The 131206-nt window shown below is 34.1% G+C and overlaps 1 protein-coding gene across 1 annotated transcript; it reads right to left on the bottom strand.

Moving 5' to 3' along the window:
- Positions 1 to 17503: 17503 nt before the first annotated feature.
- Positions 17504 to 111995, bottom strand: AP4E1 (adaptor related protein complex 4 subunit epsilon 1). The gene is made up of 21 exons (XM_031955195.1): positions 111736 to 111995; positions 101490 to 101561; positions 96977 to 97100; positions 88090 to 88163; positions 85934 to 86055; positions 81645 to 81804; positions 80211 to 80377; positions 75243 to 75316; positions 71935 to 72057; positions 71725 to 71834; positions 68851 to 68990; positions 67963 to 68075; positions 67738 to 67856; positions 63558 to 63860; positions 62003 to 62117; positions 36495 to 36630; positions 31914 to 32172; positions 25977 to 26546; positions 24589 to 24779; positions 23030 to 23187; positions 17504 to 21263 (listed from the first exon to the last, which is right to left on the bottom strand). Exons 1-21 carry the CDS (start codon positions 111883 to 111885, stop codon positions 21103 to 21105), a joined length of 3441 nt encoding a protein of 1146 aa, XP_031811055.1. The 5' UTR covers positions 111886 to 111995; the 3' UTR covers positions 17504 to 21102.
- Positions 111996 to 131206: the final 19211 nt, after the last annotated feature.

Genomic DNA, 131206 nt, shown 5'->3' with positions numbered 1-131206 from the left:
GGATAGCCAAACAGAAATCCTATGCAAAAGCCAGACTTCTTTCTTCTGACTGCAGAATGCCTGTCCTTCTGCTTCTTATTTTAAAGCTATCTTCTGACTCCCAGATCTGGAAGCTGTTCCCTCTACCTTCTTCCTCAGTCCTGGTTGCCATGTCCTGATGCATGGCAGACTGGGCCACAAGGACGATTGTTACAGCTCTTCAACTAAGGGAGGAGGCCCTGGACTGAGGGAGATAGGGAGGGTAACTTGTGAGTGAATGAACCAAAACTGGAAAAGCAACAAAGAGATAGACTAAGTGAGGGGAATAAAGGATGCAAAAATGAATTTAAAAAGCCAGAAGAGAGAGTCTAGGAGGTGGAAACCGAGGGAAAAAAAGAACCCTGAAGAAAAGTTAAGAGCTTTATTCTGCCAGTACCCAGAGAAGCATCCAAAGTGAAAGGCCAAAGCTAAAATAAACAAATCAGCCCGGGAAGGGAGGGGGCAGTTGTTTTGGTTTGGTTTTCATTTTGTTTTATAATTAAATCCCCCTTTAAAAGCACTATTTCTTTAGGCATTTAGACTCTATAAGAGAGAGATAGAAACATCCCTGAAAATAATTTATGGGGTGAATAAAATGATAAAATATTCATTTGCTTTTGTTAAAATAAAACATGTGAAGGTCTGTGTTAAAGCTAGACAAAAGGGTGATGCAGTGCAGGAAAGAAGTACATTTGAATCTAGCTTCTGTCACTATCTTTGTGACTCAAGGTAAGACACAACCTTTCAGGATGTCAGTTCCTCCATTTTAGGAGAGAAGAAGAAGGTGGACTGGGTAATCTCTACAACCCCCTTCTAGATCTAAACTACTGATCCAATGAACAGCTAATCCAATTTTCTCATTTTACAGATAAGGAAACTGAAGTCAGCATTGGTGACTTCCCATGTGCCTAGAAAGTGGCGGAGGTGAACCGTGTAGATCTCCTCAGTTAGTTAACAAGCATTCATATAAAGTATTTGCTTTATGCCAGGTCTTATTTCTGGGGATACAAAAAAAAATGGCAGCTAATATTTATGTAGTTTTTACTATGTGCTAGGCACTAGGCACTGTGCTAAGTGCTCTGCCATTTATCTCATTTAATCCAAACATCAATTGTGGGAGATCAGGTATAGGTGCGATTGTTATCCCTATTTTACAGATAACAAAACTGAGGTGGACAGAAATGAAGTGATTAGCCCAGGGTAGCCAAAAAAAAAACAAGCAAAATAAAACCTGCACAGTCTTTGTTCTCAATGAGCTTATGTTCTTTTTTTTTTATTATTATTTTTTATTTTACTTAATAGCCTTTTATTTACAGGTTATATGTATGGGTAACTTTACAGCATTAACAACTGCCAAACCTCTTGTTCCAATTTTTCACCTCTTACCTCCCACCCCCTCCCCCAGATGGCAGGATGACCATTAGATGTTAAATATATTTAAATATAAATTAGATACACAATAAGTATACATGACCAAAACGTTATTTTGCTGTACAAAAAGAATCAGACTCTGAAATATTGTATAATTAGCCTGTGAAGGAAATCAAAAATGCAGGTGGGCATAAATATGGGGATTGGGAATTCAATGTAATGGTTTTTAGTCATCTCCCAGAGTTCTTTCTCTGGGTGTAGCTGGTTCAGTTCATTACTGCTCCATTGGAAATGATTTGGTTGATCAATGAGCTTATATTCTGATGAGAAGTAAACTTCTAGCTACATACAATATATATACCCAGAGAACATGATAGTAATTGGAAAGAGAAAGGTATTAGCAATTGCGGGGGTAGGAGACCAGGAAAGACCTCCTGCAAAAGGCAAGGTTTGAGCTGGCTCTTTAAGAAAGCCCAAGGAAGTCAGAGGCCGAGATGAGAAGGCAGAGTGTTCCAGACATGGGAGATGGCCAGCGCAACAGCCCAAGGTGATAGACTGAGTCCCAAGTTCAAAGAACTGCAAGTCTCCTGATTCCCAGCCCTTTCTGCTTCATCCCTGTGCTTCAAGCTATCATCATGGAATAAGGATTATACCTTCTTATATCACAGCATCCTAAACAATATATTCATGCAACATTTTTGCAGTTTTACAAATAAATTAGGGAGCCAGTCCTAAAGTAAGGGGGGGCCTCATACGGACTGAGTATGAAGCCACTTATATGGCAGGATTTGAAGGACAAGAAACACAAAATATTTCTCTCCCCCTTCCCCATCCTCCCAGATGGCCGATCTCTCAAACTCTCCTTTTAAAAGTCCTTATTTTGGGTTAAAGCAGCAGGATTCTTGTTAAATTCTTGATAAACCAGGTTAAAATACCTTGGAGAGGGAGCCACATATTAATTCATGGACAGACATCAACACCTCAAACAGACTGGTTGATCAGGGTAAGGGGCTGTCACCTTAAGTGACAGATAGCAGACTGTGAAAGAAGTGACCATCAGATATGTTCCTTTTGATAGTGAGGCCAGAAGAGAAAACTGTGCATATGACATAAATTATCACCCACTGAAAGGAGGTTCAGCTTTACCCAGATGGACCACTATAATGAAGAAACTCATCCTGAGTAGGGGAGGAAATTCTGGATGCTGGAGAACAGAGAAAAGAAAGTGGAGATAGGAAGGGGTAAAGAAAATTTTCACCCACTCCATGATTTTTCCCAGAGCTGGACTTGATTTTGGAGTTCCACTATAGATTATTTAGGATGATCATTAGCAAATTAATTCTCAATCTTGATCTCCTCAAAAACACAAAGATAGTGCATTTCCCAACAAAAGACAAACAGAAAAAAAAAGGGGGGGAAGTGTTAGTTATATAATCCAATATCTGAAATTTGTCATAGCTGAAATAATTCACTTTGATACTGTTCAGCCATTTCAATCATGTCCAATGCTTCATGACCCCAATTTGGGGTTTTTTTGGTGGATACTGGAGTAGTTTGCTATTTCTTTTTCTACTTTGTTTTATATATGAGGAAACCAAGGCAAAGAAATTAAGTGATTTGACCACAGTCCAAAGCTAGTAAGTGTCTGAGGCCATATTTGCACTCAGATCTTTCTGAGTCCAGGGCCAACTGTGCCATTTAACTGTCCCAAAATATTTGGTTGTAGTTTTTTTACATCATAATTTATACTCATGGTTTATTATTTAAAATGCCTTTGTTGGGATAGAAGGAGATCTGAACTTTTGATTTCATCAGGATACAAAACTGCCTATGTGGAAACTTCCCTCTTCCAAAGCACAGCAATAATTTCTTTGTAATTTGTAGTATTAGAAAACTGTATGTAGCATTGAGAGGTTAAAAAGTTTTGTTCATGGTAACACAGTCATTAGGTGTCAGAGAAGGATCCATAGCCAGGTCAGCAAATAGGTCTTTATCTACTATGTCATGCTGCCTCTAAAAATAAATGTTTATCTTAAAAATATTTATTTTATTAAAAATAATTGAACATGCTTTATTGCTTAAAATATCCAGAATGCATAAGCTGGTTGTTTTAATTAAACCAAACAATTTAAATGTTTGTTTATGCTGATGATTATCCCCCTCCGAATACAGCATGGCAAAAAATACCCATAAATAGCCAACTACCCACAATTAAGTTGTTGAATTGAAGATGATTCATCATGCAGAATGTGTTCCAATTAGTGTGGTAAATACAATAACTAAATCATTATTCAATTTCATCCTTTAGATGCAAAATTAATTTTTTAATGTAAATATAAAACAATTCTTAGGTTGCCAGTTGCCTAGTGCTCTGCCTCCCCACCCACAACCTACAAACATTATGGAAAACAGAAACCTGGAGGTGAGCACACAATTAACCCACAATTTATCTAAGGTATATAATCCTAATCATTGTTGGATCCATAAAGGTAAACACTGTGTTGGGAATACTAACAACTACATCACAAATTTCATACATACTTCCCATGTACCATGTAATTACAGGAATGCATTACCATGTCATACATATATTACCATGAATTTTCAGGTTTTACATTTGCCCACATGCATCTTTTTGTTATTTTTCAACATTTACTTTTATATGATCTTGATTTTTTTCTCCCTTCTTCCTCACCGCCAAGACAACAATCAATCTGACATAGATTATACATATATATGTATACACACAATCATATTAAATATATTTCTACACTAGTCATGTTGTGAATAAAGAATCAGAACAAAAGGGAAAAACCATGAGAAAGAAAAAAGCAACCCAAAAAAGTGACATATTTAATTTGCCTTCATGCACAGTTCATTTTCTAGATATAGATAGTATTTTCCATCGTGAGTTTTTTGGAATTATCTTAGATCATTATATTGGAGAAAAGAGCATTACTGAGTATTTACAAGAATATTACTGAGAGGTTTATCAAAGCTGATCATCTGCACAATATTGCTGTTACCGTGTACAATGTTCTTCTAGTTCTGCTCACTGCACTCTGCTTTAGTTCATGTAAGTCTTTCCAGGTTTTTCTGTAATCAATCTGCTCATCATTTCTTCTATAATAGTAATATTTTGTTTTGTTTTATAGCAGTATTCCATTCCATTCATATACCACAATTTGTTCTGTCATTCCCCAAATGATGAGCATTCCCTCAACTTCCAATTTTTTGCTACTACAAAGAGTACAAAGTATTTTTGTACATTTGGGTCCTTTTCCAATTTTTTTTGATCCCTTGGGAAACACATCTAGTGATATTGCTTGATCAAATAGTATGCAGTTTTATAGACCTTTGGCATAGCTCCAAATTGTTCTCCAGAATGGTTCATCACTTTAGAACTGCACAAACAATGCATTAGTATTCCAACTTCCCCACATCTTCTCCAACATTTATCATTTTCTTTTTTTGTCATATTAGCCAATCTGATTGATGTGAAGTAATATCTCAGAGTTGCTTTAATTTGCATTTCTCCAATCATTAGTGATTTAGAACTTTTTTTCACATGACTAAAGATGGTTTTATTTTCTTCATCTGAAAATTGCCTATTCATATCCTTTGATTAGTCATCAGATGGGTAATGACTAATATTCTTGCAAATTTAATTCAGTTCTCTATGTATTTTAGAAATGAGGCCTTTATCAGAAATGCTGGCTATAAAAAATTATTTCCCAGCTTTCTTCTTCCCTTACAACCTTGGTTGCATTGGCTTTGTTTGTGCAAAAACTTTTTATTGTAACCAAAAATATTTATCTTACATTTCATAATATTTTCCTGCTTGGTTATAAATTCCTCCCCTCTCCCTAGACCTGACAGAGAAATGATTTCTTGCTTTCCTAATTTGTTTACAGTATTATCCTTTATGTCCTAATTATGTATCCATTTTGATCTTATCTTGGTATACTCTGTGATATATTAGTCAAAACCTAGTTTCTCCAGTTTTCCCAGCATTATTTTTGTCAAATAGTGAGTTCTTATCTCAGAAACTGAAATCTTTGCGTTTTTCAAACTGTAAATTACAATAGGCATTGACTATTGTGTTTTTGGTACGCAACTTATTTCCGTGATCCACCACTCTATTTCTTAACCAATAGCAAATAGTTTTGATGACTGTCACTTTACTATACAGTTTTAGATTTGGTATGGCTAGACCCCCTTCCTTAGCATTTTTTCACACCCTTGATGTTCTTGACTTTTTGTTCTTTCAGATGAATTTTATTATGATTTTTTAACTCTATAAAATGATTTTTGACTGTTTAGTATGGCACAGAATAAGTAAATTAATTTAAGTAGAATTATCATTTTTACTATATAGCTCAGTCTACCCATGAGCAATTGATATTTTTCCAGTTATTTACATCTGACTTTATATGCCACATGTATCTTCTGAGACCAAAATGCATACACGGAATGTAATAATGTAGGCTCCAACCTCTGAATTTACTGTGACTGATCACAATCACTGTTCCTCCTTCCATGCTCTAGCATTCACTACAACTAGGCCAGCTCTCAAAGGCCCCTTGCCTAATCCTCTGCTTATGTTCTGACTTGCCATTATCCTTGGCAGAACTGCAATCATTCCATGTCCCAGACCCCTGAACTGGAAGAGATTTGGAAAGTATTCTTTTAATTGTGGCAATCTCATCATTTGTCTAATCCTTTTCAGACTCCCAATGTCCTAATCTCCTGACAGCAACATATCAATTATTGCGAAACGAGACTTCTGGCATCATAAAGAATGTGAAACAGTGTGCCATACAGAAGGAACATTGAAGAAAGAAAGGAAGGTGGGAAAGTGGGAAGAAAGGAAATAGAGGAAGAAAGGGGTCAAGAAACAGAAAGAAAAAGAAGAGGTAAAAAGAAGAAAGGGAAGAATGCAGAAAAGAGAGCGGGAAGTGGGGAAGAAGTAAGAGGATTATGGAGGAAGGCAGGGAAATAAATGCCTAGTGAACCTGATTTTTGGAACCCAGTTATAAGACTTTAATCTTTCCCATTGAGTTCATCATACTAGATTCTGCCACATAAATAATTTTGCTTAGAGCAAATGGCAATAAATATACCTACTGGAACATATTTAACATGTATTGGTCTACCTGCCATCTAGGGGAGGGCATGGGGGGAAGAGGGGAAAAGTTGGAACAAAAGGTTTTGCAAGGGCAATGCTGAAAAATTACCCATGCATATATCTTGTAAATAAAAAACTATAATAAAAAATATTATAAAAAGAAAAATAAATAAATAAATATAGCTACTGGAGAAAGACCATGGAAATTCCATAAGGAAATGCTGGGAACAAGTAGAGTGGGATTAAATGCTTACATGGTATAAATTTCTATATTCCCTCCATATTTTGGTTCCCTGGGGCAAAGTCCCTGTCACTCTATCCTATTTACAACTCAACTGGAATTATCTTCTTGTTCTAGGTTACTGAGACCTTTTTCACTGTAAGCTAATATATTATTATGAGTTAGTTAAATAATTTAGATCTGGAATAAGAGGGTTACTGGGTGTGATAGCCCTGATATTATGATTTTAGACAAATCATTTCTTTGGGTCTTAGTTTCTTCATTTGAAAAATGAGAGGTTTCGCCTCCATTACCTCTGAGTTCTTTTCTATCCATACATTTATGATCCCTAAATAGCATCTACCATATAGAGCTGTTGTGTCAAATGAGATAATCTACATAGAGTGCTTTTTAAACCTCAAAGTCCCATATAAGTGTTATCAATCTCCTCACTTACCTGGAGACAAACTACATATTAACTATTTTTGCTCTCTCCTGCTCAATCTAAAAATCATTCTTTTTACCTCATTTAAACACAATTAAAAACAACAACCCAGAAACAAAGCAAGTCTTCGGTGGTTCTACTTTCTCCTCATCACTCACTGGCCTTGTCCCAGCACCATAGAGCAATGGTCTCATTCTTTCTTTGATCTTCCTTTTGTTTCCAACTTAGATTTTAAAGACAGACTTAATTCATGATGTTTCTCTTCCTCTTTGTTTTGTTCTTATTCATTTGAACATTTAGAACAATACTTTTCTCCCTAAGTAACAGGTTGGCAGCTTCCCATATACTTTGATGAGTAGTATCTCTGTTCTGGTCATTTTCAAAGTATTTTCGTTACTGTTTGGATTTCCTTCTTGACCCAGACAATATTTAAGATGGTAAAACATTTTAAGTGTGTTTTTTTTCCCCTAAAAATGTAGAACACGGAATTTCTGCTTTTCTATATTTACTAAGTATATCAGTTTTGTTTTTGTTAGCAAATGATAAAATCAACTCTTTAATTCACTTAAGAACTGTAAGACATCTTCACGTTACCTTTTATTTCATACAGTTTTGTTTATATTGAGGTAAGTCAACAGGGGGAAAGTCAGTAGTATTTCAAGTCCTAGATTACTTGACATAGACTTTGCATTTAGAATACTAACAATTAAACCATTATAGTTTTAAACTCCAAACCTGAAAAGGACAAAGAAACCATAGGTTAACAAAAAAAACCATAGGCTAATTTCACTCATAAAATATAAAGGTAAATTAAATCTTAGCAAACAGAATGCAATAACACAGTGGATAGTTGTCTATTAGAATTTATCCCAGGAAGGCAAGAAAGAAGATCAATATAATACACAGTATTAAGAGAAAAATAATTTTAAATTCATTATCTCAAAAGACTGTTCAAAAGGCATCATAGCTGAAAGGAGAGGAAAAGAGCTGGTCTTGGAGTTATAAAGACCTGAGGCACATCAAAGCTAATCTAGGGAATAGCTTACTTGGTACATATTTTTATACCTTCTCCATTTTGTTCCCCTGGGGAAAGTCCTGGTCATCCTGCCCTCCTTACAGTTCAGCTGTGTTCATCTTTTTGTTCTAGGTTGTCGAGATCTTTTTTATCTTGTCATCTAAGACATTAGTTATATATCAAATAAGACAGATTTGAAATAAGAAGACTACCCAAGTTTGTTTCCAGCTCTACTACTTACTACTTTGGGCAAGTCATTTATCCTTTTCTTTCCCTTGGCAACTCTATGAGATAATTATGTTTCAGGGAAGTTGCTTGCTTGCATTGGTAGAGGGAGGTTCCTCATCATTTTGCCAATATTAATTAAATCACAGCCCATAATCACCTCTATAGAAGCTGACAAGACAAGATATCTGATCATCTAAACTCTAGGAGACTTGAAATTAGGCACTGGTAGCCTCTGTAGGGTACCACAGCAGCCTCATAATGATTAGCCATTAGCACATAGACTCAAATTTGAAGTCTTTCTATTAACCCCTTTGACTAACCTTTTCCACTTGGAAGTTAGGCTTTTTTGGAAATTCAAAAAGATCTAAGACAATAGGAAAAGGTAATGATAAATGTTGGAAGAGATGTGGGAAAATTGAAACACTAATGCATTATTGGTGGAGTTGTAAAACGATCCAACCATTCTGGAAAGCAATTTGGAGCTATGTCCAAAGGGCTATTAAACTGTGCATATCCTTTCTAGTAGTGGTACTACTGGGTCTGTATCCCAAATAGATCATAAAAGAAAGAAAAGGACCTCATTGTGCAAAAATGCTTGTAACAACTTTTTTTTTTTGGTAGTGACTAGGAACAGGAAATTGAGTGGATGCCCATCAATTGGGAAATGGCCGAATAAGTTGTGGTATACAGATGAAATAGAATATTATTCTATTAAAAAGGATGAGCAGGCTGACTTCAAAAAATGCTGGAAAGACTTACATGAACTGATGCTGAATGAAGGGAGCAGAACCAAGAGAACATTGTACATAGTAACAACAAAAAAGATTATGTGATGATTAATGGGATAGATTTGGCTCTTTTCAACAATATGGTGATTCAAAACAATTCCATTAAATATGAGATGAAAATGCCATCCACATCCAAGAGAGAGAATTGTGGATTCTGACTATGGATCAAAGCATAGTATTTTCACCTTTTTATTTATTTGTTTTTTCTTTCTCATGGGTTTTTCCCCCCTTTTGATCTGATTTTTTTTTTTTTTGCATAACATGACAAATATGGAAATGTTTAAAAGAAAAGCACATATTTAACTTATATAAGATTTCTTAGGGAGGGGAGGTAAGAGAAGAAGGGAATAAATTTAGAACACAAAGTCTTACAAAAATGACTGTTGAAAACTATCTTTACATGTATTTGGAAAAATAAAATACTATTGAAACTTTCTTTAAAAAATATCGCTTAGTTCCCTTTTTCTACTGTCTGTTTAGCAAATTATTACCTATTATTTGATATTTCAAGTAGCCTTTGTTAATGGGAAGAGAATGAGTGAGTAGCCAACTTAAGCTTCTAATTAAGTTAGCAGTTTTATTACTATCCATAATCTAATAAATTGTAATTCTAGTTTATTAATTAATCTCTTATGAGTTTGGTTACCAAGAATTATTTCCCAGATCCTGATCACCATTGTGTAGGCTGATAAAATTAAGTTTTTGAGTCCGAAATGCTTAAGACTAGATTTTGATCCTGAGGAAACCTCTCCTTGAACTTCTGGTATAAACCAGCTAGTGGGTCTCCATCTTTTTATTAGTTTTTAAATTTTATTTTGTATTCCAACTTTAAACATCAAAAAAGATAATTTCCATGCACAAAGCAGAACACAAAAAGATTTTATATGAAGCTGTGAATGTTTATTTCACACAAATCAGATTTTGGGGGAAAAAAAAAAGAATATCGTGAATTCCACACCTTTCTTTCAAAACTGCCTATTTTGTATTTCTTTTCTCTTCGTTGCATTAAAGAAAGTTTCAATGGCATCACAATTACTAAAACCCCAACCCCACAATTAATCTATAGATGAGGGATTTTTTTTTTGTAACAAGCATAAATGAATCTAAACAATAGTCATGTCCAAAAGAGTCCATAAACATTTATTAGGTCCTTACTATGTGCCAAGGACTGTGCTATACACTGGGATATAAATAATGAAAAAGACAATTCCCTCCCCTCAAGAAGGTTTACATCTAACAGAAGAAGACAATACAAAAGCTGAAAAGGAGACAAGAGAAGGGGAGGAAGGTATTGTTGTGGGTGCATGAGAAAAAGGTCCAAAGAGACATGGTGGGTCACTGCTTTGAAAAGATGTTTTTCTTCACCATGGTATTGTCCTTATGTAAATTATTCTGGCTCTGCTAGTCAAGTGCAAGATTATATGAAATCATCTTATAATTCCTTATGGCTCAATTATGTTCCATCGTCTTTGTAAAATACAATTTGTTCAGCTACTATTTATTGTCTAATAGGCCATCTAAAACACCCCCTTAGAGTATAGTTATTTTCTTTTCTCCCCCTTTCTATTTCTCCCCATCTCCATGAGATTCAGAAAGTTTGTTTTCTGGTGATATCCTTCCTGATATCATCCTCCCTCTTAACTACTCCTGACACCTTCAGAATCTCATTAGTTTCCCAGTTGCTGTTGAATTTCTACACCAAACTGCTTGTATGAGTCTTCATTTCTCTTGTGCCTGTTTCAGATAAGATTGAGGTTCATTTGATTCCTATTTTCCTCATCCCCCTCCTCTTCATTTTTATCATAGAACATCCAAATCATGAGATATATTCCATTATGTTTTGGGTTTTTTTTTTGGTTGGATCATACCTCACTTTGCAGAGTTTATTCTTGGCTGTAATCCTGTATTTTTTGCTGTAGAGGGCCTTGGATAATGGGGAACTCAGGGAAAGGTATACTTGAAGCAAGGATACTTACAGCAGGGTGTTTACTCAGTGTGATTGATGAGATAATGGTTCCCTAGTTCACATATACTTAGGGTGATATAGTGAAGGAATCACTCTAGTTTGATGTAATGATGGAATCACTCTAGTTAGCATATACTTAGTGCAATGTAGTGATGTAATCAGACTGAGGTATTTAAGGCCTGAAAGGGCTGGAGATGAGAGCTCGAGCTCGATCTCAGACTCAGATAAAGACACAGACATAGACACAGGAGACACAGAAGACGAGACAGAAACAGAGCTCCTCCTGCTGGGCTCTCCTGCTTTCATCACTCCTCCACCTAAGACCAAGGCTCCTCCAGAAATCCTCCAGAGAACTTGTCCGGACATTATATTTTGCCTGTTGAAATATTGTATTCCAAGATGTCTCATTTTCAATAGAAGCTGTTATTATCTTGTGTGATCTTGACTGTAGCTCCTTAGTAATTAACTGCTTATTTATGGATAACTTCATTTTTAACATGGGATCTCTAGATTTTGACTAACATTCTTTATATTTTCCTTTTGGGGTTCCTTTAAGATGGTTAATGGTGTTTTTCTACCTTTACTTGTTCATCCTCTGGTTCTAATCAATTTGGCCTATTTTCATTTAAGATACCTTGAAACAGATTGTGTGTAGGCACTGGGAGGGTGTTAGGATTCTTACAAGGTGCTAAGTAAGTGGAATTGAGGAAACTGGTTAAATCTAGTTTAGCATTGATTTAATCCTACAACAAATAATGGTTTCCTAATGATGTAATGATTGATGTATACTCAGTGTGGGGCATATAAGGGAAGAGCTCTTAGGGCCAAAGAGGACAAGCCCACTAAAGAAAAAACCCACTAAAGGATAAGCCCACTAGAAGCTCTCGGAGGAGAAGACAGATTCATTCCATCTTCCACCTTTGTGCTGGCTGGAGGCTGAAGCTGGCAGAGGCAAAGGACTAGCGGCACGAGCTCTCAGAACCAAGGAGAGAGATAGGCCTCTATTAAAGCTAACCAGGCCCTAGGAAAAGAGACAAGACTTTGAAGGAAACAATAATGGAATTGGACTTTAATCCCTGGCTGTACTTGTGATTTCTGAACTGAAACGAGCCCTCCCTCCCCCCGCCAAGAAACCTGCTCTCAGAGAACAATATATTTTAGAGAATATTACAGGAAGGGAGAAGGAAGAGATTCTCCCACACACATACACATTATTTTCAGGTAGTCTAATGACTTAAAATTATCTCTCCTTGACTCATTTTCTAGTTCAGTTGTTTCTGAGATCAGTCAGAGTTCAGTCTTCAGATTTTATCCTAATATTTCTTCAAAAACTGTCTCATATAGCAGAAATATCAGACCCAAAGCTTACTGACCTCAACATTCCTTAGTGTAGCCCAAATCAGATTAATATGTAATAGGGAAATATTTAATGAAAAATTTAAATATATTAAAACATAAATAGCATTACATTTTAAAACTAGTCTAGACACACACACACACACACACAGACTTTCAAGATGCAGCCAATAAGAGATCCTCATGTACAGATTAGTGGATCCTATTAAGCCTTGAGTAGTCTGATTTGTGCCTGGTCTATTCTAATTTTTATAGTTTCCATTTCTTTGGTAAAATTCACCATTTTCTCATCTAAGCTACTCACTCTCCTTCCAAATCTCCCTAAGAGTTTTTATTTCATTTTTTCCCTTTCTTCACTTCTTTAAGTAACTCATGTCTTATCTATAGAAAATCTACTTTTTTTCCCTTTTGAGTCCTACTTACAGGTTTTATGGAATTAAATTTGCAAATATTTGCATATTGTTTGGCATTTCTTCGATTTACTTTTTAAAAGCAATTTAAAAGTTAATCTGCATTGCCCTCCCCACCAACTGTGCAAAAATCAAATCAGAAAACAAAGCCCTCTAAATAGTCTTGAAAAATAAATTCCCACAATAGCCAAATCCAAAAATATATTTCTTTTACATTTTAAGTTCATCATGCTTGTGTCAAAAATGAGTGGTGCACTTCATATTCATTCTTTTGGAATTGTGGTTAATCATTGTGTAGATCAGAATTCTGAAGTCTTTCAAAATTGTTTTTCTGTTATCAATGTATAAATCCTTCTATTTCTGCTCATTTCACTCTGCATCTAATGGTCAGTTTCCTCTAATATACTCTATTCCGTCACTTTTATGGCACATTAATATTCCACTGCATTAATATACCAAAAAAAATTTTTTTTGCTACTCCTCAACTGGACACTCCCTTAGTTTCCAATTTTTGGCTACCACAAAAAGAGTTGCTATAAATATTTTTGTACAAAGGGATACTTTTTCTTTTTCCTTTATTTCTTTGGGGTATAACCCTAGAAGTACTATAATGGAGTAAAGAATTAAGTTTAGCAAGTTTCTGGGCATAATTCCAAATAGTTATTTGATTTATTCATATCACCATCTTTAGTTCTAGGATTGGGGTTTTATGCCAGGGCCAGGCTCTGTTCCCTCTTACACTTCTGAGTGAGATGGTTGGTCTCATGTGGTTTTACCCTGGCTCTCACATTGACTTCTACCTCTTAGAATTAATCCCATTTGATTTTTAAGGTTTAATACTAATTTTCTGGTACTCTCTGGCATCTCAGGACAGAGAGGCTTCAGAGTCTCTGGACCTGAGCTATCAATCTTATTTTCATGGAACCTTATTGATTCTTCTTGGTCATAAATGATTGCCATTCCTGTGTTCTCAGGTAAATGTTGGTTTGATAGGATATATATGGTGGGTAAATTTACCTCGTTGGGAGGCAATTAGTATTTGGAGTGAGTAGAGGGCTGTAATGATTGTGTTGATACCTAATAGGATGAGTGAGAAATTAGATCAGGAGATCTAAGGTCTCCATCCTGGGGCTTTCTTCCACCATTCCATGGTTTATCAAGAAAATCCCTATAGTTATGCTTCTTGACCAAGAGTCTAATACTAACTCTGATCACATTAACATTTGCATTGCTCAAGAGACCTTTTTTCTTACTGACATGCATTTAAGAATGATTATTCAGTTTAGGGGTAAAAGACAGTACTGTAGTTTTTCACTGGATTTCTTGATTGTATTTGATGTAAACTTCAGGACTTTGCAGAATAGGTGTGAATGAGTACTCTGCCTCTCCTTCAGCTAGTGATCCAAATCCAAGTGATGGTTTTAGGGTTGGTTTGTTTTTAAAGAAATGTGTTTTAGGTATCAGGGAGAGTCATAAGCCAAGAATCTGAAAATAAAAAGAGTGGGAATGACAATGGGAGCAATCTTCTGAAGAACTAACTGATATCAAGAACACTTGCAGAGAGTTTGGCCTTAGCAAGAAGAGTTACCCTTAATGAAGATTGGAGGAAGGGAACATGTCTGATGGAGATGAGATAAGGAAGAGAAGTAAAGAGAGAGCTCACAGCAAATAACCTCAATTTTTTTTCATAAAGAGAAGTTCTCTGCTAAGAGGAATGGCTGCCATGGGAGGCTTGAGGAGAGATAAGACTTGAAGCTATCACCACAGAGTGGAAAAGTGAATCATTTACAGAATTAAATGATAGATTTGGTATTGCAAAGGGTCAGGTAACATTTGTAGTGAACTCAGTCAGTTTAGTTGAATGAGTTCTTATGACTCCTTTCAACAAGGAACAAGTGAACAAGAACAAAAGCAGGAGATAATAGGAGCAATCATTTGGATTTCCCATGTGAGAAACAAGTAAGCAACGAAAGATAGAAATTTGACCACTGAACAATATGGAGTTGAACTATTAACTATAGGATTGATCTATTAAAAGGAACAAAATTAAGTTGGAGCAGAAGTGATAGCCTAGAATACTACTAACAGACTGAAGTTCTCTAAAAAGTAAATTTAAGGAATGGCAAAACGAAGGAAGAAAAGACAAGACATCAGGTTATGATTTTGGAGTTATTCATTGTTGGAGTGGAACATTACTGGGTGATGGTAAGATCAAAAGTGTGATCATCTAAGTGCATAGTGAGAATGGAGATTTAGGTGTTCTAATGTCTACTCTTCCAAGGTTAGAATATTTGTGGGACCATCAGTACTGAAAGTCCCTAATATACATAAGAGCAAAAATATGTAAGGAGAGGAAGACAGGCACTACATTTGGGAAATGAGGAAGAATGTTCTAAGGGTCCATAGAATCTTAAATGGAATGAACCTCAGAAGAGAAGAGGCTGCTAAGTGATACCGGTAAAGGAAGAGTCTAGAAGTGATCCTGGGAAGTAAGGAATATTCTAACTTCCTCTAAGAAGCAGAATCAGGAAGTATGAAGGAAAGTATATTCAGTACCTAAAGAAGTAGGCTGAGTAGGTCACAGGAGAGGTAAGGTGGATATGGGGGATAAAGGAATGGGAATGAAGGACAAGGGAGGGGCACGGTTTATTCTTACGCTCAGGGATTAGGAGAGAAAGAGGTGGGATGAGTTCATTAGTCATAAAGGGGCAATCCAGAAAAGGACCACAGTTGGCCCTCTTCACACCCAATGGTCTCTGTGGGTGATTCTAGTGTCTCAGCTCTACCTCTTGGGGTTTTTGTTCCACCTTAAGATTGTAGTTTGCAATGGAAAACAATGATAAAGTCAGTAATTGAATGAAAGGAATCAATTCCTTTGCAGTATCCCACAATGTAGGAGTTGGAGCTGTATGATCCAACTGCCCTTTGTTTGTGTATGGCCAGTCAAATGAAGATACTATACAAATCAGCCTGTTTTGCTAGTAGTCAGTGACAGAAGAATGTAAGTACTGAGAAACAACGTATTTTATACTGTCAATCATTCCAAAGGAGAGTTACTTGACACTTGACTGTGACTTATCTCATCCAAGATTAAATCACATTAACATCATTACGTTTTGCTTCTCAGTCTAATCTCCAAATAATTTACTCCTTATAACAATTCTTCTAGCACCTTCCCCAGCTAGTTAACCGATTGAATATTTTCCCCATTTAATTGAGTAATATGAATTCACATTTATCTGAATGGTGCTTCATGTTCCTTGACCTAAAATTCCCAATCCCATAGTTCCCTCTATCCATTCCAGCTAATTTTATTCATATGATCTGGTGGGTGCACGCGCGCTCGTGCACTCTCTCTCTCTCTCTCTCTATACATATATATATATATATGTATATATATATAATTATTTTTTCATCCATTCACTTTGATGTGTTCCAAATGCTGGATAAGTAAAATTGGAATATTGTGTGTATACTTTCCATAGTCCCAAATTCCAGTTCAAGAAATAGTATAAATAACTAAAATAATAAAATGTTATGTTCTTTTACATTAGTTGTCTAAAGCCCCTCTCAGCATAGCTCCCTTCCCCCCCCATCATGAAAGTTCCTTGAGCTTCTCTATAAAGACTGAGTGTGTAACTGCTATCCCTGAGAGTTTGACTACACACATTTTGATTCCCTTTTTATGTTCAATTGTTCAATTCTTCAGGAGCTCAATTTTGGCAAATGACACTACAAACAGCTCTATCCAGTGTGATGTGAATTCTTGACTCAAAACCATTTCACCTAAAAAGAACTGCAGATGATGGAGTAGCTGCTAGGTATGTTTGAGTCTATCAGTGCAGATGTCTTTTCTGTTCTTATTTTTACTAAATTTTATCTTAAATGGAGACTGCAGTTTCATCTCAGTTTCACATTGTTTCAAAGAGTTTGGTAAAATAAAAGGTTGGGGAGCCATGGAATCCTGAGGCAAATGAGTCTAAAAATTTTCTTGTGCCCTCTCCAAGGTCACAGTTTTCCAACAATTTTCTGAATGAATGAAGAAAATCCAAATTCCACTAGAGTTATCTAGTACTACAGGAAGAAAGCTATAACTCAGGTCAGCCAAAATTTGGTTTATTCAAACTCTAAAAATCAATGATATGAACTGATCAGCAGAACCAGGTGATCATTGTACATGGCACAACAAGATTATATGAAGATCAATGGCTCTTTTCAACAACGAAAGGATTGAGATCAGTTCCAATGATCTTGTGATGAAGAGAGCCATCTACACTCAGAGAGAAGAGTATGGGAAGTGAGTGTGGTCACAATATACTATTTTCACTCTTTTTGTTGTTGTTTGCTTGCATTTTTGTTTCCTTTTTCATTTTTTCCCACTTTGATCTGATTTTTCTTGTGCAGCATGGTAATTATGGAAATATGTATAGAAAATTGCACATGTCTAACATATATTGGATTACTTGCTATGGGGGAGAGGGGGAAGAGGGGAGGGAGAAGGGTAGAAAAATTTGGAACACAAGGTTTTGCAAGAGTTAATATTGAAAAAATATCCATGCATGTTTTGAAAATAAAAAGCTTTAATAAAAAAATAAATAATGAATCTCCAAATCCAGATTAGAGATTTATAGAGGATGCATTAGTCATAACCTGAACCCTAAACAATCTTCATAGAATCACAAATTTAAAGTTGGAAGGAACCTAAGAAATAACCTTGTCCAATTTTCTCATTTTCAAATAAAGGAAGTGAGATACAGAGAAGTTAATTCTTTTGCTTTAGACCACAGATAGTAAATGCCTTTATACTTAAATCCTCTTAATACTGACATCTAAACAAGTACTTTACTACATTTTTAATACAACTTTATTTTTTCTTGCTTCTTTCAACATGATGGCACTAAATGAGTCACTGTGAATTTTTTCTTATCATTTGAAGAGGGAATATGAGAATTTATTATCTAAAATGTCTTTTTCTCTAATGAGAAAACTGTATGTAAGAAGCTTCAATACCTTACTACTGTAATAGTAGCACAAGTTATTCCTATGGATCCTTTTCTCTGTTGATTCTACTCTTTTAGTCAACACCACTAGCTGCACTGGTATTGTTCGATTATTATTTAACTACTTACAAAATAATGAATGCATGAATCGGGAGTAGTGACAATTTTATGCCAGTTTTACATTTAATTCAACTTTTCCAAATTATAGAACCCAACTCCAAGACATGAAAATCACTGCCTATCAAGATACATTTCATTTCCTTTTCCAAAAGTTTAACACAATAAAAAACATACAGACAAATGAGTAAGTTCAATGCATTTCCAATAACTCACTGGCTGTAGACAATTCAAAAATGGCTTTTATCCATGAAAAAAGATAGTTTGATAATTTCAACTTAATATTAAATAAAAGGAGAATGAGAGGAATAAAACACTGTCTTTCCACCATAAAGAAATTTTCTTAGACAACATTAAATATTTGAGACAGAGCTTTGCAACATCTGATATGCTAACCACAGGCTGGCATGCTACTTAAAATCTCAGTCACTATTTGACTAATACCTATAACCTCCATTCCACAGTTCTGATTTCTTCCTTTCCTTCCCTTCCCTTCCTCTAAGGTTCACTCTTATTAGATGCCTCTGCTAGGATATCAAAATTTCTCTTTCTATATATGTCCCTCCACATCTAACTTCTATCTACAATCACTGCCCTTAGATTTTAATTGCCTTTCCTTTTATTCACTCCAGTCTCACCTTTGCTGCCACTTACATTCCAGTGAAGTACAGTGTGAAGAGTATTCATAATGCTGAGCTCTCCTGCCTTCTAGGCAGCCCAACATGTTTAATGTTGTCCCTAAATCTAGTATAAAAAGTTGACTATGTAGCAATAAGATTGGTTCTGCAAGTCCCACCTGAAATCAGTTTCATCCCATTACACAGTCGAAATAAATAAAATGTAAAGAGGATGATCCCTGATTTAGAATTTAAATATTCAATAAAAATAAGCATTATATGTACTGTTATTGAATACTTTAAAATCTAATGAGTTTTGTTCATAAGCTGTATTTGTAACATTTGGTTTTGAAATCATACATATAAAAAATGTAGTCTTAAAGCAGTGCTGTATTGATTAGATTAAGCTGTTAAAAGAGGGAAAGCATGTCTCCTATGGAAGAACTCCAAACAGCAGAACAAAACAATTGTGTGATAAGGCTTCACCTATTCCTGGTATACCTCCCTCTATTTACTGGATTTTGTGCCCCACAGCATCAATCTCTTGGCTTTACCACTGCTGCACTATTGCTAGAACAAGGGAGGGATGTGTTCCCTTATAACCAAGGAGAGAAGAGGCTTGCAGGGTTCCCTCAAAATGAGCCACTTACCTGCTCATAAGCTCATGGCTCTGAGATGGACTCAAGAGCACAAGCTTGCCCTAGCAAGCAGAGGAAGGAACCCAAGTTCCCATATGGCACTATGTGCTTTTTCAGTCTGACAGAGGGATGCTTTTCTCTACCACGACTGTATCAACAGCATCAGAAATAACAGAATGGAACAGAACCATAGGGAAGGCTGCCATGCCATTGCTGCCTTGAAGCCCCAGAATCTCTCTTTCCCCTTGCCTAGGTATGGGAAGGATGGAAGAGGAGGTCCTCCCTCAACACAGCATGGAACATCCATAATGTAGATGATTCTTTTTCTTAACACTATTGTTGTAAGCAGGATCCTACTCTATGTTTAAACGAATAGGCCATAATAATAAAGTGTTTCTTAAAGAAATGAGCAAATTCAAATTAGCTATAAGAAAATTCTGTTTGTTGCTGGGAAGACATATTCTAGAGAATATATGCAACTAATTAGATGTCAGGTCTAAGAAAAGCATTTAATATTTTCATCAGCTGTGATTAGGTGCTTTTGACTAAAGTGAGTGACTATATAAATTAAAAATATAACTATCAACTGCTATCTATGATTTAAGATGGCATTATCTGATAACTTTCAAGTGAACCACTTGAAAAATGAAAAAATTTCATAAATTAATTTTGTACTTTCTTTTTGTACTTTGAAAGATTGTAGATTCATGCTAAAAACAGTATTTTAACAATCTTAAAATTTTGGAAACAACTCAATTTAGCAATAAGTTCCTCTTACTGATAGAAGTTGCAGTTTTGATAGTGATTCTAAGAGGTTGCCAGCTACCTATGTAAACAGGTGAAGGAAAAAAAAGATCTCAAGAATGAGAAAATGGCATGTCTTAATTGCACTTCTTTTACAGGTTATCTGTGCTGTTGCTATTCAGTGTGTTTAAAGAGGATCAAGAAGCATGAATGCCATTCTACTTCTAAAGCTAAATGTTATAAGTAGCAAATGATGCCAAGATATTTATTATAAATGAGGTGTATGTTTTTATTGTAAACTCAATTAGAGATTTTATTTCTATATAATGTTTAATATGGTATTATTAAAAATATATAGTCTGAACAATGATTAATTTTCAGCTTAAAAAAAAGTAACTAGATGAGAAAGAGACAGTTTATGACCAATTCTCAGTTACATGCGTGTATTAAATATAACACAGTTAAAGGTCAAGATTACTTCCCCTTGCCCAACATGCTTTTGGGCCCCCATCGCCAACATCAGTTGGTGTGAACTCAAAAAATGTAAACTAATTTTAATATTAGTCTAATCAAAACATAATTAGGAAAATAAATACTTTATGAAAAGACAATGTATTTCAAAACCAAATATTAATAACACTTGGGATTATCCACTTACTTCTCTCTCCATTAGAGTAGATAACTGAGACTTAATTTTATGTACAAATCCACTAGTTCTAGCATAATTGTGCTAACTAGAAAATTGTTATTACAAAATAAATATTTTCAGTCTCTCTCTACTCTAAGTCATGTTAAATTATTAATAATTTTTAAATGTTAACACAGCTAGGTCACTTTTGAAGAGACACAAATACTATACAATCCTGAGCAAAGTGATAAAGTTACAGTTTCTTGGAGCATTTTCTTATCTAAGAAGTCCTTAGGAAACACTTAAAAGCCAAATTATTTCTCTTTTCATTAGATGTACCGTGAGTTCATTTTACTTTGGTAAATCATTTTATCTATGTAAACCTTTAAAATAGAAAACAAGCAGAGTTTTAATCAGGATTCCTCCATCACCTTTTGACACTGATAAAGTAAATAATCTGGAAGAGTAGAACAAGAGGATCTGAACCACAGAGCTGCCATTCCTTCGTGAGCCCTTAAGTGCAACAAGCAGGGCACTGATGGAAGCAGGTGACAGGCCAATATTCCTTCATTTCCTAAAACAAAACATAAATTATATATTCTCAAACTCATCAGTTCAGAAGCAAAATAATATAAAATATATATCATGAAACAAAGTTCAAGTCTATCATTAAAGGTTCATTCGAGTCCATGTAAGCGTCTTTCTATTCTCCTAAACAATAGTTATTTATTAAGCACTTCCTCTGGACAGGACACTGGGTTAGGTGCATAATACTTTATTCATTAAACATTAAAATTCTAAATTTTATTTTTGAAAAGAAAAATCATGATGGAAAAGTTATTTTCAGTGGGTAATGATCTAAGACATATGTCATTATCTTGAACGGAAAATGATCCAAAATAGTATTTGTATATGTTGTACATATATGTAATGCCAATGTTTTCAGTTATTTTACTCTTATATAAGAAACTATGAATTTACTGGTATTATATTGCTTCCATTAATCAAAAAGCAACTTTTCTAATACTTGGTAGATGATTTATGAGACTGGCTATGGTCAAAAAAAGTACAGCCTTTGGTCAATGTGATAATGATTTTCTTAATATATATTCTTTCACAATAAAAATTTGTCATTATAATGTCCACTTCCTCAACATACATTAATTTATGTCTTTATTTTGTGGATAGAAAAATTAGAATTACATATAAAATCATGACATGCTTAAAACAAATTATGTTAAATGCTAAATTTAATTTTTCCACAAATAAAATTATAATCAAAAAATTTTTAAAGTGCTTACTGTCTAAATAATGCTCCAGTTATTGCTCCACACAAAACTGAAAGTTTGATGTAATTGTTCTTAATATAATGAAATTTTTTTTACAAAGTCAGAAAATTTTGAAAAATACTTGACAAATCTACTTGTAAGTGTTCCATAGATACTCCTGACAAAAACTGCTCCAGTTGCAAATTGAGATACACATTTTTGGACAAGGACAATATGGAAATTAATTTTCCTTCTCTATGAGCTGGTTAAAAATTTTTGTTTTTCTTTTCTCAGTGGAGAAAAAGGAAATGCAGAGAGGAGATCTAGGGCTAAAATTAACTCCCCTCTCCTGCCCCTCAAATAAGTTACTGAAACATTATTTAAATGAACAGAAGAGAATAAAGGAAAATCAGAAGAAATCACAGACAAGCAGGATAGCTTTGAAAGTAACTTCAATTTGTCATATACTTTAAAAGAAAAGCAAGCTATTTAGTATGGAAATTTATAGTTTCATGGTCAATGCTCTCTTTTTGTTCTAGAGAGAGAGAGAGAGAAAGAGAGAGAGAGTGTGTGTGTGTGTATGTCTATAAGTGTTTCAGTTCTTGTTCGTTAAGCTCAGAATTTTAAAAATAGAAAAATAATATCAAATGTAGTAAATGGGGCCATTGGTATATTTGAGTATCAAATTATATTTCTAAGTACATATATATCATATAGCACTACTTTTCATGTATATAATAATTGCTAATAAATCAAAATGCTTTTAAGATACTTCAAAACTGAATAAATTATGTACTTATTTTTTCTAAAATATTAATTAAAAAGTCATAAAAGCATGTTTCTGTTCACAAAAAGTTATACCAATTCTAAGCAATTCTGCAAGTTCCAAAAAAACACAACCCAACAACTTTAGTCAGCTATTAGAAGTCTAAGATGAATGGTGGTAATTTGTAGGCATGATGATAATATTTAAGTGCTTAGTATAGAAGAAACACTTTTTTGCATGTAGCATGAGAGGATAAAAGGTAAAAGAAAAAATATTTTGTGGGTTTTTTAAAAAAATTCTACAAACCTATAATATCAACGATGTGCAATCTTAGTTTCTGCTGCAGGGTCTTCAAGGCAAAAGGCAAATTAGCTTGAGAATCTGATATTTTAATGTTTTGCTTCACATCATTTGCAAAAGAAAGCCAAAGTTTCCCAAAGTCTTCAGTACAAATCTTCATTGGTCTGAAATTATTTTTTGTTAGTATGTATCCAAAAGAATTTGTCACAGACACAAATAAAAATAAACATCTTAACAATCATTATAAAAACGAACAACTTTGCTCCTATCCTATTAAAGTAATGATAAGACAGTTTCAACTTTCAATTCAATGTTAAAAAACACTGACATAAAGAAATGTTTCACTGAACTCCAAATTCACAGTTTACACTTGTTTGTTGTCCTCAGTGAATAATTTTACCAATTAATTTTATCAATGATTATAAATAAACATCATGTCAATATGATTTCATCAGTATAGATATCCCCTTCAACAATGCATGCAATAATCCATCTATTCCTTAGTAGACAGTATTCCTGAACTGCTGTGGCCAAAACAATTCACTAGCTGTTGGTGAACCTGTTGGCCAACTTTCTAATACTTTCCTCTCCAAAATGAACCAAGGTAGTATCTTGGATGCTAAACATATAATCCACTGCCAAGTCCTTTATTTCAGGCACACCAAGCTTAAAAAGACTTGTCACAGTTTACACCCCATCAAACCCAGGTTTGAGTCAAAGTGTGATTTTTATTTTCTTCCAGATGTACTTTCATTTAATACTTAAACACAACAAGAATTAGGCCAAAAACAAGTGAGAATTTTAATAAAGTATGACCCTTAGAAAAATACTATGCTTAATCTGCAAATGTTTACTGTGTTCTCATATATACTCATGAAGACTAGAAGTTCTTTGATAACAGCGACTATATCTTACAATTTTCTTTTCCCACAGGTCCAACTTGTGTAAGTACTTGAGAAATATTATATACATACTTACTATATTTTAAAGACAGAAAGCAAAATGTAAAAATCAAGGATGATTTTTAAAAAAATAGAATCTTTGGTGCTTTCCTTTTCCTTCAGATATCTTTTACAAAGAACACTGATCCAGGGAATATATTTGAAAAATAAAAAGAATTTGCTACAGATTCATGTTTTCTCTTTCCTTGTAGCCTCCCACACTATCTAGAAGAGTACTCTGAACACAATAGATGTTATTTTTTTCTTATTGATGATAAAAAATTAAGTATTCTATAAGAAGAGATTTTGCCATAAGAATTAGCTGAATCGATACAGTTAGGTGGCACAGTAGATAGAGCACCAATGTGGAAGTCAGAAGGACCTGAGTTCAAATCTGATCTCAGACACTTAATACTTCTTAGCAGAGTGACCCTGGGCAAGTCACTTAACCTCATCTGCCTCAGGGGAAAAAAAAAGAATTAGCTGAATTGAATAACACTTAATGAGATCAATGAATTATACATCATGAAAAAAACTGCTTTAAAAGAAAAAAGAAACATGAGAAATTTTAGGTTTCACCAAATCCAGTTAAACTGTTATCACAAAAGGTAAGAAATCAATTACCTAATAAAATCCAATAGTGATAAGGTTATTGAAAATTCTAGCTGAATATATGGATCCTCTTCCACTTTATACTTAACACAACCAGAAAGATCCTCCTCTGTAAAAAGTTTTTCCATCTGTACATGATGCTGGATGCTTTTGGTGCTCTCTGCTTCTATTACAGGAAAACAGAAGCCAGGATGCTCAAGAATCTGTAAAGCAATATCATATTACACTTAAAATCTTGGGGGGAAAGTATCAATAAATTAACATGGGATAGTTTTTTTTTGTTTTGTTTTGTTTTGTTTTGAAAATTTCCCCCTCTACCACAAAAATAATCAATAAAGAATGTTTTAAAATTCTATAATAAAAAATGTCAATGCAACTTTTGCAATGCGATGTAATCTTTATAAAAGATTATCAAGAGAAAGGCATTAATAATAAGTCCATTTATTCCAAGTTATATTCAAAACAAAAAAGTCTAGTTCAATAATTGATAGTTTTTCTATCAAATCCCATTACAGTAAATTCCAAATTATTTTGTTGTAACTGAACAGCTATTATAGATCATAGATCATATTTGTAGTCTGCTAGAACCAAAGACTAACAAAAATAACACCCAGTCATTTAATGCAAGACAATAAATAAGGAAATTAAAAGAAGTGCCCTGAAGACAGAAGAGTTGGTTATCATTCACATATTGATCTCTCAGTGAAGGAAACAAGCATTTACTAAGTGCTTATTATGTGCCAGGAATTTTGTAAAAGGCTTTACCAATGTTATCTCATTTGATCCTCACAACAACCTTGGGAGATAGAAGCTATTGTTATCTTCATATGACAACTGAGGAAACTGAGGCACAGATTATATGATTTGTCCAGGAGTTACACAATTGGCAAATGTCTGAGACTGGATGTCAACTCTCATCTTCCTGATTCCAGGCTCAGTGTACTATGTGTCAACTAGCTAAGTTACCCAATTTTTTCCTCAAATTCTTAGATTTTTAATAAATGTTTTATTCTGTTTCAGTAGGTAGTTAAGTATTTTTCGGGGTTTTTCAAAAACAATAAGATATTAGAAGATAATTATCAAAGAGATTATATCAATTTAAAACTCATTTAAATACTTAACACTTTCCCTATTATTCTCTTAAGTCATTTATTTCTCTAAAAGAATTTTTTTCTAAATAAAATAAACAACTCATTTCTTTAAATGTTCTCATTCTTGCTTTCTTTGGAGTATGGAAATTATGACAGCTCTTTTCCTTTTTTAAAATTTTTTTGTAGAGAGGTAAAAATTGGAAGTTGGAGTAAGTTTGTGAGATAGTACTATTACTAATAAGAAAAATACTAATAAGCAAAAAGTCTCTCTCTTTAAAGCTTGAAAAGATGAACCATCAATTTTCTTACCTTGAAATTTTCTGTAGATGTAATTTCTAAATTCATATTCTTCAGTTCCAAGCTGCTTTTATTGACAATCAACCAGACCAACAATAAGCAGTCATCTTTCCAAATTTTGCAAGAAGATACTTTTAACATTTCATTGTTACATAGTTCCACTAAATCTGAATGTACATGTTCATTTAACTCTTCCAGTAAAGAAGAAGTCAAAGAGATTTCATTGGCAAATGAGGAAAGAGTAGGATGAGGAGGATGAAAAATCTCCATGCTATTATCTTCAAACAAAGAAGGTGGAGACAGGCTGCAAGCTGAGAAATTCTCAACCAAATGCAGTTCAGTCAATGACTCAGATTTTAAACCTGATTCCAAAAATTCTGAACCAAGAGAACATTTCTTTAATCCTATGTCCTCTTTGTCCTGAAAACTGTTCAGATGATCATTATCTTCATAAGGTGCATTCGACAAAGGACTGAAAGAAGAGCAATTAATGTTGTGTGTACTAGTTACTTCTCTATTTTTGGTGTCATTAATTTTTGATTTCCTTCGGAACTTGTGAGAGACAGTATCTGTTTTTCCCAGCTGCAGGAAAAAAAAAAGAAAGAAACCATTCTACCAATCATGAGTTTTGATGTGATATAAGAAAATAATGGCCTAAATCTAAGGAGGTTCAAATGAACAATTCTATTAGCCTAAATGAACACATTAGATGAGGTTCTGCAGTGCAAAGGACAAACTATGAAAATCACAATACAGACAATTAACAAGTCCAGAAATTTATTCTTATGACTGTACAACTTTGAATAATTCAATAAATTTTGTTATTTTCAACTAATCAAAATTAAAGTGAGGTCAAAAAGCCAACCTTAAACTAAACTTGAAGATCTCTTACATTCTGTAGTATTAGACTATAAAATCAGACAACCCAGGTCTCTATTAAATAAACCTTGTGAAGGATAGATACCTTCTTTGTTTTTATATAAGATAAAATACAACACTGTTTACATTTATAATCCCAAGTAAGGACATTAACAGAACCCACACTAATGATATAAATCATTGGGTATAGAACATGAAAAAAAAAAAATTCCATAATCTAAATTATGCCAAAATAAGAGTCCAAAGGAACAATAGAGTTAAATGTGGAGAAATTATTCTAATTGTGATTAAAACATACATTATATCTCTGATTTTTTTTTTTTTTTTTTTTTTTTTTTTTTTTTTTGCTGAGGCAACTGGGATTAAGTGACTTGCCCAGAGTCACACAGCTAGGAAGTGTTAAGAGTCTTAGGCCGGATTTGAACTCAGGCCCTCCTGACTCTAGGGCTGGTGCTCTATCCACTGTGCCATCTAGCTGCCCCTGATTATTTTTTTTTAAATGCAACACAAGATCTAGGATATACTATAACACATTTAACATGTATAAGACTGCTTGCCATTTAGGGGAGGGAGTGGAGGGAGGGAAGGGAAAAGTCAGAACAGAAGTGAGTGCAAGAGATAATGTTGTAAAAAATTACCCATGTATATGTCTGGGTTTTGAAAACCCAAAAATACTATATGTAAATATAACCTATCTACATAAAACATATGACACACCTGGCCCATTCTCAATGAACATCAATGAAGATTTTTTTGACTACATCCAGGACCACCCTTCTCCAATCATTCCTCTTGTCCAATTTTTTAAAATTCAATTTTACTTTATTTTCAATTTTGAATTTTCTCCTTCCTATCTCCCTCTCTACTCAAGAGAAAATGAGAAAAACAAAATTTGCTAGAAATAAGTATGGTTGAGCAAAAATAATTCTCTCCTAAATCATATCCAAAAACAAAAAAATGCTTCAATCTGTACTCTGGGTTCATTCATCACCTCTATCTGGAACTAGATAGCATGTTTTATCATGAATCCTCTGAATGGTGATTATATTATGCAGAGTTCCAAGGTCTTTTAAAGATGTTTATATTTACAATGCTGTTGTTATTGTACAGATTATCCTCTTAATTCACTTTGGGAAAATCTTCCCAGATTTCTCTAAAATCATCTTCATAATTTCTTATAGCATAATGATGTTCTATCTAATTCATTTAACATAATTTGTTAAATTCCCTACATGATGCCTCTCAATACCTAGTTTCCAATTCTTTGCCACATAAAGGGAGCTGCTATATATATATATATTTCTCCATTTCCCATTTCTTTGATCTCTTTGGGACACAGGCCTAATAAGAATATTCACTGGATCAAAGGGCATGTGAAATTTAATAACTTTTTGGGGATAGTTCTAAATTGCTTTCCACAACAAATGGAGCAGTTCACACCTGTATCAACAATGCACTTATGTTCTTTCACAGTTCTCCAGCATGTCATTTTCTTTTTTTGTCATCTTATTCAATCTGAAGGGTATGAGATGCTACCTCAGTTATTTTAATCTGCAACTACACTTAGTGATTTTGAGCACAGCCATTGATAACTTGGATTGTTTTTCTGAAAACTGTCTATTCATATCCCTTGACCATGTGTCAATTGAGGAATAGTTTTTATTCTTATAAATTTGACTCAGCTTTCCTTATATTTTAGAAATAAGTCTTTGTTAGAGAAACTGATGAATTTTTTCCCCTTTTACCTGTTTTCCTCTTAATTTTAGGTGCAATGGTTTTGTTTGGGCAAAAAACTTTTTAATTTTATGTAATCAAAATTGTCTTAACGTTAACTCCCATGAATTTAACCCTTTCCATATCCATAGAGCTAAAAAGCAATCTCTTCTATTCTCTTTTAGTTTTGTTTATGATATCACCCTTCATGACTAAATTATGTACCCATTTGGAGTTTGTCTTCTTATACAAAGACAACTTATATAACTAATATATATTTATATATGAACTTATATATATATATATATATATATATATATATATATATATAAATGTTGATCTAGACATAGTTTCTATTAGATGGTTTTCCTAGCAATTTTTTTGCTGAATAGTGAGTTCTTATCCCAGTAGCTAGGATCTTTCACTTTATTAAACACTAGGTTTGTGTGTTCATTTGCTTCTATATTGTAAACTTAATCTGTTTTGCTGATCAACTAACATATTCTGTTTCTGTAACAGTACCATATATTATTAGGAAATATATATGTACATTTTCCTTTCTATATCCATTAAATATTCTCTAGATCTATCACATCTAATTTTTTAAGAATTCTATTCAGTTCTGATTTTTTCCTCCAAGAATGCTTGGAAATCTTCTATTTCATTAAAGATCAATTTTATTTTCTTTGTAGAAATAGCCTCTGTTTTGTATGTAAGTTACTCTTGGTTGTAAGCCAAGCTCATTAACATCTGGAATATAATGTTCTAAGCTCTTCATTCCTCTAAAATAATGATTGCTAAATTTTGTTTGATCCTTATTGTGGCTCCTCAGGATGTGAATTTTTTTTCTGACCGCTTAAAGTATTTTTTGGTTTACCCAGAAGCTCTAGATATTGATTACAGTATTACTGATATTTTCATTTGGGGGGTTTCTTTCAGGCAGTTTATCATAAATTCTTTCAATTTCTACTTTGTCCTGTGGTTATAACAAATTGGACAGTTTTCTTTTATAATTTCTTGAAATATGATGTCCATTTTTTAGAGTCCTGACATTCAAATAGCAATCTAATGATCCTTAAATGATCTCTCTCAATCTGTTTTCCAGTTCAATTGTTTTGGCGATAACTAACATTTTCTTCTATTTTCCAGCATTTTGTTGTTTGTGATCCCAATAAGGATTTTTCTGGAAAAGATATTGGAGTGGTTAGCAATTTCCTATTCCAGTGCATTAAGGTAAACAAAGATTAAGTGACTTGCCTAGAGTCACTACACAGCTGGGAAGTATCTTAGGCTGCATTTGAATCCTGGTCTTCCTGACTACAGGCCCAGAACATGATCCACATATGAAGCTATTAGCTTGCTTCTATTTTAAATTTCAGAAAATTATTTTGTAATTGTTTGTATATATGTTCTATGTCCCTACTAAACCACAAATACCAAGGTCAGAATTACATTTATCTTTTACTCTCTCTTAGCATCTAATACAATATTCTGTACTTAAATGTTTGGTGAATTCCTCAACTTGTAACTAGGGATGTTGGAGTAACAATATAAATGGATAAAGTAATCATTTTAACTACAATTTATTTAGAAATACTCTTCATGTCCATAATAACTGCATCATTGATTTTGAATCCACCAAGAAAATCTCAGCAGGCTGCTATGCAACAAAGAAGATAGTGAATCAACAAACTGGACTGTGATTCACACATTAGCTTCCTGGGAAATTTGGCCCACATAACTTTTTCTATTAGATTTTGATTACCTTGGGGTGACTACAACTGAGCACTTAGACCAAGAACTGAATGGCCAAAGTCTGAGGCAACATGTTTTACATTTACATGATTAAATGAGATAATATTCATATAACCCTAATCAAAGTTCCTAGCACAAAGCTGGAACTTAACAAATACTTGTTCTCTTCTCCTTCCCCATTACAGCCCACCTTATATCTTGATATGTATGACTTGAGCACTGGGAAAATAATCTCTCTCACCAAGATTAACTCATCACTGACCTAAGTTGGTACTTGAAATGTCCACAATTAGTCACATTTCTTTTGTATTAAAGCACTGAAAATAGTTATGTTGCATTAGTTTTATGAAATAACATTAAGTCATTATCATCTATTCATACTTTAGTTTGAAATAGTTGTAAAATTCCTAGCAGTGAGAAATGTCCTAAGAAAATGGGATTCAAGATGTATTTTTTTTTAAATGAGGTAATTGAAGAAAAAAGCTGGGACTGCAGGTTCCTGTTCTTGTTCAATTGTTTTTCAGTCATGTTGGACTTTTTGATCCTATTTTGAATTTTCTTAGCAAAGATGCTAAAGTGGTTTGCCATTTTCTTCTCCAGCTCATTTTACAAATGAGAAACTGAAGGAAACAGAGTGAAGGGACTTGTGCAGGGTCACATAGCTAAGGTTGGATTTAAACTCAGGAAGCTGAGTCTTCCTGACTCCAACTATGGCACTCTATCAGTGCTACCTAGCTGTCTCCCTGGTCCCTAACAGGACCTGGAGGGTCCTATGGCAAGGTACTATGGATCTCAGGAGGGGGTATCATTAGGACACCACCACCTGAGAGGATGGCTTACAAAAAAGGGAAGTGGTGGGAAAACTAATAAAAATTTTGTTCACTTTAAAATTTTTCTTGAAGCAGTTCTTCCACTTCATTATCCAGTATCTCAGCATCTCTACCTGGGGATTATAAAAGAATTCTCCTAAGTGTACTGAGTAACCTTTGTATCCCACTTCAACTTTTTTAAAAAGTGGTATAGAAGGGCAGCTACGTGGTGCAGTAGATAGAGTACAGGCTCAGGAGGACCCGAGTTCAAATTTGACCAGAAATACTTAACACCTTCTAGCTATGTAACCCTGAGCAAGTCACTTAACTCACCAAAAATAAAGTGGTGTAGAAAAAACAAAGCAACAAAGCACTGGACTACACAGTGAAGTCAACAGGAAACACCGATTTAAGTCAAGTCAACAGGCACCTAGTACATGTCAAGCACTATGTAGAAACTCTCTGTTCAGACTGAATATAAACCTAGAGAATGAAAATTCTCTAGCCTGTTATATGAGAAGAACTGAATTAAAAAGGAATCATAATAACAAAACTGTCAGTTCACATACATGGTACTTTTTAAGCTTAGAAAGAATTCTCTCAAAATAGCAGCTAGTATCCTCTTCTACTGTTAACCACATTTCCTACTGTCCAATCTTATTCAAACCTTACATATCCTTCTTAGTTTCTTCATCATCAACTGCTTCCATTAATATCCCAAATAGCATATCGGTATTTCTGCCCAAAGAATGGATTAACAGAGATACATAGACAAACATAACAGACTACTTACCAGACTAACTGCACTTTCTGATCCCAGACCAACAAATAATGTTGAAGCCAGACGCTGTTTTTCTGCTTCTTCCTCTGAATGATGAAGGGCCTGGGACTGATCCTTCTTCATTATCATCTGATCCACATTCTCTACTAATGTACTGTCCTGAGCAATAGGCTGAAGCTCAGGGCTGCTTCCTGCTTTGTTTTCCTTTTTAGGAAGATAGCCTTCTTTTCCCCATAATTTTTTCACACCTTCCAGCTTCAGGCTATTTGTCCTAAGGAAATTGGTAATGAATCAAGTCAATCTAGGACCAAAGAATTATTTTTCTAAGATATTCTTCAAAAAGCAATACTATTTCTACAGCTTTCTTAAAGTAGCTTAGCACTAACATCATAAAACATAATTGAAATCACATAGCCAGAATAAGATGCAAGAGTCTAAACATCGTCCACTGTGTTTTTTAATGCATTTTTTATATTTTAATGCATAAATGTATTCCTGAAAGTTTGAAAAATGAGATAATTCACTACTGACATTCCAGAGATACTTCATTATTCAATGACTTCAATCTCATTTTCTTCATCATATCACTAATGATATGATCTCTAATCCAAAACTTGAAGAATAATGCACAAGCAACTAAAGGAGATGACACTGGAGTAAAAAAATACATGAATTTGGAGATGTCCCTGACACATGCCTGTTTGATCAGGGGCAAGTCACTCAAATCTAGTGTTCCAGGGAACTAAGGCTCCAAGTTACAGAGAAGTTACTGATTTTCTTTACTAATGAAGAAGGTTTCCACATTAGGAATTCCCTACCAATGAAAGCACAGGGCCAGAGCAAAACCAAAACGACTACATATTACTAAAGGAATCTTTTGGAGAAACAAAGAATCTTTTCTAAACATGCAACTTATTTTTAGTTCAGAGGTTTTTTTTTTTAATGTGAACTAAATAATATATTGTCAACTAATATATGTGCATTTTTAAATGAAGGAAAGCCTGAGGATCTTTTTAAAATGAACAATTTTAAAATAAAAAAATTTAAAAATAAGCTCTTAATTTAAGAGGTACTCAGAAAGGAATAATAGCAAATATGTGTGTGTATTTTTTTTTAAGAAAATCTAAGATACATCTCTTTCCCAAATCAAAATAGTGATAAACAGCAAGAGAATGTTATTAATCTTTTCATCCTTCCTACTCTCAGGCGAGCAAAAGAAACTAAGTTCTAACTCTACACTCAACTTGTCTATAAAAGAGCTAAATTCAGGAATAAGATTCGGCATTGGCCTTATTTAGCAACCCCAGATCAAAAATTATAGAATGAGTGAATATGGACATTGTAGTCTGTGACTGGCATCATAACAATATTTTCCCTGACTAACTTTTGGTTACAATTGCCTTACTGATAGATTGATTACAATGTTTTGAAACCTAGATGCTGACTCTTCCTCACTTGCAGATTTAATAAAATAAGGAAGGCATATAGAATTTGTCTTTGAACTTACACATTCCACATGATACCAAACTATGCACATGGGTTCAAATAGACCATAAGCAGGGAATCTTAAAGGCAGGCATTAGCCCAAAGGCCTAAGATATGACATACAAGACTGATGTGAAATCCAAATTTAATTAGATTTAACTACTTATCCAAAAGACATGACTATGTATATTACCTCTTCTCTTCAAATGGTGAAAGTGAGGATATTCAATTGGCTTTATTCCTATTCTAGCTCAGAATTCCTAAGCTCATTATAGCAGAGATCACTGCATGCATAATCACACTGGCAGGATACATTCCGATTGTAAGTCACTTGGACAGATACCAAATAACTTGATTTCCTATACATACCTACTGTGAATTAGGCTTTATGCTAAGTGAGACACTAATAAAAAGAAATTTCAAATGGCTTTTAAAAGTCTGACTTAGCAACCTATCATTTTATTCAAAAGGAATAAGGTGAAAATTGTTGGGTTTACTTATTGGTATATCACATTTGCACTATTTCTGATAATGAGTGAAAATGGTGGCTCATGGCTACATTCATTTTTAATTACATGCTGGGAATACTGGCTGGTCCCATTTAGAAGGATGTCACCCACAGACCTGCTATTCAGTGGACATCCTGAAAAGTTCAAACAATAAACAAGGCAGTTAATAACTTTTTTTTATAAAAGACTGGCAAATTGGAGGGGCAGATAGGTTGCTTCAAGAAAAAAAAAAAAGACTGGGAAATTGGGCAAATAACTAAAAAAGCAGCTTAATGGCTATTTTAAAAAGGTTTTCCCCATACACATTTCACCTATCCACATACTTTTACTATTTTCTATATCCCTCATTTATCTTGTAGAAATCCTAGGAAAGATGTATATGTTAAATTATTGGGAAGCAAAGTGGTGTAGTAGAGCATCGAACCACTCTGAAGAGTAGGGTTTGAAGTCTAGATCTTCCACGAATTCAATGTATGCCCTTATATAAATCACTTAACTTCTTTTTATCTCGGTTTCCTAATTTGTAAAATGTGTATAAAGTTCTGCGAAAGACTACATGTCTGCTGTTTGAGGGCCTAATTTAAATTTGGAGAGACTTTTTTGAAGACTAAATACTAATAAAAAGAACTCAGGTAAATTCCAATGAAGTATCTTGGCTACTGAGGACAAATAATAAAATATACATCTTTCCTGTCAGTATAGAGATAAGAAATTGCAGGTGCAAAATATTTCAAATACTGTTGCTTTGTTGATAAATTCTGTTCAACTCTTTTTCTTTACAAGGGTGAATTCACAGTTAATTTTGGGAAATGATGATGTAAAAATCAACATAAAAGACATCAGTAAAAAACTTAAAAGGAAAAGGAAACTGAGAATGAAGAAAATAAGAAGCTTCCCTGTAATTACACAATTATCTTGTATGCCCCACCCTCTAAATACAGCATATGAACATTTTAGAACAACTTTTCCCATAAGGAGCAAATATGAACCAGTAGGCTTCATAAAAATATTTCAAAGTATTCAGCCTCACATCCAACCCTGCATCATCTGCAACTGCTCTGCAAAGCTATGTTAATTCCTACTTAATAATGTAGATTGCCATTTCTTTTCTCCCTCTTTCCTGTTTTTTAGCACTTAGGCCCTACTAACTATCATCACTTGTATTCTTGACTCATTCTTCTGGACAAATCCTACCACTCTTTGGCCTAACTGAGCTGACAAGGCATGGTAAAGGAAGTGGTAGTAAGAGCAGAAAAGTGGGAATAGACACCCATAACTAGAATTTATGCTATTGTACTCAGGACATCAGGCTTCCATGTCTTTATTTATAGGTGATTTTTCTAGCATTTTAAAAAATAGCTATCTCATTTAAAGAATAAAAATAAAAGTAACAACTTTTCAATCATAATAATTTTTTAAACAAATATACATGGCTCATATACCCAAAAAAAGCATTGTCTTGCAGCGAAGCAAATTTATAACTTGAGCTCCATGAACTTATTATTATTATTTTTTATACTTTGATGAATTTATTTCAATATTATTGGCTTCCTTTTTAATCCTATATATTTTACATATTCAAAAACATCACTCTGAGAAGAGATGTAGAGGTTGGATTAGGGGTTCACTGAATGACAAAAAGGATCTAAACCACACAAAAAAGTTTAAGAACCTCTGCTGTAGAAAGTTAAAATCTTACTTTAATGATGAAGTCATTGCTTAAACACTTAGAGAATTGCTTGTAGAACAAATTTACTAACCATTTACAAACAAAATAATTTTCTTTTCTTGACAACTACAGTTTGTTTTTAAGCTAAAGTGGTATTTCCCAGTAATCACCCATTTTATTCACCAGGCTGGGGTCTGAATGTCAGGTTATTTCCAAAATTCAAATTTAAATACTTGTCACTATCCAGCCCCATTCATATACATTTGCAACAGAGATACAGAATGATACAGTGGGACCTGAACATCAGAAAACTTGGATTACCTGTGTGACCCTGAGCAAGTCACAATCTTATTTTGCTCATCCTTAATAATCCCCATCCTTGGGGATAATACTATTTGCACTGATTATTTCCCAGGTTACTATAGGGAAAGCATTTTGCAAGTCTTGAAATACTATAAAAAATGTGATCTACCAGCATTATTATTTAAAAAAGAACATGCTAAAGGTTTAAGACAGTCATGAAGAGACTTTGAATAAGTGTTTAGCCATCACTCTTTAAAGAGTCATCACTCTTACTTGATGTAAGTTATTTTTTAAAAAGCCATGCTACTGATTTCATTTTATACATTTAGTGTACTGCAGTTAACAGGATGTTATATATTTTTAAAAATCAACTTTCTAATAGTTTATATCCCAAGGATGATATTAATCCATTAAAATGAAATGTGCTACATCAGATGATGGGTTACCATCCCTTTGGAAATTATCCAAAGATGAGCAAAATTATGAGAATCATAGAATTCATTCTAGCCTTGTTAAAATAAACCAAGAAAATAAACAAATGGAAAATAAATGGCACACTGGAAGATAGATATTTAAACATTTACATGTTCTCACCTAGCATCTAATTTCAACAAGAAAGGAACTTACTCCTTCTGTCCTGTTTCCGCACTATTCCCGGATACATCAGAACTAAGAGAGATGCCAGCTGGAGACTGCCGTCCAGTGCAACCAGATGAAGACATAGTTGAAGAAAAGGATAGTCCATATGGTTCAAAATTGAGAACTGGAATTTTAAAAAGACAAGGATGAAATTTAAAACAAAGCAAAAAAAAAAGGGGGGGGGGGACAAAGTTCTCTTTAATTGGTGAAAGACTTAAATTTTTGGCACAGGATGATTCCTTCTAGAGAAGTATTTCAAAATCAGAAAGGTTATAATAATGATTCTTAACTTTTTTGATCTTAGGACCCATGTACATTCTTAAAAATTATTGAGGATCCCCCAAAGAGTTTTGCTTATGAGAGTTATAACTAGCAATCTAACCATGTTAGAAATTAAAACTAGTATTCTTAATTTTAGCATTATTATGAAAAGAGTTTTGATCTCACATACCCTGGGTCTTGGGGATTTCAAGGGCCTCCAGAGCACAATTTGAGAATCAATGGATGACAGGATACATGACACACATGTATGTATATGTGGTACAAACAGCTCTCCCCCCACCTATAACACACTCAGAATATCACTTGCATCCAGAAGGAATCATAGACAAGAACAATTTTGAAAATTACATGTTTATGAGGTGATTCAAGCTAATTCCAATAAACCTGTGATGGAGAGAACCATCTGCATCCAAAAAGAGCACTGTGGGTACTGACTGTAGATTACAATATAGTATTTTCATCTTTTTTGTTGTTGTCTGCTTGCTTTTTTTTTCTTACTCATTTTTTTCCCTTTTTTGATCTGATTTTTTTTGTGCAGCATGATAATAGTGGAAATATGTTTAGAAGAATTGCACGTTTAATCTATATTGAATGACTTGCTATCTATGGGAGGGAGAAAAATTTGGAACACAAGGTTTTGCAAGAGTGAATGCTGAAAACTGTATTTGAATGTATTTTTGAAAATAAGCTATTATTTAAAAAAAAAAAAAAGGTTACATGTTGAACTTATATACTTTAAAAGAAAAGGCAAGTTCTATATAACAAAGATTTAGCTTCATGTACAATCCTCTCTCATCCTACAATGGAAATGGAAATATTCATATTATTTGATGTTTAAGTTCACAATGAAAAAACTAAATGAAAACTTTTTTCTTTTTAAATTATCACTTATACATGCAAATGGCCAATATTCTTGAAAATTATCGAGGATCCCCCAAAGAGTTTTGCTTATGAGAGTTATAACTAGCAATTTAACCATGTTAGAAATTAAAATTAGTATTCTTAATTTTAGCATTATCATGAAAAGAGTTTTGATCTCACATACCCTGGGTCTTGGGGATTTCAAGGGCCTCCAGAGCACAATTTGAGAATCAATGGATGACAGGATATATGATACACATGTATGTATATGTGATACAAACAGCTCTCCCCACACTCATAACACACTTTCTCCATGTGAATGAGTTAAGTATCCAATACAACATTTAATCATCTTCAAATAATCATCTCCAAACTAATAATAGAGATCTCCTGTGCACCAATACTAAAGCTATTCTTTTTCCCTATTTTGTTATGTAAATTTACTGTTATTTCTTGACTATGAAAATGAGTTATATTCTAAATCAATCTCTCTCTTTTTCTGTCTCTCTGTCTCTGACTCTATTTCTTTCTTTCTTACATTACATTTCCTCAACTGATTAAATTATTTTCAACACAAATTTTATCTTTTTCTAAACGAACCTCCAACTATTTTTTTGCCCAATGGATTCCTTATTTCTTTTTTCACATATGATACAATAGAAAAAAAAAAAAAGTAAGGGCTTCATCAATTTGGAATGGTAAATAAGACAACTTGCTAGTTATGTGACTAGGACAAATCACTTAGCCTTGACTGCCTCCAAAAATAGAAAACAAGAGAATAAGTGGGTACCTAGATGGTGGATAGATCAACAGCCTTGAAGTCAGGAAGATCTGAATTCAAATGCAGCCTAAGTCATTTACTAGTTGTGTGACCCGAGGCAAGTGACTTAATCCTAACTGCCTCCCCCTCACAGAAAAACTTTTTTTAAAAAATCATCATCCTTTATCTTATAATTTAATCACCAAATATGACTTTTAGGCATACTGATAAAGTACAGTCAAGGTTAAACAACTCATTCAGTAAAACTCAACCTGGATAGTATCTGTTTTGGGATCTGAAAAACATTTTAATCCTTTCATGTTTTACTGGTTTATCTTCCAAGGCTAGATTCATTTCCTTTACTTCTGGCCTTCATTATGTAATCATCTGTGTGTGCTTGGAGACCCAGTAATCCTTTATTTAGTGCTTTGTTCAAAGAAAATCATGGTCACAGTTAATTTTCCAAATCATAAATCTCTTGCATCTCTGCTATTGTTTTACTTATACCCTGGCCTCAGTTTATTTTGTAATTTGAGGAAAACCAGAGGAAATTTGGGGCAAAACTCATCTTCTGATGATTTCCTAACCTAGCATTCATTAAAAACAAAAACAAACTTTTATTGGCCATATACTGTGGGATACACAGGTAGTTTTCTTTTTGTTTTAATTTCTCTCCTTCCAACTTTTTCCTATTTCACTCTTGATACAAATATGCATATCAAGCAAAAAAAAAAAGTCCAACATGAGTCATATCCAGAAATGTTTGTTTTGATATTGAGTTCATCACCTCTCTTTCAGGAGATAGTTAACATTATTCATCACTAGGCCTCTGGAATTGTGATTGGTTATTGCATTGATAAGAGATCTTTGTTATTTCAAACTTGCTTGTCTTCACAATCACTTTCTTTGATTCTCCTCATTTCACTCTGCATTTGTTCTTTGATAAAAAAAAAAAAAAGTTTTATATATACATATATATATGTTCTTTTCTTTTTTCTTTGCTTCATTTGGGGAAAGGTCTAAAAAAGACCGAAAAATGACTGAACAACAATTTGTAGTGATCCAGGTAGACCAAAGAAGACCCTAGACTAAGAACATTTTTTTGGACATTCTTCACGTCACGGTTTTTTTTCCCCCCTGAAAATGTAGCATTCAGAACTGACCAGGACAAGTATACACTAGAATATTACTTCTTTTCTCCTAGACACTTTGCCTAGAAGTGTAAGAGCCTTTTTAAGCTCCCATTAACTCAAAATGAGCATGCAGCTTGAAAAGGGAAAAATTAACAAAGTGTGGTCAAGGGAGAAAGGGTTAATTAAGATGAGAGAGAAGCACAAAATGTAGTTACTGGAAAGTGACTGGAGAGATACAAAGACATTCTTGAGAAAATTTCCCATCTGGCACATTAATGTACTTTTAGGGGAGTTATGAATCAATTAATATAGAAAGCAATTTGGAACTATGTCTGGAAAATTACTCAGTTGTACATATCCTTGGGTCTACCTAGATCACTACAAATTGTTGTTCGGTCATTTTTCAGTCTTGTCTACTCTGTTACCTGAGTTCAGGTTTTCTTGATAAAGAAACTGAAATGATCTGTCATTTCCTTCTCTAGTTCCTTTTATAGATAAGGAAACTGAGGTAAACAGGGTTAAGCAACTTACTCAGTCACACAATCAGTAAATATTTGAGGCTATATTTTTAACTCTGAAGCTGAATCTTCCTGACCATAGGCCTGGAGCTTTGTCCATTGCTGAAGTGGCAAAAAAGATAGACCCCTTTTCCATAATATCTTTTTCTCTCAATGATAATTATAGGAAAGAGAGTAGATTGAAAGTAGGACAAGTATTCTAGGAGGCATTCCTGTGTGCAGAGTCCTAGGCTTATCTCCACTGAAGTCTGAAAAGTGGCAGTGGTAGATGTGCTCCCAGTGGACATAAGGCCTCAAGATTATGCTTTATGATAATTAGCTGAAGGAATTAAGGATGTTATAACTGAAGAAGACATGACCTGGAAAGGACAGCCATCTTTAAAGATCTAAAAGATTGTTACTTTAAAGAGGTATTACACAATCAGCTTGGCCCCAAAGGCCAGAACTGGATGCAATCCATTGATATTACAAAGAGGTAAAGTTAGAATTGATGTAAGGAAAAACTTCTGAATGATTAAGACCCTCCAAAAGTGAGATGTACTGTCTCAAGAGATAGTGAGCTACTCTTCCTTCAGTGAAGTTCTTCCAGCAAAGACAAGATTGGTAAATAAGAGAAGGAATTTCTATTCAAATATGGTCTGGACTGACTGGAGCCTGTGAGATTCCATCCAATTCAGTACTTACAAGTTATTTTATAATTTGTTCAGCATCAGTAAAATTTTACTTTTAAAAAGATATACTATTAATAAAGAATTCTTCCTTTTAGAATAAGCTCTCTCTCTAAAGGCATACTAGGTAAAGATATCACTTTGAAACATTTGTAAATTGTCCTTTAAAAAAGTGAAAGGTATGAGATGGGGGTCTCAGAAGTAACCAAATGCTCAGCCTAAATAGCTTAAGGCTTCAGCTCCATAGAGTCCTCTTTATACTTCAATCCCTGTTCTCAGTTTCAAAAACCATACCACAAATGTTATATAAGAAATTTAGGTTAGTGGAAGTGGAAGAACACACACACACACACACACACACACACACACACACACACACACACACACGCATTCTTTCTCTCTCTCTCTCTCTCTCTCTCTCTCTCTCTCTCTCTCATGAAAGTATAATGAACTAAAAGTATCAAATATTTGCAGTGAACCTAAAATACAAGTAAGAATCCTTTGTAGCATCCCCTATTGAAGTTATTAAAAAAAGATACCAGAGAATGAAAAAAATTGGTTCTCTTGTCAACATTATGCATTTACATAACAATGTTCAAGAAGATTTGTGGAGATGAATCTATTTCTGCTAAGAAAATCATTGTGACAAATATTTACCAGAATGAGTTGTATGCCTCCTACCTACAAAAAGGACTTCAACCTAAAAGTCCCGTATTACCCCAGAACAAAATGCAGATGTCATTATCTCTGATTCCTTGTGCTCTGAGACATTCAAACCCAACTGAACTGAATCAAAGACTTTGAAAAGCCACTTTTAACATCCTTTTGGCATATTTAGTTAATGATGAGATTGAAGACAAAGGTTCTTTTCATATCTAGGGTATACACATAAAGTGACCTCTCAATGATCTGAACGAAAGCATAGTCAGCTTAATTTATGTGGTAAAAGGGTGTAATTTTTAGAAAGAATTCTACAAAAAAATCCTACTGTAAAGGGGATATGAACTACTTTCAACTCAAAAAGTTCTTTTGGAAGAGCTCAAAAAGGATATTAAAGAAGAGAAAGAAGAAAAATAGAGAAAAGAAATGAAAGCTATGCAGGAGAATTATGAAAATTTTGGGGAGAAACAGAAACAACTTGGAAAAGAAAGAATAGAAATTGATGAAAAAAAAAAAACTCCTTAAAAAACAGAACTGGCAAAATAGAAAAAAAAATCCACTGAACAAAACAACTTCTTTAAAAGTATAATTGGCCCAATGCAAAAGGAAGTTAAAAAAGCTAAATGAAGAAAACAATTTACTAAAACTTAGAATTGGACAACTGGAAGTGAATAATTCAATGAAATATCAAAAATCAGTCAAATAAAAATTTAAAAAAAAAATTGAAGAAAATGTAAAAATATCTCATTGGAAAAACAACTGAGTTATAAAATGGATCCAGTGCGGGAAATCTGGGACATTGATGCATTGTTGGTGGAGTTGTGAACGAATCCAACCATTTTGGAGAGTAGTTTGGAACTATGCTCAAAAAGTTATCAAACTGTGCATACCCTTTGATCCAGCAGTGTTACTACTGGGATTATATCCCAAAGAGATTATAAAGAAGGGAAAGGGACCTGTATGTGCACGAATGTTTGTGGCAGCCCTCTTTGTACTGGCTAGAAAATGGAAACTGAATGGATGTCCATCAGTTGGAGAATGGCTGAATAAATTGTGGTATATGAATATTATGGAATATTACTGTTCTGTAAGAAATGACCAACAGGATGATTTCAGAAAGGCCTGGAGAGACTTACACTAACTGATGCTGAGTGAAATGAGCAGGACCAGGAGATCATTATATACTTCAACAACAATACTATATGATGACCAGTTCTGATGGACCAGGCCATCCTCAGCAACGAGATCAACCAAATCATTTCCAATGGAGCAGTAATGAACTGAACCAGCTATGCCCAGAAAAAGAACTCTGGGAGATGACTAAAACCATTACATTGAATTCCTAATCCCTATATTTATGCACACCTGCATTTTTATTTCCTTCACAAGCTAATTGTACAATATTTCAGAGTCTGATTCTTTTGTACAGCAAAATAACGCTTTTGGTCATGTATATTTATTGTGTATCTAATTTATATTTTAATATATTTAACATCTACTGGTCATCCTGCCATCTAGGGGAGAAGGTGGGGGGTAAGAGGTGAAAAATTGAACAAGAGGTTTGGCAATTGTTAATGCTGTAAAGTTACCCATGCATATATCCTGTAAATAAAAGGCTATTAAATAAAAAATAAAATAAAATGGATCCAGGAGAGACAACCTAAGAGTTATTGGAGTACCTAAAAGGCATGATGAAAATAAGAGCATGGAGAAGATCTTTCAAGAAGCATCAAGGAGGAAATAAAAAGAAATCATCAAGGAAAACTGCCCTGATATGCTAGAAACAGAGAGTAAAATAGTTATTGAAAGAATCTATTGATCACCTCCTGAAAAAGACCCCAAAGTAAAAACTCCAAGGAATACTGTAGCTAAATTCCAGAATTATCAGATCAAGGAGAAAATATTGCAAGCAGCCAGAAAGAAACAATTCAAATATAGAGGAAACACAATCTGCGTTACCCAAAACTTAGCAGCTTCCACATTAAAGACTCTGGAGGGCCTGTAATATGATATTTCAGAAGGTAAAGAAGCTAGACTACAACCAAAAATCAATTACCCAACAAAATTAAGTAATATCTTTCAGGGGAAAAGATGGACATTCAATGAAATAGGGGATTTTGAATAATTTTTGATGGAAAAACCAGAGCTGAACAGAAAATCTGATCTTCAAATATAAGACTTAAAATAAGTATAAAATAGTAAACAGCAAAGAGGGAAAAAAAACTATGTTTTTAAAAGGTTAAAATGTTTACCTACCTACATGGGAAGATGATACTTGTAACCCCCGAAAATTGTATCTTCGTCAGGTCTGTCAGAAAGGGTACACAGAGGGTGCAGGTATAAGTTGATTTTAATTGATTTATTGTGATGATATAAAAAAAAAAAAAAAAAAAGAAATTGGGGTGGAAAAAGGATTGTACTTGGAGAAGAGAAGAGGGGAGGTAAAATAGGGTAAATTATGTCACATGAAGAATCACAAAAGACCTACGGTAGAGGGAAAGAAGGGAAGGGGATAAGCATTATTTGAACCTCAATCTTATCAGATATGACTCAAAGAGGGAATATCATATATATACTAAATTTGATAAAGAAATTTGGTTCACCCTATGGGGAAGTAATAGGGAAAAATAGAGAGACTAACAGAAGGGAGAGCAGAAGTAGATGAAGAAAAGGGAAAAGAAAAGGAGGGGGCTACAAAAAGGAGGGCTGATTGAGGGAGGGGGTGGTCAGAAGCAAAACACTTGTAAGGAGAGAGAGATGAAAGGAGAGAAAAAAGTATAACATAGGGAAAAATAAGATGGCAGCAAGTAAAGAATTAGTAATCTTAACTGTTAATGTGAATGAAATGAACTCTGACATAAAATCAAAGTGGAGAGTAAACTGGATTAAAAGCCAGTATCCTATAATATGTTGCTTGCCAAAAATACATTTAAAGGAGAGACATATATACACAGAGTAACAGTAAAAAACTGGAGCAGAATATATTATGCTTCAGCTGAAGGAAAAAAAAAAAAAATCAGGAACAGTGCTCCTGATCTCAGGCTAAGTAAAAGCAAAAATAAATCTAATAAAAAGAGATAAGTAAGGAAACTACGTATTGCTAAAGGATACCACAGATAATGAAGCAAAATCAATACTAAACATATATGCACCAAGTGGTATAGCATCAACATTCTTAGAGGGGAAATTAAGTAAGTTGTAAGAAGAAATAGACAGCAAAACTGTATTAGTGGGGTATCTTAACCTCTAACAAAACTAGATAAATCTAACCACAAAATAAGCAAGAAAGAAGTTAAGGAGGTGAACAGAATTTTAGAAAAATTAAATAGGATAGATCTTTGGAGAAAACTGAATGGGGACAGAAAGGATGCCTCTTTCTCAGGCACCTACACAAAGACTGATTGTGTATTAAAGCATAAAAACCTCACAGTCAAAAGCTGAAAGGTAAAAACAGTAAATGCATTTTTTTTCAGATCATCAGATCATAAAAGGGCAAGAAAAAACAGACCAAAAATTAATTGGAAACTAAATCTAATCCTCAAGAATGAGTGGGTTAAAAAAAATTAGTCATAGAAATAATCAATAATTTCATCCAACAGAATGACATTTGTTATGGGCCAGAACCCTGAAACAAGGATTCTTACAAGGTGTTAAGTCAGTGGAATTGATGAGACAATGATTATCTAGTTTAGCATGGTGACTAACAGTTCTCTAGTTCAGTACATGTACTTAGTACTTAATACAGTTTCACAGGATTCACATCTATGATAATGGAGTATATAACAGCCAGCAAGGACTGTACCAGATTTATTTCATTTTCAGTGAGGGTCTTGGTAGCTCTCCTGGGGGATCAACAGGCTTAGAGGCAGAGGCAGAGCCAGAGAAGACAAGCAGACTGGAGGCAGGAGCTCCAGCTCTCAGAGCCAAGAAGAGAAAGAGAGATTCATTGTGGTGGCTGGCCTGTCCTCCTGTATTTACTCCACTGAAATCAAGTCCCCTCTGAAGGCCACAAGAAAGCTAGCTGAGCACCAGGCAAAGGACACAATAAAGACTTTTAGATTTTAACACCTGGCTATTCTCGTGGTGATTACTGAAAAGAAGGCTGCCCCCAAGACCTCCAGAAAACCAAAAAGAACATTACAGACATTAATAAGATAACATACCAAAACTTATGGGATATAGCCAAAGCAGTTCTTACAGGAAATCTTACAGATGCTTACATGAATAAACTCATAAATAAAACTAAGAAACTTTGGCTAATTTGATTAGAAAAAGGAAAGAAGAAAACCAAATTACCTGTATAATTACCTGTATCAAAAATGAAAAGGGTGAACTTACCACCAATGAAGAAGAAATTAAAGCTCCTAAATTATTTAGGAGCTTTTTTACGCAATTGTATACCAATAAATCTAACAACCTAAATGAAATGGATACATTTTTACAAAAATACAGATTTCCCAGTGTGGTGATCTTCTTCTTTAAAATAATAAAATGGTTCTCTCTGAGAGCAGGTTTCTTGGGGAGGTTTTCTGGAGGCAGCCTTAGTTTCAGTTAAAAGTTATAATTACTCCAAACGCAGCCAGATGCTAAAAATTCAGCTCTTTTATTGTCTCCAATATAGCCTGGTTAGTTTTCTTAGAGGCCTCTCTCTCTCCTTGGTTCTAAGAGCTCTTGCAGCTTTGTACCTTGCTTCTGCCTCTGCTTTCTTCAGCCTCTAGCCAGCACCTCCTTCCTGGGGCTGGGCAGCTTTCTGGAGAGCCTTTCAGAGCAGCATTGGTCTCAGTGGGGGAAGTGCAGGAGCCCAGCCACCACAGCTGTGTGAGATGAAGTGAATCTGGTTGCGCCTCCGAGAGAGGGCTTCTCCTGAACTGACTTGACGCTCCCCTCTCAATGTTTACAGCTCAACTCACCGAGAGAGCCTCTATCTGTTTCTTATATATGATCTCTTCTGACAGAGTTTGGATTTCTCCCAAAGTGCTCTCTGGCCCTGAGAGCTTCAAGGGAGGTATAAATTCAGATATCTCATACTAAACCCTGAAATCTCCCAAATGTGTGAACTCCAATGAGTACTTAAATACTTCTTGCTTATATGAGCTCCCTAAAGGTGTGAACACAAACATTGTTTCTATCAGTTGTACTTAGTACCTTGTTTCAGGTTCTGTTAACACTAGGATTCCAACATCCCAGATTAACAAATAAGGAAATATAATACTTAAATAGTACTATATATAATAATAAATATAATACTTAAATAGTCTCATTTTATAAAAAGAAATTGAAAAAGTCATCAAAGAATTCTCTAAGAAAAAAAATTCTCCAGGACCAGATGGATTTATGTGAATTCTACCAAACATTTATAGAACAATTAATTCCAATACTATATAAACTATTTGGAAAAATAAGGGAAAAAACAAGTCCTGCCAAATTCCTTTCATGACAGATAATACTGTCATACATGATACATACATCATACATGATGCTTAAACCAGGAAGGGCCAAAACAGAAAAAGAAAATTACAGACCAATTTCCCCAATGAATATTGGAGCTACAATCTTAAATAAAATATTAGCAAAAAGGTTACAATTTATCACCAGAATAATACACTAAGCAAGTATACCGGGAACGAAGGGCTGGTAAGATATCAGGAAAACTACCAGCACACTTGACCCTATTAATAACAAACCTAAGAGAAATCATATGATTATCTCAATAGATGCAGAAAAAACACTTGATAAAATACAACACCCATTCATAATAAAAACATCATAGAGCATAGGAATAAGTGGAGTTTTTTATTAAAATAAGTAAATCTATCTAAAACCATCAGCAAATATTATATGTAATGAGGATAAGCTAAAAGCCCTAATGAAATCAGGGCTGAAACAAGGTTTCCCATTATCACCACTATTATTCAATATTGTACTGGAAATGTTAGCTTCAGTAATAAGACAAGAAAAAGAAATTGAAGGAGTTAAGAGTAGGTAATGAGGGAACAAAATTATCACTCTTTGCAGATATTATGATAGAATAGTGAGAGAATTCCTAGAGAATAAACTAAAAACTACTAGAAACAATCAACCTTTAGCTTTAGCAAACTTTAGCAAAGTTACAGGATATAAAATAATCCATATAAATAATTAGTATTTCTATGTGTTACAACAAAGCTCAGCAGCAAGAGCTAGAAAGAGAAATCCCATTTAAAATAACTGTAGATAATATAAAACATTTGAGAGTTTACCTTCTAAGACAAAGCCAGGAACTATATGAACAAAATTACAAAACATTTTTCACACAAATAAAGTTAGATCTAAACAACTGGAAAAATGCCAGATCCTTGTGGATAGGCCAAGCTAATATAATAAAAATGACAATTCTACTTAAACTACATATGCAGTGCCATGCCAATCAAATTGCCAAAAATTATTTTATAGAGCTAGAAAAAATAATAACAAAATTCATATGAAGAAGAAAAGGTGAAGAATACCAAGCAAATTAATGGGAAAAAATGCAAAGGAAGGTAGCCTAGCCTTACCAAACCTAAAAGTATATTATAAAGCAGTGGTCATCAAAACCAGTTTGTACTAGCTAAAAAATAGAGTGGTGGATCACTGAAACAAGTTGAGTTCACAACATACAATAATCAATGAATATAGTAAAATAACTGTTTAAAAAAACCTAAAGCTTCTAGTTTCTGGGATAAGAATTCACTATTTGATGAAATTTGCTAGGAAAACTAGAAAATCATATGGTAGAAAGTAGACACTGAGCAATATCTTACACTATATACTAAGATAAGGTCAAAATGGGTGCATGATTTAGACCCAAATGGTGAGACAATAAGCAAACTAGGAGAACAAGGGATAGTCTACTTCTCAGATCTGTGGAGAAGGGAAAATTTATAGCCAAAGAAGAACATTTTATATTATGAAATATAAAATGGATAGTTTTGATTATATCAAATTAAAAAGTTTTTGCACAAACAAAAATTAAGAGAGGAATATACTGAGAGAAAGGAAAAGGGAGAAGTACAGTGGTGTAACTTATCTGTCATAAAAGGGCAAGAAAAAGCTTTTACATCTGTAAGAAACAACCAGCAGAATGATTTCAGAGAGGCCTGGAGAGACCTACAAGAACTGATGCTAAGTGAAATGAGCAGGACCAGGAGATTCTTAACAATATCCAAGACTATTCTGAAGGACATATGAGAAGGAGATGCCCAAAACTCTAAAGAATAGTCTGATTGTCGCAGAAACAGCAGAAAGGCTTTTCTTACCTTATGTAGCATAAAATCACATAAGCTTTTCTGACTGCCATGAAACACTGTTGGACAAAATGACAGGGCTGCCTGTGCACTGAAACCTCCAGGTCTTGTTCATTGAAATTATCTTAATAAATGATGAAGCTGATTTTATTTTAGCCCCAAGTGAAGAGCCTTACATTTATCCCTATTAAAATCCAACTTAGTAGATATGGTACAATCTTTTTGCCAAAAGAAATTTTTTATGATCTCAACTCCCTTATCCAACGCATTAGTTATTCCTCCCAGCTTTGTGACATCTGCAATTCTGATAAGCATGTATCTGTGCTTTCATCAAAATCACTAAGAAAGTACTGAACAGCGTAGGATGTAGGATGTCTAGCTATAACCACAGATACTCTAATTATCAACATCAAGTAAAACATAAATCATGTAGGCATATTTGAAGGCTTACCACCTTCACAGAAATAATCTACAAAGCTTAAGTTGAAGAGAAATTCCTATAAAATAGTGAGGTCCTCTCTATATACCCCTTTTTCAAATGATACCATACTGATTGCAACAAGCCTTAGGATATTTCAAAATAAGATTCATAAGCACTCAAGAGACTAGCCTAACATCCACACAGGTAAAACAAAAACAGATGAATAATTCCTATTAACATACAGTTGGATGGGCAGCTCAATGAGTCAGGCCATCAGCACACATCTTCAACAGTCACTGCAAATGCACAATAAGAATTAAGAAAGAGGAAAGAGAATGAGTTTGTGTGCCTATGGTGAAATATATACCATTTTCAACAATTTCAAGTAGCTTCCTGATACAAAAAACCATCTTTTTTTTTTTTTTTTTTTTTTTAAATAGCATGTTCTTTTGGTGATGCTGTATGAACATGAACTTTGGAAAACCACAATCACCAAAGAATTAAATTATAAATGACTAAAGAAATAACATGGTTGGGCGTTAGCAGGCTATGGCATATGAAGAAAAACAATTTTTGCCTCAAAAGTAAAGTAAAAGATAAAATTCAGGAAATATAAGGTCAGAAAGGAGGTGGGTTGTTTATATACCAAGAGCAAGTGATAATAGATGAATAGTCAAAAGGATATACTAGTTCTCATGGAAAGTTAAAAGATTTATAGAGATGACAACCTCTAATGAACTGGAGAGATGGATCCTATATTAAGGGCTTATGGGAAACATGGGATGCAAAGGATGAATGGATTGTGAGCTATGAAAGGAGTATCCGATATCAATGTAATAATAAAAACAGTGAAATATTAAATGTTTAATATCTCTAAGGCATTGGTTCTAAGGTTTGTGATTACATGATGAAAAACAATACAATCTATGTCTTCAAAGATCCTTTTATCTCAAATGAGGGATAAGTCATGTATATAAATAAGTATAATGCAAAATGGAACATGTAAGAACAACGGAAAGGTCTAGACAAAGTACTATGAGAAACTTGCAGAGCTAAAATCACTTTTAGCTAGGAGGATCAGGGAAGACTTCATGGATGAAGTAGTACCTAAAATGATACACAAAGGAAGAAAAGGATTTCAACAAGAAAACCAGACTGAGTATAATGTCGGTATATGGGGAAAGAGGAAGGGAAAGCTGCAGGAATGCAGAAGAATGAAGGGCAAAAGCAAGAAACAGCTTATAGTCCAGTTCAGCTGGAAACCAAGTATAGGAAGGGGATAAAAATAAGAAGAGGCTACAGAAGTAAGTTGGCACCAGACTATGGAGGGTCTCAAATGACAGATTAAGACGTATGAATTTAATTCCATGGGGAATTAGAGACCATTAAAGGTTTTCAACAGAGAATTATCAATCACACAAGACAGCTAGAGGCCATTAGGTGGCACAGAGAATAAAATACTCCATCTGTAATCAGGAAGACCTGGGTCCAAATACTTCCTATTTTTAGTTGTGTGTTCTTAGGCAAGTCACTTAACCTCTATCTGCCTCAGTTTCTTCAATTGTAAAATGAGGATAATAATAGCACCTACCTCACAGGACTGTTGTTAGGATCTTAAATATAATTATAAAGTTCTTAGCTTGTGCCCAACATACAGTAAGCAATATATAATACTTATTCCCTTCCCTTCCTTCTTTCCTTTCCCTGACCATCTCTTCAGATCTCTGCATTAGTAAGATTATTTGACAATTATATGAAGGAGGAGGGAAAGACTGGGGATAGGGAAACCAGTTGTGAGCCTATTACAATAATGTCAGTCAAGAGTTGATAACAGCTCAAACTAGGTAACAGTAGAAGAAAATAGGAGAACCAATGTTCAAGAAACACTGGGGTAATGAGAACAAAGTTTAAATGATGTTATATGAAGAATGATAAAGAGGAAAAAGTCAAAAAACAAGTCCATGGTTTCAAACCTAAGTGAACATAAGATTTGTGGCCCCATTAACAAAAATAGGAAAAGTAGAAAGAGGAGCAGTTTTGAAAAGGAATTAAGTAGTTCAATGTTGTACATACTGAGTTTGAAGTTCCACCAGGACATTTAAGTGGGACTGTCCCACAAACACTTGGAAATGTTTCACACTGAGGCTGAAGAGAGAAATTGAACCTGGATACAAATCTCTACAAAAGTGACAAAGCAATGGGAATAAATGAGATTTGCAAAAAATGTAAAGAAAATGAGTATATTTAGAGAAGAGAAAGATCCTTATGTATAGAGCACTGGGGAATACTCACACTTTAAAAGAAAGAGAAAGGAAAAGACCTAACAAAGAAGTATGAAAAGATAGTGAGGTGGACAGAAGGAGAATATGGAGAAAGAATTAAAGTCAAGGCGAAACTATCTTTAAAGGACAGGAGGAAAGGGGAAATGTCAACAATGTCAAACAATGCAGAAAAGTCAAGGATGATGTGCACTGAGAAAAGGTCATTGGACATGACAATTAAGATGTCATTAGTAATTTTGGAGAAAACAATGTCAGCAGAGTGGCAGGAATAGAAGCCAGATTACAGGGAGCTGAAGAGAAAATGGGCAGTGAGAAAGAAGCAATCAGTTCAGATTTATCTTTCTAGAAGGTTACCAAGAAAGAGAAAGATTATAGGACAACAGAATGAGAGATAGGCAGAGTCAAGTTTGTTTTTAGGACAAGAGAGATTCAAGTATGTCTGTGGGAAGTAGGAAAAGTTCTAAAAGAAGATGAAATCTTAAAGATGTGTGCAGCTGCAAAGAGGAAGACTATAGAAAAACAGATTAAGGAATAAGCAGGGTCAAGAAAAGGGTTTCTGTTTTGCTTTTTGAAGAAAAGGGGACAACAAGTAAGCAAGAGAAAGGATATATGAAAAGTGCCAAGTATGAAGGTAGTAAGATTCCAGAAGAAAAGGGTATGAATGAGATCAAGAGCTCAGGCAGCTGAATTATACTATCATGTTCATAATTCAAAGAGGTTAAAAATAAAGAACCCAAGTTCAATTGACAGAAATAAAAATTTGTTGGCAGATTATGTAGTTATAGGAATAATGAATGGCTGACCAAAATATTGTATATAATCATAATAGAAAGTTACTATATAATAAGAAAGGATGAATTGCCAAAGAGTAAGGAAAGCAGAACCAAAAGACAATTTACACAATGATTATAATAATGTGAGAGCACTAAAAGGCTACAGAATTCAGAATTCACATCAAATATAAAACTTAATGATAACTCTAGATGACAGATTAAAAAAACCATACTCCCTTTCTGCTAAGAAATGATAAACCCAAAAAACAAAAAACAGTTATGTTTTAGCTCCTTTGCACAAAGTTCAGAACTTCGATAGCAAGGAAGTTATGACAGTAATCAGAGATAAAAAAGATTCATAGTATATGTGAGGAGCAGTTAGATGGTACAATGGAGATAGAGCACTGACCCTAGAGTCAGGAGGACACGAGTACAAATCCAGCCTCAGACATTTAACACTTCCTAAATTTGTGACCCTGGGCAAGTCACTTAACCCCAACTGCCTCACCAAAACAACAACAAAACCATAGTACATGTGAAGACTCAGTTAAACATTTCTCAAAATTTTTCTGCCTAAATTCTCTACCTAAGAATGATCAGAAACACAGAAAAACAATGACTGGTCTTAATAATATTTTGAGGGGAGGATTCTGGGAAGATGGCAAAGTAGGTCAGAAAATTATAGAGGGCTGAAACTCAGAAAAGGTGTACTTGAATCTGAGACAGCAAAGCACTTAAAGCTTTTTCACACCTATTTGATGTGAGATAATGGTTTTATATACATATATTTAGATAAGATGGTGATGTGATGGCTTTCCCCACCTTTGATGCTTGCTGAATGTGTAGTAGTGAGGTAATGGTAGGCAAGGATTAGAGGGCTGAGGGAGAGAGGTCAGAGTCACTCTGCCATAAGATGAGGAGGAAAAAGACTTCAGACTCTGGACTCCAGAGTCCAGGATTCATCTTTGGCAAGACATGTGGCAGCTTGCCTGCTTCCTTCACTTCTCCCCCTAAAGACCAAAGACTTTGATTGATCCTGACTCTGACTAATCCTGAGGCCCTCCAGAGAGCTAGCTCAGACATTATAGAAAATTTTTTTAAAAAATCTCCAGAATCTCCCACAAACAAAACAACTGGGCCTCAGGGTGAACATGGACTAGTGAAAAACAAATAAAAGTTGGGGCAAAACAGTTCTCCAGGAACAACCAGGAGAAGACTTGAAGAAACACCTCAGGACAGAAGTTTGGTTGGTATGAAATAGTTATCTCCAGGCTAGCTCCACTGAAAGAACAAGAAAGCCCTGGGGCTCACTGGGTTAGAGGCAGTCTCAGTGCCAACCACAGGAACTCTTGAGTCTGGGAAGATGGAGGGAACCTTTCCTGACAAGGAACCCCAGACCCAGCAGTACTGCTGAAAATGGCTGTGGGAGAGAAAGAGCCAGCACCCCAGGTCGAGTACAGGAACAGGGATACTGCTGGCTGGGACACTTACAGGAGGGGACAGTTCTTGGCTTCTGAGTTCCACATCAGAGAGAAGAGCTGAAGTGAAGCCAGAGATACCATCCCCACCCCAGGACTAGAAGCGATTATACTAACAAGTTCTTATTTTTTAAAAATGAGAAGGCAGAGGAGAAAAGAACCTAATCATAGAAAATTTACTAAGAGGATAGGGAAGACTGGGATTAATCTTGAGAGAATAAAAAAAAAGCTTCTTCTACTCCAGAGAGTAACATTAAAATGATTACTTGCCCCAAAAGCATTTATAAAAGAACTCAAAAAAAAAAAAAATTTTTTTTAAATCAACTGAAAGAGAATGGAGAAAAAAAACCTTTAAAAATAAATAAATAAGAGCAATCCAAGAAAAACATCAAAATTATGAAAAGTCAACCAACTAGAGGAGGAGATTCAGAGTCTTAAAGAAGAAGATAACTCTTTGAAAATTGGAATTGACAACTCTAAGATACCACTACACACCTGTCAGATTGGCTAAGATGACAGGAAAAAATAATGATGATTGTTGGAGGGGATGCGGGAAAATTGGGACATTGATGCATTGTTGGTGGAATTGTGAACGAATCCAACCATTTTGGAGAGTAGTTTGGAACTATACTCAAAAAGTTATCAAACTGTGCATACCCTTTGATCCAGCAGTGTTACTACTGGGCTTATATCTCAAAGAGATTATAAAGAAGGGAAAGGGACCTGTATGTGCACGAATGTTTGTGGCAGCCCTCTTTGTAGTGGCTAGAAACTGGAAACTGAATGGATGTCCATCAGTTGGAGAATGGCTGAATAAATTGTGGTATATGAATATTATGGAATATTACTGTTCTGTAAGAAATGACCAACAGGATGATTTCAGAAAGGCCTGGAGAGACTTACACGAACTGATGCTGAGTGAAATGAGCAGGACCAGGAGATCATTATATACTTCAACAACAATACTATATGATGACCAGTTCTGATGGACCTGGCCATCCTCAGCAATGAGATCAACCAAATCATTTCCAATGGAGCAGTAATGAACTGAACCAGCTACGCCCAGAGAAAGAACTCTGGGAGATGACTAAAAACCATTACATTGAATTCCCAATCCCTATATTTATGCCCACCTGCATTTTTTATTTCCTTCACAAGCTAATTGTACAATATTGCAGAATCTGATTCTTTTTGTACAGCAAAATAACGTTTTGGTCATGTATACTTACTGTGTATCTAATTTATATTTTAATGTACTTAACACCTACTGGTCATCCTGCCATCTGGGGGAGGGGGTGGGGGGGTAAGAGGTGAAAAATTGGAACAAGAGGTTTGGCAATTGTTAATGCTGTAGAGTTACCCATGCATATATCCTGTAAATAAAAGGCTATTAAATAAAAATAAAAATAAAAAAAAGAAAGAAAGAAAATTGGAATTGGGCAAGAAGAAACCAGGGAAGTTATAAAAGACCAAGAAATAATAAAACAAAATATTTTTTAAAATGAAAAAAAAATAAAATAAAAGAGAATATGAGACAGCCCATAAGCTGATAAACTCATACAGATCTGGAGAATAGATCAAGAAAACATAAGGAAAATTGAAAACTGACCAAAAATAGAACTTTGGCACAATAATACAAAAAATAATTAAAGGAAATTGACTTGAAGTGATAGAACAAGAGGGGAAAGCAGAAATAGAAAAATTCACTTATCATCAAAATGATTCCACAAGGAAAACATACAGGAATCCTTGGATCAAAGAGAAAATTTTACAAGAAACAAAAAAACAAAAAAAAACCTTAATCCAAATATTTTGAAGCTACAATTAAAAATTGCATAGAACCTATAGCAACTAAAGTAAAAGATCGCAGAAATGCTATATATCAATAATCAGGAGAGCCAGGAAAACACTACATTCACCCAAATTAGGTAAATTATTGAATGGAAAAAAAAAAAAAAAGAACATTCAATGAACTGTCAGATTTTCAGGATTTTGTCTCAAACTGAATAGAACTCAATAAAAAATTTAACATGTAAGAGTCAGTATCAAAGACTAATTTCAAGGGAATTGATAAGGACAAACTGCTTATATTTTATACGTGTACTTGAGGTAATATGATTTTGTGGTCCCCTGACCTTGAGGAGCTTTTGTTCTAACAATAAATCAGTAGTCCTAAATCTTCTAGCTTTGGAGTCTGCCTCAGGAAACTCCCAATCTGTCTGATTCTGACCACTCCTTAGTCAGATAGCTTCTGGCCTCAGGAAATTCCTACAGATCAAACTTCTGAGACAATAATGAATAAGACCACTTCTCAATCTAGTCAGTGATAATCTGGTCAACTGAGAACCACTTCCAGAGACCACTCCTTCCTATCCATGAACCATAGAATTTACATATCTATGACTGAAAGCTTGATAAAAGTATCTCCTTGCTTCAGTTTCTCTGCTGGTTTCCCTTAGAATTCAAGTCCACTTTGTAATAGGCACTACTACTGCAATAAAGCTTTTCCCCTTGACTAGGAGATGGGTTCAAACCTGTAAATTCATCTAAGATACCTCACAACACCAGTCTGGGACCCAAACTTTGGGGTTCCCCCTCCCAACCTTAACAGATTGGTATCAGTAATTGGGTAGTCCAAGAGGGCTCAGTATGATGTGATTCTAAAAAGCAAAACCGTGTAAAAAAGATAAAAATAATAATTATGCTATATGAATGAGGTTTCAAACAATAACCAACACAGAGGAATTAGATGGGGGATGATGGCTGGTAGTTCTGAAATGCCACTCACACTGAGAATGGGTTAAAGAGGGAACAGTACAGGCACATCCAAAAGGATACAACACCCTCCAAAATATACAAAAAAGTAAGAGGGGGAAGAAATAGGATTAGACAAGGTATAAAAGGATGTATAGATTAATGGGAAAGGGATAAAGAGAGAAGGAAAAGGAAAAGAAGGGGTGCAGATTAATGGGAGTAGAATAAGGTATATAGATTAATGACAATGAGATAAAGAAGGTAAAGAGTAGGAGAAAAAAATATGGGAAGGCAGGGTGAGGAAGTTAAATAATAGCAAGGCAAGTCAATAGGTAGAAGTAGAAGAGTTAACAAGTATAGGAAAGAAAAATATATACAAATAGCAACAATGATCAGAAGTAGAATGTATTAAGGAAAAAAAGTAGGGTAGTAATTACTGATCTCAGACAAAGTCAAACTTAAAAAAAGGTTTTAAAATGTACTTTATATGTCAACCATATTTATATTATTTTAGATGTACGTGTGTGTGTGTGAGTGTGTGTGTGTGTGTGTATATGTTTGTATGCATAAATATATCCACACTTAACAGTAGCCTATTTGGAAAAAATGCAGGGGGGAAGGGAGTATGAGAAGAAAAAAAGAATAAAGTAAAAAGTAAAGAGCAGAGAACAAAAGAAAATATACAAGCAAGCAAAGAAGTGATAGACAATTATGGCTGTCTTCTATTTAATACTTTCCTGAAATGGAAATTTATTGTTACATGTTTTAAATCCTTTCTTATGCTCTACTGGGCACGACAATTTTTTTTTTCTTTTTCTATCTTTTTCTATTTTGTTCTTTCTTATTCTGCATTTGTTTTAAATAAATACATTTAAGAAAAAAACATAAAAAACTTAACTTTTCTACCAAAAATATGCTGAGTTTCATATTTCATGAAATGTTTTTTAAATGCTTCATGCTGGAAGTTGTGAAGAAAACAATTTATGACGATCTCTTCCCACTGAGCCTGCACTGTTTTGCTATATATATAGCTCTTTATTAAATAAACAGGTAGTACAGTAGGATAGAATGCTGGTCTTTGAGTCAGGAAGACTGACATTTAAATTCAGACAGAGGCACTTAATAGCTTAATTTGCCACAGTTTCCTCATTTGTAAATCAGGACTAATAATAGCACCTATCTTATAGGACTGTTGTAAAAATCAAATGAGATAATATTCGTAAAACACTTCGTAAACTTAAGGCACTATATAAGTGCCAGTTATTAGTATTACATTATTATGTAAAATTAATGAGTTACCAGTCTATAGTGTACAAGTATAGTCAAAACAATCAATAAATGACCAACATGAAAATACTTTCCACATGCTAATACTGTATTTATTTTGTAAAATGAGGCAATCCTTAATTCAAAGTTTTTCTCAGTAAGATCTACCCTATTTATTCATCTCTGATTTTTGAACTTCCTTATTTCTTAATATGCCACCCAGAGCCTCCTTGGGAACACATTCTGAGTACTATCCCTTCCTGAAACAGCAGTGCATGTGTTTGTCATTTGCCATGTTTATGTCATATTGAAGATATGCTTCAATATCTTTCATCAAGTGTTTCTTCTAAGCAGGGAGGGTTGCATAACTTTAATTCCTCAGACAGTCAAACAATTCCCATTTATATTAAAGAATATCATTTTTAGTGAGAGTTAACTAACTAACCAACATATTTTTAATGCTTCTGTTTAGGATCCTCAAATGAATTATGGAATCTTTGAAGTGGAAACTATCAAAGAATGTATCTAATTCATTCTCTTATCCTATAAGATAGAATAGAAGCATACTTTCTCCCTTTGGGGGCTAAGGTGGCTCAGTGGCTACAGCACTGAGCCTAAAGTGAGGAAGCCCAGAGTTTGGATTCAGGATCAGACATTTATTGCCTGTGTGAACCTCAACAAGTCATTTGAAAATTGCCTCAGTTTCCACCAAAAAGAAAGAAAGAAAGAAAGAAATAATAAATAGCCCTTACCTCACAGGATTGTTGTAAGGATCAAATGAAATAATATTTAGAAAAGGTACTCAGCATAGTACCTGAAAAACAGCAGATAATAAAGCACGCTCTCTTCCTCCCTCCTGCCCCACCCCCCTCCTCATTTCTCATTCTTGTAGGTTACTATTTATGCTGGACCATGGGTCCAGCAATGGGGTATGAGACAAAAGAGAAAAAGAGGCTAAAAACCAGATCAAGAGTAGGAAAAAATAGGATAAGAAAGGAAAGATCACATAATCCTATGAGTTGAAAGAACTCATCCTATGGAGATGAAGAATGGTAATAAATGAGGAAGGCTGGAGAATAATAGGAAGAGATAAGGAATGGCATCTGAAGGAAGTCTGGAAGAGGGCCAAGAAAAAGGACCTGCTCAAGCCTGGAGAATTGAATTTAACCAGCACAACAGAGCAGCTCTTCACAAATGATAAAAGAGTAAAATAAAGGGGTGATGAAGAGCTAGCTAATATGTCAGGATGCATGCAGATTGTGGGTAAATGGTTCAATGAAGCACAAGGAACAAACAGGAAAGAAGTATAAATTGATATTAAGCGACATCACCATGTTTAACTTTTTTTTGGAAGTAGTTACAATATTTCTGCATGCCAGCATGAAGTAGAGGGTAACAAATGTGATTATGGATTGATATAGTCAGTAGATGAGCAATAAATAAGTGGAAGGGAGAGACAAAGGATGTGTCTGATATCACGGACATCAAAGAGTTTTAGTGATGAAGATACCTTGGATGTCAATTACTTCAAACCCTTCACTTTATAATTAATTAACTGAATGCCCCTGACCAGGGTAATCAGAGAACGGATGGAAGCAATAGGAAAGGAAAAAAAAAGTAAATAAGACAGAGCCAATAAGATCAATAAGAACCAAAAAGATCAAAGGTTACATAAAGTCCACACAGCAAACAATGTCAGAGGAGACAAAATAGATGGAATGACATATAAGGAAACTACAATCAATCAATATTTCATCAAAAGCTGAAAATACAAATGCAATTTTTAAAAAATAAAACATTTCAAGAGAGTTCTTTAAAATTTTTAAACATTTCTGTGTATTACATAATCTGCAGTGACAGTATCTAAAATATGAATTCCCTTACGATTGGTCAAGAAGTTAATTTGACTTGGACTCCTAGAACTATCCTGTATTTTAATGTTGTCATCCAGAGGCAATCTACATGCTCACAAAACAAAAAAAGTACAAATGCTAGGATTCTTAGCAGCCCCTTAACCCACAGCTTTCCATCTATAGCTACTTATATGAGAACAGTTGGCTACTATCGTACATCAAAACAAATGTATTTTAAGAAAAGGTCAAATACATTCTGAAAATTTCAGTAGTCAAATTTGGGATTTTGACAATCAGTGACTAAGCAAATGAAACATCTCTGAGTAGTTTTGGTAGTAGTTATTTTTATACTTTAATTTATCAAACTCAAATAGCTGCTCACATAAATTGTTATTCACATAAACTGAATCTGAGTAATCATTCATTCTCTAGAAGAAAAATATTGGTCTATAAGTCAGAAGACCTGAGTTTTAATCCTGGCTTTATTAGCTAGCTCTATTTTGACTCAGAAAATCACAGACTTTGGAAAAGTCATAAATTCTTGGCCCTAAATTTCTTCAAGTAAAAGGAAATAAAAGCTGCTTTACTGGGTCAGATTCAGAGTTCATCCAATTTAATGGTCTCTTTGAAAGCAATCACAAGAAATATGGCACTAACCAATGTAAGAAGTAAAACTGTAAGGTTTTGTTTCCACAGTTGAAAAGTTTCAGGGTCTCAGAGTGTCCCTCTGCATTGTCATGGTAGAAAAGAATGTGATATAAATCACATTTATATCCTGGGTCAGTGCATCCTGGCTGAAGAGAATTAAAGAATGTCTTAAGGGAACAGAAGTAGCTGCAGATGTTCTTTGAGTGCAAATGACATGGGTTTATGCCCCGGGCCAGCTAAAATTTAATTGAGCATACTTAATAACCAGTCATGTATATTTACTTCTCTCTTAAGGAGGAGACATCCACCATTTTTTAACATAAGATGATGTGGCAAGAGGAGAGGAAAAACATGGAAGCAAATCAAAGAATGATTACAATGGTAAATACCAGATTTTGGAAGAGTCTCCTCCAACTGAAACTCTGAGGAGGGGATGAGGAGACAGGGTAAAATTGTAGAATATAATTGCTGTTTCTGGCTTCTGTAAACTGTGTTTGTGCCCTCTCAAAGGAATATAGCACCTGCTTCTTGCAAGAAATGTATAAAGCCTTCTTCCATTCAGTCCAAGAATTTGGGTCTGAAGTTTTTACTTTGTTAGCCACCAAGAACAGAATCCTTCTCTCAATAATTCATATGAACAGACCCATCTAAATAAATATCTCAAAGATGTATAATAGACACTGTGGAAGAGTACTTTCATTCTGTTTCATTCAACAGGTTTCATCTAACAAAATTTACTCAGCACTGCTTTCTTTCCTAGATGTTTTAGATATAATGGGGGATATAATGAAGTGTGATGTAATTCTTGTATTATCTTCAAGTCTTCAATTTACCTGCTTGTCTTTCAATGTTATGGTGGTAATTTCTAGTTCTGGGGTTAACAATGTTGCTCTTTGGGTTTTGATTGGATTAACAAGTTACTGTATTTTTCTACACGTGGCCTTCAGGATTCTGTAACCAAATTCCCTCTCAGTTTTTTTTCTTTCCTGACTGAAAAGTCCTTCCACTTTTTACTAAGTCCACATATAGCAGTTCCTTTATCCTTTGACCAATTTAGTTGCTCTTCTCTGGATCTTTCACCAATTCCACTATTCTTTTCCTAAAATGCAGGAGTCAAAAGTACATTTTATGTTTTGCTTCCAAAACCTTTTTGATGACATCTAGAATTTCTTTGATTTTTAGGGTTACAATATTTCAAAGAACAATTTTCACAAAGCAGATATGTACAAGGACCAATCTGCAATGATTTACATATCCGTTTCCTGGATCAAAATGAGGAACTTATTAGAATTTTAAACAGACTATTCCTTGAAAACAGGGACTGTCTATTAGAATTTTAAACAGACTATTCCTTGAAAACAGGGACTGTCTTTTGCCTCCTTTATAAGTGCTTAGCACAGGGCAGAAAGTAGGTGTTTCATGAATGATCACCACAACATTGAAAGACAAACAGGTAAATTGAACTTAATTAAATAGTATGGTAATTCAACTCCCTAATCTGAAGGGTCATCAGGGCCTTCTCTGTATCATTTCTTATGAAATCACAATATACCAAGCCCCTTGATACAGAAGCTATTTGTCAACTATTATATATACTATGATATTTGATTAATATAACATATTACATTTTTCTCCCTTACTTCATGAGATACATGCTATACCAATAATTATCTATACTCTGCTCTATACATGTGGCTCTATGATGCACCCACTTCTGAGACATGTTTTACTTCTGGATATATGATTAGAAAATGCAATACAAAGAGGAAGCTTAAAGTGGGATGAAAATATTAAATTTTTGCAATTGCTTAATAACATGATTAAAGGTACCGTCTAAATGAAAGGTGTATAAACCAAAGGTCTGGTTCTATACAAACCTTTTCCCTGAGAAAGTTTTTCTTCTTGTCGCTGATGGTGAGGTTTATATGGTGCTGCTCCTTGATCCAGTCCTTCAGCAACAAAACCATCCAAAAAAGACAAAGAAGCATCTACCTATATTAAAAGGAGAATAAAATTGGGGAATTCTCTTTAAAAACATAAGCAAGCAAGGAATCCTACCCTTTAACTTAAATAATTAATTTGATACAGCAACAAAAAATAAGGTCTTTTTATACTAATAAAATGATATTCACATAAAATCCATATGAATAACATTCAAATTCTCCTCATTTTAAGTGAAATGAGCAAAAATCTAAATTCCAAGACAACTGTCCAAATTACTGACCTCTTATGAAATCTAGTTAAAGAAAATAGTAATTAATACAATGCCCTGAATTTGACAATCTCAGCAAATTCAATGGGAAAAAAACAGAACTGCTTACAGTGGAACATTTAAGGTGGCATCATTTTAATTATGCTATTTGAATTCAAAAGCTCTCACTTCTAATTCTAGTTGTTTAAAAAAAAAAAAGTAGATTGGAAGGGAAAAGAAAAAGAAAAAAGCTAGAGAAAAGAAAAGGAATTAAAAATAGTGAAAAAAAAAAAAGTGAAAGAGAGAGAAGCAGGACAAGGGAGAAAGAAACATGTAACAGAGGATTATCTAAAAGTAGCCAGTTTGCCTTACCTCAGATCCAAATTAATATATTAGTACAATAGCATCAAATCATCTAAAATTGGATAATCCCCAAATCATTTATATTTGACCTTTTTATACTTAATTTTTTAACTTAAAGTGATGAAATTCAGAAATGGAAGTGACCACAGGGATTAGCTAGTTTTTTCTTTGAAATTATAGATAAGAGAATTAAGGTCCAGAGGAGTTAAATGAACTACCCAAATCAAAGTAGTAGTAGGAGCCTTAGTTCAGATTGGAACTATAGGTTTCTGATTCCAAATCTAGAGTTTTTCCCACTATACCATGGGTCATCTGACATCAACAAGATAAGCTGATGGGGTAGAAGAACTAACTGAGTCTTCTACTTCCTTTGTACCCTGCAAAATACCTCTCAGTATTAGTTATCAATGCTGTATGAGTTCATTGAAACAATGAATGAAAAATGAAGCCAAAATGGATTCTCTAATTTTTTACTTTCTTCTTCCAAATCTTTTAATCAGTTTAATTCATAGAAACCCGACTTCTTTGAAAATTTTTGGATTCAGACTAAAATAAGGAAATATGGCTCACTAAAGGTTCAGAGAATATCTCAACAGAGCAAATACATGGAATGTGTAAGTAGATAATCAAGAAATATAATCTTGAACATTTAATCTTTTCTGATCTCCCTACAACAATTATCTTGATAATGAATTGAGTAGGGTTCTTGTTTGTTTTCCAGTATGTTCTGTACCCCATTAGTTGCAATCTATTAATGTTATATTCCCCAATTTCCCAAATACTTTATTTTAGATGTTAAAGACAACTTGACTAAAACTTGAGAAATACCTTGTCCTGTTTTAAAATAGTGTAGTTTTAAAAGAGTATAGATGTCTTACCACTAAGTCTTCACAACTTTTATCAACTGGAAGTAAGCTCTTCATAAGTTCCACATTCTCTTGCAAGTGTTTTAATTCAAAAGCATGTTGTCTCATACAAGTGTCCAGGGATACACTGAATTCCTGAATTAGTTTTTCAACAGTTTTAGAAGAGTGTGTCTGGGATGTCAATTTAGTCACTGCAGCCATAATCCAGGCTTTTGTTTCTGAAGTGGTGGATTTATTTATAAGCAACCTGTAGAGCTTTGTTATAATGATCTCTGGGGTTCCTTTATCTAAAAGATAGGAATATTCTCCCAATACCTGTGAGTAGTAAACAAAGAAATGATTGCAAACATATATCAAGTCATCCAGCAAATTATTCTGTGAAAACTAAACAATACACCTTTCCTTACAATTGATTTTATCTATATTAGACACTCTCTTATAATGAGGGCACTCTTAAAATTGGTTCCACTGGAACAGTTTAATGTGGAAATGTACCAAAGAATGGAATTGAATATTGAAAACTTTTAGACATCATGTGCTATTTAAATGTGCTAGTAGCACATCATTACAAGATTGTTCTTGCCAAACTAATCAGTTCTGGTTACTGATTTTATCAGCATATTTACATTTTCTTATTATTCTATAATATAAATGTATATATATATCAACAATCAGTGATTGAGGCACAAAAGGACTGCAGAGTGTAACTCCTTAAGAATTACTGTGGCCAAAAAAAAAAAAAAAGCTTCTGGTTATTCTACACATTATTTATATAAATTATTTAGTTCATTCACAACAGGTAGAATTCCTCCTGGAGTAGGAGTCCAAACAATCTTGGACTTGATATTTCATTAGTTTACAGTTTATAAAGCACTTGCATATTTCTAATTTAGCACCATCAGGGCTGAGGAGAAGAGGAGGGCATGGTAAGACAGAAAAAAATAAAAAGGAAAAAAAAAATACCCTTTTTCCCTCCAAGAATTTCTTCCTGCCCATCCAACCCCAGCCCAGTTTGGAAATAACTGAAAAGATCTAGTAGTATCAGATTTTAAACTATATTAGAAAAACTAGAAAGGAGTCTGGCAAAAACTAAGTACAGACCAGCCTCTCACACATTATACCAAAATAAGTTATAAATGGGTCCATGACTTAGACATAAAGGATGACATCATAAACAATTTAAAGGAGCAGGAAGGAAAGACAATAGTTCTTGAATAAATGAGGGGTAAAGAGAATCACAGAAGGTTAAATGGACAATTTTGATTACATAAAATTAAAATGGTTGCACAAACAAAATAAATGTTGCTAAAATTAGAAAAGAAGCAGGTAAATGAGAAAAATCATTGCAACAAGCTTCTCTGATAAAAATCTCACATATAAAGACACACAGGAAATTGGGTAAAATTTGTAAGAATAAGAGCCATTGACCAATAGATAAATAATCAAAAGATACCAATAGGTAGTTTTCAGATAACAAAATAAATCAATAGTTACATGAAAAAATGCTTCAAACTAAGAATTAAGAAAAATGCACATTTAAACCACTGAACCCCTCTCCTTCACATATACACACACAACTATCAAACTGGCAAAGTTAACGAAAAAGGAAAATAACAAGTGCTGGAGGGATTGTAAGAAAATAGGAACAATAATGTATTATTAATGGAGCTGTGAAGTAGTCTAGACATTCTGAAAAGTGATTCAGAATTTTGTCCTAAAAATTATTAAACAGTACATACCCTTTGACCCAGCAATTCCATTAATAGGCTTATACCTCAAAGAAATCAAACTGCACAAAACTATTTATAGCATTTCTTTTTTGTGGTAGCAAAGAACTGGGAAATAAAATAGAGGCCATCAGTTGAAGAATGGATAAACAAGTTACAGTCTATGGATGTGATGAAATTACACAGTTTCAGAAAAAAAAAAAAACTGAAAACCACTTGCATGAACTGATACTGATACCTAAAGAGGTAAGTAGAACCAGGAGAATAATTTATACAATTAACAAAAACATTATCAAGACAAACTTTGAAAAAGTTAGGAACTCTGACCAACAAAAAGACCAATCACAATTTCAGAAAACTCATGATAAAATGTTACCAAACTCCTAAGAGAGAAGGGATGGGATGGTCCCAAGAGTGCAGATTGAGACTTTTTTTTAACATGGCTAAGAGGGAATTTGTTTTGTTCAACTATAAATGGTGGCAACAAGCCACCATCAGTAGGAAGACAGGAAGGTATAATAAGGCTTTTTTCATTGATTTAATTTTAAAAATAAATAAAAACTATTAAAATACTTATACATTGAAGATTAGCTGTTTTCTCAGTCTCATAATTTCACAATGCAGGTAGTTCCCACTGGGAATCTTTCTTTAATAATACAAATCAACAGCTTCTCTACAGAGAAGTTAGAAAGTTGCCTGGGCTTCTCCCTGAGAGGGAAAGTGGCTTAACCAAGATATTTCATAAGCAAGAAGTGAACCTAGGTCTTCCTAACATCGAGGCGAGATCTCAAACCACTATACCACATTTCCTAACATAGTCATTCTAAATCATAAATTAAACAAATAGACAAAAAAGTTTAGGACACTTGCCTCAAAAAGGACAAATCTTCAGTCTTTAAAAGTTTGTAAAGATATCACATATGATGATCAGGGGGAAAAAAAATCCCAAAATCTCAGTTGATGAGACTCAGATATAAAAGTTACAATCCATGAGTTCATTTTTTTCCTCCTTAACCCCATCTTATCTCCTTGATATATCATGGATGTTTACTATATCCACAAAAATAACTATATTTTACTATAATATTGGTATTTTCTTCTAAATTCCACTCATTTCCATCTGCTTGGTTTTTATTTTAATAATGTCAATGACTACTCCAAAATAAGCTTATCACCTGAAATTTCAACATGCAAATTGACTCATCTTTGATACTCAACACCTTAGCTCTTTCAGCAGATCCTCCCCTTTGGAGTACTAAAGGACAAAACAGTAGCCCTCCCAATAGCCTTCCTTTAATCTGGACTCAGAACTTTCAAGGTAATTATTTATTTTCCAGAAAGGGTGTGCTTGGTTTTGACTCCACTTGGTTTCAATTCTGAACATCATTTCCCTGTCCCTCATTTTTCAGTAGTACTGCCTTTCCCTTTAGATTTTAAGTTCCTTGCAGGCTGGAACTGTCTTTATATCTTCAGTGCTTAGCAAAGTGCCTCGAACTTACCAAACATTTATTGATTAAATTCAATTTGTTGCTTGCCTCTTTTAAACAGGAAAAAATTAAAATATGCTAGAATTCTAAAAGTTCAGCAACTTATATAGCTACCATTTGTAAGAAAAAAAATCTAAAAGTAAGTTCAATGAACAGATTTGTAATTATCTGAGGAAGCTATACTTTTAAATTTAGTATACAAAACAGTTTAAAAAAAGACTAATGAAGTGATCTGAGATGTGTAAGTAATGCTAAAAAGACATACATATCAAATATTTTCTGGTTTTTTTTGAAATGGTCATTTCTCACTTTGCCCTCCCCCCCCATAATTATCTCTTATGGCTTCAAAATTTCCAAAAATTCCATGTCTCATGGCAATACATATAAGATTAAGAATAATAATGACCTATAAAAACACATACCCTGATCCGTCTATAAAACAGGTACTTATACACAGATGAATACACACATAGAAGTTCACAGAAACTCAAATATCTATTGATAACCACATACACAATTCCATAGACTGGAAGTATCAAACTTGCCTGCCTTCAAAAACCCAAGTTTTTGGTCCCAAATGGGACCAGATTAAAATGTAATTGAAAATGTTTAACAATAAAAAAAAATTTAATTTTAATTTGAGGTTTTCTAAGTCAATATGCAGCCCAAAGGGATCTGTTTCTTTTTAAGTTTGACACTATTCATATAACAATTAAAAAAAGAAACATATATAAAACACACACATACACACACATTCAAAGTAAGACAGTTCAGGAATTGGCAGTAGAGAGAAAGAAGCAAATGAAGAAATAAGTGGCAGGCAATGAAGGTAGGAAAAATACGAAATGATGCCTGAAGGTAGTAGAACATCAAAGTCAATAAAACAAGCATATGGGGCTAGTACTACATAGTTACCATAATAACCAATGCTATAAAATTTTAAGACTAAGTAAATATTCTATAATGTACTTTGCTCACCCAGCTCATGACCTGCAGAAATCTCTGTGGATAAAGTGCATTTTCTATCTCTAGTAAACTGAGGTATGATTGGACTGCATAGAGTCTTAGCTGTTTGTCTTCATTTTCATCATCGAAACCTATAGAGAAATAATATGCCATTTATATTGTCACTGAACCATATATGAATGCTGCAAATTAAATATACTTAATTTTAAATTTCCTTCTTTATACAGAACTACCAACCTTCTGCCAGGAGTCTCAAAAAATTGTTAGGGATATCAGGATGCATCACATCTCCTCCCACTGAAAATACAGCATTCATTGTCTGGATAAACCATTCATTACCAGGAGCATATGTAACCACAATGTTAAGGAAATGTATATTTCACACCACCACTTAATGAAATTATCATTTCTTCTGGGATTTTTTTAAAATTCAGAGGACAATCTCAAACAAAAACTGTAAGTTAGTATATGTAACATGCCCCTTGCACATGAAAAATACTTAATTATATTTCTTGAATGAAAAAATGAATAAAATGGATTAACTGAATATTTAAAGAATAAATCTTGTCTGCACCATAAAGGCCAAATATTCAGCCTATGTCAACTCAAATATATAACTGATTTAAGTACATATCTACTCAGTCCCACAGAATCTTTTTGCTCATCTTTTTTTTTTCTTTTAGATTGAAACTAACAGAATCTCCTGTGTCCCAGTGACAATTAAAATAGTCCCATTGCTGAAATTTAAGAAGGAAAATATAAGGAGGTAAAGGGGAAATCATGTTCCAAATTGGTAGATGAGAAATTTGTCCAGTGGAATTAAAATAAGCAAAAAGAAAGACAGAATAAGATCAGCTTAAATACATACTGAAAATCTTTGAGTCTAAAATTATTCCACTGACAGAAGAGGTTTTAGGCGAGGGTACTTCATTCAAAAAAAGCCTTCCTTTGCTGTCTTTGCCAGCAAAAAAACTTTAAAAACCAAAAAAATAAAGGTTACTATTGGCATCCAAAACTTTAAATATGTCCCTAAACACTTTTATGTACTTCAGTTCTAAGAGGAAATATGTCTAGTCAACTTTAAATCTAAAGTAATGTATAGTTCACACCCCCAAAAAAGGATATTTCTCAGCAAGCTCAGCTATTTTGCCAACTAAACTGATGATGATGTACTCTTCTTTGCTCTGCTGCAAATATTCAAGCATTTTCTGGACAATAACACTTACATTCTGTGCATTAGTAATTCTATAAAGAAGTTCCAATGTCTATTTAGAGAATGGAAATAAAAATATTATTACTAACTATTCATAATTGTGTCACTTACAAGTAGATATTTAGCATGCTGGACTATCAAAATTAATCAGATTACATTGGTTTGTAACACAGTTAAGTCAATTTTATCCTTGTGTGGATAATTTACTTTTTTGGATTATCTGCAAATTTTCCATTAAGTTCTGAGCTCTGAAATAATATATTTCAATGAATGCATATTGATGTAATAGTCTAAGCAAAATATAATTAGTAAGTTAACATTGTTGTCAAAACATTTAAATGTATGTATGGCTTACATAAATTATATTGCATTTTAATAATCGATGCCATATTACTTCTCTATTGGTACACATAATTAAGAGCAAAAGTATCTAAGTTGGAGATCATTACAAATTCTAAAAAAACTGAAAAATTTTAGGATTCTTCCAGAAATTTAAAGATAGCTTTACCCTGAATTTTATTTTATTTTATTTATTAATTTTATTATTATTATTATTATTTTGAGGTAATTGGGGTTAAGTGACTTGCCTAGAGTAACACAGCCAGAAGTGTAAGTGTCTGAGAACAGATTTGAACTCAGGTCCTTTGATTTCAGGGCTGGTACTTATCCACTATACCAATTAGTGGCCCCTCTGAATTTTATTTTTACATGTGTTTGGAAATCTGAACAATAAATTCACTATTAGAAACCCCATTACCTCTTACCTTCTTGAGGCACTTAAAAATTACACTTCCCAAGAGAATAAAAACTAATTATACTTGAAAAAGAAGATAATTAAAAAGTCAAATCTTTTTCTCCTCCCCCAAAAAAGATACACAGTCTCTTATTCTAAAAGAATCAGACTAAGTAAATTCTAAGATCTATATCCACAGCCAAAAAAGTATCAAAAAACTAGTTTCCTAACTACACAGTACTTCCTCACTGATGTTCAATTTTCCTGACCCAATACAATAATGGGAGATGAACCCATGGTCCAAAAGTCTCCACTAATCCAGGAACTACTGGGCAATATTCCCAGGTCCTGAGAAAGGTTTTCTAAACTAACAATGTTCCCAGAAAGCAGCATAAGACCAAAATACCATTGGATTATTTCCAGGATAATATTTCTCTTATTTTAGTAGATCATTATTAGTCCCAGAAATCTCTGTGGCAACCAGTTTGTTTATATATTCAGATTGTACAAAAACCCCACGTGCCTATCTTGTCAAAACTAACCTTTTTAGGTATTTTTTAAAATAAGGTTAAATATTTTTAATCCTCATTACTATGATTTTTATTATAACACAAATCTTCTTAAAATTCTAATTGGGTGAGATGTTTCTGTGTGTGCAATTTTTGTGAGTGCAATGAGAATATTGTAAGTACACTATGAGAATACTAATTCCACATTAAGCCACCATTTTGATATATTGGCTTACTTCAGTATACATTATCTAAAGATCTACAATTACATAAATAAGATATTTTTAATGCATTCCAAATTTGTTCCCTGTTTTATCAACCTTTTTAATTTGGCATTCTAGTTTTCCCTCTGACTATCATTTTAAAGTGAAAGTCAAATGACTAAATGTCATTGAAAAATTTGATAAAAATTAATCACTGAACAATTTATTTTTTAACTAGTTAACTCTAAAAAATAAACTTAACTCCCTTTTTTGGAGACAGTTTTGCCTAATCTTGAGTAAATGGGACAGATAGTGCCATTTATTATTACTATTAATCTGCCTTTCTATAAAACATAGCCAACATGCAGAAACCAAACCACTTTGCAAACAGACTACCTTATCTGAAAACTAGTAAGAGCTACCCAAAAAGTCAAGCAGATAAGAATATAAAGATTAAAAAAAAAAGGAAACTTTGTTTTTAAGAAATCTTTCTATTTGGTCAAAAATAAAGTCTTTAATTTAAAAATGTCTAATGCCTTTTGTTAATCATATAAGTTATTTTTTAAAAACATTTTAAATGAATTCACTATTTAATGAGAAGTTTGGGCTCCTTTTTCTTCCCCATCAAAACTTAGTTTTAAAAGTTAATAAACAAGTTTTTCTCTATATTTGGCCTAGTCCTATCTACTAATCTGCAGAAAACTGCCCATTTGCAGGATGATTAGTTTCTGCACATAGGTCTAAACACACACATATATAAAGACACACATGTAATATATACATATATATGTACACACATATATACATGCATATTTTAAAGCATTTTTACAAAGGGCATAGATTAAAGGGAAATAAAAATATGCACCTTCCTTCCAAGGAGTTCAAATCACTTTATGGATATTTTAATTTGTTCTCTCAACTTCCTTGTTTAAAAAAATCAGGCAAGAATTAAACCTCTTTTACAAATGAAAAAAACTGGGCTACAGGAAAAAGAAATTATTAACCTAGATTACACTACAAATCCATGGCAGAGTTAGGATATCCTAACTATTAATTCAAAGCTCTTACCAAAAAAAGGGAGCTGGGGCGCATGTCTAAATTAACCCAACAGATAATAGCATCTTATCATTCAAAAGAATAATTTAAATAAACTCTAGTTGCTACTGTTGCATTAATTTTTTTTTGAAATGTTCCTTTATTGATCGAAGAGGAAAAACATTAGTGCCCAATACCGTTACTAAATGCTCAAAGGTCAGAATTTTTTCCCAGCATTTGAATAACAGTGAGAAAAGTTAAAGATATGGTAACACCTCACAAACACTACTCAAAATACCAATTTACCTCTCTTTTAATAATGGGATCAGGATGGTCTAAGCATTCAATTATTGTCATCTGGTGCTGAAGTGCCAGATTGGGATCCTGCTGGATAACATAGGTAAGAGCCTTTAGTCCTAGAAAAAAAGTTACAATCTACAAAGTGATTTGAAACAAATATATACAAAATTTTACAGACTTTTTCAAATGTACTGCTGAAATAATTAACTGTCTTACCTAAATATTTGAGATTTATTTTAGGAGACAAAACAAATTTTCCAATGCATCTAGCAGCCTTCTCAAGCAATTCAGGTTTAGGATAGATGGTATAAATGGTATGTACACATTCAAATAGAATAGCTAGAAGGAGATAATCAAAGAGCAAATTAAAAAAATAATAATAAATGTAAGAAGATATTTATGCAGTACACATATAAATATAAAGGCTACTAACCTATTAACAAAAATGTGACTGACAGAATATTATCAGAGAAATGCAACATTACTATTTTCAGTTACATGTTCAGGATCAAGACTTCGGCTCAATCCCATCACTAATATATACTGTTTCTATGACCTTGGGTAAGGTACCTGACCTCTCAGGAACCCATGTAACTCTCTCTCAGACTGTTAAGTTGCAGAGCAATTTTACTATATGCATTAGAGAAAGATTTCTCACAGAGATTCCTACAACAAAATCAGATAGGGACCACTTCCTCCCAAAAAACTTCATTGTCCAAGAAGCTACAATTTCATACTAGGGTTATTCTATGCATAGATACAAGAAACCAACTAGTCTATAATTTATAAGCTACTCTTTGAGAATTTTGATGATCAAGAAATCCATTACCTTTTAGCCAGACACCTTATGGTGATGAGAAATAGCATAAAGTTAACAAAAATACAGAGCCCGTCATCAACATTCAGTTATATACAATTATTAAAACTAGGTGAACATTATGCTTACTGAGTGGTCTCAAGGGTTTGCAAAAATTACTATAAAATTTTTTTACTATAAAAAATTAAGCTTATAAGTTGAATTCTTTTAAACTGAATGCCAAACTTAATCAACTAAATATTGTTGCTTTCAAAAGAGTCACCTTAAAAGTGTTGTTGCAATTACATTGACAATACTCAAAATATTTTGTAACTCTTCTTTTATATTGCTCCAGGTTCTAACACATTCCTTTAACTATAATTCATATTTACCATAGTACCAACTATTCTCTAAGATTGGATTAATTTTTATAAACAAGCAAAAGTCATTCAGAGGTATGCCAGTGAATATTTTCTAGGGTTTGGGTTACAAATTGTTTCATAGAAAGTTCACTGTGAACTGGAGCATCGTCATAATAAAGAACAAAAAAAACATAATTACTGTTTTATATAATACAAAATCTCTCAAATGCTTTGGAACACTACATAACAAACATGGCTTGATCTTATGAAATAATAATATTAACATTCATAATCACAATTATAACAACAGACATTTCCCTCAAGTTTTATAACTTGCAAAGTACTTACAAATATATTAAATTTTATCTACATGAACAAATTAACACCATCTCCACTTTTGATTCTCTGATGCAAAACTTTTTTTCTGGTCATAGATCTTGAATCTTTGTAGATCAAATTAGAAAAGTCATATTTAATTACCAATTAAATTATCTCCAAAATGTACTATTTTTATTCATTTTCCTTAAAAGATCAAAATAAGATTTTACTGTTTATATTGACCACTCAAAACATATGGCTATAATCTTTGCAAAAACTTAAATTTATGCCGAAATTTTATAATTAATTCATGAATTAATACTTACTAAGTCACCAATATGTGCAAAGTACTTAGAGGATAAAAAGAATAGTAAGACATAATTCATATCCTTTCAGAATTCAATAGAGGAGGCAAAAAATGAGTATGTCTCTCTATCAAATTTAATTCTTCAGTCACAACTGTCGCAGTTAATTATCTATTTGAACAAATTAAATCTATGGCCCTTTTAACAAGTTTTTGGATGTATAAGCAATAAGAAAGAAATCTTCAATGATGTTAAAAAAATTGGAAAATTTCTCCACAGAATGGCAGCATTTCATTTTAAAACTGCATGGCTTATTTTTCCTACCTATTTTAATGGGCTTTTTTCCTGCAACTGAAAGGTCTTAAAAGTAGATTAACAACTCACAGTCTACTGACTATCAGTAAGAAAGTACATTTATTTATAAAAGTAATCCATTTAAACACCTTGCTATCTATTTATAATTCGGCATGATTTTATTTTTTGTGCCTATTAAAGTACTACGGTGTGCCTAGAATCTCCTAAAAGCCAAGACCTGGTTTGTATAACATGGTACCACAACCAATTATGTGCTTAATAAGTGTTTCAATGAAGGGATAACAGATACTGTAACAGATTTCACAGGATTATGAGTAACACTGGAAAGAATCTTTGAGATGATCAACTCCAACCCCTGCATTTTATAAATGAGGACACTGAGGTCCAGAGAGGAAAAGTGATCTGCTTAAGGTCACTCAGAAAATAAATGGAAGGGGGGATTAAAACTCTTGTCCTGTCACTTCAAATTCAGCGCTCTTTTTACTGCACTAAGTTGCCTGCCATATATTCTGTTAAATATTTTCTGTTCATATTTACCAAGGAATTATTCAAAAAAGCTATATTATTCATCAAAGTTAATGGTCAAAGACCAATAGTCAAAGAGGGGCCTGTACTCTACATCAGTGAAAGGATCCACACTACTAAAACCATAAATCTTTTTAAAGTGTGCTTTCCTGACATCCTTCCACCTTCTGTCACAGCATTCTGAATTCCTAAAAGCTTCTGGTTAAATCACTATGACAAGTCAAGGGATAGGATTTCTGAGTAATTATTCATTTTATTAATAATGCTAGCATATTATTAATAAACTCTTGGACTAAAGATGAATCATAGTAGTGGGCCCCCACTTTAGATGGTCTTGGAAAATTGTATGTTCCTGAGGGCAGCAATCAATTCTTAATGATTAACAATTAATGACAGCATTAATATTATAATGAATGGTAGTCTTATTCTAATGAGGGGCAGGGGGATTTGACTTTGTTTACATCATTTACTTCCAAGTCATCCCTAGCTTAAGGAAAATCTAGACATTGAGCCAGAGTTTCACCTTAGATTAAATTTCTTGGAAGACTGGTGAGGTAGCAGTACTAGACTGAAGATAATGTTAATCTTCTCTATTATCATCAATCTTGTTTATCAGGGGCTGAGCCTTGAAATGAGACTTTAGAAAGGGGGAGGGGGGGAATGTAGGTCTTTCCAAATCATTGGTTATTAATAACCAATTTCTCTCAAAGTTAAGTGCAACAATTCTGTGGTTCTTTATTTTTGTATCTATAACATCTAGCACAAAATTGCTTTGCACACTGTAGGTACTTGTTTGTTGAATCAAAAGTAAAATCTATGGCATGTAATGCACAGCTATAATATAAGAAATATTTGGCTTTTACTATATTATGTTACTAAAAGTTACCCCATATATTTACCTACCATATGTGATATTGTGACTTAACTCAGCTCTTCTTAAAGACTCATCAAGAACATCATATGTTAATTCACTTGTCCTGTTTAAAAAAATAATTTATATTTTCAGTAGAATGTAAAAGCGCTCTAAAATAAAACAAAGTTTTAAAACTTGTATTTCAAAGGCTTTGGCAAATATTTCACTACAAAAAAAAAATTTTAAAGGTTAACTAAAGTGCAAGTAATTTGACTTCTCAAGGCCAATGACCAGATTTGATAGATTTGGGCTAATACCTTTTAGCCCAAAGGTCCTTTTAACTCTAACATTGTACATATCAATGAAATCCTTGAGTTACTTTTTAATTTTTTAAAATAAAAGCAAGCTCTATTTCAATTAGCAAAAACTCAGTGTTTCTAAGTTTGGTTTAATGTATTTTTTCATTCATTTTTATATAAATTAAGAGTTACTATTTTATTGATATTGACTAATGGATAAAACAACTTGCATAAATTATCTTTAACATTTCATTTAACTGCTAAGTCAAGTTTTTTATTTGGTATTGATATTTTGTAGCTTTGTAAAATAAAATCACTCTAGATATTCATTCAAAATCATATTCAAATTTTACTATAAGTTTATCAGTCTGCACAGGGTATGAATGCATAATAACTTAGATGGTCCAGAGAGAAGTTCTGAGCCATTCTTCTTTTCCCTACCAGCAGCTAGGTATTATAGCTTAACATGGTTATCCTAGAGGTGTTTCTATTAAATTTCTGTAATTATCTTCTATTGAATCGAGAGAATCATACCTGTCCTGTAACTTTACGGACAATATCTGATAACCAATGAACTTTGCAGAGACTGGCTAATAACACTACTATATACAATGACAGTATACAGAATAATATGACTACTGGAATAAGATGAAATTTATTAAGAGCAAATATAAAATTCTATACTAGAATTCACAAAAATCAACTGCATCAGAACAGGATAGGGCAGTCACAGCTAGACAACGGCTCCTATAAAAAAGAAGCTCCATATAAGAAAGTGGTATGATACTCCAATAAGAAAAGCATAGCATCCAGAATGAGGAAGGTCAAAGTGCTGCTATCTTCCAACTAGATCATACCATATCCAAAGTATTGTGATCAGTCCTAGCCAAAGCATTTTAGGAAGGACACTAAGAAATCAAAGTGTCCTCCAGAGAAGGGTAATCAGAAAGATGAAATAACTGAAGATGTCAAATAAGGATTTACCAAAGGAATTAAAAACAGTGTGAAGAGAAGAAGCTTTTCAAGTATCTGAAGAGCTGTCACTGAAAAAGGAGTTAAACATGTTCTTCAAGGCCACAGGTAGATATTATAAAGAAACAGATTCAGGTTTTATAGATAAGATACATTTCCTAACAATTAGAGCTGTCTCAAAACATAATGCACTTCCTCAAAAAACAGTTGGGTCTCCCCAAGTAAAATTCTTCCAGTGAAGGCTGGACAACCACTACTTAGACAGGTAAGAATGGATCCTTGTTCAGGTAAGGGCAGACTTCTGAGCAACCTTTCAACTATAAGATTCTATGAATGTAAACTGTTCCAGCAAAGAGACCAGAGAGATTAGTGTAGTGCTAATTTAATAATGCAGAAATTTACTGGAAATATAGCATTATGACAAATGAATATAATTTTGCATAAAGAGAAGAACTCCACAGAAAAATGGTTCAACTAATTAAGAGATTCAGTCATGGACAAAGGATGAATAAATTAAGTCACACTGTATCTAGTAGGGGTTTCATTCCTAAGATTCTCTTTGAAAGAAAAAAAATCCATAGACCTCATTAATTTTATACAACTCAGATTTGGCAAGAAAATTTACTCATTCTAATAAGTTATTTTGGTAAGAGTCATATCTACCTTAAGAAATATTCTTTTATTCCCCTATTGTTTTAAAACCAATATACATATATAGTGGGAAAAAGTTCATATTTAATTGATTTTTCTCAATTCTACCTTATAAATGAAGTACACATTTCTAAATAAAATCCAAATGACATTAGAGGTAAGTATATAAGTCTAAGTTTGAAATGCATATAAATATCCCAAATAGATAATGTTGTCTAATTCAAGAATATTACAATTGCTACTTTTATTTTCCCCTAACACTATAGAACTTATATTATGATTTTATTATCTAATAATCTGGCATCATAGGTCAAATGACATATTCTAAGTAAGAGTTAGCGAAGTGCAATCCACTGTTTTTTTTTTTTTTTTTTTTTTTTTTTAAATAAAACTAAAACATAAAAACCATTTTTGGTTCATAGAACCAAAAAAAAGGGACCAGAATTTGCTCACCCTAAATTTGCTGACTCTTATTATAAATAATAATTGCACAACATAAAAGTTCTAATATTACATGCTTCAGGAATCAAGGGGTTCTATTATAATTCTTATTAAGTTTGATACAACAAATAATTTATTATTTCGATAACATAGAAGTTTAGTAACTTGCATTCCAATAGAATACAATGCATTCCTGAAATAACCACTATTTTCACACTATATTTATATCATGAAACACCTTTACAGAGCTACTGAAGTTTATGATAGACATATTTAATGTGTGCATCTGCCATACCAACTCCAGTTTCAACTTCAAAGAAACATTAGGTATGAACATCACAGACATGGGGAACAAAATACAGTAGTACAAAGACAGCTTTTTTCTGGGCATTCTTTCAAGATGGAAGCCCACAAGAGGGAAAGGGGAATTCCTACAAGGTACTTAATGAGGCCTTTCTTGAAAGCAGTAGACTTTGGGATAAGAACTTACTGTTTGATAAAAATTTCTGGGAAAATTGGAAACTAATATGGCAGAAACTAGGCATTGATCCATACTTAACACCATACACCAAGATAAGGTCAAAATGGGTTCATGACCTAGGCATAAAGAATGAAATTATTAATAAATTAGAGGAACACAGGATAGTTTACCTCTCAGACCTGTGGAAGGGGAAGGTCTTTATGACAAAGCAGAACTAGAGATCATTACTGATCACAAAATAGAAAATTTCGATTATACCAAACTGAAAAGTTTTTGTACAAACAAAACTAATGCAGACAAGATTAGAAGGGAAGCAATAAACTGGGAAAATATTTTTACAGTCAAAGGTTCTGATAAAGGCCTCATTTCCAAAATATATAGAGAATTAACTCTAATTTATCAAAAATCAAGCCATTCTCCAATCGAAAAATGGTCAAAGGATATGAACAGACAATTCTCAGATGAAGAAATTGAAACTATTTCTAGTCATATGAAAAGATGCTCCAAGTCATTATTAATCAGAGAAATGCAAATTAAGACAACTCTAAGATACCACTACACACCTGTCAGATTGGCTAAGATGACAGGAAAAAATAATGATGATTGTTGGAGGGGATGTGGGAAAACTGGGACATTGATGCATTGTTGGTGGAGTTGTGAACGAATCCAACCATTTTGGAGAGTAGTTTGAGCTATGCTCAAAAAGTTATCAAACTGTGCATACCCTTTGATCTAGCAGTGTTACTACTGGGATTATATCCCAAAGAGATTATAAAGAAGGAAAGGGACCTGTATGTGCACGAATGTTTGTGGCAGCCCTTTTCGTAGTGGCTAAAAACTGAAACTGAATGGATGTCCATCAGTTGGAGAATGGCTGAATAAATTGTGGTATATGAATATTATGGAATATTACTGTTCTGTAAGAAATGACCAACAGGATGATTTCAGAAAGGCCTGGAGAGACTTAACAACTGATGCTGAGTGAAATGAGCAGGACCAGGAGATCATTATATACTTCAACAACAATACTATATGATGACCAGTTCTGATGGACCAGGCCATCCTCAGCAACGAGATCAACCAAATCATTTCTAATGGAGCAGTAATGAACTGTACTAGCTATGCCCAGAAAAAGAACTCTGGGAGATGACTAAAAACCATTACAATGAATTCCCAATCCCTATATTTATGCACACCTGCATTTTTGATTTCCTTCACAAGCTAATTGTACAATATTTCAGAGTCTGATTCTTTTTGTACAGCAAAATAACATTTTGGTCAGTGTATACTTATTGTGTATCTAATTTATATTTTAATATATTTAACATCTACTGGTCATCCTGCCATCTAGGGAGGGGGGGGTAAGAGGTGAAAAATTGGAACAAGAGGTTTGGCAATTGTTAATGCTGTAAAGTTACCCATGTATATATCCTGTAAATAAAAGGCTATTAAATAAAAAAAAAAAAAGAAAGCAGTAGACTACAGAAAAGCTAAGAACCTAAATTCATACATCCTTATGTAAAATGGTTTTTACCTTTGACAGAAAGACTTTAAATTAATTAAGAATTATTTATTAGACACCTAGTATGGGCAAGGCAATATCCTAAGCACTGTAGAAAATATAAAGAAATTTAAGACAGAAGAATCCATGCCCTCCAACAGTTTAGAATACTATACACTTAGAGAACTCTGAAATATTCAGATAAAACACCAACTTACAACAAAATAGTATATAAATGTCAAATAAATAATACAAACATTAAGAGATAGTGGAATCCAGAATAAATTATCATAGAATCAAAGAAAGAAAAATCATTTTAGGTGGAATTGAGACTTGAGATAGACTTTTGAAGGCAGACCAAATTTGGATAAGTGAAAAAAGAAAGTATAACTGATAATAAAGTAACTGAAGGAATTTCTATGTTTCCTAAAGTAATTCTTGTGATACTATTAAGTCAGTAAGGCATCAGGAAAATATGGGCCATCATGAAACTATTAAATGTTTTGAGTTTTGTAGCACTGCTTGTCACTTATATTTAAATTTTTAATTGTCATCAATATCCTTTGTTATTTACCTTCCTCTCCAAAGATATCCTTCCCACCTCCTTTACTCAGCAAGTCATTCTTTATTTATTTCTGATTTTTAAAAACTAAAATAATATAGAAAAATTTACCTTGGATCATCTTTTCCTAAAAGTCCTAATATCCTCAAGAGCTGAATTTGTAGCCAAGGTGCTGGTACACTGTGGTAATTGAAATCTACTGGGAGTTTTCCTCCCACTACTTGCTTCAAGATTGTCACAAAGCTTCCTGTCAAGTCCTTATATGCAGATGGATTCTCCTATACCAAGGGGGAAAAAACTTTTTTTAAGCAAAGAATCTTAATAAACACAAAATGGATATAATCCATGTGCCTTAAGCAAACTGATCAACTTTACAATTCAAGTTCATAAACCTGGATTATTAATGTTTTGCATCTAATAAAACAGTACTCCAATTTTGTACATTTGATTTCTTCTATAACAGAAGGAAATAAAAAGAGCTTCTAGGACTTCTCACACTAACATGAATCAACCTCAGAGAAAGCCCAAATAAACTTTTGAGTTAGCCCTCTACCACTTTAATCACCAGTTCAAAAGTTCTGGGGAAACTCAACTGGAAGTCTTAGTTATCAAGTCATTATAGAAAAATAATATTGACAGAAGTGGCATATTTAAATTAACAGTAATAATTTGACATCTGGAATGTAAAATCAGAACTGCCTATTGCCTCTGAACTTTATTTGAAAAAAAAGCAATTCAATGTGGCTTTTTCATGTAAAGTTTAAATTAGCTACTAATCTCTTAAGGAAAAACCCATACAGCTGCTTAAATATTCAAGTGATGGGGACTGGGCAGACAGACTCTCATTGAAAAGGGATTAAGCTGTCACTTTACACAAGCCATGTTTAGAAATCATCTACTACATAAAACTGTAGTCAATGAATAATCATTAAGTCAGGAAGACAAAGTTGGGGGGAAAAAACTACCACCACCACTAGAAAACAATTAAAGGAATATTTTTTGGTTCATACTTATGATATCATTAAAGAAGTACAGGTATGGAAAGTTCTTCCACCAATGCAGTATGCAATCTGCCTATCTAATTTTTATGATCTTAGAAAACTGCCAGATGTACCAAAAGATTAAATGAATTGTCATTGTCAGAAAGTTCGTACAGATAGGATATGAAAACAAGTATTCTTTATTCTAGCAATTTCTCTACCACCCTGTTACCTGTCAAAGTATTTGAAATACATTCCATCTTGAATATTCCAGTAGGCAATATTTTTTGCCAATCCTAGATAGTACCCACAGTCCTATTGCTTTCCCCATTGTTCAGCTCAGGAAGTGGAAGCTAAGGGAGATTAAATTAAAACACCTAAATTAAGTGTCTGAGATGGAACTGGAACTCAGAACTCCCTGAATTCCTGAATCCAATTCTTCTACACCTACAGTACTATTCAGCTGCCTAAATGGTTTTGATGTTATATTTTACTATATAATTCCTTATTAAACTAAACAACAAAAATCTAATCAGTTTACAATGACAACTAATTTTCAACTTACCTTAATCATCCGAAGGTAAATGTGCAGAGAAGCAGCCATGACCCCAACATCCCGATCACAAAGTGCTTTCCTAAATTTAACATGAATGTGCTGAACTTGATTAGGAGCAATGAGATGGAATTTGTACAATGCCTGAACAGCTTTTCTTCGTATTATCTCTCTAAAGATGAAAAAATAAAATTTATCTAAATAAATGTCAACTACTCCATTAAAAGTGCAAAATATATTCATAGCACTTATATTAGAAACTAGGAAAATTACAAAGAACAAAAACCACCTAGACACAAGCATTTGGGAGCTTATAATTCAAACAAATATAGGAGTATAGCAAAAACTAGTTTTTAATTTGCCATTGTCTCAAGATTAGTACTTCAAAGAGCAGTGATTGTCAATGTAGATATAGCCTCCAATAATGAAGGTTATGACACTTCTACAACCTATTAGGACTCAGTGGTTCTCAAACTTTTGTTCTCAGTATCTTCATGTTGTTAAAAAACTATCGAGGATCTGTTCAAAGAGTTTTTGTTCACATGGGTTATATTTATAGCTATTTACTATATTAGAAACAAAAAATAATTTTGAATTTGTAAACCCTTTGAAAAGATTTCAGAGACCCCAATAATTCTTTGGACTACACTTTGAGAACCACTGTATTAGGTGGTCTTCAAGAGTTCTACAGTCAAAAATTTCATCACTGGAGCAAATCTGATTTTGCCATCCATGTGTCTTTGATCCCAGTTCCACTTAAATTAATGGAAAAGAATAATAAAAAATGAAAAATGACATGTGTACAAAGCTTTAAGCTTACAAAACACTTTACATTCACTCATCTGATCCTTGAAATAGGCCTATGAGAAGGAACAAGGCATTATTATTCCTACTTGATAGCTAAGAAAAATCAGGTTCAAAGAATGGAAGCTAGTACACTACGAGGAAGTATCTGAGAGGAAGTAGGAATAGGCAGACTCTCCATTCAAAGCTATCTCAAAGTCCCAGGCTTAAAAAGAAAAAAACTAAATTGGTGGTTATAAAAAGAAAACAGATGTGTTATACTGAAATAAGCTGTGAAAAAAAAATTGTAACATTAAAATGATATTAAGGATAAAGTAAAATAGGAGAAGGTGAATAAAAGTGAAGTCCAGGCAATTAAACTCAAATTAGCAACAGGTCTGTTTGTTTAGCCAGTGATACCAAACAAGATCCTCTTCTCAGTCTTTTGCTTTTTGTTTTGGTTTAGACCTTTAGTTATTTCATCTGTGTAGGTTTGGAATTTTAGTTATTTCATCAGAAAGGAAATTCTCACCATCAAGGCAGATAAACAGAATTATTCTGCAACCACACTGTCTTAGAATTGCTTAAGATACTGAGTCATAGCAAGGAATTGTTTAGAGGCAGAAATTGAACCAAGGTCTTCCTGACTCTGAGGAAAGGTTTCTATTTAATAGCATGGCATAGTGGAGAGAGAGCTGGCTTTAAGGCCAGCAAGACCCAAGTCTGACTACCACCTGATACATATTGATCATAGGACCATGGTCAACTCATTTAACACTTCATGTTCTCTCCAGGTACATCTCTAAGACCTTATAGACAGACACTATAGAATGTTTCTTTCCCGGGGAGTCTCCTATAGTAATGAAATCACAGTTTAGTCTAGTTGTCTCATACCAGGCTGCTTCTCTATTATACAGTACTATATCATAGCAGCACAAAATCCTTCCTCTCCTGTGATATAGATGGGGAAAAGGAAGAGGAACTTTCTTATACCAATGACTGAAACATAGATCTTAAACAACAGATCTGAATCTCAATCTTAAATTCGAGGTTATATCAATTGATATTAGAACCAACACATTTTTGGGAAATAAATTTTTTTCAAAGGATAAAGCTTCAACTCTAAGAAGTAACTAGGCTTAGAACACCACCTCTAGTTTCCCAGTAGACTGTAAATGCCTTGAAGGTGAAGACTTTCTCATTTTTATCCTTATATTTCCAGCATTCAACATAATGCCTTTTACATTAATATGGTCTCACATTGATGAATTGAATTTCTTAAGGCATCAGGGGGTGGAAAAGAAGGTTCTAGAAAGAAATCTTGCTCTGTTGGCTATCCTTGGTTTCCTTTCCAAATCTTAATAAATTCTGAAGTAAAATGGAATATTTAGTTACCCAGCTGTCACAATGGATATGCCAGAAGGAAGTTTTGATTTCGAAATAGGAGCTTCCACTTTGAGCTTCAATTTTTGGTTTAGAAATAGTCTTTCTTTTTTCAGTCTCTTTCACAGTTCTGCCTCTACTTTTATTTTCTTTTACTCTACAAGACCTAATATAGCTTTCTTTTCTTGACTTCCTTATCCCTGCCCATTACTCAGATGAGAGCTGGAATTTAAAAGTCAAACAGCTGGTAGATGAGAATCAGGATAAGCCGTAGCAGCAGTTTTGGGCACTGCTGAGAGCCTTAGTCACCACTCATTGTCGAGTGATAAGAGAGGTCAGTACCTTGTCACTGTCAGAGGATAAGGCCAAGAGTATATGAGGTTTCTTAGCCCATAATCCAGCTTGGCAATTCTGGTAGAATATACATTGCCCTATTTCTGCTATGCAAAAATGTTGGCAGATTTTAACTGGGCTTGCTATTTGAGCCTTTTAGCCAAGGTAAAGAACTCTAGATGGCACAGAGGATGAGGGAAGTGTCATCATCTCCTAGGAACCATGTTTCCCTGTGATGGCATTGTCTTTTAGTCTCTTTAGTATCATTAGTAGTCATAAAGAATGGAAGAAAGAACAAAATGAACAAAGTTCTGGCCACAGGTTGAAAGCACAACCCTAAGTGACAGCACCAGATGGAGAATCAGGAAATTTCAATTCTAATCCTTGTTCTGAGTTAATGAAACTTTGCTGTGGATATAGAACAACCAGTCCCAACCTTGTCTTAAATCTTCCTTGGGTAACCTTCTGGCTTCCTTGGCCTTCTTCCCAAATTCTCTAGCTCCAGAGAAATAAGCAATGACTTTTGCTGTAATGATACTTTCCAAAATTCAACAAGTAATAGGTAGGGAATAGGGTAAAACAGAATGAATCACAGTGAAAAAGTGACAAATATCAATTAAAAATGCACATATCTTTCAGTTCTCAACCTTTTGAGGTGTACCATATACAAGTCAATAATCATGGTCACTCTGATTTTTTTTTTTCTTTTTTGCTGAGACAATTGGAGTTAAAAATTGCTCAGGTTCTCCTGAACTTTAATTTCTTTAAAAGAACAATCACATGTTCTTATGATCAAGATAATCTGTAATTGGGGGCAGCTAGATGGTGTAGTAGATAAAGCACTAGCTCTTTAGTCAGGAGGACCTGAGTTCAAATCTGACCTTAGACACTTAACACTTCTAGCTGTGTGACCCTGGGCAAGTCACTTAACCCCAATTCCCTCAGACAAAAAACAAAAAACAAAAACTATAATTACTCCCAAAAAGTAAAAGATGCTCCTTATGTTAAGTGAATGTCTTCACTCTTATGTTCTGATATAATGACAAATTTAATTCTTAAAATAATCTTTTAACAGTATCATAGATATCATATAACACCATTAGTATAAATGGTTAATGCTATTCTAAGTGGTGATAAGATAAAATTCTAAAGTAAGTTTCAGCAACTCAGAACAAAGAACTAGATCCTATTGAGGAAAGTTACATTGGAAATAAGAAAAATATATTATGAATAAGAAGTGTTTCCATACTTAGGGAAAATTAATCAGCTAAGGGACCCTAGCCCAGCACCAAAAGTAAAAATTAAAAAAAAAAAAAAATTCTCCCAGAATGAAAAAAATTCAAGTAGAAAGTTTGAGTTAAAGTAAAAGAAACAAAGAATAATGAAAGACCACATAACATAGTTATTTGGAATAGATCAGAGGAATGTAACTTTGATTATAAAATAAGGCAGCTTCAAAATAATATCATCTTGCTTTTTTATGGCACTTAAATACTTTTTCAAAATCTATTCTACTTTCTCAATTTAGCTTCTATATAATTCTTTTAGGCAAGGAGGATTATCCCCTCCTTTTTGTAGATGAATAGATCAAAGGAAAAACATTTATTTAAGATAAAGGACTATGCTTTGGAAAATTTCTACATTATGTTTGGAGACTTTGGCATAAACCATATCCACTGCCAAATCCTCACAGAATTTATGAAACTCTTATTACTACATTGCATTCTTTATCTATGTTAAGTTCAATTTCAATCTTTTGAAACTCATTTAAAGCAATTTATCTAAACAATGGATTGACTTACTTAGAATGTTGTAGCTTGTCTTCTATAAGTGGAAGAACAGCAGGAATCATTTCTCGAGGAAAAATCTGACTGACAATAGTAAGTGCCATGCATACTTCCACCAGGTTTGTGCTCTGCAAGTCCTATTAACATTATTAATCATAAAAAATTTACAATTTTTGCAAACTAGGACACCCCATGATTGAGTTTTCTTATCTTAGTTCAAAGTCCTATGAATTCTATAATTTTTGTGTTTTTCTGTTGATTGATCTTAATTCAAAATTCAATCATTTCATGCAAGTTTATCAACAGTTTTTACATTATGTTCCCATCTTATTTGCCTTAACAAAATCCAACCCTCATACAATAGCAGCTGTTCAATTAGCATTTGCTGAATGAGAAAATAAATACCAAAGTTAATATATATCCAATAATTTTAAAAATAAATTTGTATGCCACTGATGAAAAAAACAAATAGACACCTTTTGAAACCTGAATTAGCAATTCACACTATGATGTGAATCTAGTTGAAGTTAGAAGGGGCCTAGTTTAAAAAAAATTTTTTTTCATTCAAAAAGCTTGGAGGAGAAAAATACCTTCCTACTAGGAAAAAAGTCAAACACCAATAATATGCAACTTTTTACACAAAACCTAATTTTTTTTTAGGTTTTATAGTATGTAGGAGTCAAATAAAGAAGAAAATATGCTTTATCAGCATTTGGATTTGAAGGTCCCTTTGCAATAATTCTCTGACTCCTTTAGTGACTTAGGAAAGGAGACATTATATTAAGTAACTTACTGAACCAAAGGCAAAAACTATTTCATTACTTTCTTTTTTCACTCAATAACTTAGTCTTTCATCCATTGTATTATCTAGAATATAAAAACATCCATTTCTAGCATGTGGGATATTGGGGGAAAATATGGAAGAATTCAGGAAAAAAAATTAAAATTAACGTTAAGATGTAAGAGCATGGAGATTCCAGAGCTGTAGACTAGGGTTGTTATAAATCTGTCCTTAATATTTTGATCAAGTGTAGTTTCCAGACTAAATACAATCCTTACCAGAGAATTCTGATTTGTTTTGGTCTTTCCTAAATCCTAAATCTAAAATGTATGATAATTTTACATTATAGGGATAATGTTTTTTCATAAAACAATATTACACACATACTCCAAGTGATATGGGAGAGATGGATTAAAAAGAGGAAATATTGTTAATTTTTTAAACAGTATCTATCAACTTTTCCTGCCTATCTTTTGATAGATGTGTTAATAAAATCTGAAATAGCCAAAAAACAAAGTGCAGGTAGAAGTAGAATAGAGATAATCCACAGACTGGATAAAAAAAGAACTTTCAACAAAAAAAGTTATATTTGACAATCAGTACTATATGCAAGAGGAGTTGAAACTGAACTATCCACGTATTCCTGTGGTTTTATTAACCAACTCAAATATACAATTATAGAGATATTCTGGAGGCCATCAAGCTTACCTTAATAAAACTTTTAAAATATAGCAAAATAGCTCTCAAGTACTTAGAAGCTGATCAAATAAAAAGCTTAAAAATTTCTAAGGCCTTCTATCTTTTCTCCTACTTACTACTCATTAACATACCTATCAAAAGGTATGCACAAGAAAAATGTAGAGAGAATATTCAAAACAATCAATCATGAATCAAGCAGTTTTGGAGGAGAAAAAAAGGTTTAAAGAGGGGAAAGTAGTAGTCATGTGTTAAAATAAAGGGATTTCAATTACCCAATTATTCTCTTTTCTCCATTAAATGAGATAAAAAAAAATTTTCCTGTCATTTCTATCAGTCATTACTACAGCAGAGTTGCCTCCAAAATCTTTCTAGTTTAAAAAAAAAAAAAAAAAAAGAGTAGTTCTTTTCCAATCTCTAGAACACACAAGTATATATCTATTCTGTAGTAGGGATGGTGATAGTGGTATTGTTAATACATATTTCTTTCTACCGAGTGCCCATATTTTCACTTTCAATCAAAAGGAAATGGGAATTAGAGTAGAATCTAGTAATTGGGAAATATGAAATATCCCTTATTGCTTCACTTGTTCTAAAATTATCTTCAATCAAAAAGCCATCAAGAGAAATCTCATGTACTTTCTGGAGACTAAAATCATAATGATATTTCCCAAAATGGTTGTGTAAATAGTACCTTTACAACCGTATTCACAAGGAGAAGCAACAGTTCATGGTTTTCATGTAGAAATAATGAAACTGCCAAATAACCTACAAAAGACAATAAGAAAAAAAAGAATCCCTTCATCATTGCTTTCCAAAAATAAATCAAAATGATTATATAAAGTATGCCAGACATCAAACATTAGTGATTCAAGTTAGGGGTCAAATATGAAACAGATTATACATATTTCTAAGATCCACAGAATATTGTGTCAAAGTGAGGTGAGTGCTTACAGATTCTTCCTATAATTGTAACTCACATTTACAAAACACTTTAAAATTTACAAAATACTTTTTCACAACTTTATAAGGTAGGGCAGTATTATTACCCCCATCTTATATATATGGAAACTAGGCCTGTAAGATTCAAGAATATGTCATTCAGAAAGGTAGTTAAGTGCTGAGACTAAGTGTCAAACTCAGATTCTCTGATTACAAGTCTAGTGTTCTTTCCACTACAATACTCTAACTGGCCTGTCTTTGACAATAACATAGTCTACAATTACAGCATGTGTCTGAAAAGAAGACCTAAAATGTAATGGTTTTTCTTTTTCTTTTTTATTAAAGCATTTTATTTTCAAAACATATCCATGGATAATTTTTCAATATTAACTCTTGCAAGAACATGTGTTTCAATTTTTCCCTCTTTCTCCCCACCTCCTCCCCTAGATGGCAACTAATCCAATATATGTTAAACATGATAAAAATATATGTTAAATCCAATAATCCATTATAATTCATATTCATACAATTATCTGGCTGCACAAGAAAAATCAAATCAAAAAGGGAAAAAATGAGAAACAAAATAAAATGCAAGCAAACAACAAAAAAGAGTGAAAATGCTATGTATGTATGTATGCAACTAGGTGGTGCAGTGGATAGAGCACCAGCCCTGAAGTCAGGAGGACCTGAGTTCAAATCTGTATTCAGACACTTAACACTTCCTGTGTGACCCTGGGCAAGTCATTTCACCCCAATTGTCTCAGGAGAAAAAAGAAAAAGGAAAAGAAAAGAAAATACTATGTTGTAGTCCACACTCAGTTCCCATGATCCTCTCTGTGGGTTTAGACGGCTCTCTTCACCACAAGATCATTGGAACTGTCCTGTCATCTCACTGTTGAAGAGAGCCACGTCCATCAGAATTGATCATCGGATAGTCTTCTTGTTCTTGGTCCTGTTCATTTCACTTAGCATGAGTTCATGTAAGTCTCTCCAGGCCTTTCTGAAATCACATCTTGCTGGTTATTTCTTACAGAACAATAATATTCAATAACATTCACATACCACAATTTATTCAGCTATTCCCCAACTGACAAGCATCCACTCAATTTCCACTTTCTAGCCACTACAAAGAGGGCTGCCACAAACATGTTTGCACATGTGGGTCCTTTTCTCTTCTCTAAGCTCTCTTTGTGATATAAGCCCAGTAGAAACACTGCTGGGTTAAAGGGTATGCACAATTTGATAACTTTTTGAGCATAGTTCCATTCTCCAGAATGGTTGGATAAATTCACAACTCCACCAAAATGCATCAGTATCCTAATTTTCCCATATCCCCTCCAACATTCTTCCTTGTCTTTTCCTGTCATCTTAGCCAATCTGAGAGGTGTGTAGTGCTATCTCAGAGTTGGCTTTATGTGCATTTCTCTGATCAATAATGATTTAGAGCATATTTTCACATGACTAGAAATGGCTTTACTTTCTTCATCTGAAAATTGCCTGTTCATATCCTTTGACTATTATCAATTGGCAAATGGATTGAATTCTTATTGAATGAGTCAATTCTCTATACATTTTAGAAATGAGGCCTTTAGCCTGGAGAGACTTACATGAACTGATGCTGAGTGAAATGAGCAGGACCAGGAGATCATTATATATTTCAACAACAATACTATATGATGACCAGTTCTGATGGATCAGGCCATCCTCAGCAACGAGATCAACCAAATCATTTCTAATGGAGCAGTAATGAACTGAACTAGCTATGCCCAGAAAAGAACTCTGGAGATGACTAAAAACCATTACATTGAATTCCTAATCCCTTATATTTATGCCCACCTGCATTTTGATTTCCTTCAAGCTTAATTGTACAATATTTCAGAGTCTGATTCTTTTCTACAGCAAAATAACGTTTTGGTCAGGTATACTTATTGTGTATCTAATTTATATTTTAATATATTTAACATCTAATGGTCATCCTGCCATCTAGGGAGGGGTGGGGGGTAAGAGGTGAAAAATTGGAACAAGAGGTTTGGCAATTGTTAATGCTGTAAAGTTACCCATGTATATATCCTGTAAATAAAAGGCTATTAAATAAAAATTAAAAAAAAAAATGAGGCCTTTATCAGAAACTTTGAATGTAAAAAAGGGGGAAAGGCTCTAAAGGAGAAAGGCTGCTTGAGGGAGGTGGCCATCAGAAGCAAAATACTGGAGAGGAGGAAAGGGGAAAGGAAAGAGAAAAGCATAAAGTAGAGTAAATAAGATGGCAGGAAATACAGAATTAGTTATTTTAACTGTGAATGTAAATTTGATGAACTCTCCCCTAAAACGGAAGCGAATAGCAGACTGGATTAAAAGCCAGAATTCTACAATATGTCGTTTACAAGAAACACATTTAATGCAGAATGATACATACAAAGTGAAGGTAAAGGGCTGGAGCAGTATATATTATGCTTCAGGTAAGGAAAAAAATCAGGGGTAGCAATCCTGATCGTAGTAGATCAAGTAAAAGCAAATATAGATTTAATTAAAAGGGATAAGGAGGGAAACTATATTTTACTAAAGGGTACCATAGATAATGAAGTAGTATCAATACTAAACATATAAGCATGGCGTGATATAGCATCTAAATTCCTAAATTAAATATCAAATTTAAAATTCTGAAAATAAAAGGGGGAGATTAGTAAAATTGAAAATAAGAAAACTATTGAATTAATAAATAAAATTAAGAGTTGGTTTTATGAAAAAACCAACAAAATAGATAAACTTTTAGTCAATTTGATTAGAAAAAGGAAAGAAAATCAAATTGTTAGTCTCAAAAATTAAAAGGAAGAACTTTCCACCAATGAAGAGGAAATTAGAGCAATAATTAGGAGTTATTTATATATATGTATATTTATATATAAACAATATATAAAATTTATAATTTAATGCCAATAAATTTGATAGTCTAAATGAAATGGAAGAATATCTACAAAAATATAGACTGCCCAGGTTAGCAGAAGAGGAAATAAATTATTTAAATAGTCCCATTTTAGAAAAAAAGAAATAGAACAAGCTATTAATAATCTCCTGAAGAAAAAATCTGCAGGGCCACATGGATTTACATGAGAATTCTACCAAACATTTGAAGAACAATTAATTCAAATACTACATAAACTATTTGAAAAAATAGGGAAAGAAGAAGTCCTATCAAATTCCTTTTATGACACAGATATGGTACTGATACGTAAACTAGGTAGGGTAAAAACCAATAAAGAAAATTATAGATCAATTTCCCTAATGAATATTAATGCAAAAATCTAATAAAATATTAGCAATGAGATTAAAGAAAGTCATCCCCAGGTTAATACACTATGATCAAGTAGGATTTATACCAGGAATGCAGGGCCGGTTCAATATTATGAAAACTATTAGCATAATTAACTTTATCAATAACCAAACTAACAAAAATCATATTATCTCAACAGATGCAAAAAAAGCATTTGATCAAATCCAACACCCATTCCCATTAAAAACACTTGAAAGTATAGGAATAAATGGAGTTTTCCTTAAAATGATCAGTAGCATCTATTTAAAACCATAATCAAGCATCATATGTCATGGGGACAAACTAGAACCATTCCCAATAAGATCAGGAGTGAAACAAGGTTGCCCACTATTGCCATTACCACTCAATATTGTATTAGAAATGCTAGCTTCGGCAAAAAGATAAGAAAAAGAGATTAAAGGAATTAGAGGTAAATAATGAAGAAACCAAATTATCACTCTTTGCAGATGATATGGTAGTATACTTAGAGAACCCTAGAGAATCAACTAAAAAATTACTAGAAAAATTCACAACTTTAGCAAAGTTGCAGGATACAAAATAAATCCACATAAATCGTCAGCATTTTTATATATTACCAACAAAGTCCAGCAGCAAGAGATACAAAAAGAAATTCCATTCAAATTAATTGAATAGTATAAAATATTTGGGAATCTATCTGCCAAGGGAAAGTCAGGAACACAACTACAAAACACTTTATTTATAAATAAATAATAAATAAAGTTGGATTTAGTCAACTGGAAAAATATCAAGAGGTTCATGGGTTGGCTGAGTGAATACAATAAAAATGACAATACTGCCTAAATTAGCCTACTTATTTTGTGCCATACCAAACTCCCAAGAAATTATTTTATAGACCTAGAAAAAACAATAACAAAGTTCATCTGGAAGAACAAAAGATCAAAAATTTTCAAGGAAATTAATGAAAAAAAATGCCAATGAAAGTGCCCTAGCTGTGCCAAACCTAAAATTATATTATAAAGCAGTGGTCATCAAAACCATTTGGTACTGGCTAAGAAATAGACTAGTCAATCAGTGGAATAGGTTAGGATCACAGGATAAAGTAGTCAATAACTACAGTAATCCAGTGTTTGAAAAACCCAAAGGCCCCAGCTTTTGGGATAAGAACTGACTGACAAAAACTGCTGAGAAAATTGCAAACTACTATGGAAGAAATTAGACATTGACCTACACCTAACACCATATACCAAGGTAAGGTTGAAACGGGTTCACTCTTTAGATAAAGAGTGATATTACAAGCAAATCAGAAGAACATAGGATACTTTACCTCTCAGATCTATGGAGAAGAAAGGAATTTGTGTCCAAAGAAGAACTGGAACTCATAAATGAACACCAAATGGATAATTTTGATTATATTAAGTTAAAAAGGTTTTGTACAAACAAAACTAATGCAGACACAATTAGAAGGGGAGAATAAATTGGAAAAACACTGTTACATGTAAGTGTTCTAATAAAGGCCTCATTTCTAAAATATATAGAGAATTGCCTCAAATTTATAAGAATTCAAGCCATTCTCCAACTGATATATGATCAAAGGATATGAACAGACAATTTTCAGATGAAGAAATTAAAACTATTTCTAATCATATGAAAAAGAAATCTTATCTATTGATAAGAGAAATGCAAATTAAGACAACTCTGAGATACCACTACACACCTCTCAGATTAGCTAAGAAAACAGGAAAAGACATGGACGAATGTTGGAGGGAATGTGGAAAAATTTAGGACACTGACACATTGTTGGTGGAGTTGTGAATTGATTCAACCATTCTAGGGAGCAATTTGGAACTATGCTCAAAAAGTTATCAAACTGTGCATACCCTTTGACCCAGCAGTGTTTCTACTGGCTTTATATCCCAAAGAAATCTTAAAAGGAGGGAAAGGGATCCACATGTGCAAAAATGTTTGTGGCAGCCCTTTTTGCAGTGGCAAGAAACTGGAAACTGAGTGGATGCCCATCAATTGGAGAATGGCTGAATAAGTTATGGTATATGAATGTTATGGAATATTATTGTTCTATAAGAAATGATTAGGAGGATGATTTTAAAGAGGCTTGGAGAGACTTATGTGAACTGATGCTGATTGAAGTGAGCAGAACCAGATCATTGTACATGACATCAATATTATAGGACGATCAATTTTGATGAACATGACTTACTAACAATGAGATGATCGATGCCAGTTCCAATGATCTTGTGTTGAAGAAAGCTATCTACACCCAGAAAGAGGATTGTGGGAACTGAATGTGAATCACAACATAACATTCTCACTCTTTTTTGTTGTTGTTCATTTTTATTTTGTTTTCTTACTCATTTTCTTTCCTTTTTAATCTGATTTTTCTTGTGCAACAAGAGTATTGTATAAATATGTTTACACATATTGAATTTAACATATATTTTAACATGTATAAACATATATTGGATTGCTTGCTATCTAGGGGAGGAGGTGGGGAGAAGGAGGGGAATATCTAAAACACAAGACTATGCAAGGGTCAATGGGAAAAATTGTCTGTGCATATGTTTTGAAAATAAAAAGCTTTAAAAAAATCAATAATTAAAAATAAAATAAAATGTATAAGACCAATTTATTATCTTTCCATCTTAAACTTGTTCCTTCTTCTATGTCATTATTTCTAACAGTGGCACTAACCTTAGTCACTTCAGACTTCCATATTCATTTCCTTCACCTCTCATATTTAACAAGTTGCCAAATTCTGTTGGTACTTACAGGTTGTAAAAGAACATCCTGTCCCTTGGTCTTGTTGCCACTACCTTGTAGAAATTGTCAGAAACACACAATTAAACTATTGAAAAAATTTCCTAACAGTTCTTCCCAGCTATTGTATAGTCATTCCCAGATTCATCTTCTTTATATCCAGACACGGCCATATCTCTCCAATGTTCAACATTCTTCAGAACCTTATAATCTAATCAAACTTTGCATCTTTCTCTTCTCCCAACAGTTTCACACTTTTGTAATTTTGCTCAGTGCTCCCTACTGTTGTTCCCAACCCCCTCATTTCAGAGTCAAGAAAATGTAAGTCGAGAGAAGTTTAAGTCCTTTGTCCAAAGTCACACAGGCAATTAGTGGCAAAGACCATACTTGAAATGTCCTTGATTCCCTGTGCCACTTGAGTGTGCTACTCATCCTTTAAAAATGAATTAAAAAAAAAATTCAAATGCCCTTCTTCAGAATCACAGAATTATCAAGTTTAAAAAGCCCTCGGCAACCATAGGATCATACATTCATAGCTGGACAAGATCTTTTAAAAAATCATCTAGTCCAGGGGATTGTAACTGGGATCCATGAGTTTGGTTTTTTGGGTTCTTTTATTTTGATAAATGTATTGCAATAACTGGTTTCCTCTGGATTCTTATTTATGCCTTGAAAATCATTACTCAGAAGTTTATAAGCTTCAGTAAGATGCTAAACCATCTGTGACCAAAAAAAACGAAGAACTTCAGATCTAACCCTCTTATTTTACAGCAAGGAAACTGAAGCTCAGATAAGTTTGTTGATTTACCCAAAGATACACAGGTTATTACCTAGTGTACTTTCTGTTGCCTATTCCATATGTCAAATTCTGAGGCCCTTTACCACTCCCTCCTGTGGATATTCTCCCACTGATCAATATCCTTCCTAAATATAAAACCCGTATCTCAACACAATATACTAAGGTGTTGGACCAGGACAGAATAGCAATATTACTACCTCCCAGGTGCTGCATTTTGTACCAGTTTTTTTTTTTAATTATAGCTTTTTATTTATAAGATATATGCATAGGTAATTTTTCAGCATTGCCCATTGCAAATCCTTTTGTTCCAACTTTTTCCCTCCTTCCCCTAGATGGCAAGTTGACCAATACATGTTAAATACATTAAGGCAAAAGTTAAATACAATGTATGTATACATGTCCAAACAGTTATTTTGCTGTATAAAAACAGTCAGACTTTGAAACAGTGTACAATTAGCCTGTGAAGGAAATCAAAAATGCAGACAGATAAAAATAGAGGGATTGGGAATTCTATGTAGTTCATAGTCATCTCCCAGAGTTCTTTCACTGGGTGTAGCTGGTTCAATTCATTATTGCTCTATTGGAACTGATTTGGTTCATCTCATTGTTGAAGAGGGCCACGTCCATCAGAATTGATCATCATATAGTATTGTTGTTCAAGTATATAATAATCTTCTGGTACTACTCATTTTACTCAGCATCAGTTCATGTAAGTCTCTCCAGGCCTTTCTGAAATTATCCTGCTGGTCATTTCTTACAGAGCAATAATATTCCATAATATTCATATACCACAATTTATTCAGCCATTCTCCAATTGATGGGCATCCACTCAGTTTCCAGTTTCTGGGCACTACAAAGAGGGCTGCCACAAACATTCTTGCACATACAGGTCCCTTTCCCTTCTTTAAAATCTCTTTGGGATATAAGCCCAATAGTGACACTGCTGGATCAAAGGGTATGCACAGTTTGATAACTTTTTGAACATAGTTCCAAATCACTCTCCAGAATGGCTGCATGTGTTCACAATTCCACCAACAATGTATCAGTGTCCTAGTTTTCCCATATCCCCTCCAACATTCCACATTATCTTTCCCTGTCATTCTAGCCAATCTGACAGGTGTGTAGTGGTATCTGAGAGTTGTCTTAATTTGCATTTCTCTGATTAATAATGACTTGGAGCATATTTTCTATGGCTAGAAATAGTTTCAACTTCTTTGACTGTCTGTTCATATTCTTTGACCATTTATCAATTGGAGAATGGCTTGTGTACCAGTTTTATTAAAGGCTAAGAGACATAAACTTTTGTGGCTCCATTCCACAGTTTTCTTATACTGAATTCAATTTTGTTTTAAACAAAGCATAAGATATTCAATTCTATTAAATTTTATCTTAGGAGATCTGGCTCAATATTCTACCGCATCAAAACCTTTTGGATACTAATTCTTATCATTCATGATGTGAAATTTTGATAACCATGGCAACAATAGCTGTGTCCAAACATTTCATTAATAAAAAAAAAAATTTAAACAATACAGGAATAACTAAAGCAAATGTTAAACAATGTAAATATCAATTTCCTCCATTATAAAATGGGCATAATAATAGCATCTACGTCATGCTTTCAAACTCTAAAGTACTGTATGAAAGTGAATTGTTGTTAAGCATTCTATAAATTACAGTGGCTCTACCAAACTATAAACTATATCTGTTTTGATTCAATGGACATGGTGGCTATAAATTTAAAGATAATATTAAAATACAGAAATTTTACAAACATACCAACTCTCTTCTCTAAGAGGTTTCCTTGTTGTGCCAACTTGATTGCATGTATATAGCCAAAGGAAGATTCATATCCAAGCATTTCACAATATATAAGTCTCACCATACATTCCTTCATTAGTCTCTGTAAAAAAAAAATTAAGTGTTTATATGATGGGTCTGATAATGTTCCTTTATGACCAAGCTATAATAAAGTTATTTAGAATAATAGTGTCAGATGCAGGACCAAGACCTATGTTACAGGTGAACTCTGTATATTATACGTACAAGAATTTGATTGTAGGATATAATGTTTTTTAAGGAGGTATGGCATTATTAAAGTGAATCAGCTATAACTACGACTGGCTGAATGTTGAATAAAAATTGTCATTACACAAAACCACACTTTTAAAATGCCTGAGCATTTATCCTGGCATCAACATAACTGCATTTATGAAAAAAAAAAGGATTAAAATATACTTAGTTATGAGTCCACATGTGCCTCCTCACACATACATCAATGTATTATACCCAGGTGGCTTAATCTACTACAAGATTTGATCCTTCCAAACAGTCTTTCCCTTAATGAATATTTTAAGTTAATTTTCTTATTAAAAAGAGAATGATCTGAAGAGCTGGCAAGCAGTTAATCAATTCAACAGCTACATTTCTCACTATGAATTAATAAAATGGTATTCTGGTGTGCCTTTCACCAAATCCTACTCCAATACTTCAGGATGGCATGGTGACCCTGAGGTCTCAAAGGCTCTGCCAATAGAAGACAAGCATCTACAATGTTGAAAGAAATTAGAGAGGGGCCCCTGTGATAGAATGAATCTGTTTTCCAACTTTCAAACTAGCTAATGATAAAGAAGCTCCTGGTAATGAATTGTAAGCATAACCACCCAAAATACAAATAAAAATGAAAAATGTCTTAGGTCTGAACAGCCCCTTTTTGCTAGATATGGGACAGGAAAGAAGAAAACGTGAAACAACACGAAACTTTTTTGAGTATCAATAAACTTTCGACAGTTGTTACTTTAAATGTAAAATCTTTGACCAATGGCCAAAGAATAGACATATTATTATAAGAACTAAAACAATCTTGACATTCTTACTATAAATTAAAGCAGAAGAGCATAGCAGCTAAGTGGAAGGATGGCTCCCATGCACTCCTTAGAGAGGCCAAGAAGTTGATGAAGGAGGTTTTATTGTTTGCACACAGGCAACAGGAAACATTATTCCGTGGGATACTTTGTCATCACATATAACAGTAATGATGATAAATATTTGCCAAAAAAAAAAAAAAAACAACAACAAAAAACCCACCATGAAAATAACTGCAGCTTAAGCAAGAACACCAGTTGCTAAGAATGAAAGGGTTAAGGAATTCTAAGAATAATAGGCTCTAAAATCAAATCAACATGCACCCTGACATGTGATGACTTCAATGAAAAGATGGGAAAAAAGTAAGGATGGGAAAAATATCTGGGACAACAAGGTTCAGAAAGAAAGAAGGAAAGAGCCCAGAGACTGGTACATTATACAAAAACCTCATGTTATATACCATGAATACTTTCTTCAAAAAAAAGAAATATACTTGTTAGACATGGCAAATACTCAATAATACCATAAAAAATAAAAGAAATGATATTTTAACAAGGATGAAAAGCCTTGCTATTGCTGCAGAAGTTATCTGTAATCAGTTTTCTTTGTGGCCAAACCATCAATTCTTCTGAAGATCAGAAATTAGTTAAAAAAAAAAAAATAAGAAAAAATATAACAGTGGACAACTAAAACAACTTAAACTAGTTAAACAAATAATTGACGATCAAGAATGGAAAACCAGGGGCAGCTAGATTATGCAGTGGACAGAGCACTAGTCCTGGACTCAGGAGGACCTGAATTCAAATCCAGCCTCAGATACTTAACACATTCTAACTGTGTGATCCTGGGCAAGTCACTTAACCCCAAATGTCTCATTAAAAAAAAAAATTGAAAATAGACAACAGAAATAAAATTGACACAAATTATAATAATTTTAACCAGAAATTTAAACAATGTAAATTACCTACCACAACAAGAAGACCAAAAACTCAGAAGACATTTGTTTTTACTGTCAAATAGATCTGATGGCCAAAGACACATGTGAGTAGACTTTATGCTCATTTGCAAACACTTACAAAGAAGGATAATAAATGATTATATCATTATATCATTGTTATCATCTTATAAAGCAGTGAAGGGTAAAATTACAAGGAAAGCTTGTAACTGAGAAAAATTTTTATGCCAAGTTATTTCTAACAAAGGCCTCGTTTTGCAAAAATAGAACTGAGTCAAATTTTAAGAATAGATGTCATTCCCCAATTGATAAACAGTCAAAGGATAAGGACAGGAAGTTTTCAGATGAAGAAATTAAACTATCTACAATCATGAAAAATTGATCTAAATAATTATTAGAGAAATTCAAATTAAAATAAATTTGAGGTACCACTTTACACCGATCAGATTGGTTAATATGACAGGAAAGGAAAATGATAAATGTTGAAGAAGATATGGGAAAATTGGGACACTTAGGCATGATTGGTGGAGTTGTGAACTGATCCAACCATTTTGGAGCAATTTGGAATTATGCCCAAAGGGCAATCAAACTGTGAATACTCTTTGATTCAGCAATACCACTATTAAGTCTGTATCCCAAAGAGATTTAAAAAAAAAAAAAAGGAATACAAAAGTATCTGTAGCAACTCTTTTAAGTGATGGAAAGGAATTGGAAACTGAGGAGATGTGCATCAATTGTGGAATATCTAAATAAGTTGTAAGATTTAACTAGGATGAAATACTAATGTGACATAAGAAATAAAGAGCAAGATGCAAGAGCAAGTTCTAAAGCTTATAGGGCAATGTATTTTATGAAATCAATTGCTTTTTATAAAAAACAAGCCCAATGGGATTAAAACTCTTCTAAGATGTTTTAATTAAAATATAACTTAGGAAAGCTTCATTATTTTCTACTAATGTTTCATCAAGGATGCCCTGAGTTTGTTTTTACATATATATATATATGGCTCATAAATATATTGTATAAATGGAATAGTAGGCAGATAGGTCAGTAGTTAATGATGCTTTTTCATTTTTATTTTAAAAATATTTTTCCAGTTACAAGTAAAAATTATTTTTAACACTAAATTTTTTTTAATTTCAAATTTTCTTATTCTCTTTCTCCCTCATTGAGAAGGCAAGCAATTTAGCACAGATTATACATTTGCAGTCATACAAAACATTTCCATATTAGTCATGCTATAAAAGAAAAAAAGATGCTCCTCAAAAAAATTAACCAAAAGAAAAATTTTTTAATTTAAAAAAGCATACTTCAATCTGTATTCAGACTCCTTCAGTTTTTTTTCTGGAGATGAATAGCATTTTTCATATAAGTTTTTTGGAACTGTCCTAGATCATTATATTGCTGAGAATAATTAAGTCAGTCACAGTTGATTTGCTGTTGCTGTGTATATTGTTCTCTTGATTCTGCTCACTTCAGTCTGCATCCGTTCTATACTGTTTTCTAGACTGTCAGTCTGAAAGTACTCTCCTCCAGATGTCAGTCTGTTTTCTAGACATTTTTTCCTAGATTTTCATCTAGAAAACACTTTAAAAAAAAAAAAAAAAAACTCTTCCTCCAGAAAGTGTCTTTTCTAGACACTGTTTACAAGACTATCTAGAAAGCCCTCTTTTTCTTTAAGACATTCTCTTTCTAGACTGTCAGTCTAGAAGCTCTCTTTTCTAGTTTTTAAGTCCAGAAAGCACTTTTCTAGGCTATCAGTCTAGAAAGCATTCTTTCCTACACAGTCAAGTCAGTCTAGAAAGCACTAGACTCTCAAGCTAACACTAAGACTCCTGTTGAATATTCCTCTAATAATGAGCAACAGAAGCATAAAACAGGAAAATATGTGCTAAGAATATCTACTTGCTAGATTATAAGATGCATCTGGATTTGTATCATTTGTTCAAATAATGGAGTTTATCCAATAGCACGTATGTCTGGGCAGACAGTATAAATGAACAACAATTTAGGCCCAGAGTTGAACAAAATGAGAATTAGCTGGACTGCTTTCAGGAAAATAAAAAGTTCTTTTATTAATCAAGTCTCTCATGAAAAGGAAAGGCCCATCTTTTGAATACTAACATTCTACCTATATTGCTATGGCAGTGAACCAAATGGAAAGGTATATGGTGGGTATGAACAGACTACAATATACGTCAAGATACTCTAACAAATAGGAGTAAAAGATGTCATCAAAGAATCATTTAAGAAAAGCAAGGTCTGGTCACAGAAAAAACAAGGGATGATGGATGGATATGTAGAGTGCTCCAATGTTATCCTTGCAATGTCTCATATTGATAAAAACATATAGCATTCATTTAATTGATGAACTAGATGCTATATATAGTTCTAATCTCCTAACATCACCAATTGACAGTCTCAAATACAAAAGAACATTAAAACCTATGTGTGTTAACTTTTCAAATTTACCAGTGTGGTATTGGGTGCAGCAACAGTTGCCTTCAGACTAGCCAGTTCCTGCTGAATTAATTTCTCTTCCTCCTGTAAAAAATTGTAAACATATTATTAAATATTAATAACAATTTTAGCTAGCATTTACATATACTATCTATAGCATGACTAATAATTAACAGCAATTCCTGAGACATCCAACAATCTTCATAACAAACATTGACAGGCTAGCACTACTAGGACTCACCATTGCCACAACCGGAAGCTGGCAAAGCATTTTACGAGTTTTATCACTTGTTCCCCACAATAAGTCTGTGAGCTGGATATTACTATTATCCTCATTTTACACATATGAAAACTGATGTTGAGAGATTTAGTGAATGTGTCTAGAAGGATCTGAGATTATCATGATGAGGTAGATCTTGCCAATTCTCTGTCCACAGCACCATCTAGTGGCCTTTAAATGACAGGATCACTTTCTTTTTAAATTCTAATGGTATACAACAGGGGTGATTAGATTATTCTTGATCATAAATAATAATAACTAAAAAGCAATTTAACAAATCAGTTATTCTGATAAATTTAAAGCTTTATTGAATTAAAACTGACCAGATTATTTGAATCAAATATGACTAAAGGCACAAAGTGTCCAACTTCCATATCTCAGGAATTATATAACCTTATAACCAAAGGCAACTATGGGTTGTGCACTATCTTTCTCCTTTCTTATTACATTTCCTTCACCATCAAACTCAGTAATGACTAGCCTAAAAGCTTCATTACTGTTAAACCATTCCATCTTCACTCAAATCTCTATTTCCTTCTCATGACTTGTTACTAAGCTTAAAAGATGGAAAGACGTAGAATAGTGTTCTTTTATTCCTCTCCCTAGATATATATTCAGTATATGATACTGAAAAGTCTTTCTGGTGTTAAGAAAAAAAAAAACAATGAAAATCAAGGTTAAAAAATTTTGTTTTAAGTAAATTTCACAAACATCTGCTTTTGCAAGTTATTTCTGGATATAAATGTTCCTCTTGCACTGAAGTTCTGCTTCATAACAAATAAGCAAAACCAATATACTGACCACATCTGATAGTAAATAGACTTAGAACATGTTCCACATTCTATCTTAGCTCAGAGGGGAGGAGGCATGTCCCATTAACTATCCTCTGGGACAGTTACTCCGAGCTCTGCTTCCTTTGAGTTTTCTTTTTCATTTTCATTACTGTAGTTATGTATATATTGTTCTCTTATGTTTAAAAGAATTGCACTTAACCTATATCAGATTGCTTTGTGGTGTTGGGAAGGGAGGGATCTAAGTAAGAAAGGTCGAAAATTCTGGAACACAAAGTCTTACCAAATGCTGAAAACTACATTTACATATATTTGGAAAATAAAATAGTATTGAAAATATATTAGGTTGTTCTCCCAGTACTGCTAACTTTACTCCATATCATTTCATTAAAAAATTTTCCATACTTATTTTATGAGAATTCTCTGAAACCTTCATATTTATCATTCCTTTCTGCATAATATTCCATAATATTAATGGATTCATCACTGTAATGTTTTCCATGCACAAATGATTTTGTGGAAAACAGAAAACACATTGTTTTCACAAAATATGAACTTTAAATCCTCTTGTTTTTATATCACTGTTTTTTAAAAAATAAATCCCCTCTCATCTTTTATTCTATCCAATGAGTATTTTTTTTTAATTATAGCTTTTTATTTATAAGATATATGCATGGGTAATTTTTCAGCATTGACAATTGCAAAATCTTTTGTTACAATTTTTCCCCTCCCTCCCTCTACCCCCTCCCCCAGAGGGGCTGACCAATACATGTTATATACGTTAAAGTATATGTTAAATACAATATATGTATACAAGTCCATACAGTTATTTTGTTATACAAAAAGAATCAGACTTTGAAATAGTATATAATTAACCTGTGAAAGAAATCAAAAATGCAAGCGGACAAAAATAGAGGGATTGGGAATTCTATGTAGTGGTTCATACTCATTTCCTAGAGTTTTTTCACTGGGTGTAGCTGGTTCAATTCATTACTGCTCTATTAGAACTGATTTGGTTCATCTCATTATTGAAGAGGGGCACGTCCATCAGAACTGATTATCATATAGTATTGCTATTGAAGTATATAATGATCTCCTGGTCCTGCTCATTTCACTCAGCATCAGTTCATGTAAGTCTCTCCAGGCCTTTCTGAAATCATCCTGCTGGTCATTTCTTACTGAACAATAATATTCCATAATATTTATATACCACAATTTATTCAGCCATTCTCCAACTGATGGGCATCCACTCAGTTTCCAGTTTCTGGCCACTATAAAGAGGACTGACACAAACATTCTTGTACATACAGGACTTTTTTCCTTCTTTAAGATCTCTTTGGGATATAAGCCCAGTAGTAACACTGCTGGATCAAAGGGTATACAGAGTTTGATAACTTTTGGAGCATAGTTCCAAATTATTTTCCAGAATGGCTGGATGTATTCACAATTCCACCAACAATGTATCAATATCCTAGTTTTCCCACATCCCCTCCAACATTTTGCATTATCTTTCCCTGTCATTCTAGCCAATCTGACAGTGGAATCTCAGAGTTGTCTTAATTTGCATTTCTCTGATTAATAATGACTTGGAGCATCTTTTCACATGGCTAGAAATAGTCTCAATTTCTTCATCTGAGAAATGTCTGTTCATATCCTTTGACCATTTATCAATTGGAGAATGGCTTAATTTCTTATAAATTAGAGTCAATTCTCTATATATATTGGAATTGAGGCTTTTATCAGAACCTTTGACTGTAAAAATGTTTTCCCAGTTTATTGCTTCCCTTCTAATCTTGTCTGCATTAGTTTTGTTTTACAAAAACTTTTCAATTTGATATAATCAAAATTTTCTATTTTATGATCAATAATGATTTCTAGTTCTTTTTTGGTCATAAATTCCTTCCTCTTCCATAGATCTAAGAGGTAAACTATCCTATGTTCTTCTAATTTATTTATAATCTCATTCTTTATGCCTAGGTCATGTACCCATTTTGACCTTATCTTGGTATATGGTGTTAAGTGTGGGTCAATGCCTAGTTCCTGCCATATTAATTTCCAATTTTCCCAGCAGTTTTTTAAAGAAGTTTTTAAAGACTAAATGAGAATAAAAGCAGATTAATAAAGTATTTATGAGTATATGTTCATATCTATAGTCCACTATGTCTGCAAAGAAAAAGAGAAATGTTTTCTTAAATCTTGACATAGTGTATATGCAATGGAAGAATTTTTCTTCAAGTCCATGTAACTTTAATGACCAAGCTTTCCCAGAGAAAAACTTAGAAAAAGCATTTAATTTCTCTGCTTTCAGTTTTCTCATCTGCAATAAGAAAGGATTAAACTCTGATCACTAAGGTTTCTTCCAGCTCTAAAGTTAGGTTGCCATGATCCTTTGCCAGGGACATATTTCTCATATATCCCTCATACCATTTGTCTATGGACCATTAAATAGACACTTACAGCCTAACCATGTGTCCTTTGGATCACCTGTAACTATTGATTCTTTGAAGCCAGAAGTATTCTTTGCACTCGAAGAACACTAGTATTTAAAAACAAATAAGTTAAGGATCTGTACTGTGTAATAGCTTGGGACAAATAAAAGTATCATGTAATTTCCTATAAAAATAATCGAGCCCACACTCTCCCTCCTACTCAATTTTGGGCCCAATTCATTGTCTACTTGCCAATATTCTCCTTTCTTTTTTTTTTTTATTAAAACTTTTTTTATTAACAAACATGTATTTTCCTCTCATATACAACTTCCCTCCCTTCCCAAAAATAGATTAAAAAAAGTTCTTAGATCTTTAGATCTTTTATATTTTATATTATAAATTGTTCTGGTGCTGCTCAATTCACTTTCTATAGATTCATGTAAGTCTTCTTTGATTTCTCTGAACCTGTCCTATTTCATCTCTTCTTATAGCACAATAGTATTCTATTCTATTATATTCATATAACATGCTTTGTTCAGTCATTCTCCAACTGATAGCACTTTTCTTAATTTCCAGATCTTTGATACTAATATGATCATATATATATATTATATATATAAATTTACTGATCCAGTAGACTGACATCCAATTCTATGACCTAGTCTAGATAATGTACATTATTCCTCCATTTGATCTTTCCATATGAATTGTAAAATGCCAATCTTTCAAATAATCATGGATCTAATAAATAAATCAACTTAATATAATATTCTGGCACTTAATGCAGTCAGCACATGATTCATAAAGGGGTGCATCTTGAGGACTACATCATCTTCACTGAACCCTTACCCCACCTGAACATTAGATAGCACTTCTTCCCCAACAATGGCAAATACTTCTGGTGAGAATGTATCTCCCGTATTTTGTGCTTTGTTTCCTTACACTAATCAGTCAGTTGTTGTTTGTCCTTTGTTCTTGAAAAGGGCCATGACATGCAGGTGAGTTAGATTTAAGATTTAAGGATTGTGCCAAGACCCCCGCCTCACTTTCCCCTCCAGAGCCATCTCGGTCCAGTGGCCACATATACATCAGGAGGACTGAAGATGGCAATTTCCAGCAGTTACATACATAAAGGATAATGTATCAATATACAAATTCTTTGCTAGAAAGAAACTCTTAAGATCATGTTTTGTTCTTCAGTCTGTTCTTTTTTGTTAGCAACAAATGCAGGATATAATATTTCCTCCACTTTGAGAGGGATAAGGAAGGACAGAACAACATTTTATTAAACATTTGAGTAAAAAGAAGTAATTTACCAACACATCAAATCCTTAAATAATGATTTTCAGGTATGAAACAAACTCCTAACTGGTGTCTTTTCTAAGGCTCCCTTTTGTATAATTGCTACAATATTCCTTCAGTGACAGCTCTCCTTTAATAATGAAACAGCAAATTAATTTTTTAGCTTATAAAATGCCTGAAGACTTGGCTTATCCCTGTACAAGTTACATTTAGCACTTACTAGTATTTATGCATTTACTAAAAATATTACACTTGTCTGCTTTCTAAGAACTTCAAAGTTGGCTATTTCTTGGCAAATTATAAATATATCCCAAATCCCTTCATTTTATTTCCCTGAGAAAGCACTGGAAGACCTGAAAGATCCTTCAACTAAGTGCTCCACATATTATTATGTGTGACAGTTTACATCTCCATCATCTCTCACCTGAGGTATTTTAATAATCTAACTGACATTCTTGGTTCCTGTCTTACTGCTCACCAACCCATCTTTCATGCCAAAACAACATTCCTTTTTTTCCCCCTCAGATTCATCTTTTTTGTTGTTTAATTTTCAAAATATATGCATGGATAATTTTTGACATTCACCCCTATAAAACCCTGTGTTCTAATTTTTTTCCTTCTTTTCTCCTCCCCTCCTCCAGTCAACAAGTGACCCACTATATGTCAAACATGTGCAATTCCTCTATACATATTTCCACAAATATCATGCTGCACAAGAAAAATCAGATCCAAAAGGAAATAAAAAATGAAAAAGAAAACAAAATGCAAGCAAACAAGAAAATACTATGTTTTGGTCCACATTCAGTTCCCACTATCTTCCCTTTGTGTGCAGATGGCTCTATCACAAGACCATTGGGACTGATCTGAATCATCTTATTGTTGAAGAGAGCCACGTCCATCAGAATTGATCATTGTATAATCTTGCTGTTGCTGTGTATAATGTTCTATTGGTTCTACTCACTTCACTTAGCATCAGTTCTTGTCTCTCTAGGCATTTCTGAAATCATCCTGCTGATCATTTCTTACAGAATAATAATATTCCACAGCATTCATATAACAATTTATTTAGCCATTCATCAACTGATGGGCATCCACTCAGTTTCCAGTTTCTTGCCACTACAAAGAGGGCTTCCACAAACATTTTTGCACATGTGGTTCCTTTTCCCTCCTTTAATATCCCTTTGGGATATAAACCCAGTAGAAACACTGCTGGGTCAAAGAATATTGCAAAATTTGATAACTTATGGGGCACAGTTCCAAATTGCTCTCCAGAACAGCTGGATCCGTTCACAGTTTCACCAACAATATATTAGTGTCCCAGTTTTCCCACATCCCCTTCAACATTCTGCATTATCTTTTCCTGTCATTTTAGTCAATCTGAGAGGCGTATAGTAGTATCTCAGAGTTGTCTTAATTTGCATCTCTCTGATCAATAGTGTTTTAGAGCATCTTTTCATATGACTAGAAATGGTTTTAATTTCTTCATCTGAAAATTGCTTATTCATAGCCTTTGACCATTTATCAAGTGGAAATGGCTTGAATTCTTATAAATTTGAGTCAATTCTCTATATATTTTAGAAATGAGGCCTTTACAATCTGGAATTATGGAAATTCCATATGAATATGAAATTATGGAAAAAATTATCAAACTGTGTACATCCTTTGATCCAGCAGTGTTACTACTGGGCTTATACCCCAAAGAGATACTAAAGAAGGGAAAGGGACTTGTATGTGCCAAAATGTTTGTGGCAGCCCTGGTTGTAGAGGCTAGAAATTGGAAAATGAATGCCCATCAATTAGAGAATGGTTGGGTAAATTGTGATATATGAATGTTATGGAATATTATTGTTCTGTAAGAAATGACCAGCAGGATGAATACAGAGAGGCTTGGAGAGACTTACATGAACTGATGCTAAGTGAAATGAGCAGAACCAGGAGATCATTATATACTTCAACAACAATACTGTATGAGGATGTATTCTGACGGAAGTGGCTTTCTTCGACAAAGAAAAGATCTAACTGTGTTTCAATTGATCAATAATGGACAGAAGCAGCTATACCCAAAGAAAGAACACTGGGAAATAAATGTAAACTGTTTGCATTTTTGTTTTTCTTCCCGGGTTATTTTTACCTTCTGAATCCAATTCTTCCTGTGCAACAAGAAACTGTTTGGTTCTGCACACATATATTGTATCTAGGATATCCTGTGACATATTTAACATGTATAGGACTGCTTGCCATCTGGGGGAGGGAGGGAGGGAAAAAGTCGGAACAGAAGTGAGTGCAAGGGATAATGTTGTAAAGAAATTTTTTTTCAAAATAAAATTTTTTTTTAAAAAAACAAACAAAAAAAAGAAAAAAAAGAAATGAGGCCTTTATCAGAACCCTTGAATAGAAAAAATTTCCCCCCAGTTTATTGCTTCCCTCCTAATTTTATCTGCATTGGTTTTGTTTGTACAAAATTTTTAACTTAATATAATCAAAATTATCCATTCTGCATTCAATAATGTACTCAAGCTCTTCTTTGGCCACAAATTTCTTCCTTCTCCAGATCTGAGAGATAAATTACTCTTTCAAAACAACATTCCTAATACAAAGGTCTGACCATGGTTGACATGATTGACACACATACTGCCAGAACTAACTCCCTGTTTAGAAGGCTTCAAAGGAAAGTGTGGGAGAAAAGTATTAGCCTGACTACCAAACTGAAGGTCTACAAAGCTGCTGTCCTGACCTCATTGATGCATGCATGCCTCTGAAACCTGGACAATCTACTATCACCACACCAAGAAACTGAATCACTTCCATCTATATTGTCTTAGGAAGATTCTGAAGATCACCAGGCAGGATAAGACACAAGACACTGAGGTCCTTTCTTGAACTAAACTGCCAAGCATTCCAACTCTGCTGCACAGAGCACAACTCCATTGGGCTGGTCACACTGTTCGAATGCTAAATGTACATTTACCAACAAAAATTATTATGGTCACAAGGTGGTCAGAAAAAGCAATATAGGAACACTCTCAACTTATCTCCTAGGAACTTTAGAATCGATTGTATGACATGGGAAATACTGGCAAAGGACCATCCTAGCATGCTGTGCCCTCATCAGAGAAAGTGCTGTGCTTTATAAACAAAGCAGAATTGAATTAGCCCAAAAGAAATGTGAGAGACACAAAATTAGAACATTCCAAGCTCATGTTGGTCTGATCAGCCACAATCGGACATAATGTAACTCAATTCTAATGTAGTGGTGTCATTTTGGTTCTCTTCAAGTACAATGGACAACTACCAATCTAATACAAAGGTCTGACCGTGGTATTCTCCTGTTCAAAAATCTTCATTGGCGAATAATTCTGGCACTTAGAGTCCTCCATAATGTAGTTTCAACTTACTTTTCCAGACATATTTGACAATACTCCCCACCTTCCTACTTTTACTTTAGTTCCAGGGCAATGAAACCGTCAACTGTTCTTCAACTTTGTCCTAAAATAATCTTAATCCTATACTTTATTACCTACCAAATATCTAGCCAGATAGAACCAGTTGGCCAGAATTATGTATTAGAAGCCCATCATCTTCCATAAACTAAAGATGACAAATGTCAATACTACAATTAAAATTATTTTAAAATATCTGTGAGAATTCAAATAAACTATTAGAACTGGCATGTAATCACAAACAAAGCTGTTGCCTACAATCCGCCAGATATAACATTAATATGGAAAAATGCAAAGGCAACATTTAAAAAAATGTAGCCATACTGAATACCAATAATCTCCAAGCTATCTGAAATAAAAAGCCTTCAAAATACAGAGATCTAGCCAAAGAGATAATAACCACGTCCAACCAGGATATCTATCTTGCCTGTTACTGCATTTGTCCCAAAGAGTCAGTCAGCCCAAAGAGGATGAGCTTTTGGTAAAAAGTTTTATTCAAACTGCAAAATAGTTAATCATCACCTACACAATGGTACACAGAACAATGCACATAAAAGAATAATAGGATCCCAAGAACTCTTTCTATCTGAATGCTAATGAACTGAGATGAGACTACATTTGTTAACAAATAATAGTAGCTGATATTTATAGCATTTTGCATATCTTATCTCATTTGGTATCTCATTGGAAAAATCAGGAATGCTCTGTGAACATTTGGCAGCCAGGTATTGCAGTAGGTAAGTATGCTGACTTGGAGATGAGAAGACGAGTTCAGATTCTGCCCAGACACTTACAAGCTGGGTGACCCTCGCCAAATCACTTAACCTCTCTCAGAATTATTATTATTATTATTCTAGGAGAGGTTCCTCTTCAAATATTCCTACATCACTTTGCTTCTCTCCTAGCCTTACAGTATGCTAGCCTATATCTAGGGGTGCAAGAAATAAAGAGAACTGGACTTAAGAATTAGAGACCTGAATTCAAAATCTGTCTTAAGCTCTTACTACTTGCAAGTAACTTGATTTTCTTCAGCTTCAGTAATAATTTATTATTTTATATAAATATATATATTTATAAATATATATATAAATATTTATAAATATATATAATGTATAAATAAATAAATATAAATAAACATTTATTACTGTGGTAATAAGGATACAAATGGGAAGAGGGCCCGAAGACAGTCCTGCCCTCAGATCTAACCAGAAGTCAACATAGTCAAGGAAGCTGAGAGGTTGGGAGAGGATGGGAATCGGAGGTCAAGAGATGCCTCAAAAATCTGTCTCCCCATCTGTAAAAACGGGGACACTAGTGCACCTTACAGGGTTGTTATGGCATCAATGAGATGCCCCGCGAAATTTCTGGCGAGCAGAATTTCTCAGGGTGGCGCCCATGACAGCTCCATTGTCAGTCACCGCACTACTCCATAATACTGTCTCCGTATCTCTCGCCTCTCCCTCCTTTCTCTCCCTTTCTCCCTCTCTTCCTTCCTCCAAAAAGCCTCGCACTCTTCCCCTTAGGGCAAGCATGTGGTCATTTTTCCGGCTTTGGGAGCCTTTATTAAACACTGATCAAACCGGGTTGGTCCGCAAGACGACACTCCTCCTTCCAGGGGGGAATGGGCCAATCGGCTCCAATCTCCAGCCCTTCCAATCTGGACTTCACAAGATCTTACTCGGCCTCAGTCCCATTTCATTCAATTCAACAAACGTTTATTAAGTAGCCATTAAGTACTAAGCAATGGGAATGAAAACAAAGGCTGACGATCGCCCTCCGGGAGCTCACGGCCCACTTCCCCCCACACCCCTCCGCCCAAGTCAAAGACAGGCCGCCCTCCCATTTCCCCGGCAGTCTCCGGCTCGGAGAGCAGCACCGTCACCCCATGAGCCAGAGGTAAGGTAGCGGAGTCCCGGCGGAGAACCACCAGCCAGCCGGGGGAGGGGTCCCGGAAGGGCCCTGCCCGGCTGAGAGGGAGCCGCCCCCGCGCCCCGCCTCCCTTCCGCGGCCACCTACGTGCTTGGACGTGAGCGCGGTGATGCTGCGGATGAGGCTGCCCAGCCGAGAGGAGACGGACACCCTGGGCACCCCGGAACCGCCGGCCGCCTGGTGCTGCAGAAAGAGCCCCGGCAGCGCCGTCAGGGTCTTCTCCACTATATCGCTCATCGCCGCCACCGGCCTTCCTTCCTCATCCCGGAAGGCCCAGCCTGCCCCGGGCCTGACACGCACTTCCTGTTTCTTTAAAGAAGAAAACTTTATTCGGGCCTACGAAACGAACAAGAACACGGCCGCGCCGCGGCCACCGGAGGCGCTAGCGTCTAGCGAAAGCTCTCTTACGGGCTTGGTTTTCGAGTTTGGGAAAGTGTGAACTTTAAAGTTTTCCCCGGATTGAGGCCCCTAGGAGCCGCTTCTTACCGAGTTTTTTGTTTTTTTTTTTTTTTTTACCGAGGCCCCACCCTCACAAAGTCCTCCTACCCTCCCCCCCAAGAGTGGCATTTAGCTTGTGCTTGCAGGGCGCTTTGCCTACCCCATCATTCCCATTTTGCAGATGAGAAAATGGAGATCATGATGGGGTTAAATCACTTCCCCAGAGTCCGACATCAGACCCAAGTATCGCCCTTCAGCTTCCTTCCCTTATTCCCTTGTTCCCCCGATTCCCAGAGCCCACTGTCACAACCCCAATCCATGAACTCAGCGAGACCGTCCCTCCCCGGAGTCTGGAAGGGCACGTTTTGGGCTGTGCTCAGATATCTTATCCTTCATCCCGCGGGAATGGGAACTTCCGGAGAACAGAAACTGACTCGCGTTCGTGTGTGTGTCCGCAAGCCCCAGCGCACAGGAGGGACGGGTGCTGGGACTGCGGCTCCCCAGGCTAGGAACTCCCAGCGTAGGAACCCCTGGGGGGAGGGGGAGGAAGAGCAGGCAAAAGAGGTCCGTCTCCTCGCGTGAAAGGCCTGTTGTCATAGTGGGGAATAAGGAATCAGGACGCGCGCTGTTGGAGCCTTCCTCTCATCAGATTTGGCTCAAACCCGTGTAGAACTGGGTGCAGAAATCTTTCTTTCCCTGAAGTTATAGAAGGAGCACAGGATAGTTTACCTCTCAGACCTGTGGAAGGGGAAGGTCTTTATGACCAAAGCAGAACTAGAGATCATTACTGATCACAAAATAGAAAATTTCGATTATACCAAACTGAAAAGTTTTTGTACAAACAAAACTAATGCAGACAAGATTAGAAGGGAAGCAATAAACTGGGAAAATATTTTTACAGTCAAAGGTTCTGATAAAGGCCTCATTTCCAAAATATATAGAGAATTAACTCTAATTTATAAAAAATCAAGCCATTCTCCAATTGATAAATGGTCAAAGGATATGAACAGACAATTCTCAGATGAAGAAATTGTAACTATTTCTAGTCATATGGAAAGATGCTCCAAGTCATTGGAGAATTCAGAGAAATGCAAATTAAGACAACTCTAAGATACCACTACACACCTGTCAGATTGGCTAAGATGACAGGAAAAAATAATGATGATTGTTGGAGGGGATGTGGGAAAACTGGGACATTGATGCATTGTTGGTGGAGTTGTGAACGAATCCAACCATTTTGGAGAGTAGTTTGGAACTATGCTCAAAAAGTTATCAAACTGTGCATACCCTTTGATCCAGCAGTGTTACTACTGGGATTATATCCCAAAGAGATTATAAAGAAGGGAAAGGGACCTGTATGTGCACGAATGTTTGTGGCAGCCCTTTTTGTAGTGGCTAGAAACTGGAAACTGAATGGATGTCCATCAGTTGGAGAATGGCTGAATAAATTGTGGTATATGAATATTATGGAATATTACTGTTCTGTAAGAAATGACCAACAGGATGATTTCAGAAAGGCCTGGAGAGACTTACACGAACTGATGCTGAGTGAAATGAGCAGGACCAGGAGATCATTATATACGTCAACAACAATAACTATATGATGACCAGTTCTGATGGACCAGGCCATCCTCAGCAACGAGATCAACCAAATCATTTCTAATGGAGCAGTAATGAACTGAACTAGCTATGCCCAGAAAAAGAACTCTGGGAGATGACTAAAAACTATTACATTGAATTCCCAATCCCTATATTTATGCCCACCTGCATTTTTGATTTCCTTCACAGGCTAATTGTACAATATTTCAGAGTCTGATTCTTTTTGTACAGCAAAATAACGTTTTGGTCATGTATACTTATTGTGTATCTAATTTATATTTTAATGTATTTAACATCTACTGGGTCATCCTGCCATCTGGGGGAGGGGGTGGGGGGATAAGAGGTGAAAAATTGGAACAAGAGGTTTGGCAATTGTTAATGCTGTAAAGTTACCCATACATATAACCTGTAAATAAAAGGCTATTCAATAAAAATAAATAAATAAATTTATAGGAAGAGAGAAAGGAAAGAAAAGGGGAAGGGAGCTGATAGAGGGGAGGGCAGACTGAGGAGGAGGGGCTGGTCAGAACAAAACTCCCTTGGACCAATTCAGGTTAGCACATTCTCTTCAATTTAGAGTTCTACAGAGTTGCATAGGAAGTACTGAGAAGTTATTACTTGCCCAGGGTCATATAGTCTATATGTGTCATGGACTGCACTTGAGAAACCTAGGTCTTCTTACTCTTTCCACTAGGTGCTTATTAAATGTTTGTTGATTGATTGCCTCAATGCCTGGACACCATACATTAGATGAAATACAGCATTCTTTTGCTGAACACCTTTCTTTTCCTCTGTATTGAGTATCCTCCTCTAAACTCACTCTGTACTTCTAATCTGTTCTGACCAGTCACCAGTGATCACCTGAACCAAGAAAAGTAACAGAAATTTTCACATAAAAGGATATATGCCTTTATGGACTTTTAAAGGGACATATAGGACATCCATAGATTGTAAGACTATAAGACACATAGTAGGCATAAATAAATAGATGAATGAATCCATAGGTCAGTGAGTGAGCCCAAAACTATGGGCTTGTGGAGAAGGGAGGAAGAAGCACATGGGGAAAAATGAATGGCTGTATGAAAATACAGTGAAGAACTGGCTTTAATATCAGATGACCTGTGTAGGAAAACCAGATCTATCATTATCTGTGTGACCTTAAGAAAGTTATTTAATCTTTGGAGGTTTGTTTCCTCATCTGTGAAATGGAGGGATTGGAATATATGACCTCTACTATCCTTTCTAACTCTAGGATCCTTTCCAGATCTAAAACCATGATTCTGGAAATGAGAAAGGAGCATGTTAACATTGATTAGAGATCAGTGAAGGAGAGAGTGTAAAAAGTAAATGAAGTACTTTCTAAGTTGTTTTCAACTTGCAAGATTAATAAGGGAATTAGTAGTAATAGCAGCAGCATTTCCTAACAGCCTCCTACATGTCCCTAAGCACCTGACTAGGACAAATATTCCCTCCCCCATTCCCAAGGTGAACAAAGTAATGACCTTCAAGAGCCCAGGAAATTCATCTCCAAGCCAATGCTTTCCTCTGCAGCTCATTCTCTAGAATCTAGGTATCTGACCCTGGAATCATCCCATGGTTCTACACCCTCAGCTACCAGTTTCTGCTTCTCAGATCCCACTTTCTCTGAACCAGTACCTGTTCTAAAATTTGTTTTCCCACTTCTATTGCACAAATCCTTTCCCCTCAGAAGCTCTCTATTTCTTCCCTAATAAAATGAGAAAAAATATTGAATGAGAACCTAAAACCTAGATTTCTGGGTTCTAGTCTCAATTTTTCCATTAACTAGCCATGTGACCTTAGGCAAATAATCATCTTTAAACTCACTTTATTGATTTGTAGAATAAGAAAATACCGCTAGGTCTAAAAAGTTTGAAATTCTATTATTTAAGTTGTAGCATATTCTTCTGGCTTCTATGGATCTTAATGTATCACTTAAGGATAACTGAAGAAGAATCAAACTCTTGATTATCTACCATTTAGTAGATAGTCAGCTAGATGGCAGTGGATAGATCACCAGATCTAGAGTAAGAAAAACCTGAATTCAAAACCAGCCTCAAATACTTACTATGTGACTCTGGACAAATCCCTTAACCTTGTTTCCCTCAGTTTCATCATCGTATCAATGAGCTAGCGAAGGAAATGGCAAAGTACTTCAGTATCTTTAAAACTCCAAATGAGGGTCTCAAAAAGTTGGCTACAACTGAAACAAACAACAGCAATTTTAAGTCCTAACTCTGCTTTTTCACTACATTACAGTGCCAACTTGATATATAGGAAGAATGAAACTGCCTAATCAAAATCATTGAAAAGCCCCTATCTTATTACAAAACCTCACTCTCTCCTTGAACAAACTTCTCTGAGCCCAGGTAATCATCATCATCTAACAATACTCTAGTATTTATTACATCTTGAAGTTTGCAAAACACTATATATATAAACTTATTTGATCTTCACAACGACTCTGTGAGGTAGATACTATTATTATCTCCATTTCAGAGATGAGGAAACTGATGAACAACTTAAATGACTTCACTATAGTCCTATAGTATCCGAAACAGTATTCCAACTCTGATCTTCCTAACTCAATCTCCTGTGTGCTTTCTACTGTATATCTAGCTGGATAATGAAGTTACTTCCCATAAGAACAGACAAAATTTGCTTAGCTACATACTATGTTCTCCTCTTGGCACAGAATCAATAAAAAGCAATGAATAACAAAAGCTCTACTGTTTAGTTGCACCTGCAGTCTCTCCCAGACCTAAGCCATTAAAAAACATATATATATGCATAGATCACTTTAAATCTAAATTCTAATCTAAGGGGTGGAAAATATACATACATACATACATACATACATATAAATTTGTTTAGTTCTTCTTCCACCTCTGCCTCTGAGCAAGGTAAAGAGTATAGGCAATGCAACAAAATTTGCAATTTCTGTTCAACTCCGGTATTTATTCAGTAGAGCTAATCATCCATTGAACACTCTGAAACTCTAGACCCAGTATTTCTAGCAGGCTAGGGCACGGGCTTAGAGTCAGGTGAAAACCAGAATTCTTGACAGTTGGTTCTATTCTGTTCTTTCCTTGTCTGGTCATTTAGGGGAAGCAAATCCAATGTCTGTCTTTGGCAAGGAAAAAATCCACTGTCACCACATCACCCTGACATCTGATTTTGAATCTCTTAGTTAATCACACCTCTATTCCCATTACTACATAGCCACTCCTTATTGCACATTTTTTGGCCCCCCATCAGTCAAAACCTCAGCATTCCATGAATCATGGGAAAGCAGGAACAGTGAGAGTTCTTGTGTACCTCCCATCATTTCTATAGTAATGATGATAATTGTAATGGATTATTTTCTGTTTATTTCTGATTTGTCTATGATTTTCATAATAGGAACCTTGTCCCAAAATGCCAGAATTGATATTTTCTTCTCTTTAAATGAAACTCATCAGTAAACTTTGGAACTTTGGAACAGATAGTAGGGTTCTTTATAATGGTAGAAAAAATAGTACCATGGGGGAAAGTCTAGAATGGGCAAGCATATCAGTTACTTCAGAGCATAAAGTACCATTTGGGCTTTTTGTACCTACCCATAGAGCAAACTGTTTTCCAATGTTTCCCTTAATTTTGTCCAATAGTGAAACCCTTCCCCACTAATTACCATCTTTGGTTTAATTTCAATATCTTTCACTTAATCTGATTCACAGAACAACTTTTCGATTTTTTAATCATAATCAGATGTGATAACTGTTACTTTTAGCAAAAGATGACCTCTGATGCTATTAGGTACCTAGTCTTTTCCTTTCTACTTTTTTTTTATTAGTTTCCTTTAGATTCTTGATCTTATGTTCCTCCAGATGGATTTCATTTTTAATTTGTTTTTCCCTAAATCTATAAAATAACTCTTTTGTAATTTGATTGGTATAACTCTGAATCTATAAATTAAATTAGGTAGCACTTTCATTTTTTAGTATATTGGCACAGCCATGACAATTAGTATCTCTTCAGTTATTTATATCTTTCTTTAATTCTATATAGAAGATTGTAATATTTATATAATTCTGTAAGTCTTGAAGGTGAACTCCTTACTGTTTTATACATTTTATAATCATTATTAATGGAAATTATTTTCTGTCTCCTCTGACTGAGCTTTATTGGTAAAATGTAAAATGACTGATGATTTTTGTCTCACTTTCTTTTTATATTACAAAGATATTCAATGGAGCATACAGAGTGTCTATCAGTTATATCTTGCTTTCTTCATATGACCAACCCATCTTCTACTGCTATCAGGCCCAGATTTAACCCTATCATCACTATCTACTAATATTCCTTTCCTTAATCTGACTTAGAGCCCAAGATGTGCCAGAGTCAGTTCCAACTGACTTTAGAACCAATTATTAAAGTTTCAATGTGAGCATTTACTCGTCAGAAATTTATAGGTACAAATCAGAGCTTTATTATTGTTTTGTTGATTGTCTAGACTTAAGCAAGTATTATTAATAACACAGATTGTACTTAAAAATTCATGTGCATACATATTTCCCAGTTGTTAAACAAGGTGTTATCAGCACACCCCTGCTTATAACCTCCCTTAGGGAAATCTACATTTTAAGACATACCTTAGCCAGAAGGCCTAAACACCGTCACACACTTTCTAACCTTCACCTTTCTTTTTAAAAAAGAGCAATTCAATTTAGGAATTCTCCAAAGATAATAGAGTTAGAACTTACACACAAAGAAACATTTATTACACAACTCATATAAAATGCAGAGCCAGTTATTCACTTTATAACCTTATACCTGAAACCCCACTCAGAAGCAAGTGGAACTGGCTGAGTTTTGCCTCAGAAGGCATAATGTCTCTCAGTTGTGCACCTGTATTGCTATGTAATAGTACAAGTGCTTCCTCACCTCTCAGTTCCAAGATAACCCACACACACACACAAATACCTCCCACTCTAGTTGGCACTTAACAGCACTAAACACGTGGAAGACATTTGACATATACTTGAACTGAATAGCTGGATTCATTCCATATTCAATCTGGGAGTACAGAAGGAAAGAGTATCAGAGACGATCTTATCTTTTTTTGTTTTTGTTTTAAAAGTGAGCCTTGGAGACCAAAAGGTTAAATCTGTGGTAATAGTTCATTCGTGGCCAATTCTCAATAAATACAATTTGAAGCCAAAAACAATCAGTTAAATGAAACATCAAGCTGAAAACTTGGATTGGAACTATCCAACATGTGAAACTTAAGAAGACTATTTCCAGGTATAATGAACTAAAGGGGCTTATGTTATGTAATGGTTAAAAGTCTTCTGTACAGAGTGGCAAGTACCAGTGACTCAGGAGGTTTGGGTCAGAACTGAGGTCCTATACACAAGACATGGTCTGATAATCTCTCTGTCTCTTTTTCTCCATGAAAGCAAGTAAGGCAAGAACTGCCCTGGGCTGATGGATGGAGAAGCAGCTGTGTTTCTTCCAACTGACCACCATGATTCTGTGAGTAATGCTGTTTCTTTTTTGTTTGTTCTTCTTTGATCTTAGGTGAACAAGTTTCCAAAGATGGATCTGTCCAGGTGGTGACCTTGTGATGTCGAAAGTCCCTGAACTCTCATGCAGAGGTCCTCCAGTAATTAGTCAGCTAGAGCAACAAAGGATGATGACAGAAGCACCTGCAGACACATGTGAAAAGACAGGCACCTGAGGATGGGCGTGGCTAGGTTTCCATCACGCAAGGATTCACCACAGAATTTGTTCAATTGGAAGGGTACATTATTAAATGGGAAGCCAGTCAATTAGGATTTATTAAACACTTGCTTTCTGTGTGTCTGCTTTTGTACTAAGTGCTAACAATACAAAGCAAGACATAAGACAGTCCCCACCCTCAAGGAACTTGAAGTCTAATGGGGAAAACCACATACAACCATCTATGTGGGAACACAAAATTTACAGGATAAACCGAAGATAATCAACAGAGGGAAGACAACTAGTTTTGAGGGCAAACTCTACATTTTGATTTGGGGGATCTAGTTTTAAATCCTGCCTCTGTAATTTGCTACTTGTGTTTGGGCACATCACTTATCCTCATTAGTATTTGTTTTCTCATCTATAAAATAAGATTATTAGACTAGTTGACTTCTTTTCCACTCTAGTTTATTTTACACTCTAAAACTATGATTCTAGCATTTTTTACTAATCAAGGTTAGAACAATAATTTTTAAAAACCTTAAAGATAAATGGCAGTAGTTATTACCTACTAAAGAGTAATTAAAACTAATGCTTTCAAAACTATGATATAACTCAATAGGAAAATTTATTCCTCAAAATTAATTTGCATTTTATTTTATAGAAATACACTTTTATCTTACTGTAAGGTATACCTACTTATAAAATATCAGGAGATTCATTGCTTGGTTGGTTTTTTCATCCTTTGTTCTCAAAGAGGACTAAAATGAAAATGACATCACTATATTGGGATTAAGGTATAGTGAGTCTGACTGTGGTTGTTCATACCAATATGAGCTCAGAAAGCTCTACCACAGATCAGGTATAAATAGTCCATATGATCTGTTGATTAACAAGTAGTCAACAAAATATATTAAAACATGCTATGGCAACTTCCTCACTGGCAAAAAGAAAGCTTGAACTTAATAACCTCAAAGCTATCTTGCAGATATAACTAATAGTTCTATTTTATGGGTCTCATTCATACCTGCCTATTTTGTGCAACTCTTGGCCATTCCCTCTTATAAGTTTACCAGAGAGGATTACTCCTGGAGTATTAAGGACTTTCCTCAAATTCTTTTCTCATCTCTAAGATAATAATAGATGACTTGGACTGTTCACCAATGATCCCTCTTTTTACTCACATGACCAGTCTATCTTCTTTTTGATCATATATTTCTTTGATAACATCCTTCATGCAACTTCTGCATAATTGTTTATAATGTGCTGCAGCCTTGCTCACACCTACTATACATCTTTCCATTCCCTTTGAGTGACCTTCAGTTTTAGTTCTTTAGAAACTACATTGCTCTATGTCTCCCAGTCAAATTATCTACCTAATATAGGGGCATTATGGAGGAGATGTTTGAAAATTGAAAACCTTCAAAGGTTGAAAAGTGATATTTAAAATATCACCTTTTTCTTGTGCAGTATGATATTTGTGGAAATATGTATAAAAGAATTGTACATGTTTAACATATATTGAATCACTTGCTGTCTTGGGGAGGGAGTGGAGAAAGGCAGGGAAAAAATTAAAACACAAGATTTTGTAAAGGTGAATGTTAAAAATTATCCATGTATGTATTTTGAAAATAAAAGGCTTTAATTTAAAAAATTATCACCTGAAGCATATTAGTATTCAAATGATGGACTTTTGTTTTAGAGAGAAGCTTGGTCAAACCATTTGTATTAATAATGTATTAAAAAATCTGCAATGCAATCACAAGTGTTTGTGGCACAATAGTTAAAATAACGCTATATTTTGAAACGATCTTTAGTGTGCTTAAGTTGAACAATATGAAAAAATAAATTTGAATAATGGTTTCAGTTCACTAGTAATTGAGTTATTTTCTTTAATAAATGGTAAAAAGATTGCTCTGATGGTATTCATATGGAAAATAATCACAGTAATCAAATAAATCAGGAATTCTTAACCTTTTTATATCATAGCAGTCTGGAGAAGTCTATATACCTCTTCTCAGAATAGTATTTTTCAATGTATAAAATAAAATACATGGAATTACAAAAGAAAGTACTCATATTGGAACAGTTATCAAAATACTCGTTTTCAAAAATTCATAGACATTTAATTTAACTATGGATTTAGAACAAAGCTTCTTAAACTATAGATTGAACCCCATATGGAGTTGCATAACTGAATGTATGCAAACAAAAAATTTGGCAATAGTCAAAGGTATATGAATATTCTACATCTTGTTATACCAAATATTCCACCAAGATTTATTTTTTAAATGATTTCCATATTTATTATGCTGCACAAGAAAAATCAGATCAAAAAGGAAAAAATAAGAAAAAGAAAAAATAAGCAAGCAAACAACAACAAAAAAAGGTGAAAATACTATGTTATGATCCACATTCAATCCCTATGGTCCTCTTTCTGAATGCAAATGATCTCTCCATCACAAGACCATTGGGATTGGCCTGAATCATCTCATTGTTGAAAAGAACCAAGTCCATTAGAATTGATCATCATAATCTTGTTGTTGCTCTTTACAATGTTCTCTTGGCTCTACTTGTTTCACTTAATATCACTTTATGTAAGTCTCTCCAGGCTGTGAAGTCATCCTACTGATCATTTTTTTATAGAACAATAATATTCCATTACATTTATATACCATAATTTATTCAGCCATTTCCCAACTGATGGGCATCCACTCAGTTTCCAGTTACTTGCTACCACAAAAAAGACTACTACAAACGTTTTTGTACACAGAGGTCCTTTTCCCTTTTTTTATGATTTCTTTGGGATATAGACCCAGTAAAGATACTGCTGAATCAAAAGGTATGCAATTTGATAGCACTTTGGGTATAATTCCAATTGCTCTCCAGAATGGTTAGATCAGTTCACAACTCCACCAACAATGTATTAGTAATTCCCTACAATATTTACCATTATCTTTTTTTGTCATCTTGGATAATCTGAGATGTATAGTGGTACTTCAGAACTGTCTTAATTTGCATTTCTTTGGTCAATAGTGATTTAGAGCATTTTTTCATTTGGCTTTAATTTCTTCATCTGAAAATTGTTTATGTCCTTTGACCATTTATCAATTGGAGAATGGCTTGTATTTTTATAAATTTGAATCAATTCTCTCTGTATTTCAGAAATGAAAGCTTTTTCAGAATTCTTGGATATAATTTTTTTTAATTTCCTACTTCTCTTCTAATCATGTCTGCATTGGTTTTGTTTGTACAAAAACTTTTCAATTTTATATAATCGAAATCATCCATTTTGCATTTCATAATGTTTTCCAGTCCTTTTTTAGACATAAATTCCTTCCTTCTCCACAAATCTGAGAGGCAGACTATCCTTTGTTCTCCTAATTTCTTATAATATCACCCTTTATGCTTAAATCATGAACCCATTTAGACCTTATCTTGGTATACAGTCGAGATTTAATTCTTTATGTAAAAACAAGCAAGCATATCCATTTCATTAGTATGAAAATTTGCTTTCACCTCTGATAAATAGTAAAAGTATTTGTATACCAAAGATTTGTTTTAAAATAAAATTCTTTATTCTTTATTATCAGTAAATGTTTGATTTTTATACCTATTTTATATGCCTATATACCCAGAATCATGTAAAAATTTTTCAGTGAAAAAAAATCACAAGTGGAAAAAGTTTAAGAACCCTGGGTTTAGAAGAACCCTCAACAGAATAAAAAGTCCTTGAAAGTAGGAATTGTTGTATTTTTTGTTTTTATATGCCACATATCTAGTGCAGAGATTACAAATGCTAAATGCTTAATAAATACTTGTTGATTAATTTAAATTTTTATTTTTAAAAAGAAGCATTAGAGAAGCAAAAGAACTAGAGCTGTGACTGAAAAAAAACAATAAAACATAACGAACATTGGATTCATTGTGAACGAATCCAACCATTTTGGAGAGTAGTTTGGAACTATGCTCAAAAAGTTATCAAATTGTGCATACCCTTTGATCCAGCAGTGTTACTACTGGGCTTATATCCCAAAGAGATACTAAAGAAGGGAAAGGGACCTGTATGTGCACGAATGTTTGTGGCAGCCCTCTTTGTAGTGGCTAGAAACTGGAAACTGAATGGATGTCCATCAGTTGGAGAATGGCTGAATAAATTGTGGTATATGAATATTATGGAATATTACTGTTCTATAAGAAATGACCAACAGGATGATTTCAGAAAGGCCTGGAGAGACTTACACGAACTGATGCTGAGTGAAATGAGCAAGACCAGGAGATCATTATATACTTCAACAACAATACTATATGATGACCAGTTCTGATGGACCTGGCCATCCTCAGCAACGAGATCAACCAAATCATTTCCAATGGAGCAGTAATGAACTGAACCAGCTACGCCCAGAGAAAGAACTCTGGGAGATGAGTAAAAACCATTACATTGAATTCCCAATCCCTATATTTATGCCCACCTGCATTTTTGATTTACTTCACAAGCTAATTGTACAATATTTCAGAGTCTGATTCTTTTTGTACAGCAAAATAACGTTTTGGTCATGTATACTTATTGTGTATCTAATTTATATTTTAATATATTTAACATCTACTGGTCATCCTGCCATCTGGGGGAGGGGGAGAGAGTAAGAGGTGAAAAATTGGAACAAGAGGTTTGGCAATTGTTAATGCTGTAAAGTTATCCATACATATAACCTGTAAATAAAAGGCTATTAAATAAAAAAAAGAAAGAAAAAGAAAAAGAAATGACCAGCAGGATGAATACAAAAAGGCTTGGGGAGACTTACATGAACTGATACTAAGTGAAATGAGCAGAATCAGGAGATCATTATAGACTTCAACAATATATGAGGATATATTCTGATGGAAATGGATATTTTCAACAATGAGAAGATCCAATCTAGTTCCAGAGAAAGAACACTGGGGAATGAATGTGGACTACTTGCATTTTTGTTTTTCTTCCCAGATTATTTTTACCTTCTGAATCCAATTTTTCTTGTGCAACAAGAGAACTAAATGGATCTGTACACATATATTGTATTTAAGATATACTTTAACATATTTATCATGTATGAGACTGCCTGCCATCTAGGGGAGGGGGTAGAGGGAGGGAAGGGAAAAGTTGGAACAGAAGTGAGTTCAAGAGACAATGTTGAAAAATTACCCATGCCATGTGTTGTCAATAAAAAGCTATAATTATTTTTTAAAAGAGTATGATTCTTAAAAGCAAAGCCATGTAGAAAAAAGTTTTTAAAAAATAATTGTGTTATATGAATGAGGTCTGAGAGCAAGAACTGATAACAAAGAATTAGATGGTGTAGGAGGATGGTAGTTCTGGAATACTACTCCCATTGGGAATGGGTTAAAGAAGGGTATGAAAATCTTCTAAATTTATAAAGAAATAAGAGGAGGAGGGAATAAGATGGGGAGCATAGAAGAGTGTGTAGATAAATAAAAATAGGATAAAGAAGGAGGGAAAGGGTGGAGAAAAGGATAAGGAAGGAATCCTTGGTGGGGTGGGATAAATAAGAGTAAGGCAAGACAGTATGCAGAAACAGAGAAGTGAAGAGGGATAGGAAATAATTAGGAAAAAAAACAGGGCTAGTAATCATTGATCTCAAAGTTAAAGCTAAAATATATTTAATCAAAAAAGAAAATTGGGAAACTACATTATGTCAGCCAAATTAATCAATATTGTTTTAAAGTATTTAAAATAACTAGATAGTATAAGGTTGGAATATTGCTGTGGTGTAGGAAATGATGAGTTGGTGGATTTAGAAAACTAAGGAAAGACTTGGAGTTATGAAGGATGATCACTTTCAGAGAAACAGAGGACAAACATAGTACAACCTTATATAGATGTTTATGAATATGTATGTATATGTGTGTGTGTGTGTGTGTGTGTGTGTGTGTGTGCGCGTGGTCTTGATTAGGTTAGGACTTTACTTCTAACCAAAAAAGAAAAGGAAACATCAATTAGAAGTAAAAGAGGAAAAACTACAATCCTAACTTGATGGCCTTAGAATAGAAACTCTAATCCTTTGGGTGATGGCAGCCAAAATCACCAGCACCAAATGCCTGGAAGCTTCTAGGGTTTTTTTTTTAAAATTTGTTTTGGTGTGAGGGCAGAATTTCTTGGCTACTTTTAACAGTCATTAACAATTCCCCACCCCCATTCAGATACTGGTCTGGATTAATCAGGGGTACAAGGGCCTCCATTTACTGCTATTTTCTTTCTTCAAGAAGAATATGGAATCTGACTGAATATGGTTTCATCCTAAACCCAAAAATTCATCTAGAAAGAGCCAAGTGAGGCCTTCTGGTCCTCTGGGGCGGGTGGGGGGGGGGGGGGGGGGAGGCTAATATTTTAGCCAAAGGAAACTGCCCTAATCAAGACCATTCCAGGCTAACACATGCTATTTTTCTACTCTCCCTTGGTGACTCAGACATTCGGTTCACAGAAACTTTTGCCTATGTTTCCTTCCTTTGTTTTGACTGCTAGCCAGGAGACGGGATCCACAGCCTGTTTTCTCGTTCCAGCCATTGGGTCAAGCCTGCTAAGTACCCTAAGTAGAGAGGGCTCCATGTTTATAGATCTAGCTGTTTAACAACAAATATCCATATATTTTCTATGTAATCCAAAGATCTTCATGACCACTTATTCCAAGCAATATTCACCCCAACAACAGTTCAGTCCAATGAAAGTATTTGGACACGCCCTTGGAACTCCATGTAATAGGATTTGACCTGTATTACCTTCTTTTCCCAATGGAGCTTGAAAAGTAAGTGGTTGAAAAAACAGTGCCCCTTCCATACTTTGAGAATATTTTCCCACACATAATGTTAAAAAAATATTCAGTTCCCAGGAAAGCTTTGCAAAAACTTTTCCCAATAGCCCACCCTATCCAGTTATAAGGAGGGAAATCAGGTCCAGATTAGATTATCAGGAAATCATGGGAGTTTTCAAAATATTCAGATAGGCAGTGATCCAGACCACTGCAGGCTCTAGAGATGAATCAAATTAGGAGAATAGGAATAATAACTGAAAGGCATGAAACAGAGAAGAGAAGTGGTTATTACTTAATAAGATATAGAGAGGTCTGAAAGAATGGTGTTTAGAGTCAAGTGTCTAAGATTTGTTCCAGATCTCTAAATTCTTGATGACAAGCTCTTATTTCTATCCATTGATTTCTCCCACTCTAGTCTGAGCAAAAAATTATTATGTATGTGGGAGAGAGGGAACTACTAGTTTAGGAATTGAATTCAATTAAAGTCATTTATTATGCACCCACTTTACTAGGCATGGTGTCAAGAATGACTATAAAGACAAAAACAAAATAAACCTTGCTGTTAAGTAGTTTACTTAACCCTATTTGCCTCATGTTTCCTTATCAGGATAAGAAAATGGCAAACCACTGCAGTATCTTTGCCAAGGGAATCCTAAATGGGGTTAGGAGAACTGTACGTGACTGAACAACAAACCTTTTGATCCAGGTACTCACTACCAGGTATATGACCTCAGATAAATAAAAGAACAAGTTAAAAGTCTGCAAATATTTTTAGCAACTATTTTTATGAAGGGAAAAAATTGGAAACCAATAGGTTGACCATTAACTGGGAAATAGCTGAACAATTTATGGCAAATAAATGTGATGGAATATTATTATGTTGTAAGAAATGATGAAGGGAAGATTTCAGTGAAACCTGAGAAGACTCATATGAACTGATACAGAGTGAAAAAGTCAGAACCTGGAAAAAAAATTTACACAATAAAAAGAATACTATAAAGACGCAGAAATTTTAAAAGACAAGAATTCTGATCAACATGATGACTAACCATCAATTCTAGAGGACTTAAGATGACACATATTGCACACTTCTTGACAGAGAAATGATGCACTTGGAGTGTAGATTGAGAAATTTCATTTTTGGATGTAGGCAATGTAGCAGTTTATTTTCTTGACTACACACATTTGTAATAAAGATTAAGTTTCCCTCCCCTTCTTTTACAGTTGGTGAGGAGAGACACAATGAGAGGGAGAAAAGGAAGATCCTTATTGCTTGAGAAAATAAAATGTAATTTTTAAAAATAAATGGCTGGAAAAAAGTGATTTTGCAGACATCTCTGGGGACTATGTGTTCAATAGATTCACTTGAAAAGAGCCCTGGGTGGGTCTCTGTACTGTCCCTACAGAAATGTCTCTTAGTAGTTTGAAAAATTACATAATGTTGTTGTAAAGCTTATGACTAAACTCTGAATTTGTATGTGGGCTTGAGCTGTGATGCTAGTTTCTTTTGAGTACGTTAGTGCTAATGAGGAAAATTCTAAAATAAGGAACTGATGCTGTTTCTGTTCCTCTTTTTTTTCTTTTTTTTTAATTAGAAAATTGACTTTGGGTTGATTTCAATGCAACTTTTTAAAAAATTTGATATAAAGCTTGCATCTTGATCTCAAACATATGATTCTGGCCATTATAGAAAAGAATAAAGTTTAAAAATCTCTACACTGACTAAGATATACTGTGTCCAGAACAGGAAATAATTTTCTAGAATACTCCATCTTATTCACAAGCAATGATGCAACTTTTTGTAAGATATAAAACAATTTAATTCAACAAGGATTTATAAAACACCAATTATATGTTGGGTCAAATAATAATTACAATAATAATAGGGTAGGCATTTGTGCTGGAAAAAGGTAAAAATTAAACAGTTCTGTCTAAAGAAGCTGACATTCTAGTGGGGGAAATAACATGTATATAGATCATCAAATACAAAATATACACAAGATAAGTACAAAGTAATTTGGTGGGAAGAAAAAAGTATTATTGATTAAAGCAGGATTTCTTTTTTTTTAATAAATTTTTTTGAAATCTTTTGCTTTTATATCACCTAAAATTCTCCCAGGTTCCTTTCCCTCCCTCAAGAATAATGATATATAACAAAGAATAATTTTGAGGGAAAAGAACAAAAAAATCAACAATAATAATAATAAATATATAGAAAAAATCTGAAAGTATTTGCAAAGTACCATATGCAAGAACCTCACACCTATATGAAGGAGTTAGGGAAAATATCTTCTTATATCTCTTCTTTGAGGCTGTGCTTCTCTTTTGTTAAGTTTTGGGTACTTCTGATTTTCATTCTTCCCATTTACATTTTTGTAGTCATCATATATACTCTTTTCTTGGTTCTACTAACTTCACTCTCTATCAATTCATTTGTCTTTCCAAGCTCTTCTGTATTTTTAATATTCATCATTTTTTATACCTCAGTTCTATCCCATCATATTCATCTATTTGCTTAGCTATTCCCTAATGGAAGGGCATCTACTTTGTTTGCAATTCTTTGCTATCATAAAAGTGTTGCTATAAATAATGTGTGGAATACAGAGATTATCTTACTAATACTACTTACTTTTAATGATTTCTACTAGGAGTAGATTCTCTGGGCCAAAGAGCAGGACATTTTAATCACTTTATTTGCATAATTTCATATAGCTTTCCAGAATACTTGTGCTGATTTATAGCTCCACCAAAAATGATTAGTGTAACTAATTGACTAATTGATTAATTTCATTTTTTGTTATCTTTGAACAGGAATGCTTAACTTTGAATCCAAAGAATCCTGATGGATCCATGGATATATTTCAGAGGGTCTGTGAGCTCAGGTAGGTAATCCTTTGCATTTTCTTTTATACATTTGAAAAAAAAACATTATTCTGAAAACAGATCCATAGGTTTCAGCAGACTGCAAAATGCGTCCATGTCACATTAAACAAGATTAACAAGATTAAGATTCGCTGAATTATTGCAATGAGAAAAAATCTTGTGTAGAAGATAATATTTGAACTACTCTTTGAGGGAAGCTAGGGATCTCTTCCCCCCACCTCCCATTATCAAGTTCTTTTTTTTACAAAGCTGTTTATTTTCAAAATATATGCATAAATAGTTTTCAACATTCACCTTTGTAAAACCTTGTGTTCCAAATTTTTTTCTCCCTCCCTTTCTCCCACCCCTTTCTCTAGATGGCAAGTAATCCAATATATGTTAAACATATGCAATTCTTCTATACATATTTCCACATTTATCACAATGCACAAGAAAAATCAGATCATAAAGGAAAAAAAGATGAGAAAGAAAACAAAATGCAAGCAAACAACAACAAAAAAAGATGAAAATACTATGTTGTGATCCACACTCAGTTCCCACAGTTCTCTCTCTCAGTGCAGATGGCTCTCTCCCTCACAAGACCATGGAATTGGCTGAATCACCTCACTGTTGAAAAGACCAACATCCATCAGAACTGATCATCACATAGTTTGGTGATTGCTGTGTACAATGATCTCTTGGTTCTGAAATTCACTTCACTTAGCATCAGTTCATGTAAGTTTCTGTAGGCCTCTCTGAAACCATCCTGCTGATCATTTCTTACAGAACAATAATATTCCATAACATTCATATGCCAGAACTTATTCAGCCATTCTCCAACTGATGAGCATCCACTCAGTATTCAGTTCCTTGCCACTACATAAAGGGCTGCCACAAACATTTTTGCACATATGGGTCCTTTTCCCTTTTTTATGATTTCTTTGGATATAGGCCCAGTAGAGACATTGCCGAATCAAAGGGTATGCACAGAATGGTTGGATCAGTTCCTGATTCCACCAACAATGTATTAGTGTCCCAATTTTCCCACATCCCCATCAACATCAATCATTATCTTTTCCTTTCATCTTAGCCAATCAGAGAGGTGTGTAGTGGTATCTTAGAGTTGTCTTATTTTGCATTTCTCTGACCAATAGTGGGTTAGAGCATTTTTTCATACGACTAGAAAATGGTTGTAATTTCTTCATCTGAAAATCGCCTATTCATATCTTTGAGTATTTATTAACTGGAGAATAGCTTATTTTCTTATAAATTTGAATCAATTCTCTATATATTTTATAAATAAGGCCTTTATCAGAACCCTTAAATGTAAAATTTTTTTTCCCAGTTTAGTGAAGCTGGGCATTTTCAAATACTAAAGCTGAAACTTAAATACTTGGGTCACATGATGAAAATTCAGGACTCATTGGAAAAGACTGATTGATATAAAAAAATTGAAGGTTAAAGAATGAGATGGAAGAAGATAAAATGAACAGATATCATGGAAGTAATAAACATAAGCTTAGACAGATAGTGGAGGATAGAAGGGCCTGGCATGCTATTCCATGAGGTTACCAAAAGTCAGACATGACTGAATAACAAAAAGAAAGAATTTTATGTTGTAGAGAGGGAAAGCACAGAAAAAATAGTCAATAAGCAATTATTAAGCATTTACTATGTGCTAGACATTGTGCTAAGTATTTTGGGGCAGAAAGAAGGTAAAAATATGGTCCCTGCTCTTAAGACTTATATTCTATGGAAGAGGAAAAGAAGTAACTATGTACACATAAAATGCATACTATGTAACTGAAATGTAATCTCAATGGGATGGCTTGTGTAATTTGAGTTGTTTGATGGCATTTTGGATAAGAAAAGGACACAGAAAAAGAAGTCTAGATTTAGCTTTTCATTCACTTTAGTAAGTTCTTGTGTTATTTTTCCCATGAGCTGAAATGAGAGTCTGAGTTATCCATATCTCCCTTTGCCTCAAGGCAGTGTAGGTTAGTGAAAAGCCAGATGTAGTAGTAAATATACATTTAATAGCAGGGTTTGTTTGCTTTTTTGTTTCCTGTTTTCCCTTAGTTTTGTGAGTGAGGTCCATTGTTCTCCTGTGAAAGTTGGAGATCTGGTTTTTAAGAAAG

The sequence above is a fragment of the Sarcophilus harrisii genome, chromosome 2 (genome assembly GCF_902635505.1).
Source record: "Sarcophilus harrisii chromosome 2, mSarHar1.11, whole genome shotgun sequence".
Lineage (NCBI taxonomy): Eukaryota > Metazoa > Chordata > Mammalia > Dasyuromorphia > Dasyuridae > Sarcophilus > Sarcophilus harrisii.
The sequence above is the reverse complement of the archived record's forward strand: the minus strand, read 5'-3'. Positions and strand labels throughout refer to the sequence as shown.

Coding starts and splice junctions, on each gene's coding strand:
- AP4E1 (XM_031955195.1), bottom strand. CDS start 111,885: ATGAGCGATATAGTGGAGAAGACCCTGACGGCGCTGCCGGGGCTCTTT. Junction 71,835..71,934: donor AATAAATCTCAAATATTTAG/GTAAGACAGTTA, acceptor CTTTTTTTCTAG/GACTAAAGGCTCTTACCTAT. Junction 26,547..31,913: donor CAGAAAGTGCAGTTAGTCTG/GTAAGTAGTCTG, acceptor TTTTTCCTGCAG/CTGGGAAAAACAGATACTGT.